This window comes from Falco cherrug, chromosome 1, assembly GCF_023634085.1.
Source record: "Falco cherrug isolate bFalChe1 chromosome 1, bFalChe1.pri, whole genome shotgun sequence".
NCBI classification, from domain to species: Eukaryota; Metazoa; Chordata; class Aves; order Falconiformes; family Falconidae; genus Falco; species Falco cherrug.
This window is the reverse complement of record NC_073697.1, coordinates 54,968,533-55,103,253: the sequence shown is the minus strand read 5'-3', so window position 1 is coordinate 55,103,253 and position 134,721 is coordinate 54,968,533. Positions and strand designations below refer to the sequence as shown.

At 44.0% G+C, this 134,721-nt stretch overlaps 1 protein-coding gene across 10 annotated transcripts; it reads left to right on the top strand.

The window, feature by feature from the left end:
• Positions 1-34,507: 34,507 nt before the first annotated feature.
• On the top strand, positions 34,508-116,507 carry RBM47 (RNA binding motif protein 47). Of its 10 annotated transcripts, XM_005444786.3 has the most exons (6): positions 34,508-34,622; positions 34,829-34,971; positions 106,674-107,833; positions 109,319-109,525; positions 113,075-113,277; positions 113,697-116,507. In XM_005444786.3, the coding sequence occupies exons 2-6, from the start codon at positions 34,958-34,960 to the stop codon at positions 113,946-113,948; spliced, it is 1,836 nt and encodes a 611-aa protein (XP_005444843.3). In that variant the 5' UTR covers positions 34,508-34,622; positions 34,829-34,957; the 3' UTR covers positions 113,949-116,507. The 10 variants fall into 10 exon arrangements, with proteins under 10 accessions (XP_005444843.3, XP_055557191.1, XP_055557132.1 ...); XM_055701157.1 differs by lacking the exons at positions 34,508-34,622; positions 34,829-34,971 and adding an exon at positions 35,005-35,888 and having other exon boundaries at positions 109,322-109,525; XM_055701150.1 differs by lacking the exons at positions 34,508-34,622; positions 34,829-34,971 and adding an exon at positions 35,005-35,888.
• Positions 116,508-134,721: the final 18,214 nt, after the last annotated feature.

Below are 134,721 nucleotides of genomic sequence, written 5' to 3'. Positions count from 1 at the left end.
CTTTGTCACAATTTTCCAGCAATAATGATGAAATAGTCTGTTAATAACATGAATTGGCAAGTTTTTTAGTATGACCATTGTGTTCTCACCAATACCTGGCAAACAGAGAAAATGAAAAGCCACATTCTTTGTCCTGGCAAGTCACAGTTGTACTTTCATATTCTTGAACAAACAGAAATAAAACAGTTCTCCCAACCAGAGATTAAAAGAATTTAATTCACTCAACAAATGGGGGTAAGATAAGAGTATTTATCAAAGCTAGGAGGATAAAGAGGAGGCATACTGGTTTTGGATCGCCGTTTGTGCTCCAGTCTTTTGCTGGAGTTAAATGGTGCTCAGGACATAACCTGAAATTAGAAGCAGGTTGTCGTTGGGCACTCTCTGACACATCTCAGATCAGTGGCTTTTTTTAGACCTATTGTCCATAAAACAGGTAACCTGCATACCCCAATGACTTTCAAACTTGGGCTTTTGTTGTGTAGTAGGACGGATACTGCTAAGGCTTGGAGCCTGTCCTCACAGTGCCTATCCTTTCCTCTCTTTGTATTCCCCACTGTAAGCCCAGTTTCTTTCAGGCAGCGAAGAACAGCAACGACCTGATATAAAGTCTGGCATTTCCCTAGTGTGTATACTGCAGTGTTTAAGTGCTCTGTAAATGGGGCAGGCTTTAGAAAACACAGCTTTCCAACTGATTTCATGCATCTAATAACATCCTCTTAGGCAAGGAACAGTGCTTGTGCTTCATGTAAGCAATCATATTGTCAAAGTAGACAGAGACATACGAGCTACAAGCTCAGAAAACCAGTTTTACAAGCTGCTAATACGTTTTGGTTCTTTCCATGCAGGCCAAAGACATCAATTCAATATTGGGATGGCCAACATTGAGTGAAAAAGAAAATTTTCTTCCCTCTCATTTTAGTATAAAAGGATTTATGCAGTTCTCACAGTTCTCTTTGAGGACTGGCCAGAGTATATATTGCATTTGACTTTGTGGCTTTTTTTTTTTTTTTTTTTGACTACTCAGTGGATGTTAGTGATGATGTTGCATTTTCTGAGTGGCTAAATTTGTTAACATTAATAGCTAGAGCTGTCGAAGGCCATTGCGCCCTACTGTGATCATTTGGCTCTCTGAACAAAACTTTCCTGAACAGAAATAGCACTGTGCTCATCGGTCTTAAATCAAAACAGTCATCAGGCTTCCATTTAAAATTTCACTAATTCTGCATTTGTATGCTGGTCTGGTTCAAGCCAAAGAACACTCTATGTATTAGCATTTCACAACTCAGTAATCAATCTCAAACGTTATGTGCTCCTGTAGAGACTGTTGAAATTAGATGTGATGCTTTTCATAGGAGAAAAAACTGTTCAATTCAAAATAACATAAGGAAACTAAGAGGAAAATACTAAGAAAAAAGTGAGAAAATAAAATATTGAGAGTATTTTCATATTAATCATCATTGCCTTTTCCCAAAGCTTTACATCTATTAAATTCTTTGTGAAGCACTCATTCTGTTACGCTAGCAAAGGATATCATATCATTAACTGTAAAATGACATAGAAGGTTGTAGCAGCTCTATTCTTTCAGTTGTTAAAAACTTCAGTGATATGATTAATCATCATGGAAAGACTGCAGGGCCCTGAGTTTTCATCTTGTTACACAGAAGAATGAAACACTGTTTGATATCAATGTAGTTATTGGCAATTTAGAGGTTTTGTTCTTCCTGACAGCGGTTTTATACGTGCCTCTAAATTTCACTTGATCTGTAGAAGTATCAGTGAAAGGAAAATAAATTGATGCAAGTCTAAGCATCTTTATTTCTGAAACACAATCTCAGATAGGTTTGTATTTAAGTTACAAAATCAGTCCTCAATTATTTAATCTTTCTTTTCTAATTTATTAAATCCCTGGCTTGTTCATTCAGATCAATTCCCCTTGGTTTCAGCAATGTATTATTGATAATAGCAAGCCCTGGACAGGAAAAATACTACCTCAGCTCACCCAGTTTGAATTAAACATGTCCTTGTCAAATGCAATTGCATCTTTTCTTAATTTACTTATTCAGGTGACTGGCAGTTAGGAAAACTAATAAAGGTTGCTAGAACAAATTAAAAGCATTTTACTTTTGCCTGAGGATATTCACCCAGAAGCTTCATGCCCCTTAATTAGTGAAATTTTTGACTTGAGGTATACCAGTGAAAATGAGAAGTAATTACAGTGATGTTAATTTCAGTGATGTTCCAATGAGGTGCCTGAACATTACCTTCTGAATAGGCATCATGTTACTCCTAAGAAACCTTCCAGATTTAGTCTCTCAAGTTTATATTTCACGTTCACAGCATGAAGTCCAACAACACTTCCAGAACTTATGCAAAAACCTCATATTTCTTTCACAGATTTCAGCTCTGATGCTTGGCTGTTTCTGCTCAGCAATAACCCCTGATGATGTGAAAGCCCCCAGGATGTGTGGGGAGGACAGCTGTGGGGGGTAGGGGGCTAGCTACCCTAGTTGTAGGGTAGGAACTAAAAGATTTCTAGTAGTGAGTTGTGTTATAATTACACTACAGCCAAGAGAGCAGTTAATGGTAGTTAAAACCTGATCTGATTCTGGTGCTGAATTTCCTCTGTTTCTCTCTTCCTCTCAGAGTTCAGACTCTTTAAACTTACCTTGCAGATCTCAAGTCACAGTTGCATCCTGATATCTGAATTAAAGCATTTGTAAATGGGAATATAGTGCCTGCTATTTCTTAGCATAAAAAGAAAAGAGGAAAAATAATGTTCCCAAGCTGAACTTTACCAGAATAATACAGGTTTGGGGTTTTTATTAAACATTACAATAAAATTCTGTAACATGACACTAAATTTGCCACACAAAAGATGTATATAAATTCAATAGATGACGTGGTCAATTTGGCAACATTTCATCAGACATCTTAGTTATCTGATTGCATTAATGCTACATATCCAAATTCTCCTTGTTCTGTTTCTATATCCCTCCCTGTTGGAATCCAAGCCCTGGAGTCAAATAAGAATATTTCCCCTACTCTTTGAAAGTCTTGGATCAAAGGCATGAGTGACAGCTCTGATCTCTGAGAATATAAAAGCACACGCTTTAGTAAGATCTTACTTACTGTTAAGAAATCATAGCTGGAAGTACAGCACATGGTTAAAGCAAAGTTAGGGCCAACCCATGCAGTCCAGAGCTCAAACTTCATCTGCAACTGAATTAATGGAATTCCTGGTGTTAGTGTTCAGTAAACCCCACACTGAAAATTGCAAATCCAGCTTTTTCACATTTGGACATAATGCTTAAATATCATAAAAATCATTAAGCTTCTCTCTAACTAAGCTTAATTTAATTAGAGCCTCTCCAAGCCCCACATGCCGATCTACTTTTTTTCCTGGGTTTCTGATCCATTGCCATCGCTTCAATTGCTATGAAAAAATATCAGCTGGAATGAAATGGAACAGCATCATCAGCTGGTTCAGAACACTCCGCTGGCATTAAAGAGCCTGCTGAGTAGCTAAGTGCTTGGTATTAACTAGTTCAATCGTACTTTATTATGTTTGTTGTGTGTATGTTTGTAGTATGAAAAAGAAGTTCTCATTTAAAGCATCACAAAACGCAAAGAATAAATCAGTCTACAGGAATTCGGGCGCGCTGGAGCTGTAATCAGCTCGGATGCAGACTGAGGGCTGTAATCGATGTAAGAAAAGCTCTGTCCTGTCCTCAGCAGCTTGCGTGGGCCGGAGACCCTGGTCTCCAGGTCTGCATTGCCACCTCCCGGCCGAGCCCCGCACACCCGGGCTGGTGCGGGACCAGCGCGTCCCTCCGCAGCTGCTCAGCGCCGCGGGCACGCCGGCCCCCGCGCAGGGGCGCGGTGCGTTTTGTGCCTTGCGAGGGGGAACGAGATGGGGCACAACGGCACTGGGAGTCACTGCTTGCCTTGCGTGTAAAACCGTGTGCAACAGAATCAAGGCGTTTGTAGGCGACGTGTGTGGGTTGGCAGTATGACACTACGCAGGTCCTCACTGTGTTTGACACGTCTAAGCGAGCTGAAGACCCGTCCGTCGTGGCGTGAGGGACACCCTTACCCATTTACCTCATTAGCTCTACATGTTCCTGGCTCACTTCTGGGCAGAGTTCAGTGTTTTTTCACTAGCACCCAGGACAGATGGGAAGCTGTCTACAGCCTCATTTTTCTTGTCCTTGCTTCTCCGTTTATCTCACTCTTCTACAAAACCAATAGTCAGTAGGTACACATCACATTTGTCCATCACAACAGTAAAGCTAGGCTTAGACATGCATTCATTTAACAAATGAGTTAGCGCTAATACCTGCTTACCACACCTCTTCCATGAGGATTTGTTATCGCCTCTCTGCCAGATATCACTGGTGGAATGGCACACATAGACCCTCCTCGGCCACATCAGGGCAAAGTCTGATGGCTTGATTTAAGCTGTTACGCAAGGCAGTTCAAGCTAAGCTGCAGGGCTTTGCACAGACCATACGAAATGCGTGTATGTTCTCTTCCATCAGCAGAACTGAGAGGGGCACGTATTCAGAGAAGGTAGCATACAGCTGGTGTCACAGCACTCTCAAAACTAGCCAGCTGCAACAAGGCTTTTACCATCCCATACCAGGTTAACTTCAATAAGTAGTTCCCACACCTTGCTCTGGCACAGCCACTAATCCCCCACAATGTTTCTAAAGTTCATCTGCTGTTCATGCTGTTTCTTCATACTCTTCAGGCTAGCCCCTCTGTTGTATCCCGCTCCTTGTTTGTTTGTTTGTTTGTTTGTTTGTTTGTTTGTCTGCTTCCAGATCTCTCTTCATCAGCTGCCCCTCTTCCATCCCCCTTAGAGCCATTTAACTACTTAGCAGGAACCAGCCACAGCTGCACCTTACCCACGTCAGCCAACCCACCGCCCCTGAAGCCAGCCCACAGCTCTGTATTATCGATGTTAATTAACCTGCCTTCATTCCTCTACAAGCTGGGAGCCATAGCACTGTGGATCTCTGTTATTTTTTCTGTGAATATTTTGTATCTGATTTCTACCGTGTCTTTCACTGGGAGCTTTTAACAGAAGTGTACATAGAGCTTGGTCTTATTTAGAGTGAAAGACTCATTGTTTTGTTTAAGTATTCCCCAGCTTACTGGGTATGAAACATTTTAACGTTATATTTATAAAATGCACCCTCTCCCTTACAGTTTTACAGATGCATTTTCTACTTAAATCTCAGAAATACATAAAAACATTAAAGTACTGAGTGGTTAATAAATAACAAAACCAGTAGAAAAATTATATGGTTAGTTAGCATTATATAGTTTTTCTTCTGTGCCCCTGGTGGGAGGAACATGCCCGTCTTTACAGCAGCTGATAAGCCATTTTAATTAGATTTTTAAATCAGATTTTTGTAGACCTCTGAAGAAGAAGGCGGCAAATACAGGCCGAAAGATATCACTGACTGCAAAAATCTTATCATGCACTGGCAGTGTCCTGGTAAAGAAGATAATCTCTAGACTGAGCACATTGAAGGAAGAAAGCATTGCAAGCTCTATCACAGAAAGAGTGCTTAAGTGAGGACTTCAAACTAGCAGACCTGCAGAGGGTCTCTATGTATTTGAACACCCGAAAAAACCCCACCAAGATAGAGGGGAAACCTGAACTATCAGCAGCATTTTAGAATTCCTGCATCAGGGGCTTTATATGCAGTTTTCCAAAGGAAAAACTCGTTTGCTGAATGTTTTGTATGTACAATGCCAAAGCTAAGGCTAGGTTTTGGAGTTTTTTTCCTCTGGGTAATAGTACATGCCAGTCTTCAGGACTGGCAGCTCAGCACTTGTCACCACCCTTCCATTAAGAACACTTTAAATGTTAAAAAAAACCAAAATCCCATGGGTTGCTATTTCTGAGACAGAGCAGAAATCACAATGCTAATTGAAAGGCAAACTTCTCAGACTTTTTTTCTTCCTAGATGCCACGAACTGAAACTTAACTAGATTCAAAGAGCTGCCTGAGTAAAAGGGTCAACCCTGGGGTCCCACTGATTATAGTGACATGTTGCAAGGTCAATAGCTGTAATATGGATGCTAACTTTTGAGTTGCTTTTTCAACTAGTCATCTGAGTGTTGTGAAACTGGATGCCTGGTCTGCTACTGTGATATACGCTAATGTCTATATCACTGTAATTATCAGCACATTTTGGTATTTTTTTCTCACTACAGGATTATCTCAAGAGTATTTAACAAGCATGCAAGTCAGAAGGCAACATTTTTTCTTCCATAAGGACTAGTGGCATATAACCGCAGTATTTTAGTTCTGCATTATGTCTGAAGATACTTTCAGACATTTTCCTTTATTAAATGACGAAAAGTTTCATTCAGATCAGGAAAATGGCTGGTCTTGGCAATTGCTTACAGCACAGAATGCAAGGGGCCTTTTTTCCCCTGCATCTCTCCTGCTCGTCCACCAAGGGGAGTTGTAGGAGCAACGCAGCCAATTTCTCTCAAACTTAACCCAAAAGAAAAACACCTGTGATCATTAGCAAGGCAAGTACCCCCTTGTCTACACTACTGTACAACAGGTCAAATATAAGACATTTATGAGAGACTCATTTACTGATTTATTCTTACTTTTGCAGAGAAGTAAAAGGTCTATCGTGTAATTATACAGTGTTTCCCAGACCCTGATGTTGGGTGCACATCAATACTAAATTTTCTGAGTTTTGGCTGTCAGTCATTAGCAACTGAGTACATGACAGCTGTGCAGTCCAGGTAGAAGACACATGAATATAGTTGAAAGGGAAGATATAGGTTTGTTTAGCATTTTATTATTTAGTGCAGTATTTTTAAATGAACAGAACAGTGCAACATAAGCAAAAGAAATTAAAATGGCAGCCTAAATCCATTGACTGTGCATGATAATAGGTATTTAACTATGGATAAAAGGAAGTTTAGCCATCTATTCAGCATATAATTTTTCCTGTACCTTACCTGTATATTGGTCTGTTTCATTACTAAAACTTATTCCCCCTACTGTCATATCTTGGTCTTTTTCATGGAAGTTTGTTTCTTACTGGTCATTGATCTTACCTGTACCTGTTCGTTGATCTTACCTAGTACTCTGTCAGGATAAGATCCTGTGACAAGCTGTCTGCATGGGTTTGATTTCATTCCTGCCCCTGTGCCCATAAACACGTTTGTACTTTTGGGGTAGTAGGAATGCAAGTAGACCCAGGGAACAGCTGCAGTACATAGAAAACTTATGTGCTGTAAGTTAAGCAAGTGGGAAGTCTCTGTAGGATGTGGGCATTATTCTTATCAGGTTTATCCAATAATTTCCCTCTGGTTAGGTTTTGACTGGCTGGTTTGGTCATTATCTTTGGTCCTCATGTCCCTTTCGTAGACTGTGCAGTGTCACAGTGATCTTTTTTCCCTCTCATTAGGCGTTTGTTAGACCAAGACATATTATCTTTCACTCACCAAGCGGGGTACCATAATAAACATGAAAATAACTGGCCAGATCCTAAAAGCCTTTGACATTCATACACCAGGAATTAATATAAAATTATTTGAGACCCCAATAGGTGGATAATTATACTGTGATTTTTGCCTTAATGCCTTTTATAAACGTGCAGCTCTAGTAGAGCTTCCCATTTTGTAATAGGCTGTTATACGATGACCTACTTCATTAGGTCTAAACTGTAAAACATGCATCTAAACTGCAGAGCAGAAGCAGTCTTCAGGCCAGGTAGTAAATACCCAAATCTATACTTAGCAAAGTTTGGGTTTAGATGTGGATCCAGAACTTCACAGCTAGCACTGCCTCTGAAACAGGCTTTTTCAGGTGGTTTGCTCAACGCTTCCTCAAAGCTCCAGGGCCATGGTCATGACAGTCAACATGACAATTTGATAATATATTAATATCTAGCTGTAGTCTCCTCCTGCTCTTCTGTCTACTGGTTATATCAGCCCGACAAGCTCCTAAATCCAGGTAAAAAAGTAGCAGAATTTTACTGAGATGAGGTTTATCTTATCTGCCTACTTCATCCCGTGGTCAAAGGATGCGTTAACAACCACATCACTGGGGATAAATTTATGTGGGTCTTGTCGCACACAGAGTTGTTACGGCCAGGAATTGTTTCAGTCAGATTGGGGCAGTGAAATCTTTTTGAAGAATGGATGAGGCAAAGCCAGAGCTTATTCTGGAAGCTTTCCACGTCAGACTAGATGATAATGTCAGATCCTCTCCTTCCTTTAATCAAAAGAGTCACCTTCTAGCATGTGTCACTGTGAGCATGTTTGTTTAGAGTTACTTGATCAGGTGGAAATGGGACACAGTCACAAGGGCTAACTGCAGAGGAGCCAGGCTGGGAGCAGTCCTTACAGAGCTGTGCAAGTCTTGAACTGAAAAGGAAGAAAGCCTCTGCCTCGCCAGACAGCATCACCACGCTTTTGTACAAGGAGGTGATGTAAGCAGACTGTGGCTGCACATATACCATGCTGGAGGGCTTCTAGGAAGTCCCCTGCATCTGTCTGCCTGCTCACTGTGAAACTGTTGTGGATATTTGTGTTTAAGTGGGAAACTGAAGATCCAGTGGGTTTGGCATCTGTGTTTTTCATAACTTTTCTGATAACCTTTGAGCAAGAATCTTAAGCTGAAAACAGAAAGGCGGAATCTGAGATGTACATCTGGTGCAGTTGCACCCCGATAACTGCGTGACACAGGCTGGACATTAAAATGCAGGCATTTGAAAACATGAAGAAAAAAAAATGTGGATTTACATTTGATACTATTGGGAAGGAATTGCACCACTTCTGAAGATCACCGTTTCCAGATTCTCTGTCTGTGCAAATGCGCCATCAGGAAATGCAGAGACTCAGTTCTGCTTCAAAGTCTGGTTGAGATCCAGGGATGAATGTGCACCGTTATCTTCCTCACACTCATTTTTCTGGGAGGCCTGCCTTTGTTTACTCTTTCCTGAAACAAAACTTACCTGCCACCCTGTTCAGACTACAAAGAAAGTGATTTTCCTCCCCTTTCATCACTTGTATTTTTTCAACTATCACCTTATCTCCAGCCTGAAAGGTGGGATAAGTTGTGTCTTCATTTGAGTATAGCTCCAGGCTTCCACTTAAAACATCACAGACAGTGCTTTAGCATCTGTTAAGAGCAGTGATCCTGCTCAATGGATTTAGCTTTAATATATGTAGGTTTGAAAGGTATGCAATCAGTAGTTGTCCATCTCTGTAACATATTATTTATTAGATTCTAATTAAGAATAAGGATCCCAGATTTGCTCTCTAAATATGTGTAGGGCTTGGACAAGTATTTTCATCACTGGTGTTCTAATTATATAAAATAGATGTGGGTGTAACCAGAGAGCATTTTTTTTTCATGGCTAATAAAAATATAAGTAGATAGGAATAAGTATTATATGGTGTTTGATTTGAAAAGGTAAGAAGTGTATTATTAATTGTCAGATAAACTCTGAGTTTGGCTTGATTCTAGCTGAATTTCACAAATCAAAGGCAATAAAATGTATGTTCATCAACTAACATTTTAAATTACAATTTTTGATGGCTAATAACATTGTTAAGGAAATAATCCCTGTATCTTTTTATGCTAGAGTTGGAGCGGGAGAACTTAGAGTCAACTGCGTCAAATTTCTGAAGAAATGTTGCCTCAGATGTGTACCTGTTGTTGTGTTCCCCAGGCTTGTAACAATCTGGGTAGATCTAACAAACCAGAACTGCTTGGTTTTACTACTGAGTGAAAGAATAGCAAAAGTATTCTGGTTTGACACAGATTCCTGTAGTGAATGGGTATCTCCATCTGGAGTAGTCTTACTCTGGCATTTCTTACTATAAGAAGAAAGATTAGTGTGTTTTAATGGAGCATCTCTATACAATGGTCTACTCAATGACAGGGAGTCCCTAATCTTTTTTTCCCCACTGAAAATGATAAATTACTGCTGTGTGTTCACTACAGTTCTTCATTATCTTCATTTACTATGTGCCCTTTAGCTCCCTGATAGGTAATTAATAATGTATTTGGGCTTGGGATTACTTTTATTTGTAACATTACTCTTGGGGAATCATAACCAATCTGGACTGTTACCTGACCTCATTTTTCAAGTTTTTCTTAAGAGCAAAGTTATTATTCTTCAGAATTCTCAAGCTGAGTCATGCATTAATGTTTTCAAAGTAACAACCACAATTAAAATCCCTGCTAGCATGTTTTTTTTTTAATTGTGTTTGGGTGGGTACTCAAGTAGCTAACCAAGACAAGTGGTTTCATGATATGGCCTCATAACCTTTTGCACTTGCACTTTTACTCTGGTGTCTTGAGCAGTACAATGCTAGCTTTGTCAGAAACGTAGTCATGTCCTTGAAAACTATTAAAATCACTTGTGCATTCTTTAAATCATGACAGACACACATGCGTGCACACATGCATGCATTCATAAGGGTAAAAACTTTGCTAGTCCAGTAGGAGTCATTGAAATGCTGCTTGTTGTTAACAAAACCTTAAAATGCAGCTAACAACAATAATCTTTACTGAACTTTCAGCTGCACTTTTTGTGCATAATTTGTATTGACACACCTCCTCATTTTTTGGCCACAAAACTAGCAAACCACTCATTTTCTAACCTGAAGAGAAGGCAGACCATTAATTGTTTGGGTGGAACTTGGGGATAACAATTGCAATTACTCCCAGGATGCTTTTAGTGATCCAGAAAGCTGAGCATCAAAGCATTTCCCTTGGTTTTGTGTTCTCACAAAGCAAATCCATAGAGGTACTTGATATATGTCGGGTTTTTTTCCCCCTTTTGTGCTTCAAGGAGTGTTCTGGCTTCCTGCTATTGTCCCTGTTCTCCGTTTTTCTCCCCATGTCACAGGGCCTGGTGCCTGCCCTTGCCACTAATTGCTTTTGTTTACAGGTAATGTGCTTCATGTTGCCATGCAACTCATTGCCCTTCAGAAAATCCTTTAACTCCCCTTTCTCCTTTGATAGCACGGCAGTGTGCCAGCAGCTCCTCACTTTTCATATTCAAACCATCTAGGCTGTGTAAGAGGCACAATATTGGCTGCCACTGCTCTGGAGGGTTCTTTGTGGTGGCTTTTAATATAGGAAAGGACAACTTGGAAGTGGCAGAAAAGGCAGGGTTCAGAGCTGATTTCCAAAGCAATTATTAGCAGTTAGACCCACTGTACTGGGTCAATGAATAAAACCTCTAGCCCTCTTTGTACCTGTCATGGCAAAAATATACTGGTGTGCAGCTGGACCCGTTAGCGTCACTGCTTTAGCCCAAACTGTAGTAGCTTGGGCTTTTAACTTTGGAGGTCTCCAGTGATGGTGGCATTACAGGGGGAGATTTCTCTAGATGTAAACCTTCCCCCAAAATCCTCAGAGGCAGAGGGAACCCACCTTCATAACCTCTTTCTTTTCATTTCAAGGGGAAATTATTAGAAATTACTCAGAAGCTGTGAATCTATACACCAGCCGTGACCCCCATGTGCTGAAAAGCAGAGGATTCAGGAAACCGGTGGCAGTGGCCAAAGCCAGTCAGGGGTAAAAGGTTTGCAAGCAAAAAAAAAAAACCCAAAAAACCCAAAAGAAGAAAAAACAAGAAAAAAAAGCAAAAGAAGAAAAGCAAGGAAAAAAAGAATGATCCATATTTATCTTCTTCAGAACTGACCAAGCAGCTACATACCTCCTATTGGGGCCATGCACATTCAAGACGGCAGAAGCAAGCTCAACAGTTTCAGAGATGAGAGTCTACCAGCAGAGGCTTTGCTGGTAGGAGATGTAATGTTTGCGCTTCCTTGGACTGGCTTCAGTGAATCCAGCCCTTCACTGCTTGTAAAGTTCAGGCAATCTAGATCTTGCTGTCCTGTTCTCCAGACCATTATTCCATGATGAATAAATGAAAGTTGTACCTTGTGTCCCTTTTCTGCCTCTATGCATGGTGAATTTAAAATTACCATTGAAGTAGACCCAGGAACGTCCATGTTAGTTAATCCCAATTAGTTAATAAATATATCTGCCTGCTCCCATGCATGCAGTGGAATATTAGAAAACTAAACTGTATTCCTGTGTTTACCCATGGCTGTTTATCTTTGTGTATGCTTTCCCCACATGTCACTATGGCTTCACTTTGAAGTCTCGGACTAAAACTAGCCCTGCACTGATTTCCAGAGGCTTTGTGATGCATAAAGGAGTTGCTAATGATGCCAAATAGCACTAGTAAATGCTGGATTTCACAAGGTAGATGAGATGGGCTGGTTCCCATTCAAATGCATCATTCAGATGTGTGCTTAGAAAGCAGGAGAAGCTTTTTATTTGAAGAACCAAGGTAAACCTATCCAGTGAGCTTATACAAGCCCAAGACCAAATGTAGGTTTTTCAATTTGTTCTTGGAAAACTGCAGGCCTGGTTTAGATGTGCTTTTAAATTATCTGCAATCCGGCGCTGGTAAAGTTGAAGACCTGCATTACGTAGGTCTCGTCACAGTTTTGGACAGGTTTCTCTTAATATATGAGCTTCCTTAAATATCCTAATATCAGACAAAAGAGCCATTGTTCAACAGTGTTAGAGAATGAGATGGGGACTGGTATCATTTCACCAGTCTACTATATGCCTGGATAAGATTTTAATTGCTAGTAAAGTTTCGAAATTCAGTTGCAAGACTGAATTAACCTAAACAGAGAAAGTTAAATTGTACATTTTCTTACTGACTCGACCCTGTGCAGTTCCATGGAACAGAAACTATACCCGATTTCACCTTTTCTTTCCTCACAGATGTGTTTTCTGCTAAAAAAGTTGTGCTTGTGGCTACCTGTGGGTTTGTGCATTTTACATTCTCACTGCGTTTAAATGCACTCTTTCTGGATTCAGCCATGAGGAAAGGAAAGGGAAAGAAGAGAAGCAGCCAGGTAGAGAGGGAAGCAAGGATTGTCAGTGCTTCCATGCTGTTCATTGTAGCCAAAAAAGGGATGGAAGAAAGATCATGTCATCCCTTAGGCTGTGGTTCCAAGGACATTTCTCCTGGTGGCTTGTGCTGGTGTATAGTCCCATCAGTTATGCCTGCAAACCTAAAATTTTCTGTGAGTGCTGGAAACTATCACCAGCCATGGCAAAAGTGGGATAAAGTGCATATGTTTGCACCACTACTGAAGAAAAGACCTGTGGAATTGCAGGCTTACAATGGTACCTGGGCAGCTGCAGATCTGGAAGAACCTGTGAGACCCTGGCCTATGTTTTATCTCAAACTCCTTGCTCTGTGAAAGGTGAACAGATGGTAAGGGTACTGCAACCAGCTTCAGTTTGAGGGGGTTTATCTGAAACAAGGTGAATATCTGGCTGCCTCTTCCAGAGGATTTTTTGACTACTTTATACCATCTTAGGAACACAAAGATGCAAATTTGAAGCCCAAACAAATTTGAAGCCTTTCACAAAACACCCAGAAATGCTCAAGTGCTTGGTACTTTACAGCTCATCAAAATCTGGCCAGTTCTTGAAAACATTTAAGCTACTTTAAGTGAAAATTCAGGAATATTCAGTCAGTGTTCTACTATGACAATTTCATCATGTTGGATCACATAGCAGCCCTGTAAGAAGGAAAGACTGTTATACTACTAATTAACGTACTGCTACGCCAGATGAGGAAACCAGAAATGGTAGCTTACCTCTCACTGGAGGATGTGTGGAAGCATTTAGTCAGCAAAGCTCCCACCAACTGTGTGTGACCTGGAGTGATACCTTGAGACAAGGAAGGATTCTCACCTCTCTATGTACTTTTGATGTGTTTACACGTTCTGCTTTCTAAAATTGTCTCACCTGCAAGATGTGGCTTAGCAGTAGAATCCACACGGCCTTTACAGCAAGCTGTAATGTGCAACAGGGGCAATGCTGAAGTTCTGCATTATTGTGGAGGATCCCCCAGCACTCTGCTTCGTTTGTCTTTTGGAGGGTGTCCTCTTCTCTGCCAGGACATCTCCCCTGGTAGGAAGCAGTGGCTGAGCTGCCAAAGCTGAATGACAGCTGCTGCCCAAACTGGTACCAAAACAACATTTTCCAGGAAAAGCATCTTGTTCTGAGCAATCAGATTCCAAAGTTCATGAAGAATTATCTGTGAGACCCTCACACTGAGGCATATGCCAATTTTGGGGTTACCAACATGGTTTTCTGCCATTCAAGACTTCCAAAGCTTTCCATTTTATGGATTACCAAATTTACTACATATGTGGGAGGAATTTCTGGACCTGTTTTGCCTGACAGTGGTAGACTCAGCACATGGTCTTTTTCTATTAGACTATAATGCTAGCTTTATTTATCTTCTCAGCTCTGGTATAGGATGTTGCGGGATTTGTTATAAGGCCTTTGCTACTCTGCTGGACCTATGGAATCCATACTGGAGCTGACTTTAAATAGCTCGCTTGTCCACATTCACAATCCATCTTTCAACAACCAGAACAAAAGAAAAGAAGCCTAGTAATGCTGCTGGTTAGAAGTTTCCCCTGTTGTTCATCAAAAATAAGCACATCGTTAGCTTAAAGCCATCTGAGAGTTCTGAGGGTGGATACAGTCTGCAAAAGCCCATCTTCAAACAAAAGGGAAAAAAAGGCTGTAACAATGTAGTTTTTACATATGCCAGAAGTAATCTAAGAGAAGTGCCCTAGGTCTTGTCCATCTTATGTTTTTCTTTCACTGAAGTTTCCCCAAATATCTTACAAATGCTTGCCCAGGCTGGTGAATTTGACACTATTGTTTGCAACACTGGAAAGTAGTATTTTTCTACAATGGAGGGATTTTTTTGCATAGCTGTGTCTCTGTTTTGATGTGGGTGAGGTGATCTGTACCCAGTCAAGGAATGGGAATGCTTTAAAAAAATGTTTTCAAAAAAGGAACAAAACTCCATCTTCTCATTTTCCTATATATTAGATCCTTTAGTCCCTTGCAAAATACCAAGAACTTAAACAAAAGCCTGTCTATCTACGAAAAAAGCAATCAGGCCAAAGAGGGTCTTAATGAACTTTTGTTCAGCTGTTTGGTTTTTCTGAAGCCTTTCATGAGAGCCATATTTCTGAATTCTGTTGTTTGTGTATTTTATGGGAATGGCTAGCTGGTTGTACTGAATATATATAGCTGGGTATACAAAATACCTGCAAAAAACCCCCCAAAATTTATCATTTTAAAGGTTTTTGTAAAGGAAATACTAAGCTTGCTTTTTTTTTTCCCCCCTCTCTTCCCCCCCCCTTCTTTTTTTTTCTGAGATCTAGTTGTAGTAGATAGCAATCCTTTGCATTTGGGACTTGACGCTCAGTGTGTCTTGTGCTGTTCCTGAGGTGTTCAGGGAAGGCACAAAAGCTGGAGTTCCCTCTGTTCCGTCCTTACTCCCACAGATTTGCATTTAGCAGCAGTAACCACAGAGGTCTTACAGAAAAGCTGAACCCTGCAAGCACACTTTGCATATACAGAACACCACCTGCAATGGCAAAGAAGCACAACACTCTTGGTTTCAATTGCCATGTCACCCAAATGAGTTATATCACTATCATGTTATATGATTCATTATAAGGAAGACAAAGTTATTTCCCTGTAACCTGAAGTCCGTGAGTTGTATTGTTTCTGCACAGCACTATTAAGTCCAATGTAATAGGCTTGCCTTAAATAGCCACGCAAATAGGTTTTTTTAACAGTTTTCTGTTAAATACAAAGGGTTTAAATTCGAAGGGTGTCCTCTGGCCTTGGCATTGCATTGTCAGAGTTCATATTCTGCTGAACAGTTCATATTCAAAGGCAGCTGCTGCTGCTTCTGAGCAGCTCTGCATTGCCATCGAGGTAATAAACCAGTGCTGGTACTCACTTTCAAAATCAGATGGGGCAGGGGGTAGGAAAAGAGAGCATTTAACTTTATACCTGGCTCTTGTAGTTCTTCCCAGGCAACTTTTTCCAACTCAGAGGAGGAAAACAAGATGTTTGTCCCACCATTTCATACAGCTACACCATAAAGTTTATGGGATGACACCACGGGAGTTCACCTGGGGTGATGCTGGGGCAGAAGGGCCACTGTGTGGCCTGACGAAAGGTTTGCAGGGGTATTTAGGCCCTTAATAACAAAATGGCTTCCTTGTCCTCATGTAAGGGATAGAAGAAGTCAGTGTCTGGCAGCAGTAGCATCGCAGGAACTCCTCCTCAGCCTCCTCCTAGCCCTGGTCAGGCTAGACACATGTGCCACCAGGAGGAAGAAGCTGCATGGGGCACCTCGGTGTCCACACCTTGTCCTCTCACATCCCTGTGCAGAGCACCCCTGAGTTGTGGCCACTGCCTCTCTGGACAGCTTCAAGGGGTGGTGGGTGCTCTCGGGGGTATTCTGCTTGGTGTCTCCCTCCATCCTCTATGATCCATTTTCAAGCTTGTAACTTTTGCATCCTTCCCCCGCCCCCCCCCCCCCCCCCCCCTTTTCTTTTTTATTTGTTGTCCCCTGGAATAAGTTGGTTTTCTTCTCAGTTTTTTTTTTTTCTTTTTTTATAAGGCCTTTCACTTTTGGGAAGGGCTTGAAGGTTTTGTTAGAGCCAGGAGCAGAGAGGGTGAGTTGCTGTCCTGGGTACAGATAGAGGTTACTTAAAGAACTTGGGAGCTTGGCTGTGACCCAGGAGGTTTAACCTTCCCAGAGATAAGGTGCTAGGCTCCCAGGAGTGGCAAGAGACCAGGGTATGGTAAAAAGCTTGATTTTCCTGTCAGGCTGGAGCGGTGGGAGCTCTGCTTGCTTTGGCCAAGAGGAAAGAAAATGTCAGCTGTGCCTGCCATGCCCCCTTCACCAGGGTGGGTTTGAGCCCACACCTCATTCGGTGTGCCACCAGCAAGGGGATGTTTAGAATAAGGGGATTCCCAGGCTTTTTATTTCCTCCTGCAGCCACGCTTTTCCCTTTCTCTTGATTTTACCAGTTTCTGTTTGTATTGCTTTTTTGAAATTCAATAGTTCTGTCTGTCAGAAGTTTTAATTCCCAATATGTGCAGTTTGTGTCTGCTAGTAACCATTTGGTGAGCTGTGTGGGAAAGAATATAGGAATTTTCACATAGAGAATGGCTTTCTGGGTTTTCCTGACAGTGGTAATGGCTGGGATTTGGCCTGTGGTTTCAAAACTTCAGGTTGGAACACATGGAAGAAAATCATCACTGCAATTTTTTTTCCAGGATGCCTTCTCTTTAGGCAATCAAGTGAGGTCAGCTTCCAGACTTGAGTTTTGTGTAAGCAGAAGTCAGCCAGCCCAGCTGAAGAGTTTGTGCTGGAGATGTTCAGCTGGAAGGGGTTTCTATCTGGACATTTTCATCAGCTGAAACTTAGGAAGACAATTTCCCAGTACGAAGCCTTTGAGACTCTTAGCTGCAGACAGTACTGCTGAACCTTGCTGCTCTTCAGGAGATCTGTAACTCCTTGGGGTTGGGGAACATACCTGCAAATCGGGGAACATACCTGCAAATTGCAGACAGTCACTTTTGACTGCATGGGGATTCCAGTTCTTGTAACAGCCATGCATACAAGTGGAGTATAATTTGTACCTTGCTGTGTGCTGGAGTTTAACTGGTGCATGTCTTTTGCAAGACCTCACAGTTAAATGTATGCCTAACTCTACAGCATTATGACATTTTTAAATATAGGGTTGCATTATTCAAATGAACAGCTTTACTCAGCAGTTTTCTGCAAATAATAGGCACTTTATTAAAAAAATTCCAGATCAGCTTACAGCTTAACCCCAGTCATTGACAACCATCTTTAACAACAAAACTCTACTTTTCAGGGAATGGGACTCATGCAAAATATTGAAAGATCAAGGCAGTGGCTGACACACTTTTAAAAGATCTTAAAAATTAGGTACCTCAAATATCCTTGCAGAGTGATAGTTAACAGCTCCTTGCTTGCATTAAGAAGGTGCCTTTTGCTGAGTGGCAGAGCCTCTTATCAAGGTTTGTAGTAGTTGAAGTATTTCTTTACCAACAGAATTTCTAACAGTAGTACCTAAGGAAAATAGTCTATTGATAGTATATGGTCTAACAGAGAGAAAGAATCATTTTGCCAGTCTAATTGCTAAGCCACTGGCTTCTTCTTGCACAGGCCAAGTCATTAATTTTGCACTTCTTACAACATAGCTAAGCTGGCAAGAGCTTTAAGCACCATCTGTGCCTGGCTTACTTAACAAATAAAGTAGAAGCATCAGAAAATTCTGAGAATCTGAAAAAAAAAAAAAAGCAAAATAAAGCAATGCAGGTACTATTCAAAATATCTAATAGCACTCCCCATGCCTTTCGCCAGTGTGCCTACCCTCAAAGTCAGTCTTTGTTCCAAACATTTGCAAGCAAAATGTAGTTGCATGGGCCTCATTTTCTCATGAAAGCAAATGGCTTGGCTGAAGCAGACTGTAGGATGGCCATGTTTTGGGTAACCCAGTTATAAAAGGTCTTTTAATCCTTCTGGAATGACAGGGCTGGACTAGCAGTGGCTTGGCCTGGCCAGGGAGACCTGCATCCCATCTATGCTTCAGAGCCCAGGGTGGCTGCCGCCATGCAGGGGGATGTGAGGTGGCTGTCACACAGGCACCGGTTCACTGGTGTAAGATGCTCAGCTGTTACTCAGCTGCAATGACAGGTTCAGAAAGGCTAAAGATTGCTCTTCCCCCACCGTCCTCCACCTCCCAAAAGAATCTTCTGGCAAGTCTGGTTATTTCATCCAGACATTAGAAAGCTTTGCTTTATCATCTTCCCACCACTGCCAAACTCTAAATGTTCTCCTGTGTCAAAAAACAGCTTTGATTTAGACCTCAGATAATTAAAATCGAACAGAAATCGTTACCATTAAAAAAAAAACCAGAACAACAAGCCAGATTAAAACATGTGACCTGAAGATAAGATGAAGATTTATTCATTTTTAAAAAAGGCCTTTCCAGTTGACAGAAGTTTAGAAAGCTTCTGTGTTTTTACAGGTACCCACAATCTTGACATCTCTTCACCAAGCACTGATGTAAACAAATGGAGAAGGCATTCATTTCTTCATGCACAAAGATTACTCACTTTGCTGCATGGTTGCAACATGAGCAGGGGCAGATTTTTCTGGCTTCACAAAACAAAGCCAGCCATCCAGATTAGCTCAGTGTCCTGGCTGTACTTTGTAGTCTTTCTGTTTTCCAGCAAAGTTTCATTCCTGGAAACATCTTGTTCTTGGAATAATCCTGGCAGTCAAAGAGACAAAAAGGGCCATTTTCTGGCTGCTTTTCTCTGATGGTTTTAGGCTTAGCAGGTTGCTAGCGCTACTGTGTATCAGGCCTTCCCACAAGGGACTTGGCAGTGTGTGTGTTGTTGGTAAGTGCAGAGGTTTGAATCCATTATTTTCTTCTGAAATTTTCAGAAGGGAAAAATACTGCTCTTCTCCCAGTTTTTTCTCTTGAAGCCTGTGGAAAATTAGAAGTAAGTTTACAAATGTAGCTCTTACATAGAGAACAACGAGGACCCTTTTGGAGTGGGACTTGAAATCCTCTTGTTACTGCTGCATTTCATCTTTCAGACTGCTTTTTCTATCTAAGAAGTAATTTTAAGAAAGCTTACTTCAAAACTTGGGTACTAGGTTATTACAGTGCCTGCATGCTCCAGGCTTATATGCTACAGCTAAAATAGACTCTTGATGTAAATACTCTGTAGTGAGTGTATAAGGCTGATCATGTTTCTTTTCAAAGTTCCTTCTGAAGAAATTCTAACATTAGGTCTCAGCATAGGTGCTACTCCTAAGCCTTATGGACATAATCTTCTGTTTTGCTTATAAAGCAGTAATAATAATGGTGGGGTTTACTTTCAATTTTCTATGTTCTCCCATTTTAGAACTATGACAGCAGAAAAATATACAAGTATCTGAATGAAGCCCAGCTCCATCTCGGGCTTTGTTCATACAGGTTGACAAAATACTTGCTATGACCTTCCTTGTGCATTTCTTATTTATAAGGTTTTTAGAGATGAACTCTGAAGATACATTTCTTATTTAGAAAGAACTAAAGGTTTTATTTAATAATCAAATAACTACTGCTCCGAATATTTGCTTATTCCCAAAATGTGTTTTTTCACATGGGATCACAGGACTGGTCTGCTCCTCTACAGCAGCAGCACCAAAGCAACCATTTTCCTATTAATTTGTTGCATCTTTTATCTGCAAGGGTGTAGTTTGTACAAAGTTTGCCATCAGAGAACTGCAGAGGGAGTGAAAGGACAGTGAGATGGGGTGTACCTTGAGTGAAACACCCTTCTTCCCCTGTAACAACTTCAAAGCAATGCCCAGGAGCAATTCTGGTAGATAGGGATTTTGTGGTCCCTCCCGCTCCCAGACAGGGCCCAGAGCTTCCCCCAGATTCTGGCCCTTCCCATTCATCCCCAGCTGTGGCTGCCCCTTTGAGCTGGGCAGCATGATCTGATAGTGGGGATTTCTGAGCATGCTAAGGAAACTAAAGGAGAAACATTTCCAGAAGAACATGGTGGCATGATTCACAGATACAGAGTTCCAGTACGTCATCAGTCTCAGGTGACACCCATGGCTCCTATATTTAGTATGGGGTTTTATGCATTTCCTCCGTCTCCAAACAGGGGTTAAAAAAATGGCCAGTACAAGACAAAATAAATCAGCTCTCTAATTACTTCTGGAAAGCCAGACTCCTCCTCTAACACTTTAGAGCTTTAGCTCTGGCTGTGCCCTGGCGTATCTCCTCTGTGCTTGTTTGCCTGCGTCCTCCATGGGTATATTTTCACCATTAACTAAAGATTGTCCCTCAGAGGAGCTGATGCAAGATGCCAGTGCATCACCCCTTGTGTGAGCTGCAGCTCAACAGCCTCCTGCCTCCCATCCACTTGTGCTCTTGGTCTCTGTCAGGGATGACTCCAGTCCTGTTTATCTCAGGGAATCAACACAAATCTGTTTGCTGTCTAGTAGCTTTGAGTTTCCCAAGATTGCTCCCAACTGTGGGAGTTGTCCCAAAACATCTCTGCTGTTGTGACTGCCTTAGCCAGCATCTCTTTGAAATGCAGGCTGCAGGTGATTGACTTCCAAGTAAGAGGAGCTGAATGGGTTTAGACAGATTAACATTCTAGCAGTAAGTGGCAGTCATTCCAAGGAGCTAAATCAAATTCTCAAGTGCTCATTAGCAACGGGGGTGGGGAGAGGGGAAGAAGGAAAAAAGGCTAGTGTAGGAACATAAAAAAGAATCAGCACATAATGGAGAGATTTGGCGGAAGCTGTTTTCTTCATTAGAGTTTTTCATTGGTGGCCATCGCCCTAAAATACCAGGTCATGGGGCACTGCTGCCCAGCATTTGTTTGTAACACAAACCTGAAGATGCAGTTGACCCAGGTTCACTTCAAGTTCAGAATCAGCCTGGTACAGTTTGTCTGGCAAGACATGCGTTAACAACACCGTACTTCAGCAGCAGGGTAAAAACTGCTGCAGCTGCCATTTGCTCTCCAGTCTTGGAAGGACTGCTCTACACCCCTGAGAAACAAAATACAAGTCTGTTGTGATGATTTCACTCAGGTCAACCAGAGCACTGGGTGTACTTGTAATAATTTGTCTGTTTGGAGTGTTCTAATAGGACATAATTGCATAAATCGTTGTGTGGGGGAGGTAAAGAGGACGTTCACCACTTAGCAATCTGGACAAGAAATTCCGCTCTGTCTGGGGGCGTGCAGGGAGAATGGCTTCACCACAGATTCAGAAGGTGCAGTCTGCAATCCACAGCACCACTAGCTGTTTCCAAACAACATGCTGAGGAGGGTGGCATGAGGTGGCCATGCAGCAACTGCCCCCAGCATGGCCACCCTGTCCCCCTCCCCTGGGCAGCATGGCTTTCCTGCCCTGCAGCACTCCCCTCCCTGGGGAACCAACTGCTCCTTCGCCTCCCCACGCTCTCCTCATTCCTCACTTGAGGCTTGGGAGCAAGGAGAAAACATGGGCCTGAATCTTACTAGTAAGTGGAGTAGTTTACATTAATTAAAAATATTTACAGTTTTTTCTTAAGCTTGTTTTCCTAGAGTTCTACAAATCCTGCAAATGGATTTTTGCAGTTTGGGCAACTGCACTGCAAAACTTCACCTGTTCCCACTAAAAACATAATAAAAGGCACAAATAGGAAAGACATATGATATGATTAACAACTAGCCCCATAAAAGCAAAATCAGCTCTACCTGAGTAAGATTTTCTGTGCAGAGTGGAGTTGTCATTTACTTTTTACATTTCAGAAACAGCAGAGGCAAATCCTTCCCCAGGTCCCCCTTGCTGCTTCGTCTACTCAGAGAAAGATTTTCACTGCTGTTTCACCCAGCACTAATGAGTTTAAAGCCCAGTCACTCCACAGCAGCTGAGCGGTGGTGAGAGCGCAGTCCTGAGCTGCACCGGGCTGCAGTCTTGCCCAGAGCAGAGGAGGACAACCAGAAAGTACCTTGCAGACTTGAATGCTTGAAGGAAAGCTGTTTCAGGGTTTGATTTCAGTTAGGCACCCACACAACTTTCTGCACGTTGGTGCTCCTGCTGTCAGCCCTCCTGGGCTTTGCTTAGCTGCTCTGTGCCCTGCGCTCTCCGCCTGCTCTGCACAATGGTGCCTTGCCTAAGTGAAGCTCACCCGCAGCACAGGAGCATCCCTGATAGTAAGTGCCTGGGTGCTCAGGTACCAGACTCGGCATGAAGGCTGGAGACGGAGAGTTAAATACATTCCTTGACCAGCATCCACATTTTTCAATGCCTTTTATAAAGCTGCTTTGGCTAAAAAAAAAACAACACAAAAAACAAAAACAACCAAAAAAAACCCCCAAAAAAACCAACCAGCAGTGAAGAGATCCAAGATGTCAGGAAATGCTTTTGCTGACTTGGTGCAAAGAAAATATTTTTCTTATCCAAAACGGCAGAAGAAGCTGAATAAGCCACTTCACCTTCCTTCCTTTCCTGTCCTCCCTCTCTAGGCCTTCTGCCTCTGCAAAGAACATTTCTTCAGCCAGTCTCACATCCCAGCTCGCATATTTATTTGTGACCATATTTATTCTGTTACATGGTCAGCTCCTGAGACTATTCAAAACGGTGACACCTCTTGGTTTGGCTCCGTCCTTGCACCAATCGGCTTGGCCAAACCTTCTGCTTGGATCCATCAAACACACACGGTGGTCACAGGTTTTTGCAGTGCCACAGAAACAAAAGCTGAAATGATAGCAAGTGAATTTTCTTTCTGGGATTCTGAATCTCTCCACTATAGTTTGATAGTTTACAAGCAGTAAATTTGTGGATGTAAGCCCATTATGTTTGAAAGCACTGCACACTGCAAAAATTCTTGCAGGAATTTGAATGATTTCTGCTAGGAAGTGTCATGCATTGCTCCCATGATCACTATTACAAACTATGATCCTAATTAAAAAAAAAAAACCAAAACACAAAAAGTACCTTTGTGTTCGGGAATCCTGGCTCTTTGCTAGCGTGAATGAATATTTCCTTCCCCTCTCCTCTGGTTTTCTTTGTTCTTCTAAGCCAACACAGTTAAGGAACAGAGAGTTGGAATCTTTTCCTATAATACCATACATCAGGAGGAGCTTAATAAGTCATTGACCTATACAGCTCCACTTGGCAAGCACTGTGGGCACAACAAGGTCTCCAGGATCATTATTAACAGTGATGATTAATGGACAAGTATCTGTCAGAAACAGTGTGGGAATAACTGATCATCATTTAGGCAGGGGGATGCACGGAATGACCTCTCAAAGTCTCTTCCAGCACTGTGGCTCTGTGATAACACAAGGATCCCAGCCTGATTTTCAAATAGTCAGCTGTTTGCAGAGCTGCAGCTACCAGCTAGGAAAAAAAAGCATCCTGCTGTCTGCAAGGAGAGCTTACTGGTAGGTCTCCAAAGTTCTCCTGCTGTGTAAAATTTTCAGGAGTATTTGACTGTTTTCTTCCAAGTTTTACCACACTTTACTTGTACTATGATACTACCTACTAATGGCAGGATTCCTGTTAAAAATGATGCTTTATTGTGATATCTGTAATGTATGGGCCTGGAAATGAAGCCTGGAGTGCAGTAGGTGTTCTGCTGGCTCGTTAGTTTAGAGAAATCAACCCAATAATCTTTCTAAGAATTCAACTCAGCAATGTCTAGTAAAACTCTTATTTTCTTATCTGCTTTAATGGAAACAGATTTATCTTAGAGAAGAATGAAAACACCATATCTCAGAGATTTAGTTTTTTGTAAAGCTATTGTCGGCATTGCTCATCTTTCCATCTTCCACAAGAAAACTAAGAACAAGAGAACACTTCAATGAAAGTTTCATTGTTTGATAAAGATCCTCACTTTGAAAGGGGAAAAATATTTCACGTGGTGAAACTTTTCTTGATGATGATGTAAACAGAAGCGTGATGACCTGAAGCTGGTCTACTGCAGTATCTCCTGTCCGTGATCAGGTCTGTTTCCAGGTGGTGGCTGTTCCTCGATAGCTAGGCGTTACCTTCCCTGCTGCCCCCAGTAGCACAGCATTGATAACTCAGGGGCTATTTTTGCTGAGCTAGATGATTTGACCTGAACTACATTTGGGAGTGTTTACATGTTTTTTTGCGGTCAGCTTAACTTCAGCTTGTACTGAAAGAGTGGCAGCAGATGGGAGGTAATAGGTATTTTTCAGAGTCCTCTAGGTTTTTGCGTGGTGTCTGCCTCCAACCTTTCCACAGGTGCTCAAAGCCTAGTTCTAGTTTTCTCCACTTGCTCCTGCACACTGCTTGTTACTCATCTCACTCTGTAGGGTCTATGAGTTTTCACTACCTGCAAGTTAAACTGGTGAGTTCTGAGATAAATTTGGGGTGGATGGTTATGTCTGGGAAAAAGAGAAAAAAGAAAGAAGTGAAATGTAGTAAAGATTATGGAATCAGAAGAAAAAAAAGAATAAAAGAAACTAGATTATTACTCAGGAGAAAAAAAGAAAAAAAGCAAACCCCTAAATGTACCTTGGCCATTGCAGTAGAAAGTGCTGCTAATAACACAGTCATGTCAGTGTTGGCTAGAGGGAAGGTGCTTCTGACTCAGTGCACTGTGTTCCTCTCCGGTTCTCCTGCTTAAAACAATCCTGTCTATAATGCCAGTAGATATTTTGGCTTTGTCAAGGTTATTATTAAAAAACCACTAATTACTAAGTTAATAGTATTAAAAAAACCCAGCAATTAAGTCCTATAAAATTCATATAAACTCTCTGCTTTTGTAGGAGCTCTCTGGCAGGGATGACAGAGTCCGTGGCGCTGAAAGTAAGTCACGGCTGGCTTGCAGGCAGTGTAAGTCATCGGGTCTGCAGCAACTCGTACTTTTCAGCAGAGGTGTGAGGGAATCTGGAAAATTGCTTATTGCAAGATAATAAACGCTAGTTTTGAATTTGTGTTGTATTTCCTAGGTGAAGTAATGTCCAGCTATTGATTGTTTTGATTAGTAATAGCTGTGCAATAATTAAGCTGAAGCAATTTCTTCTGACCTAGGTTTCTTTCTGGTTAATTTAATTAGCAAAGAGAAATGCTAATCTAGTGAATGAACAGATGAGTTAGTACTGATTTATCTTTGAACTTCTAGGTTAAATGTAAACCCCTTGGCCTCATCATCTTCTCCATGTCTGCTTCCTGCCACCTCTCTTCACTCCGCTCTGCTCCAGATTAACTTTGCCTTCTCAGCTGGGCAGGCGGCATCTCCACCATCCATTGGCACCAAATGTTCCTTGCTTCATTATTTTTTACCTTCTTGTTTAAAGCTTTAGTTTCACTGGAGACCTAACCTTGGTGGAGGCATCACTGAGACACTGCTAACATCACCCCCCATGGCTTCCAACCACCACTACCTGTGATGCCCCTCTAGTATGACCAGGACGTGGAGAGTAGTGTATGAAACAACACTTCTGTCAAAGTGACACTGCATTTGTTGGTAAGAAACTATTCTAGGGCACTCAGATTTATTTGTGTGCTTTTTTTGTCTTCTTTTACTAAGACCAGACTAAGCCATTAGTTTTTCTTCTAGTGATTCCCATTAATCACCCTGCCAAATATTTCATCAAGGTTCCTGATGGGAAAACCTGTATTTAATAATGGTTATTGTGATCACCAGTATAGCTTGTCTTACTGTAGGGCTGGAGGGACTTGGTCATGGATCAGGACCTTGTTATGTTAAGTGCTGAGAAGTGTGGATCACATCCCATGTTTTTCCCCACAGAACTTAGCACCTGAATAGACTTAGTCAACAGATCTTCCTCAGATAGAGTATACCTGGACTGGAAACATTATACAACAATAACTACCATTTTTATTTATTATTTATACCTATTCAAAAGTCACACCAACTGTATCCATGACCCTGTTCATGACTATGTCACAAATGCTTCCACTTACCATGTATGTATAATGTATGTGTAATCAAAAGTCATATTTTTATTTTGATCTTGTTCTTATGCTGTACGAACTGATATATGCAATGCTAAACATTGCTTCTAGGTCAATTTCTTAAAGAACAATGAATTGCTTAAAATATTGTAACTAAGTCTAAAATAACACATGAATGCACCGTGTCTGTTATTCATGTATATACAGTCTGAAGTTTTGATGTAGGCTGGGTGAATTTCACTTTTATACTACACATTTTTAATAGATTTTCAGCTAGGGAGGATTTCATTCTTCTTTAGAACTGTCTTGTTTGAACCCTAGATTAAGCTGAAAAGATGCTGTGAAATATTAAAAAAGAGGAAGAAACAGGAACATACAAATATTCAGTGAACTGAACTGATTAAATATATTTTTTCTATACCATCACAAATCTGTGTTGTACTGCTCATCTTGCTGCCATGAATATACAGGATGTGGTAGGGGTCGGGGTCCTCTTCAAATACTGGAACAAGACACACTGTGCTGCTGTGATATAATTATCACCAGCACTGTCACACCTGCTCAGTCATAAAAAAACTATCATAGAATTTATCAAAACTGGATTTCAATGCTCCTCAGAGTACTCCTACCTGGGCTAGTCACTCTCTCTAGGTTTCATGCTCGCCTGACAGGCAAGCAGAGTGTTTTTAACTTTTCTGTACCTGATTTGAGACTGCACACTTATTCTGTGCAAATCCAACTCTCATAATGGCTTGCAGTGCATTTTGTTCTTCAATGTGATGTGTATCCTTTTTGTGGTTCTTGGTTGTTTGGTTGGGTTTTTTTACAAATGGGTATAGCGAAAATATTGTGACTTCGAAAATTTCCCTGTCACATAGCCTTTGTCCCTATTTACCAGCAAGCTGTGTGAATATCTTTTAATGTTTAATTACTTCTTCTATCCTTATTGCTGATGCTTGGATCTCTTAGCAGTCTATACCCTCTTTTTCCCTTGTGCATCGCCAGTTACTGATTTCTGTACCTTTTTGGAAGGTGAGGGACACGCAGCTGGACACTGGTGCTTTCCCAGCCTCTGAGTTTGGGATTTCCTCATCACTGGGGGCAGGTAGCAGCTGCCCAAAGCCTGGGATGAGGAAGCATGACTAATGTTTGATCAAAGGTTGTCAAAGGCCCAGCCTTACTTTTCTCTTTGCCATATCATGGCCCCATGGGATTATTTTAAGGTATTACTTCAAAAATTAGTTAGATCTCATGGAAGTTGGTTTGGGACACCTACCACCTGCTATTGAAGGTAGTTGTCAGAGGCTTTCAAGTTCCTGTACCAGAGTGGGTATTAGAAATGGGAACAGGTTCCAGATTTGCTTAGTGACACAGAGGTTTGCTGAAAGCCAAAGCAAATGCAAAGAAAACTATAATTTCCTGCTGAAATCACATCTTTGGGCATATGTCCTTCTAGGGTTATAAAGTCAAGAACATTACTCTTGGGTGGGTGAGTAGACTGGAGACAACTGAGGGCTCAGAAGCTGCAAGCTAATGCACAGAAGAGAGAAACTGGACAGTACAGCAGCGCAGGTGGACAGTCCTACCAGAAGCCACAGAGAGGCCTTCTGGTTTAGTGTCATCTGCTGCTGCAAATAAACTGTTTAACGATTATTTGATTTATCCTGTGTCCAAGAAATCACACACTTTAATATTTTTGCAAGTAATCTGAATTGCAATACATGTTCTGATTTTGTTGCAAATTGTTAATTAAAAAAAAATAGTCTTTTAATTTTACCTAGCTATTTAAGTCAAAAGGAACATCAGTGTTTATTAACATAAGGCTTATGTGGGACAGAGATCTCGTATATTTGGGTGACCTTCCTGTTGATGGGTTCCTTTCTCTGCATTATAGTCCCACAGTCTGTGTCCCATGTCCTGCTGGAATACTTGTGTCCATCGGGGAGCAGAGGGAGTTCAGCTGTCACCATTATTTTCAAGTGACTGAGTCATTTCAGTACATTTTCTTTTCTGCTAACCACCCGTGACTATTACGGGATGTGTGTGAACACCCCCTCCCTCCCACAGGCACAAACCTTCCTAGTTGTTCCCCTGACCTCTTTCACAAGCTCACACCCAGCCCAGCACACAAGTGTCTACGTGCCCTAGGGTGATAACTGATGTTCTCGGGAGCCTCTCAGCCCTTGCTTCTTCTGTATGCTGGGAGACAGAAATTGTGAATTTAGGCAACTTCTTTTCTTTTCCCCTTTCACAAGGATTAGTAAATGGCTGAATTCTACTAGGCTTGCTGTTTGTTCTGTTCTTAGAGCTTGCTTCAGTACATAACGGTAATTTCCTGCTGAACTGTTTCTGCTGCACTTTGCCTGTTTCACTTCCCTTCCAAGAGAAGTGACTTCAGAGTAAATATCAGACCAGCACTCAGTGTGCCCCCTAGCCAGGATTAAATCTGACCACATAGCCTTGTGATTTTACCCAGCTTCTGATTCCACCAGTGACAGCTTCCAGTTTTGAGCTAGAGAAATGTTTGTTTGCTAGGAAGAGCGCACCCAAGTTTTCACCTGTGAATTCTCAACCATCCACAAGGCAAAAGATGTCTCCGAGATCCCCTGTGCAAACGATCCACTCCTCTGAGCTGAGAAATTGAGAGAAGAGTGATAGAAGATTCAGAGGGTTTTAATCTAGTATTTTCAGGTCCTCATTTTATTACAAGGACTGGAAAACCACCTATGTGAGAGAGCTCAGCATAATAATAACAGAAATGACATATACTATTATTATTTCTTTGCTGGAGGATGTGCTGCCCATGGCTATGTGAAAGTGCAGAGCTCTCTTCCCTCCAGAGCTTTAACAAAATGAAGAGGGAAGAAGAGCAGCAGCTTGTTGCAGCACCCTGCAAGTTGCAGGTTTGGTTGCGGATGCAGCAAGGGTTATCTAAGGGCGTGTTTCCATGCAGCCAAGGTGCATTGTGCAGACACCCCTGAATTAAAGCACACCAGTGGACTTCTCTGGCTCCAGGAGCTCCCAAAGAGTGTTTGCTGTCCAAATGCAGCAGAAGCACACAGCATACCAAGCATGTCTGCTCCCCTGAGTAAAGGGCTTACACCAAAGATAAAATAGAGCTGCTGCTATCAAAGACAGGCTTTGCTGTGACATCCAGGCACTGGGGCTTGCTGGGGGGCAGAGCCCCTGGCAGCCTGGGCAGAAGGGAGTAAGTAGTCCGTGGAGCTGCTGTGGCTGCAAGTCTGTGGCTGGGGGGTCCCACGCACAGCAAATGCAAACCTCATAATCAAAAGACTGCTTCATACCTGTCCCCCACAGACATAAATGGCTGCACAGGGTGCACAGCGACCGACAGCCGTGACTTAGAGATGGAGGAGAGTTATCGCAGCTGAGATAAAGGGCAAAAAGAGGGCAAAAAGAGGGCAGTGCAGCCAGGCAAGCTGCATAGCTTCTGCCAGGGCCAGGTGAGGGCACACCTCCTGGCATGTTGCCTCCATCCCAAAAGGTAACACTGGGAATCTCTCACTGCTGTCACAACAGACAGTCTTAATGAGAGACTGAAGGAAAATACACCAGTGGCTTTATGTGCTTCTTTTTGTTTGGGGGTTGTATTTGGTGTGAAGGCAGCATGGAAGAATACATGAGGTTGCTTGTAGAAAAGCAAATATTAGTGTGGCCTGGGCTGGTACTGCTGGAGTCATGGCAAGGCAGAGGCAAAGTGCTGAGATGGAGACAAGAATGAGAAGAGCTAAAATATGAAGGGTTTAAATGAAAGCCTGAATCTGAAAAAGCATGTAGATAGAAGATGAGGCTCTTGAGAGGGGTAGGACAGGGATGGTCAAACCACCAAGTAGAAAAGCAGACTGGGAGGAGACGATGGGGAGGGAGGGAAGCCATGGAGACAGAGGTTGCAATCAGCCTGCATGGAAGTGTCAGAGAGAAAACAGCACAGGTAAGAAAATATGAAAGGACAAGAGGATGGGGGAAATCATGTCAGCTGCTATAACTTCTTAATTCAAATTATAATCCTTATAATTGAGATTATCAAGAATAGTTTGAGCTATTTCATTAAACTTCTTCATTCAATGTGATGAAGTGTTTTCACGACCACATGAGAAAAAGAGACAATATTTTTCCTCTACTCATAGAATATTTCTGAGCAAGTTCTTCTGTACAAGTCTGTGATGCCTTTTATTAAGTTATCTGTCTGGAACTGATCTTGGAGAGGAAATTAATTCTCTTATTTTACCCTCTTTTGGTCTTGGTGGAAACTGATCTCAAAACCAGTTTTGTTAGTGAAGGGCATTGTATCCAAGCCATAGAATCTCTGTATGCATCCCACGTGATAGGAATCAGTTTAATAGTTCTGGAATGGTACCAGCAGCAAAATATCTGTAAATATACTTTTAGGAGAAGCTGAGTGTGTACAATATGGGGAGCTTTGTTGATAAAAGGCATTTAAACCTATAGTCAGAACCAGCTCTCATATTTCCGACTGTGTTGGCAAAGGGATGATTTTTCTGCCCTGATGTGTACACTGGTCTCAACCAGCTCCCAGGAGAGTGGATGGGACAGAAGACAGAGTGGCCCCGGGGTGACTGAAGATCTGCAGGGGTTTTGTTGATCTCTCTCCTTCAGCTATGCTCCTCATTAGCTGCCCCTGTCCATCTCATCACCTTTTCCCAAGAAATGGGGTCCCAGATCTGCTCCCCAGAAGACCTCTCTGGAGAAAAAGGTGCTGTGTCACAGACTAAGCATGCTGAGATCTTTCATGTAGGAAGAGACAGCATTTCACAGACCACTATCAGAAACGTTCATTCTCCAAGCTTCAACTTTTAACTGGGAAAAAGTCAAACACTAAGATGACTGACTTAATTACAGACTGCCTTTGCTTACTGAATTATATCTAAATATTTAACCCGTACTGGGAAACATGCTGCATTAGGAAGCTTAAACAGAAATTCAGAGGTGAAATAGAGGCTTTAAAACTTTTTCTTTTTACAGAAGTAACAAATATTCTACTTCTCCAATTAGTTTTCTGGTATTTAGAAACTTTTCATTCCTGAGTAACACACTTTATCACTTGTGTTTTTCAAAGTTTCCCAATTAGGAGAGGGAAAAAAAAAAGAAAAGATTTTCATAATCTCCTGAATGAAATGCAGTTGCCAAACTTTCAACATGCAGTTTCTTGCTGCAGTAAAGTCAGCTCTTGGCTGTAGTGATAAACTGTACAATAGGTGTTACGCAATTGACACTACAATAAGCCATATTCAGAAGGAAGCATTACAAACTGGGAGACATCTCCCCGCCAAAAGAAAATTCAAGCCTTCCAACACTGAATCTTCATAGCCAGAGACTTTTTATTGCAATTTTAAGATCGATTTTGGAGGACGCCTTCCTTAATCAAATACTGTTGCCTTTAAAGCTTAGTGTTCACAGCCTAATCATGCTGCACTTAGCTTAATTTGCTTTGCTATGGACTCATTAAATCCTTTTCTTTTGGTCAGAAACCCTACCATGGCTTGGCAGAGGAACAGGAAATCTCTGCTCTGTGCTACGGGGTTGTGTCTGTGCTTTCATTTTAACCCATAGACTGGAGGGTGCTGCAGCAATTATGGCTGGGTCACCCTTTCCTTCCTATCTCACACCCCCCTGAAACACTTTGTCAGCTGAATAATTGGGACTTACAGAGGGAGAAAAATTATTCTGATGTCAAAAGTGGCTCAGACTGCCATCAATTAGATCCAATGTTTAATTTTAGATTACCTGAACCCCCAATGGCAACAATCCCTATGGCTGATCCTAAATGTTTGAGGATGCTTTCATCCCATCTCAGCTTGCAATAGATCCAGCATTTGGTGGTTAAGAGGAGACTTTCCTGAATGATTACTGTCTTCTGAATGGCTGCTGTACGCTGAGACAGGAAACTGCACTTCAGGAACAACCTGACAACACTTACCTGTTATTTGAACTGGAACCTGTGAATCAGGGTACAGAATGAAATGCTCTGTTTAGTGCCACAAGCAATAAATAGTGAAGGGTTTGCACTAACATTTTACTGGCAGCTGTGCAGGGTAGAAATCACTGTCCTCGCTAAAGTTTGGAAACCCATTGAAAAGCTGTGAGCAGATGTGTCACGTTCATCCCTATACTTGTAGGGATGTGCAGACAGATGTCCTTGCAGTCTCACCTGGCCCCATGGAAAGTGTCTTGTCACACACAGACAGTGAGCAGTAACGGATATTTTAGTTGCTGGATGAGCTATTGCCTGGCATTAGCACTAGCTAGACTCCCCATGTGCTGTAATGCTCTTTGCCTGCAGCTGAACCGTCCAAAGAAAAATGTCAAACTCTTTCCTATCTCTGGTATCTTCCAAGCAAACCTATTTGAATCCTCCACCAGAAAGACATGAACTGGCTTTCAGAGAGGATGTAGAATCCTGTCTGACCTGCACTGACAAGGATGTCTTGTGGTAGGATAACTGATGCAGCTGTTACAGTATGAGGAATTTTTTGTTTTTCAGGGTCAGAGGGGAGACCCACACGTACACGTGAAGAGTCAGTAAAACAGGCAGAGCTACACTTCCAGCAGCGTATCTTAAAATAATTGGCTTTACCACACTGGTGCAACCACAGCTTTTGGTAATATAGCTGTGTCCTGGGCATGCAGGCCAGTACATTCATATGCCTTTCCATTTTCTATACTATTCGTTGTATTACAGGGACTCACATTTAGAAGAAGTAATTGGTACATGCTGGCGAGGAAGTACTTCTGCCAGTAATGCCGACTTTGCTCCTCTAAACAGAGCAAATGGAGCATAAGCTCTCTCTATGTGAGATGGATTTCCTGGGGACTTTATTGGCAAACTTACTGGATGAAGACACTATGGAAAAACCTCACTTTGAACAAATGGGCCATGATTTTAAGGAAGATGATGCTAGAATACTTCAGAGGTTTTTGTACCACTAAGACCCTCATTATTTGCTTTCCTGGACTATTTTTCCTTAAAGACTTTAACTGCATAAAATGTTCACAGCTAGTGCTGAATTCTCATTTTAATTCAAGTATTGGATGACAATTTTCCCCATGATTATTTGCTCATTGATACTGCTAAGTTCTGAAAGATTTTTTATGTTTGATGCATTTGCTAAAACTGGACTCATATCCTTTTATCAACTTTTGAATTACGATAGTTTGAAGAAAACACACTGCTAACTTGAACTTTGCAACATTTGTCTGTGTGGCTTTGCATGTTATCCCAATAGCAGTTTGATTCATTGGTTTCTGCCTGAAGCAAAACTCTTTTAGGGAGTCAAGGTAGATTTGCTTAGGTAAAACCTGCGGGATTTCTCTCTACTGGAAAATGAGTACAATTAGACAAATACATGTTTAGAAAGACAAACTGCTTTCAAAAGGCATAGCTAATTTAACAGTAACAAAGCAGCATAGTATGTACTCAACTCTGAACATTTCTTTTAAAAAATAAGAATTAAGAAGAATTCTTAATTAAGAATTCCTAAGAATTAATAAAGAATTTAAAAAGAAAAATATTTTACAAATTAGGAAGAATTATGAAGAATGAATTGCTGTCACTAGCTTTAACCTCCAATATTACTCATTCTTTAAAGATTGAACTTGCAGGACTGCTAATCTACTGTTTGTTGGTGGTTTGTTGATGGTCCAGCCATCCTAGATGAAGATCCTCAGTGTAGTCATCAATTACAGATGTTAATTGAAGGGGTGAACTAAGCAGTTGCAGAAACGTCCTGCACAGGGAAACAAAATGATGAATAAGATCTTTAGATCACTACTGGTGGTAAGTGTTCTGTTGAGTATTTGCATATATGCAGTGAAACATTGCCTGCATTAAGCTTTACAGAAAAAAAAAAAAAAACAAAAACCGAACAAAAAAACACCTGCATTTGAACAAAAGTGACTGAAGGGAGAAGCTGAAAGCTTTTTTTTCCCCCTTTTTTTGTTGTTTCTGGTTGGTGTGTTTTTGGTTTTTTTTTCCTCTCTGTTGCATGACAATGCAAGCAGGAATTACTACTTTAAAAAAAATATCTGCTGGTGTGTGCTTCCTGTTCCAGTTTGTTTAGTCACAAGTCTGAATTAGATCTCTCTGTTGGTTGGTTTCATTTACTATAAACAGGTCTTGTGCTTTGTTTCAATACATCAAAGCCCATAGCCAGGCACAGACAGGTAATGTAAAAGGGAGTGAGAAAGTTTACAATGTTGCTTCATTGTTTCTTTAAGCCTTCCAGACAACGGTCAGAGGGATCACCCGGAGGTTAAAAGAAGGCTTGGCTGTTTTGTTGTTGTGTGGTTGTGTTTGGTTTTGCTTTTTGGTTTTGGTTGTGTTTTTTTATTTTTAATATAAACTGGTTTCTCTTTTGTTCCTTTTCTAGAAACCACATGTAACTTTAGGTCAGAAAAGGGTAAAATGTGGCACTTCTTTAACCCGCGGTACCGCTGCGGCGGGGTGAGCGGGTCAGGCAGAAGTGCGGGCTCCTCTCCCCGCTGCGCTGACGCCGCCGATGCTGTCCGTCAGGTGAGTACCAAAGGCTGATTTTCTTTTCAAATCTCCATCCACCTGAAGGATGCCGTGGCCAAGGAGGGTGTTTTCTCATGACTGACACAGCCAAAAAGAATCACCGGTTTAGCTCTTTAAAGATAAAAGGGAATCACCCCTTCCCACAGCGTTTTAAGTAAAGCTGCCCTAAAAGTTTACTTCCTTGCAGCCCTTGTATCTCTCCAGGTTTCCCTCTCTCTTTTCTTCCTCTTTCTCTCTCTCTCTCTCTTAATCTGCCCTCTTAAAACAACAGGAATGCTGTACTGGCCCTCAGCCAGGCAAGCTTAGCGAGCAGGGTAAAATTTCAGTTCAGATTTACGGGAAGGTATTGGGAGTAAAAATCTGGTTTGGTGAGTTTAAGGCAGGGAGTAGTCAAGAGACAACCTTGCTACTGTGCGTGCGGAGAGAAAGGGAGGAGGAGGAGGAGGGGGTGTGTGTTAAAAAAAACCACCCAGGCTGGGGATGAGAGACCGATTTTTCCCCTGTCCGAGTTTCAGTGCGTGCTCCTGAGCGCCTGCAGCCTTATCGGGTCTGTAGGCAGAAGTCGGGGCTGGGAGTGGAAGAGCTGAGCGGTGCCGGCGAGGAGCTCAGCGCCCTGCTCAGCGCCCTGGAATGTGCGGCTTAGGGCAGGGGCGAGCAGGGGCTTTGGCTTAGCTGGTACTAATTGCAAGTTTTAGTGCTCAAAAACTCTGTTTAAAAAAAAAAAAAAAAGCAAAAAAAAAAAGCAAAGAGCCAAGAGAGGGGGTTAAGGTTGGGAGAGCTGTTGCTCCAAGCAGCGGTGTGAGGAGTTGCTCAACTCTCATTGAGCAGCGTGGTAGAAAGGAAAATGCATTAGGTTCCTGCCCCGAAACGCTGCTGGTGCTGTGAATGGTGCTGGGCGCTGAGGTGGGCTCCAGGTAGGTCCCGCTGCTCTTCGGTCTGCTCTGCTCTTCCTCTGTTCGTGCCTGAGGGTTTACACTGCTGGGCTCGGGGTGGCCATGTAAAGGGACAGATGTTCACTCAGCAAATACATTTAAAAATATTGCTGGGGGGAAAAGGCGAATGGAGAGGACTGCAGAGATTCTCAGAGAAGTTTTGGTGACTCTTTCCAAGTGACAGATTTCTGGTGGTTCTGAGGAAAGGTGACAGATGAGAGGTAGAAGCAGGTATTAAATAAGGACAGAGCGAGAAGCAATCTGTAGAGCGTAGAGTTTTAAGGTAAAAGACCTGTGTTTCTCCATGTCAAAGAAGAACTACAGCGTGACGTGCCTAATGTCTTTGGAGTACACTGGAAGAGCATTTCGTTTGTGTGGCTGTTTCTTCTTTTTCAACGTTTTAAATAGTGTAGTTCGCGCAGAACGCGGAGGGGTGGCACCGGTGACAGGGAGGTGACAAGAGGGCTCTGACAATGGCTGCTGTCTGCCAGTCTGTTATAGACATTAGCATAAGGCTGGGATCTTATCTGGGAAAAGTTTCTGACGGCCTTTAAAAGACGTATCGATCGGGAGGTCAAGCATCTCCTTCACTCAGGTATGTGTGATTGGATGAGAAATACCAGGGACCGCGTATTAATTTTAAAACACATAGCTGACTTTTTTTTTTTTTTTTTTTTTTTTTAAGAGGGAAAGCTGCACAGTTCATTTCTTCTTAGGAATTTAAAATAAGACTTTGAGCTAAAGCCAAAGTATTATACTAGTTAAAGATGGGCTGGGACCTAACAGATCTCAAAATCCCTCCTAAATTTTATCAGCTCAACCGGGCCGAGCTGGCGAAGGGCAGGAGTGTAACACCGGGCTGAAATGAGCCGCCCGAGGCTAGCACAAACTGAGCACGGGTGCCTTTCCGCGCCTCCTAAACTTTGCAAATGATAATTTGGACAAGCCTGCAATTACTCTTTGCCCGCCGAGCCGGGTTCACCCGATGCGGGAGGGAGCGGGGCGGTGTCGCAAGCGGGGCCGGGCCGGCTGCCAGCGGGGCCGCGCCGCAGGTGCCGGGCGGGGGGCGGGAGCGCGCCCGCGGCGTCAAGCGGAGCCTGGTATCCAGCTGGAAAACGGGAAGGCGGCGTTGGCTCCGGAGGGGAAGCAGAGATAATGCCGGGGATGCGCCGCTGACTGGTGTCCGGCAGACTCGTAGCACGAGTGCTGAAGGCTAACGAACTGCTATCTGGGAGATAAACGGGGAGGCAGACGCTTTTCTCGCACGTTTGCTCTGTCCCCACGCCTCCCCCTGCATATTCCCACCCTGGGAAAGGTTCTTCTCCTGGCTTGTTTTAATGGCGTGCATCCCGCCGGGAGCTGGGGGCAGGTGCTCCCACCTCACCTCCCTGCCCAGGCAGACCCCAGCTCCCCTCCTGCTTTCGGGTGCTGACCTGCTCTGGGACTCAGGCTCTGGGCTCTGGGTGTTGTTAGGGAAACATTTAAAGGTTGTCTGGTGTGTAAATACAGTTGCTAATCATTTCTGTGTGTTCCTGTGGCGGCCTGTGAAGCAAAATTTTTGTTTGAAGTTTCAGAAAGTAAAGGAATGTGCTGCCTTCAATACACCAGATTAAAAAAAAACCCAAAAAAACCCCGTTGAAAACTTTGGAATAAAAGTATTTAATATAAGCAGTGGAGGTGGCAGAGCCTTCAAGGAATACTTAGTTCAATGGCAGTTTGGTCTGAAACTTTGACCTTGCACAGCCTGCGCCTGGCTGCCTTCAGCAGGGCTCTCCCCAGCAGCAGGGTCTACTGCTGGGGCTGCCCATGTTTTGGGGTCTTGGCTTTCTCCCCACACCAGCCTTTGCTACTATGTGAAATGCTACAGCCTCTTCTGCAAAAGCTGTGAGAGCATCTGGCAGAAGGCAGAAGTGTTTGCTTTTGCTTGTTAGGATACGTTTTTTCCACCGTCAGCTGGTTTCCCCTGTGAAAATTAAGACTGCTTGTGTAAAAAGCTGGAAATTATGCTTTTTTGGTAGCTGATTAAAAATATTTAATCTGAGCAACATAGATGGCAATTCTTACTTCTGCCATCATAGACTTATGATTGGCTCTGACAACCAGTGAAATAGATTTTTATGGTTTTAAGTGTATACTGAAGTCCCATTAATTGGGTTGGCAATGACATATTCAAAATGTATTAATATCCTACAGTTAGAGAAGAAAATCCAGGGGTTAATCTGGGGTGGGTATGCAAGCACCTGTTGATTTGCCGTAGGAGCCCACAGCACCATTAGAGTGACAACCTCCAGCAAATGTTGTATGACACTTACAGGTGAAACAATAATCTTGTCTTTCATTCAAACTGCTGGCTGTGATCATCCATGCATGGTTTCCCAAATCAATACTGCTCTGATTTATTGAGAAATTTAATAGGGGATAATATGTGCTCTTTTTGAAGATATGTTGCCAGATCCTGTTCCTGTTGAAAATAAGAAATCAGTGGATGAACGTAAAGATCAGGCTTGCTTTGTAGCGAGGAAGCAGATCTGCTGGGCTAACTGTGAAGGCACTGTCTCCATGCCTGTGTATGGGTGTATGTAGCTGCTTCTTTCGTCAGGAAGTTGAGATCCAAATTACCAATGACCTAAACCCACAAATCCTTCCTTTTATTGTAGTCGAGTTACTTTGAAATTTGTTTCATATGGGGAATTTTAGGTGCAATCTTCAAGGTTGTAAAATGGATCCTGTGAACAGGATATTTTTGTGTGCTGTTTTAGCAGAAGGAAGGACTCCAACCTTTATCTTTCCACTAAGAGGCCTAAAATAATATTTCTTTCTGCTGTTGTAATTTTTTTTCCCCAATAAAATGCTTCTGCGTACACCTAGCTCTTGCCAAGATCAGGAACATCTCAGTAGCCTTGCTGAGACAATGCAATCTTTGTATAGCTATGGCTGGTAGGATTTTGGTGACACAGTGAACTCAACAGAGCAAAACAACTTCTTAGTAACTGCAGAGCTGACTACCTTATATTTGAGGGAAATTTTGTCCTTTCCATTCTTTCATTTGCTATGATCACAACCAAGATTTCATTTGAAAAGAAGAGAGAGTTTTTTGATATTTTCTAAGAGTGTGTTTCACAAAATGTACTTATAGTCTGGATGTTATCTTTTACCTAGCTAGGTCATAAAGCTGAGACTAAATCAGCACAGACGGGCTTGTTTGGCATGAGATGGAAGGAAACTACGAATGCACAAAAATCCTCAACCAAGAATCCTAAGACAACAGTGACTTTCAGCTGTTTCCAAAGTGGGCATGGCTTAACCAGCCACTGACAACTGTAGTGCTCTCCGTCCTATTCGCCAGCATGAAGGCTGTTGGGAGATTTACTCTGGAGAAGCACCACCCCAAGTGATGTAGTTCAGGGCTGCATTCGTATTTTGGCCTTTTGAGTACCCAGTGGATGTGCGTGAGTTCTGCCTTTGAAATCAACTGAAATACTGCCTCTGCATTTCAGTCTTTTATCAGAGAAACTTAATAAGCTCCACCACAAGTCAGGGTGTAGGTTCAGCCTCAGCAAGTTGAGTGCTCAGTAACATTAAAAAGGTTGTTAATTATTGCACTGTCATAGACCCGGGATTCCTGACCTGGGTGTTGCTGCTGTGTGTGTACTCTGCTCCACAGGCGGAGTGGAAGGACTGTCACGCCTCTGTGGGGTTTATGCATGAAATACCCAGCGAAAGGCAAGAGGTGAGTTAAACGTGGGGTGGAGCACAAGGAAATGATGGGGGGTCAGCTGGGTACAGAGCAAGCACGCTGGCAGCCTGGCCATTGTTGCACTATTTCAGCAGCAAGGGAGAGATTTTAGAAGGAATTTAGGAGAGATGAGCAAAGCTCCTCTGCAGTTGTGACCACGGAGGTAGACCCAGGGAGGAATTATAAGGGAAAACAGAAAGGTACTTGATGGAAAGCATAAAGCAGGTGTTCAAAAGCTGCAAAAAGTACCCATTTGCCATTTGGCTCTGCCTGCCTGTGCAAGCACTGTGTAAGGACACTTTTATTTTATTTGTTAGAGAATGGGGAGCTGGTCAACAGCAGCATAAAAATGAGTGGCACACTCATCCGACTAAGAAAATGACCCTTGCAATAGTATTTGGAGGATGAAACAACGAATCAAGGCTGCAGTTACGACAGCAGAGAAAACAATGCTGAGCTAATGGAAGGGTGAGACTCTGGAGAAGTGTTTTAGCTATGAGGGTGGATAGAATAGGCAATGCCTTTCACATGTAATAAGAAAGCATCATCAGATCTTAGCTATAGCTTGAATGAAAGGCTGCCCAAATAAAAACTGTGCCCTGCCTGCAAACAGTGTGGCAATTATCACTGCAGAGAGAAAAGAGATTTTGGGTATCCCCTGAGAGTGGGGGTATCAGGGACTCTGTTTTCTCCATGCTAGGCTGGAATGAATGCTAGGCTTTCAGCAGTCTTTCAGAAGGTACATGGATGAGGGACATCAGCTGGGCTGAATATTATGGGAAAGCAAATTAAAAGAAATTGAAGTATAGGGGGAATGTGCAATTGAACTTGGTAGAAAGATGATGGTGAAAAGAGGTCATCAGGGTTGATGGAGTGGAAATCACAGAAAGGCTGAATGGTGAGACATAATGGGGAAGGCTAATGGATGGTGCTGAATGGGACTACTTGAAGGTTAGTGCAGGGAAAAATCAGCAGTAGAGAGCCTGGAGTATGAGCAGTGCATGCAAAAGAGATGGTCTTTTTTAGGAGTAAAGGGAAGGATCAGGGCAGCAGAGGAAGGGAATAGGTGGGATGGACACAGCACAATGAGAGGGCGGTATGAGTCACCAGCGTAAATCAGCAGCAGTGAGAAGAGAAAAATGGAGAATCAAAACTGAAGGAGGAAGGTAGTAGACTTGGGTGGAGGGGAGGTGTCTGCAGGGCTGGGAAGGGAAGGGAGGAAATGATAAATGAGGGATGCTTGTAAAGAGGAGGAGGAAGAAAGGGGGGAAAAGATCAACTCACTGAGTAGTCTGATTCCAGTTAGGGAAAATCTGAGACAAAGATGCTTCATTAGGGTTTGAAAGCTTTCCTGCTGAAGCAACAAGGTTTTAGGACCTGGAGGAATGGAAGTATGAAGACACTGGCTGACTGAGGTCTTTAAAGCTGGAGTGTGTGCTGGAGTGGGAAACTGAGGTCGTTAGGGCTAGGCAGGTGGCTTGCAGGGTGCGACTGCAGGAGCTTTCAAGGATGGGGAGAGAGGAAGAGCCAGAGCTGGGGAAAAAGGCACCAAAGACAAGGAGGGAATATAGAGTCAAAACATGAAGGTGCATGCAGGGACATGTCCTCAAGAAGTTTTTAAAACAAAAGAGCACATTCAGCTCACATTAATAAAATACTTACATTAATGACATGCTTTTAGGCCATGTCCACATCATGTACATGCTTCTGGCAGTAAAATTTCTGTTGGCTGTGGGTGCTTCAATTTCAGAGAGTTCGTGCACTGGTGCCCACATCCTAATGTGAGTGCTAGACCTCACAGGGATATTTCATTGTCATTAGTATTCATATTAAAGATAGCACTAGTAAGATGCTTGAAGCTCACAGGAGCATCGTTGCAGGTAAAGCTGCAAGCAGAGATAGGTTTCATGGGTGGGTGTATTCAGACTTTCAGGATTGCAGTACAGTGTGTGGCTCTTGAAGGCTGACTCTGTCCTTGCCTTTTTGGCCTCATGAAGCAAGCAAGAAAAGACCCACTGTATCTGACTGATACAGTGCTGAGTGCTCACCTTCAAGGGATGGGAAGGTGGAGGTGCCTCAGGTTGGATCAAGGAGATCTGAACATGCTTATTGCTGCTGCTATGTGTGGTGTCTTACTCAGTATTTATGAAGTAAACAGGGTGACGAAATGCTGCTGACAAGGTTGTCTGCTCGCCCTGAGCACCAAGGCCCAGGGTAGCTGCAGATGTACCCAGTGGTGCTGCACAACACCAGGGTCCAGGAGCAAGCTTTGACCTGGGCACGGTCCAAACAGGCCACAGCTGCCCTGCAAGGAAGAAAACCCCCGTGATTTTCATAGAAGCGAATTGTGTTGAGCAGTAATAGAAAGGCTTCTACGTGTTTCTTCTACATACTGAAGTCCCAAGTCTCATCTTACCTGTGTGAGTCACAGGTCAGACTGTACGTGTGCAGAATAAATCTTCCCAAGTGCCATAGGGGTGGCAAGGGGTGTCTGGTATGCTGGGAGGGTGCTCTGCCTCCTGTGGCGTGATCAGTGGGAACGCAGCCCGAGATTGGCAGCGACTCCGGAGCACATCTGTGGCTGCTCTGGCTCCTGTCTGCCTTGTCATGTGCCAGCCTGCAGCCTCTGGAGCCCTTCCTAATATTGGAAAGTCTTTTCTCTGACCTGTGTTTTACCACGGGTGTTCTCAAGTCCTTATCTGAGGTGCTGAGAAGATCAGAGACCATGTCTTCCCCTGTTCAATTTTTATTTCTTCTGAAAATTCTGGCTTTCTGCAGGTATTAGTCTGCAAGCTTACATTCCTGGTAAGCAGCAAGACGGACTGACAAACAATTTTTGTTTAACTTTTTGCTGACCTTAGGAGTCTAAGTAAGAAAATTCTTGTCAAAATTCCTATGCAAATTCCTGGCTATTCCATGGCTACCTGCTTCTGGCAAGTTTATCAGCTCTCTGCCTGGTTGATATATGGGGCACCATGTAAAGCCTACAGCTCTGAGGGATGTGGAATGAACTGCCAGAAGGCCTAAGTGCAGTTAGGTATGGCTAAACTGGAGGCACTGGTGGCCTTGGGTGTTTTGCTCACAGAGCAGTTCCAGGGCTTTTTTTCCTCCCTTTATCTACAGCATTATCTGGACCTTTAACTGTGGGGTTTTGATTCCTGCCATCTCCCAGAGACAGCTTTATGGTGCTATGCTAGCCGGAAGAGAGAGGCACCGCGAACAGGGATTTGAGAGGTGTGTTAGCCGTGATCCTGCAAGCCCCTGGGCTGTGGGGCTGCTGCCAGCGGGCTGCTGGCACCGTTGTGGTGTCCATCCCACTGGTAAAGCAACACAGCAGAGGGCTGAGCCTGTTCGACCAGCCTCAGCTTGTAGCTTGGTGGAGGAGGCTGAAATCTGAGCCAGATCCTGGCATTTCCACCTGTAGATTGCTGAGCTTTGAAAAAAACCTCAAAAAAACAGAAAAAGAAAAAGTACGTTATTTGTATTTATGTTATTGCGCTCTGTGCAAATAGTAGCCTTTCTTCTACACTGGTGTCACGGATCACTGGCTTCAGTGAAGTTAGTAAAAGTGCTCTGTACCTCTATAGGTGCAGAGATCAAGGCTTTGGTAAATTTAACTTTGCAGCTGTCTGGGAAATACTTTGCTTCTTATAAACAGATGTAGGCCTCTCTGTATATGCACAGCAGGTACACAAATCAGTCTCAATGCTGGATTTTTAATTCCCAAAGCGCTGTCAGTCAGCTGTCAGTGATTAGTTACCATCTTTGTCTCTGGTTTAGGGGGATGATCTCAATGGGATGATTTTCCCTTACTGTGCTATAATTTCCCTGCCAATAAATAAGAAATACATATTTTTTTTCTTCTCCTCTTGCAAAACACTAGAAATTGACTCTTGAGGAGGGCCATAGGAGACAGGGTGTTAAAGAATATACTGTGTATGTACAAGAGGTGATAGGGATGCACCTGCTTCTAGCATGAAACATCTCTCCCTCTCTGTGTTTTCCAATAAGCACAACTGTTTTTTCTAAATAAGTAAGTTGCGTGAAAAATACAGGGTCTCCAAAGAAAATGAAAGCAAAACTGCTGCAGTGCGATCTACTTACCTATGGGCGGTTGTAATAAACTTAGTTTTATGAAAAATACCATGTATCCATAAGACTAGCAGGTTAGATTTGCAATAAAGCTTCATACTGGTAATAGTGAAAATCAGTTAAAGACCATGGTTGTCCGTGAATGCTGTGGGTACACAGGCTGTACAAGGCAGTTTTAAGCTGGGGTGTAAGTTTATAGTATCTTTGGACACATCTTTTAGTTTTTAATCTGTAGGCAACTGTATGTTCTTTTTTCTTGTACTCCAAAGTAATCAGAAAGGATCCTGCTGCATTTTGGGAGCTGTAATCATGCTACCACAGGGCAGATACAAGGCTATCTGTCCCCACGTGTGTAGTCTTGCCTTAGAAATACCCACAAATGGGTTGAACAAACTCTTTCCAGAGCTGAGGCTGGTGCAAAGAGGATTAGATAAGCTTGCTAGTTGTTGTTGTGCAAGTTTGTTTCTGAGTTCTGGGTTCAAAGCAAAACTCAGCCAAAACCACAGGATCGAAACTCCTCAGTAGCCAGACTCCATCCATGCGGTGCAATACAGCAGTCAGCACGCAGCGCCTAATGCTGACTCACTGCTTCCCCATCCTACACGGTCCGCCTTTGCCTTCTGACACAGGCACCAGTTTCTGGGGCCTCTGTACTCTCCACTTGCTCTGCCTGTGTCCATCAGTGAGTTTAGGTCCGTGGCCGGGGATCCTGGAGCAGGATGCATGTCTGCAAGGATGCAAAGCAAGGGGTTGCTGAGCAAGGGGTCTGTGGAGCGCCAGGGCATACTCAGTCTGGTTCAGAGTGCTATATAGCTGGATGCAGAGATGCTGGTACCATGGAAAAGCAGAAAGGATGACCCCCTTCCCCCCTAACATCAGGAGCTCTGAATGACATGCAAAGTGAAGGAGCCAGGCTTTCATTTTCACTCCATTTCTACATTGTTCAAACCTGGATTCCAGCCACGCTGCCAAAATGCAGGAAGAGCTTGACTTCTGCCTCACCTCTGACAAGGGGGCACTGCCTCTGTGTCTTCTAAAACAAGCGCTGTAACATGAATGATGTGATATGAACAGCATTTTATTGCTCCTCCTATAGATCCAAACCATTTCTATCACATTTCCTCTTTGTCTAATCTTATCTGTCTCATGTTGCAATCCTTGCTGTGCTTCCCTATTTCCAAATCAAAGCACAATCTTTCTGCAAAAAATCTGAAAGCTGCCTCCATTTTGAAATGCAGCCCATTTTAAACAAAGAACATCAGTTGGTTGTTAACTCATCGGTTTGCTAATCCTTACCTGGAAAGTAACAGATGCCAAAATCATTGCATTCTTAAAGCTCTTGCAAATGTCAATCACTATTAAATAAAGTTTTTTTTCTGAGTTCACACATACTATTGCATGTATATGTGCAATAGGGTGTAGAACAAGCCAGGCAAGAAGCAAAAAGTGTATGAATGACTGGTTTTGCAGGTAGAGCACCAGTATAAAACTTAGGAAGCCTGGGTTCACATCCCTGCCTTGCCACAGAAAATGGCACGGATGAATTAACAACAGTATGGTCAAGTGGGTTGTTCTGGTTGCTGTGGATATCTGTTTTGTTGTTACTGTCTGCCAGAGCAGCTGAACATCTCACTGGGTTGTAAGGTCTTGCGGCAGGATCTGATGTGGATGATCTTTGGGGAGCTATAGCAAGTCGCAGGGTGTTTTCTGTGTATTTGGCTTACACCTTTGTTTTGGCAGGGTTGGGCAGCTGTGCTTGGGAAGTTGTGCTGTGAGAGCCCTGAGGAGGGATGAGGGAAGATGCTGATCAACTGGACACCTAACCCAAACTTCTAGCAGCCTCTGGGCTCCCTGTCCCCGCTCCCCTTTCTACACTGTCCTCAGCACCACCACAGCCCTGTGCGGGGGCCTTTGGGAAGTGCTGCTGGTGCTACGTAGGTCTTTGTAATCACCAAGGGAGGGTGGGGAACTGCCCAGCAGGTTGTGTTTTGTGCTGCACTTTTGCCCCTGTGGGCACCCACTGCCAGAGCGGGTGAGTGGTGCTTGCGGTGAAACCCTGTAAGGCCAGGAGAGTCCCCAGGGTGCTGGTTGTGATGAGTCCCAGGTTTCTGCCTCAAATCACTGCTTTTGGAAAAGGAGTTCGAAATGCACTGCTAAAGGGCCTGTAGCTTTGGTATCAATAAACAGATATAACTGTTGTAGCCCACTTCAGAAAAAACTGTGCATGCAATATAACCTGCAGAGATCTGGGACTGTACCTGCTCCAAGTGCATGAGACTTTACATCCAAATATTCCCATTGTACAAGCAGATGTAAAAGGAAGAAGACAGGGCAGCTGTTGTCAATAAGGATGTCCGGCATTTTCTAGGGGACTATTTTCATTTGCTCATAATTTTGTAAAACTTTGGCCTCTGAATTGTTGCAAAAAGCTGAGAACCATGAGAAAACATATTTACCCTTGTATTGGTTCAGAAAACTGATTGCCCAACTTTTGTGATGTCCTTCACATGGCTACCAGGGCAGGGTGAGTATCTGCAAGAGAATGCCTTCGTGGCACCTTCTCTGGTGGAGCTGGGGCTGGAGGGTTCCATGGAGCATTTGAGTCTGTACAAGTGAAAAAATTAGCACCTAAATTTCTAAACGCAGAAGGAAGTAAGCAGAACTTTGGTGATGTCACTCACGTGGCTACCAGGGTAGGGTGAGAACCACCAAGAGGATTCCTTCCTGGCACCTTCTCTGGTGGAGCTGTGCATGGGTGGTTTCATAGCGCATTTTGGCTCCGTACGAGTGCCAAAGCAAGCAGTTACTTTTCTCACCACAGAAAGCAGGTAGCAGAACTTTTGTGATGTCCCTCACATGGCTACCAGGGCAGGGTGGGAACCACAAAGGGAATTCTTTTTTTCATAGAAGCTAATTGTGTTGAGCAATAATAAAAAGGCTTCTAGGTGCTTCTTCCACATACTGAAGAAACATACGATTAACATCTGTAATTGATGACTAGACTGAGGATTTTCATCTAGGATGGCTGGACAAAGCAAGCCCCCAGCAAACAGATTAGCAGTCCTGCAAGTTCAATCTTTAAAGAATGAGTAATATTGGAGGTTATAGGCATCCTTTTTTAATCAGCAGACTTAGGATTTGTTATGCCCGTGCTTAGAGTCCAAAAATAAAACATTAATAAAATGTGTTACTTAAATACACAGAGAGAAAACCAAACCAAATATAAAACAAAACCAGCTAATATTTGGCAATCTTACTGTACTGTTGAGAATCCATTTCCCCTTCACATGCTGACCACCCTTTCCCTTGACTGAGGATTTCATTATCCCCAAGCCATGCTACTTCAGAGCTACTGGAGCTGAATACCCCTACTTGTTTTGCAGCTTATCTGTGTCACTCCTCTCTTTTCCAGTGACACTGTTCACTGGCTTGTCCTTGACCATTTGTGATTTTAGCTGGTTGCTGTCCTTCCAGGCTCTGTGTCGCTGTTTCTCTGGCCTTTAGGCATCTGTTTTTTCCTTCCTGTTAGCCACTTCCTCAGTATCTTTCATCACTTAATTCTTTCTCTTCAGTTAATCGTTTTTTGGTACCTGAAGCTTCTTCCATTCTGTGACACACTGCTTCTAAGTGCAGCCTCTGAACTGCTGGGTTAATATTTGACAGTGTGTCTGGGGGAAGGTGGTGGGGCTTTGCCACTCTGTCAGCAAGCCCTCCTCCTTTTTTAACCACAAAGTCCCTGGATTGAAACATTGCATGGCAAACTGCCTGAGGCATGTGATTTGTCCTGCATTTGCCTGGAGAGAGGCCCATGAGTTGCTTAACCTAAAACATTCTACCATTTCTGAAAATCAAAGTTAAACAATTAGCTTTTTTTCAAATTTTTGCAACCTCTTCCTAGGGCAGTGGCTTGACCTTTAGCAGGAAAGTGGCTCCTGCGCAGGGGTACTCAGGTTTAAGCAGGATATAAGCCTTTGAAAATCACAATTTCCATGTGTTTTGTGGAAACAGCTTTTAACATCCAGGTCCCAGAAGCCACTGTTCACACTGCTGTGCTCCAGTCTGAGCAAGACTTTAGTTGCACATCTGGTATGATGCTGCTAGGCTCTCTGCCCCCGAGTTCAAGAGCAGTGTATAGGGCATCTAAAGGCAAAGGAAGCAAAGAAACAGGTACTGGGGCTTGGGGCTGTGAAGAGCAAGTTGAATCTAGGAACAAAGGAAAAGAAGAGACAGAGGAGTGACAAGGAGGTAGAGGGAAGATGACTGTTTTCTTGGAAAAGCTGATGGGGAGTCAGAAGGCTGATGGAAAGAGGGATTTGAGGAGGTAACTCAAATGGAAGGGACTGAGAACTGGGGGCTGGGCAGGGAGACAGCACATTTGGGAGCAGGGTCTGACATGGGGGGCTGCAAACAGAGCTAGGCAGGCAGGGGAACTTGGAGTGAGAGGTAACCAGAGGGAGGTAGTGATGTGAGCCTGGGGCACTGGTATCAGACAAGGACAGGAGGGTGAGATGGGACAGGTCACCCAAGAGCCTGGACAGAGCCCAGGCACTTCTAGGTGTGAATCTAGGTGCTTTCCCAGCACCCCCTTTCCCAGGAGAAACTGGAAGTAGCCCCCTATTTCTGCCCCTTCCCTCTTCTACTGCTGCTGCCAGCAAATGCTGGGCTGGGCTGCTGCCCTGCCTCCGTGATTTACTCATTTACTTTGTGAAGCAGAAGTCCATGCAGTAAATCTCATGTGCTACTCCTCCAAGTGACATGTGTCAGTAGGATGCCACATGATGGAATTTGGGGTTGAGTTTCAGTTTGCATCAAAAAAACCCAAATGCACAAGCTTAGGAAACAGTGTGGAGATACATCCTACTCAGAAAAAAATATGAAGTGTGCAATTCAGAGAGTGCCAGGTTTATAGCCTGCACAATCCTAATTTGCCTTCTGGTACATATGATCCTGTTTTTTGAAGGTACTCAGACCTGTTGAGTCTTTTTGTAGGATACTTGCCATATAAATATGTGAAAAGCAGGGTGGTCAGTAAGCAATTTTAAAAGGTTGTGGTTTTTTCTCCTGCTGTTCAGGATGTAAATGGTTCATGGTCTTGCATTGCCTTGCTCTGAAGAGGAATGTGTTACTCTTTGGTATTTTGATGGTGTCCATCTCTATAGCATTTATATACTTACAAACAGTAATAAGATAATCTGCACAACAAGCATTTGGTATTTATTTACTAAGAAAATAGAGACACAGAATATAAATTAAGAAGTTTACCATACAGTTTTGACTATACAGTATAGGGCAAGGCACATATGAACTTTATTAGTTAAAGACTGTCTTCATTGAAAAATGTATTTAGGGTAAACAAGCTCTAGCTACAGATCTATGTCAAGCTAGGAGGGTATTTTAAGTGGTCAGAAATAAACATATGCAAATACGTTGAAGTGTTATTTCGTTATTTCCATGTTTTCAAAATAATGCAGCCACATTTTTTTTTGCTTTAGAATGACGTTTCATTTAAAAATTTGATCAAATTTAACAATAAAAATGGGGTAGAGAATCCAGAAATGAAATGTTTGTTTGCCTTTGGGCAGAATGAATTACCTTTTATTTTTACCCCCACTTCAGCTAGCAGTGTGAGTCAGTTGCACTGCTTGCCTTATGACTCTGTTTTCCAGAAAACTTAGTTTTGATTAAGACCCGCATTTTCAGAGTGCATTTCCCAGTGAGTTCACTTGCAGCAATAAGTTCTCTTTGCTTCTGCAAGCAAATTGCAGACCAGAAAATGTTCCCACTCGAAAATAAGGAACATGCAGTCAGTAACCATCTGTACAAAGCCTGGTTTAAATGACTTGGCCAGCAATACACAGGAACCATGTGCAGAGCTAGAACAGAAAGTAGTAACCAAAAGCCTGTTTATCTGCCTTAGCTACGAGTTCCCCTTTCTCACAGTGCATCAGGCGCCAATGCATCTCCTCCAATGTCTCTGGGAGAGTGGTGGGGACAGCAGCCACCATCAGTGCCTGAGCCCAGCTTCTTTGCTGGAGCAGGGCTACCTTCTGCACTGCACGGCAAGTGGAGGAGGCCATCATCTCCTGTGAGGGTCCAAAGCAGTGCAGGATCCAATGTATAGCACCCACCTTCCAAATATCAGGGCTTCACAGGATCTCTGGCACTTCTCAGGGGGAGCAGCTCATTGCAGTCACCCATCCAGACCCAGGCTGGCACTTTCACCTAGTGAAACATGAAGGTGAGGGCAGAGGTGCTGCCTGTCAGGTTGGAGGGTACCCAGAGAAAGCACTACGATGCTACAGTTCCTTCTGCACTAGAAAGCCTGTGTTGGGGTGCGTGCCCAAAGGCAAATGGCTGAGGTGGGGAGATGCCAGCCCCCTCACCCTTATCATCAGTGGCTGATTAGGTTTTGGGCTGGGAAGAGAGTCCCAGAATGTTGTTTCTGCACCGTGGCCCATTTCTGTGTTTTATCCACATCCCTGCATGTCTGTGGGGTAAAAGCTGTAGGGGCAAACACTGGCTTCTCATGGGTGGAAGTCACCCATGCTCGGAATTGCGCTGGCTTAGGGGCTAGTTTCAGGATGCTTCTGGGTGCAGTGGTCACACACATATCCCTGCTGGCAGGCTGGAGACCTGGTGAGCCTGGCTTAGCAGGGCAAGTGACCAGTATCTTGCAGGGTAGCATCTTTCACTGGCACTGTTGCACCTCGAAAAACAGCCTGTGTAGAAGATAAATGAGGCTGGTGTCCTTAGCATGATAAGACTGGAGGATAAAGAAGGAAGACATTAAGGAAGACAAATAGTGAGGAGAATGCTGAGGACTGGGATATTACCCTTTCTAGGTTTCCGAGCCTTAGACATTTCCTCACTTAGGGAACATGTCCAGCATGACTCTGACCACCAATTACACCTCTTCTAGAGATCTGTTTAATAAAAGTGATTTGTAAAAGCCAGAGTCAAATGTAGCCATCCACGCTGTGCTGCTATCGGGGTTGGCTCTCCTTTTCCTGGTGGATGGTAATTGCAAGTAATGGTTACCTGAAGGTAACACCATTTCAGGTGAGGAACAGAAGATTGGTAGGAGGCTGAGGTGGTGGGACTGTGGACTCGGAGGTGCCCACCACACAGTGCTGTTTCTCTGCTTTGTACTTTGCCTTCAGACAGGCTGGGGCTGATGCACAGCTGTGCAGAGGGCTGCTTCTCCTCCCCAGGAGCCATCCCACCAGCCTGTATGACTTGAAAGGTGCAAGATCAGAGCCTGAATGCATTAAATGTCCCAGCCAGCATGAACTAGCAAAGGTTTGGTTCTTTTAACATATTGTTCTAAAGCAGAAGTGGACAAATGAAAGATGTCCATTGCACTATCGGAGATGCCGGAAGGCAAGGCAGCCCCTGGTCAAATAGCTTGAAATCCAGAGTGAGAAACGAAGCAGACAGAGCAGCCTCCCTCATGCACAGCAAATGGCTGAAGATAAGGATGAAACCTCCTGTCCTGAGTGGGCTGAAATGTGGCAGATCACGCTGCAGCCTTCACTGAGCAAGCCCAGGTTGTGAGCATGCTTATGAAGACTAGTGGGTGGATGATTCATAGAGCAAAGGACCCCCAAAAAAGCAGAAGAGTTTGCGCTCCTCTGATATGGGACACAGCACTTAAACTCTTCTCCTAACCCGGCATGGTAGCGACATGTTCCCTTTCATGCACCTGCCCCCATGCTCATCCTCATTTTCTCTGTTCTTCTGCAAGGTCACTGGCTTTGAGGAGGTCCTGCAATGCGTGATGATAGCTTTTTAACACATGATGGTAACTTCTCAAAAAGGGCAGGACTATCATTATCATTTCTTGTCTGTCTATTCTTCTGTTCATTTAATGGGACCATCACAGAGAAGGCAAGCTGCCCTCTTTTCGTCTCCATTTGGTCAGGGCTGCAGTGCAAGCGTTGGCTGGCCCAACTGTGTTGGCCAGATCATACTTAATTCCTTCTCCCTGTGCTTCACCCCTGCTTTTCCACACCAACAAAACTAGGGGTAATACCCAACCACCTCACCAGGGAAAGCTCCTCACCTGCTGGCCAGATTTTACCTGTATAGGCTGTATGTACAATGTGCTGGTACAACGTACAGGGAAGACACAGCCTGAATTTTGTGTGAACCACAGCAGCTTTCAGCAGCGCCCATCCAGCAGCAGCTCACAGCCACCTTGGCTGTCTAATGGTGACAAAGAGAGCCTGTGTCTGCACTGGTTGTGCCTAATTACTTGAAACTGGTGAAAATCAGCATGTGGTTTTCTGGCTTTCAAAGCTGAATTGTTGTTAACCCCCTTAGAGATAACATGCATTATTATTGTTGTACTTCAGCAGGTTTTTTCCCCATTGTATTCTCTCTCTGTTCAGACTTTGATTTAATATTCCTTCTCTCCTTCTGTTTTGGCTACTCTGTGTCTTAGCGCTTAGAGATTTCCTGCCCATATATTGAAAGTTTTTAATGAAGAATTTCAGCAGCCCTCAGAGTTACCAGCAAAAGCCCTCTGCAGATTTTGACAGAAGGAGTTATATGAAATTACTTCTAATCTCTTTATCCTTGTCACACCACTCTGCTATGCAGTAATACACCAAAGAATTTCCAGAAAGCAAAGGTTGGCGACTTACAATACCTACCAACTTGGTTGAAAAAATAAATAATAAAGGAATTGGGAAGTGAATTCAATCTGTTGCTGTGTTAGCTGGGGGACAACGGAGGGGAAAAGCAGGGAGAGAAGGCTGGGAAAAGTAAATGCTTTCTCAGTTTAATTTAAAAACAAACAAACAAACAAAAACCTTGGAGCCAAGCAAGCCATTTGCCTCAGAAGTTTAGATCATGTTCTGAAAGTTAAAAAACGAGGCGTTTTGGTTGTCTTTATCATGGCAGCTATCAATGGCACATTGTTAATCCCTGTTAGGGTGGCAAAGGTGCAAAACAAGTAACAGTATGTCCTTGAGTGCACCAGTTCTGTGCCTGACAGGTTTTCATTTTTCACCCCGTTGCGTAATGCTGGCATGCACGTATGACATATAGAGTATGAAACTTTCTGGGTAGGGCTTGATCCTCCATTCAAGTGAAGGGCAATACTCTTCCCGTTCTCAAAAAAAGGCAAGGTCACGGCGCGTGCTGGAGCCAGCCGCAGCCTGGCTGGGAAGACAGGCAGCATTATTTTAGTGTAGGTCAGCTCTCTCCCGCTCTAGTCCAACCTCATGTGCACTTGCGCAAGGACTTACCTTTTGAAATCCCATGGCAACTAATGGCTTTCACCACTTGCCCGCTGTTTGCTCAGGTTTAGTTTCTTAAAGGAAAGGAGGGGGGGGGGGGAAGGAAAAAGAAACCCCAGCTGTTATTTCCTCCTGAGATACACACAGAGAGAAAACAGTATATTGGTTTTCTTGTACTCTGTCAGTCTTAGCCAAGCATTGTGTGTAGGTGTTATGTGATTAAAAAAAATAAGATTAAATGTGGGTGGGACTGAAAATGCAGTTGCTATTATTCATCTATTTATGCCATCATACACGTGTGATCAGGCTGTGATCTTGTGCAGCAGCCTAGGAACCTACGGACTGCTTGAATCATCCTTCTGTAAAAGGGCTAGGAGATGTGTTATTTAATCCTTCTACTAGATCAGCAAGGTCTGTATATACTAAATTCGTATTTCATACCTACAGCCTGCATCAGCCCACACGTGATGAAACATCAGGGTATAAATCCATACCTGTGCTTTTTTCCCTTACAATATGCAAGCTCATCAGGATTCCAGCTGGGGAAAAAAAATTGTGTGAACAGCACACTTTCCAAAAAGTGAAGATTTTGAAAAATAAAACTATTTGTAAGTATGGGTCAAGTTTGCAAAACAACCTGATCTGTGTAAAAATAGATATTCCAAGGAAAATATTTTTCAGTTTGGAGCACCTTCAGTGGAAATTGTAGGAAATTGTAAAGGAGTGCTACAGAAAAAAAATCAAACTGAAATTGATTTTTTAATTTTGTTTAGAAAAGCAAGGGAAAAGAATCTTTGTTATTGTTGTTTCCGGACTCAACTTTTGATAGAAAAAAGAAGGTTGTTTACACACCTCTACTTTCATACTTACACCTTCCCAGAAGGAGTAAAGATGTGGCACTGGCACTTGATGGCCAAGTCTTCCTCAGCTGCTTTGAATAGAGAGTTTTTTACCAGGGAGTTTAATCCTGAATGCTCTTTCAGCTCTGTGGAAACTTACCTGTGACATATGCAGACCATCCGAAAATATTAGGTATAGATCCCTTATCATGGTTTTGCAGGCTGAACCACATTCCTGCTTCCACAGAGAGCAGTTCTTCTAGCTGCAGGCAGTACAAACTTGTTGCAGTGCTAATTATTTGATCATCTACCTCAATATTTGCAGATGTAAAAGGTTTCTTTATTTTGGTTGTTTAGGAAGGGGTTTAGTTTTCTATCTCTGTTCCCCATTAGCTACATCTCTGCTAGTAAATTAGGCATGCCCGGAATCGCTCCCTGGCACGGAGACCAGATTGCCTCCAGAGAAGGATGCTGTCTCACCTGCCAAAACCAAACGGCTGCACCCAGGCTTAAAGGGTGCAATTGGTTTCCAGCACCCAAGAACACTCGCTGATGTGATTCAACTGTATTTGCTTCTATAGAGCTCGTTCTTACGTCTCCCCCTTCCTTATTGGCACTAATCAGTACCACAGCCTCCTTCCAGAGACTCCAGAATCAGGTATATACTTATTATGTCCCCAAGCAAAGTATTTATGTTCAAATAAAAGTATAATTAGTGCTACCAGCATTAGCAAGTGTTCTAGAATGAGGCTGGTAGGAGAGAATGGAGCCATCAAGATAAAACCTGGGGATCTGCAGGATGTCTGCCCGGGAAGGAGCAGTGAAACAAGGTGAAATGACAGGTAGCAGCAGATGCTGACAGCGAGGGCTGCTGGCTGCTGCCAAACCTAACAGTTTCACTGGGAATAAAGAATCCCTGAGCAGGCATGACAGGAGCGTGTTTTCAGGGGGGCAGGAGTCTGAAGTCTCTAATGGCCTATTTTTAGTGGGTTTTTTGATAGGGAGGAAACATTTGTCCAGCACAAATGTGCTGTGGATCTAAATTCCATTTTCCCTAATCTGTCCTTACTGGGGATACTATTGAGAGCAGTTCCTTATCAGGGGAAGAAAACAGTTGACTTCTGATTCCCATGGAAATGCAAAAGAAGCTGATTCCTTATTGCTGAGACCCTCCTGGAAGGACTGGGTGGGAAGTCACTGAAAGCCACTGACTTCCCAGCTGGCCAGTAAGACAGGAATCAGACTCGGCCACTTTGTCAGTTTAGAAGCAGACAATCCTGATGAAAGTTTGGAGTTCTGTTGTCCATAGCCAGATTTTGGCACTATTTGTATGCACCTGTATAGCACATGGGCTATGGTAGTAAACCTATTGAAAAGTAGAAAATACCTACATTTCCTTTACAAGAATAATACTGGAGATGAAACAATTTTAAAGCTGGTTTCGCATTCTGTGTGTAGAACAAAGTCTTCTCCTGTTATGTGGCAATAATGAATGCAAGGGAGATGCTTTTTTCTACAGAGTATACCTAATTTAACTGTCATCTGGGACTTTTGTTTCATAGATTAGATTTGTTATGCACTCCTTTCACCCACATGCACTAGAGTAGCATTTTTAAGAATTAACAGCAACAACTTTGTTTCTCCGTTATTTCTAGTTTAACTAACATCTAATCCTCTTAGCTTTTATACCTTCACAAACAGGGATTTGTTTTGCTAAAAACTTTTAATTAGCTCAATCACATGGAGCAGGTATTGAACAACCCTAAGGCAAACACGTTTCAGACATTGGAGTGTCTCACCACCAGATTGGGAGAGCTAATTCTAGGAGCCCTTTGCTGCAGGGCTGCAGAACTTGAATAACAGGGTTGGTGAGTGGCTGGCACCCAGTTTTTCTACATAAGTGGGCAGCATTCTTTAATGGTAACTTGCCAGCTCCAGTGTTTCATGATCCTTTGCTAGGCCCCCATGTCCGCTCTCCCTCCAAAGCAGCCCCTTGGTTTGTGCTTGCACAAGTCAGGGCAGCTCTGAAGAGTGCCGAGGATCTTCTCTCAGGTTTGGTAGGACTGCTGAAGACCTGGCAGGTCAGTGGAACAAACAAATACATCAGCAGACTGAGTGAGGATTGAACCTGCTGAATTTTTGGTCTTGGTAATTTGAATCCAGAAGAAAGGCTGCTCGAGCGGCATACGTGTCCTAACCCAGGAAGCACAGGGTCACTGCTGCAGGGCAGGCGAGGCTGGGGAGGGAACGCTGATGCCTATGGGACCTGTGTTCCTGTGGCGTGTGAAATCAAATGAGAAAAGGAGCAGCTATCACAAAGCGGAAGAATGGACAGCCGTGAAAAAGCCGGAGTGAATGCCTGTGTAATGTGCTAAACATGTAATTATTAACTTGGAACCAGTCCTGCTGCAGAGCCAGGGCCATGGCTGTGCAAAGCCCACACATGGCTGTACGTAAGTGCTTCTTGGGTGCAGGCTGCCTCTCAGCAGGGATCCTCAGGGGCTATGTGGAACATTTTGCACTGCCCCTCGAGAAGTCTCTGTGGGAAACAAGCAATATTGTGATCAGCTGAGGCCAAAGGGAAAAACTATGCATGGTGACTAGCAGGGGTATTGCTTCTTTGCACTTTTCTAGCAGTAATATCATCCTCTGCTGTGTCTGCCACTGTGGGAGTTTTTGAAACAGCTGTGCCAGTAGGGGTGATGCTCACCAAGTCACCCCATTGAGTGTGCTGCCATGGAGTTATTTTTGGCTTGTATTCTCATCATAACCTTACTTTGGATCATTTAAAAACATAGTAGACATAAATAAGTAAGTAAGTGAGTGAGAAATAATATCAGCATTTTCTATTTAACTTTAAAGTTGCAGGGAGGTGCGCTCAGCATCTACTACTTTCAGCCCTACTACTACTACGACTTTGCAACATAGCGGGAGCTTGCCTAGGCATCAGCTTTAATTGATTGCCCGTTAACTGAGGTATTTGATACATTTGTCCCCACAGTCTCTACATATTCGTTCCATCTCTAGCCGCTCCTCTTTAGGCTGCCAGCGCTGACTGAGAGCTGGGTGGCCCTGCTTCAGCAGAGGAGTAGATTCCTGGAAGGTCTTTTTAGTGAGCAGGGGACTACAAGCTCTTGTGATGCCTTAGCACACAAAGACCTGTGAGGAGCACAGCTATCCAAGCTGCTTTTTACAGATGTGGTTATGATGAGCTGCCCCTGCTGTAAATGATTAAAAATGCCCTCCTGTCCCAGTATGGGAGGAAAATCAGGTAGCCATATGGTGCACGTGCTAATGCAGGGTGCCTGGTTTAAACATACTTGGTCATGTTCTGGCTAGACATAAAATTAGTTTTTAAAACAAATTATTCTGATGAATGGATGTAAAATCAATTGAAAATATGGTGCCTGAACAAGACTTGCATGATCAGGCAGAACTTCCATTAAGACCACTTACTGAGAGGAGTTAAAATAGCAAAACCATGAAGTATTAGAAGTTGTTCCTTAGGAAGCCAGCTTTTGATAAAGTCTGCTGTGAGCTCATCCTGAATTTTTGGCTTTCAGAGGGCAACTGAAAAGCTCAATGAGTCCTGTCAGCTAGGTTATTTATCTCAGTAGCATCACATGCAGACTTTTGCAGACAACAGTAAGCATATGAGCGCTCACAATGTTGGTGATGTTCATATGGCAGAATGATGTGATGGAAGGGAGACATGATGTCTGGTAGTATAATTAAAAGCTAGTAAGTGCATCTAAATAACAAGGGGATCTTAGCTTTAACAGCCAAAGTTCAGTATACCAAGTAAAGCCAAATGTTTGCTACTTCACTGAGTACCAAGATGAGAGCAATTGTGGGAATTCAGTGCTCACAGGCTGCTGATTACATATTTGGGACCACTGGCCCACACTGAGCTTTGCATGACTTACACTCAGTATGTTCAATGTCCAGCCAGTGAGTGTGGGGTGAAGTTTTGTGGTGAGGATGTGCAAGGGAGCCTGGGCAACAAGAACATTTTAGTAAATTCCCTAATCACTTGGAAACAAGCAGCCAAAACATACGTGTGATACCCAGCAGCTGGCTGAGTAGGCTCAGGCTCAAACAGAGAACACCATGGGGGTCTCTTTGATTCAGGTCTATAAAATCCTGGGTAGTGTGGAGAGGGTGGGTGGGGGTGAGCTGCTCGCTGACTCTTGCAATGCAAGAAGTAATGACTGTTAGGCAAAGTTGAAGGAGCCTTTGTCAGAGCAAAAGGAGATGCTTTTTCATGCAGCAAATACTAGATCTGTGAAACTCTTTGCCAAAGGGTGTGATAATTGCAGCAGTTTCTGCAGGTGTTGAAGGGAAGACTGAGCAAGTACTTGGAAGAGAGGTACACCACTGGGCAAACTATACCAGGCTCAAGGAGTCCCCTGAGCTGAAAGTGGTTGGAGGCTGGAAGAAGACTTGCAGGAAAGATCACGTGCGTTCGTCCTGCTCTTGCTGTTCTGTAGAGGTCAAGCAGTGGCCACTGCTGCAGACAGGTTACTGGTTACATGAGTCCCAAACATCTGAAGTAATAACACTGTTCTTATATTTTTGTTTGGATGGTGAACAAATTTTGTGCTGGTTTTCTGATGTGTAGATGAGTTCAAGGTGCTCTGGCTTCCCATCTGTGCCTGAGCTGGAGGAAAGAGCGCTGCAGGGAGCAGTGGTACCACAGTACCTGTGGGGCAGTAGGTTCCTCCCTCCCTCAGCTATACTGTGGCTATAGGTACTGGACGCAGAGCAAGACAGTAGGGCTCAGTGGCAGGAACATTGCATGGAGGTGTAGGTTGGCTGGGGGTCCACTAAGACGCAGGCTAAGCTCTTTGAAGCCATGCTGCCCACATGTGCTTTAGCGCTTCCAGTTATTGATGCTAGGAAGAATTTTTAACCCTGTTAAACCAGCCCAACAAGGTTGACTTAACAGAGAGCACCTTCTTCTCTGTGTCCTCTATCCCCTCTTGTCCCTCTTTCTGTGCACAGGAAGACTCAGAATTGAGCTCTGTGGTTTCTTTTATGAAACTAAAATATTTTTTGCAAAGTTTCTGGATTAACAAGTGACACCAAGTTCTTCCTTTATTTTCTAAATAAGTAAAACACCCATCACAGCAATACAGTGAAACTTGTATTGCTCTTGTGCTTGAGAACATATATCAGGAAACATTATACTCAGTAGTTTAACTTGCTTATCTTCAGACCACCCAAAAAAAAAAAAATAATTGTTTATCCCCCTCTTTTATAGTGTGGCAATAATGAGCACTTTGTTACAGCATATTACATCAGTTCAATTCCATGCCTGAAAATCTGAAGCTGTGAGGAGGGGACTCTCTGACCAGCTGATTCTGGCCCACTGTGCTTTGTCTGCTTATAATCTGAGTGCCAATGTGGCACAGTACAAGCGATATATATTATGAAAACAGAAGAGAAAAATCACTCTGATATTCCTGTTGCTTAGGAAATAATTTTTAAATTATTTAAATAAACATTTTAAAATATTTAAAAATAATAAATAATTTAAAAACTTTTACAATAATTTTCAAAAAGCAACAGAAGCAGTACTGAAGATTTTCTGCACACATACATGCACAAAATAATCAGAATTGTGTCAAATTTGTGCACAAACACATGTTGTCGTAAGCTGTGAGTTTTCTTTCTGTGGCTGTAGGGAGTTAGGGCATGTTTTCATATGGACTTTTTTTTGAGCTCTGTACATATCTGTACTGTCTGGGACACAGGTTTTTACAAGAAGCTTTAGAAAGAGTATCTGCATTTTTAAAGTTGTATTAACTGCTAGAACATTTTTAGGTTTTGTCTCAGAGGGGATGAGGCAACTTGTTCTTGAGGTTAGTCACATTGTCTAAAGCTCTGCTGTGAAGCCCTCACATGATAAGCACGCTATAAGAACACACACACACATTACAGTATAAGGAATAGTACAGTTACCTTGACTGTAGTAGAATTATGCTCATTTGCTTTAACAAAGAGTGCAGACTCATTAGGTTAAAAGAAGTTGTCTCAAATTGTAATCTGAGATCCCAGACAACTCGGTGAATTCTGACTGATACATTAATTTGCATGACTGAGCACTGTATCATTTGTCTTTAGGTTAGAAATGCAGGCATTTGACTTCAGCATCTTAGTCACAAGGCAAAGTCACCAATAGTATGAAAGGGCTGAAACCTCTTTTTGAGCAGCTGCTGTAGTCCCACCATTTTCCTTCTTCATTCAACTGGAATCAAATCAGTAGACAATTTAATTTCTAGAAATCTGTTTCCCAGGGATGTAAGTTTTTAACAAGGCCATGCATAATTCCTTTCACCTTCTCTGGAACATAATTTATTTTTTTTACTTCCTTGCACATATGGCCTGGAGATGGCAAGGGAGGGATTTTAGCAGAATTAGGGCAGTACAACCCCCTCGCCTCCATATGGTATGGAAGGAACAGAGCCTCTAGGACTACAGAGACCTGGGTTCCCTGTGTTGGCACATCCCATCCGGCACTCAAGGGATGCTAACCCAGGGCATAGGACATGTTAGACTGCTCACTAGAAATAAATTCCCTCAGAATACCCACCAGCAGCTCTGGTGGCTGCAGAAGCCCAGAAGCTTGCAGCGCTCCTTACAACCAGCCACATTGTGAATAGCACAGGGGTGGAGGGAGCTTCATTTAGACAGTGGTAATTCCTTGGTACAACTCCGGGGGTTTAAATCCAGCTTTTGTTCATTTTCTCCCCCTCAGCCATACAGTGTTATGGGTGGAAGATCTGTGTGTCAAGGAGCTGCAAGCTACCACTTCCTTTTCTGTCCCTTAACAAAGAATGTAATCTGCAAGGTGCTAACTTCCAAAATGTAGGCTTACCTGCTAGTGAAGTCTCAGCAAGTGTTGATCCATGTGCCATTTTTTGCAAAAGACCACTACAGGCTCTGCCACCCAGTCCATAGACCAGTTCATAGCTGGGGGTTTCAGGCGCATACACAGTGTGATCCCACAGGCTTATAGTCACCGCTGTTCTGCCTGGTGCATGTGTTTTGTAGGCCTAGCACCATAGCACTACAAGAATATGTTGACTGACACTGGTGATTTACTTAACCACAAGCAACTGAAATTGTATTTGATGTGTCAATAAAGTGGCATCAACCAAGAACTAGAAACGGGCTCAGTAACTGGGATTCAATAGGTAACTGAACCGTTGCATCCACTGTAATAGCATCTAAGTGTCCTATGTGTACGTGAAGAATAGCAGCAAATCCAAAAGGTGCATTTTTCCCTCCCCCTGCACTTCTATTTGCTTGTTTAGATTGGCTGAGTTGCCCTCACTTGTTTGTATCCAGGAGTGACGTTGTTCCAACATGCCATTGCCTTCGTTCCTGGGAGAAGCCTGGCATGAAGAAACACCTCACCTTTCCCCTACATGTGCTGGGGTAACAGCTCAGCCCGGCCGGGGTGGTGGGGCGCTCCCCACCTCCGGCTGCTCTCCTGGCATCCTCCTGCCCACGCTGGAAGTGAACACCGGTGTGGGGGTAGGACAGCAGAGTCCCAGCAGAGTGCCTCAACCCAGAAATGAGTTTGCCAAGAGGAGCAAGGCTGGCCAGAGGTGGTGCCGGCTGGCAGGGCAGGCTCTCACCAGCTGTGTGCTGTAGGTCCACAAAAGACACTGCAATAGCACTTCTCTCCTTGGCTCAGACAGACCTCAAGACTAGCAGGAGATAATTTATTATTTTTAGTGAAGAAAACATAAGTGGCAAACAGGCAATTTGCAGACAAATTGCAGCAGAGACATTGTTCTTTGTTGTGTTGGACCTGTTCTTATCCTTCACAGTGCTTCACTTTTGAGCAGTCATGTGTCCCTACTGCCTACCCAAGAAATGGGTGAGGGTATGGAAACACTATTCATGATCTAGATCCATTTTTTATTTTAATAATGACATAGATGAGAGCTTTCTGATTTTTCCTAAGATGAATGGTGCTTGCAGCTGGAGACAGTGCTGTACTTTAGTAAGAAGAAAATCTTAGAAATGGCCAAGATGCTCAGTTTCCCAAGTGTAGCCATCCCTACATTTTTAACAAGTAGCTGGCTAATGCTTGAGATCAGATAAATGTGTTCTATCTCTCAAAATGGTCACAGTAACCTGAGTGAAACCAAGTATTTTTAAAAATTTCTATACTTAAATCATTTCAATGTTCTCCTTCAGAGTTGACTGTATATTGAAGGAAGTGAAAACACTATGTGAAAATAGAAGTGAGCTGGGGTTCCTTCAAGGAAAAGGCTAAGCAAGTGTAAACCATTAAAAGCATTTAAAAGCCCAGAAGTACCTAACTGTAATATGAAATACTACCACTGCACAGTACTTCAGGGTGATTTCAAAATACCAGTCAAGTTTGGGTTTAGATTCAGGTGGTAAGTTGCAAAAGAGAAAGGAAAGTACAATCAATCATGAAAAAAACCTTGTTTTCAGGTTTGCAACACCGTTGTCACACTTGGTGACATTGCCAGGGTGCTAATGGTTTGTTTGGGTTCAGAATGTAACTGAAAAATGTAGCTGGCCATGACTGATGTGGAGCACCACAAAAACGACTCAACTAGGAGTGCACAACACAGGCAGAACTTCAGTGCTCTTCAATATCTAATGGAATAAATGGAGCTGTGTTGAATCGAATGAAGTAATTTCAGGTGTTTAAATCCTCACTGGTTAGGGGACCATTTTGAATCCACAAAGCCAGAGTGCATCCTCAGCAAATCGGCAGATGACTCCAAGCTGAGTTGTGTGGTACACATGGCTGAGGGACAGGGTTCCATTCACGGGGACTCTGACAAGCTTGAGAAGTGGGCCCATATGAAGCCCATGAGTTTCAACAAGGCCAAGTGCAACGTTCTACACCTGGCTGGGACAACCCCTAGTATCAATACAGGCTGGGGTGTGAAGGGATTGACGGCAGCCCTGTGGAGAGGGACTTGGGGTGCTGGTGGATGAAAATCTAGACCATGATGATTGCTGGATGAGCCAGCAATGTGTGCTCACAGCCCAGAAAGCATCCTGGGCTGCATCAAAAGAAGTGTGGCCAGCAGGTCGAGGGAGGTGATTCTGCCCCTCTGCTCTGCTCTGGTGAGACCCCACCAGGAGCACTGCATCCAGCTCTGGGGCACCCAGCACAGGAAAGACATGGACCTCTTGGAGCGGGTCCAGAGGAGGGCCACAAGGGTGATCAGAGGGCTGGAGCAGCTCTCCTATGAGGAGACGCTGAGAGAGTTGGAGCTGTTCAGCCTGGAGAAGAGAAGGCCCTGGAGAGACCTTACTGTGGCCTTTCAGTGCTTAAAGGGGACTTATGAGAAAGATGGAGACAGACTTTTTAGCAGGGCCTGTAGCGATAGGACAGGGGGCAACAGTTTTAAACTGAAAGAAGGTAGATTTAGATTGGACATAAGGGAGGAATACTCTGTGATGAGGGTGATGAGACACTGGAACAGGTTGTCCAGAGCCAGTTGTGGATGCTCCAGCATTAGAAGGGTTCAGGTTCAGTTTGGATGGAGCTCTGAGCAACCTGACCTATTTGGAGATGTCCCTTCTTATTGCAGTGGGCTTGGACTATATGACCTTTAAATGTCCCTTCCAACCCAAACCATTCCATGATTGTTCCTCTAGTACAGATGCAGCTCAACTCAAATGCAAACTGTTGTCCTCAGAGAGGTTTTGCTCTAAGCAGAATTCCTGCAAGAACAACCTGGTCCTGAGAATTCCTCCATCTTGTGCAAAGGTTTGTCAGAGCAGACTGTGCAATTCCAGTTTTAACATAAACCAAGTCCAAGCCTCAAATCTGAATTGTAGCCTACAGCTAAGCCGGACTGAGACCTGGCTGACCACAAGTAGTTGTGCCTGTGCTTATTAATAGACAGCCTTTTATTTTCCACTGAAATACATGTATCCAGCAGCTCCTTCTTTCATAGTAGTGAGCAGAGCAGGGTTCTGGCAGTCAGTTCTCAAAATAGTGTCTGCCTAAGCTGAAAGGTTACAATGTGAACTTTGCAGAACATGGTGAAAGGTTTTTGAATTCTAAAAACTGTGTAGGAGCCAGATGGATTTTATTACTTCAAAGTTTGCATCAGGATTTTCCCACTAGCCATGCTGCAAGCCTCTGGACAGGCAAATTGCAGATCAGTTTGCCACTGATCTCAGAAAACGCATCAAGAGCTTGCCAGAGTAAGCATTGCGGATTTTCTCTTAAATCATGCCTTTGCATGGAAAAACAGATCCACTTTGAGCATTAACAGAAGACCTAAAAAATAGAAATACCATAAAATACTCTGGGAAATGGATACACCGGATAAATGTTCAGTTTTCTGGTACAGAACATTGCATTACTCAGTTCTCCAGCTTTCACACAATAGACGGGAACTCTACAAGCATGAAGTGTTACTAGTTGTGTGTGCATAGGAGTAAAAGATATCTGGGTTTAGTCCTTACATAGGGAAAAGAACAAGTTTAGCAACATACTTTATTTGCACATGTGATGTAGCTACTGTAGAGAGGGTATTGCTGGTTCTCCTAGGCTCCTTTTATGTGAAGATTTTTAATAAGTACAAAAATCTGCTTGGGGGTATTTGTATCATAAACAGGAAAAAGGTCCATTGTTTCATTTTTCTTTCTGAACCGCAACCCCTCCAGTTCCTGCTCCTTCTTTGTCCCTGGTAGTAGCTGGCCCTGTCGCCCCCAGCCCTCCCTGCTACCTCGGCAGCTGCCTGTCCCCCTTGGCAGCACCTGCCTCTGACTGCTGTGTCCTCAGGTCCCTTCAGCTTGTGCCCAGCACTGCCTCTCTGTCATCCGCCTGGTCAACCATCTGCAGATACGCTGCTCCCCATTGTCTTCCTCCCCAGATTTTGCACTTCAGGGTCTTCTCCAGCTGTCCTGGGCATCTCTTGTTTTTCAGCAGAGCAGCTGCCGTTCGATGTCCCACATACCTGTTAGCTTTCTGCCTTCTCAGCCTCGCTGCTCTGCCTCACTTCATGAGTTATCCTGGTCACAGGATGCCTCACAGCTGCCCCATAGGCAGTTTCTTTTCTGACCTTTAAACCTTTGAGCTCTGACCACTTTGGTTTTCCCATCAGTTCCTCTTGGATGGTTTGCATCTTGCCAGCTGCCCCAGGAACAGCTCCACCACACAAGTGATTTTGGCCCTAAACTCCCTGTTTTTCTGTGGACAGGCTCTGTTCTATTGTCAGCTTTGGCTCTTTCCCTCTTCTCTCTCTAGGCGGACTCCATCTCTTCCACTTTGTGCCAGTATGGCTTCCAGCACCCAGTACAGTGGTGCCAAATTCCTGGGTTTAAAGCAGATGACCCACCAATTCTTCCTTCACCCAGGGACTAGCTGTCCTTTTGGTTATGTTCTTCCAGTACACTATTATTTTACCTGACTCATACTCATTTCTTTAGAGCCATCATTTGCAAATTCTGTGTTTACTGCTTCCTCTTTCCAGTTCAATCCTCATTTTCTCCCTTCTCACAGGCATTACAGTGTCTCATCAGCTGTCCTCCAAAACACCTTACCTCACCCCAGCTGGGTTGTCTCAGCTTATTTTTTCTTTTCCTTGAGAAATTAGGGATTTCCTCTCATCTCTTCTACACACAAGATGCCTTTCAGCTCTACCCCACCTTCCTTTCTCTCCAGCTATTACCTGCCATGGAAGTAGTTCATTACTCCTGTTCCTCCTGAACCACACCTGTTAATCTCTGTGATTCTCTATTAACTTCCTTCCAGACAATTTTCAAGTTCCTGACTTCATCCTAGGCATCTTCAATCTCCCTCGCACTTTTGTGGTTGCCCATCTAGCTCCGGCTATGTCTTAGCCACACTGCTGCTTCTAGGTACCATCTTCCCTTCAAGCTGTTTCTGTTTCAGGAAGCCTCCTTCCACCTTGAGGTTCCCCCAGAAGAGAGGAGTGAGAGGCAACCAGATTGCTCTTATGGGTACATGATAGGAAAACCACAAAGCAATAGGTCCACTGTGTGGGTCAGCCCTTCATCCCACTCACCTACACATGCCGTTTCTTGTGCCTTGAATGTGGTGATCAGGTGGACGAGCTGTAAAAGGCATGTAAAAGTACTGAAGCTGAGGGATGTTTTTGGTTGCATGGAGGTATTTAAGCTGTAAATAACAGCTTACAAATATTTAAGTGCACTCCTCAGGATCTGGCCTCACAGAGATCTGTATCAATATCTCTTCTGAGATTCAGAGCACAGCAAACAAGAACAAAAAACATTTCATTCATCTGCTTGGCAGTATCTGCTGGAAAAGCTGATTCAGTCCCAGCTTTTCCATTTAGCTATAAAATCTATGTATTATCTTCTTAAGCATTCTTTTAAAATAGAAACATTACTTACCTCCTGGGGTTCATTCAGAGAAACTAGCTGTGCTTGCAGAGTCTGATGAAGTTATTTTGTGTCATCAAATGTTAGGCACTGAATTTGATGGCAAATATTTCCCCCAATTTAACATAAGGCGCTAAGGACAGTGCTAAGAAGGCTTCTCATTGCTAAAATGGCTATAAATTCATTTAAATTCCAATGTTAAAGCCCAAGAAAGTAGAATTAAGGCATTTTTAGCAATGCATCTGTTCTCTTTAATTAGAAATTCCTACATTTTACAGCTCCACATACCCAGCCAGATCTCCCAAAGCATTTTAATGCCTAATGTTGTCTTCATAGAAAGGTAGATAATAGACAGAGAAATAGATACAGGCAGACGGCCCCGTAGATGTTGATTCAAGTACTCTCCAATCTAAAATAAACAATGTTATTCTTACCTTAAAGGAACAGCGGGGAAAAAAAATAAACGTACCAAGCTGTGGCTTATAATTAATTCATATGCATAATAAGTGTATGTAACCAATTAATTAAAAATGTCTTGACTGAAATGTAGGTGGAATAAGTTCCTCTTCGTAGTAGTACCCTTTAAAGGAGGAAATTGGTAAAACCACTATACTGATACTAGAGTTTAATTTTTCAAAGTTCTACATTTTGTAAGCAACAGTCACAGAAACCTATAAATACTTCATTCCAGTATGTTTTTTACCTGTCCTTTGCACCTGGCAGCACATTTGTGTGACAAACAGCACCTGCTGCAAGGGACCCCTGGGGGACCCTGCTTGGCTGCTGCAGGTTGCTTGGTGCCTGGGAAGCCCAGTGCCCTGGGCTGGTGTTTGCAGTGCTTGAGCATGGCCTGAGGGGTAGTGGCTGCCAGGTCAGCTTCCCTAGGAAAGGGTCTGGTTTATAAAATTGCCCTGCTCTTCTGTTTTTGGAATAAATACTTTTTTTAAGGAAGTTTTCAAGCCTGGCATTATATGATTTTGTATCGGTGTTGCCCATTCTTTGCTAGTCAGGTGTTCAACAAAAAAGCTCTACAGAAACTGCTTGCAAATACTTTCTTATCAACATTCAGTTTCTCTGTGACTCATGAGCAAGTTTGCTTATGTATTTTGTGTATTTTGCAAAGTCTGTTCCCTCCAAGGGAATAATGATAACTGAAACTCTACCCAGTGAAACCACTAGCCAAACAGCTCTGGGATCAGCTGGCAGAGGCATTTTGTAAATAGTACCCTCGCTATCTCATCTTACCCTCTGGAGGAGTACGCTGTCTGTCCAGTGGTGAGGACTCATTCTGCGATAAGTGAAGATCTACAGGGCATTTTGCTCTGAAAGCTCAGCACAAGATGCCAAATTATTGACCGAAGGGCTGAGTAGGTATGGCAAGGCTGGAGCTCTTGCCTTGCTGGCCTGGCCAACCATGATTTCTGAGAGCTCAGACACCCAGCCAAACCACAGCTGGAGACGTGTCCTCATGTGTGCCACCGTCAGGCCACTGCTGAAGAGTCCCCTCAATCCACACTTCACTATTTTCCTGTGCAATAAAGACCTTCTACAGCTCACAGCGATTATTTTTCCCCTCCTATCTGTTTCTTTGGCAGCATGCAGTTGCTAGTCCTTCTGCTCCAGAGGAAGGGACATAGCTCCCATCAGAAGCAACTGGTGCTGTACCAGTGTTTCCTGGGGAGGTGGTTTCGACACACTGCTTAGGGATGGGTCTGAACATATTCCTGACAGCACCATGTCAGGTGCTGTGTGTTCCCAGCAAAGAACATGAAGATTTCAAAGCCTCTGCAGTAGCCCCTCTGGATCTGCCTGTACTGTTTTCCAAAACGAATGTTGCCCTGCAGGATGAAATACAAATATATCTGTTGAAAGAGAACTGGAACAGAACTAAACCCCACTTAAGATTCACAGAAGTTTCCCCTTCTGTTACCTGATCTCCACATTTTAGTTTTGTCATTAAAGCTGTTAACACTTTGTAAGTAAATCAGCGTTTCTCTGAAAGTGCTTTGCCCAAAAGCCTGTGAATTTTAGGTGCTTTTTTACTTTTAATATCCATATCTTTTACTTACTTGCTCCCAAGCCAGTCTGAAGTTACACGGTGTCTGTATTAAATTAATGTTTGACTTCATGGTCTGTGTGCTGTACAGCCCAGCACCTCCTCCATTCGCAGTGAGTAAATACCCAAGTGTTGCGTTGCCCTTGAAACCCGTGCTCTGTGACCAAGGTTGCGCACCGAGAAGAGACTGAAACGCCAAGTTTCCCTGGGTCAGAGTCCCTCCTGTCAGCCGTGTGTTAATCAGAAACCCACCCTGGTTATCTGCGAAAGCGTGGTGCATGGAACTTTGGACTGAGTGACACAGGGGGAGACTTGGCCTCCTGAGAAGCATCTGCCTCTCTCTGAGCCCTCGTCTGTGAAAACCTCATGTCTGAGACCAGAAAATAAGGAGAAGCGTGTAAAATTTGGGTAGGCCAGAAGCTGACCACACTCGTTTCAGGAACAGAGGCAATGATACCTGCAGAGCTGACTGCAGACATAGCATTGTCTTGCTGCGTGACCTTTGGGAAATTGCTTTGTCTCAGCCTACCCAGCCCGCTGAAAGGCTGAAGGTGTCAGCACTTCAGGGAAATGCCTCACAACGGTACTTAATCCAGTTCATGTTTTCAAATTGGATCAACTTGTTCATGTTTGCAAATTGGTTTTGCATGTAACACCCTAGAAAAGTTGCTACTTCTATCACTTTCTTACAAAGAAAGGTAAAACTCATTGGTTCTGGGTCATTTTCATTCAGAGGTTAATCTCTGAAAACTAGGGAACAGGTTGCGCAAGCTTCTGTGAATGAAAGACTGAGTTTTCACAAGATGGTAGCTATACAGAGGTATGTAGGGAAAGGTTTTTTTTCTTCTTCTTACTGCTTGTGCAACAGTGAAAAAATGTTTGGTTTCTGTTGCATTATATCAGTTTATCTACAAGGGCAGATTTAGTGGGAGGACCCATCAAATTTTCCACTGTTCTATTTGTCTAGGGTGACAGGATACAACTCCAGATGTACCATAGTAGAGCCATCATTTTTCTGTGGTAGCTACACCTGGCGGCTATGACTGATAATTGAGTTTCTCTGAGGTCTTTTGGCCTCAGTGGGTCAATACTGCACAAAATTTGATTCTTTAGGCCTGTATTGGGCTAACATGCTTTGCAGAAGTATTAGCACTGTGGAAAAGTGAGTATTTGTACAACCTTCCCATAACAGGCAGTGACCTCGTCTATGCTGCCAGGCAAACTAAATTTGAGCTGGTTCCATAACCCCAGCACCAGTGTGCTGCTTTTCCACTTCCAAATCTCACCACTGCAGCCTCAGTTTCCAACCTTGCCAAAGACCAGACCAGCAGTGTCATGACATGAAGCATCTAGATCTGATTCAGATGAGTGGTCAGCACTCCTCCAGAGTCTTCTGCTGAAATGCTTCTGCAACCAGGAAACACCAAGCAGCCAAAAGCAGACCTTATCACAGAAGCATGGTCTCTTCCACTCAGGTTTTGTTGGAAAGATCTGAGATGTCTTAAGTGGAGTCCTCATCCAAGCAGGAGAGAGGAACATGGCTGGACCGCCCCCTCACCCACCTGCTTGCACCTCTCTAGGAGCAGCTCTTCATATCAGGTAGAACACGACTGCTACAAGCAGATCCTGCTCCCTGGAGCTGGTTAAGCAGGGTCTCAAGTGCAGATAAGCTCTTTCAGATAACACCAGTCTTTCTGCCTGGGGGTCTTAGAGGTGACAGCCACAGCTGAGACTTCAAGCAGCTCTGTGGAACAGCAGGTTGTTATTGTTCCACTTACACCTGGGGGATTGGTGAGGCACCAAGGAACTAATGTCATGTGGCAAATGTCCTGCTGCAAGCCTGAGAGTCTGGCAGAAGAAGATGGGTCTCTCCTTTCCCTGTGTGTTCATCACAGTGCTCTTCCTCACAGGCTAGGCAGCAGATGCTGTAGAGCAGCTGTGAGAGCATTTTATCTAGAGGAAGTACCAGTGGATGGTTGGGAATTACTAAGGCTTACGCAAAAGACGTTGTCAGGTCTTGCAGGTTGTTCTACAGCAGCAGGATTGTGTCTAGCAGCTGTAGGGAAGTCCATATGCCTTCTCTGCTCAGGCCAACAGCCTGTCCTACCAGGGAGTCACAGGCTGCTGCTGTGGTGGCCTTAAATAGTGACTCTGTGAGAAATTCCCCTTCTGCCTCTCCTTTTCCAGGCAAAAGGGAACGGAAGGTGAGTGCAGACTAGCAGGAGGGAACACCACACATGAAAGCATCCGCAGCAAATGGTGGCACCTTGGAGAGCTGAGCAGGCTCGTATGCATTGGGCACACTGGGCATGCACCGTGGTCTGTAGCCACAGGGCTCACATTGCCGCAGTGGCTGGCCTTGCATCAGCCCCTGCGTGCTTCTCCTGGGCCCTGGGCTCTGAGGAAGGTCCTTCAGGAGTCCTGGCACAGGGAAAGCACTCCTGCTTTTGGTGATGCATCTGCTCAAGTCCAGCCACAGCCCGTTGCTGCACCAACAAACAGTGTCACACGTGCATGCCAGCTGGTGAGCGGGACACAGCTGTACCGCTGGCTACCCATGAGTACAATGCGGTGTGCCCAGCGGACTGAGGAAGCCTCTTCAACCTACAACCAACTGGTGTCCCTCAGCCCAGCATCACTGAGTGATACAGACATGCTCCTTGTTGCACTATGTGGCAGGTTTTAGTAGCTAATCTGACTGTCTAGAGCAGCTGGTGATGCAGATTTTCTCCTTAAACACGTGCATTAAAATACATACTGCTCAAGTCAGGCTTCCTAGGTTAGACAAAATGAATCACTCTTCCTCAAACCAGGACCAAAAGGCCGTGACAAACAAGTCAGTACCACAAAACCAGGGCACACAACATAGCCTAGATTTTCCTGTTGCTCCCCCATGAGCACACATCTGTGTACCAGGTCTGGGAAGGGTCTCACAGGCTGGGTGCAGCCACTGAGTCCCAGCCTCTGGGTGCTTCCCAATCCGGCAGCTGTCCCCTTCCCCCCGGGGAGTGGCAGCTGCACCTTCTCAGCACCATGCTTGGTTGCCAGCCCATTTTGGCTGCACTCTGCTTGTAATTGTTAACTTGCTGGGAATGGGAACACTCCAGTTAGCGCGGGTAGAGCTTCAATTCCGAGGCACTCCCGAGAAGCCGAGACAGAGGAGCCGAGCCTCTACCTTCAAGGTAAAATGTTGCAGATTGCCTCGGCTGTTTCTTTCCCCTGCCTTCGTGTTCAGGCTCCCTTTGCACTATTTTATTATGTGGTTTCAGGTCCTTTTGTTGTCATTTTGAAGTTTTAGCTGTCACTTGAATGACTGCTCTCTTATGCTGAAGATTTATTTGGAAATTTCTGTACTCCCATAAATTAAGCGTTGTTCCCTCTCAGCTTTCAGCCAGGCACGCCTAGGCTTGCACACAACCTTAGAACAATACGGGGAAAGGTTATCATGACTTACCTGCCACAAATTATCTATTAATAACAACATTTATGTACCTTTTCTTCTTTCCCTTCGTGGCATGCTTTCCCTATGTCCCCCTCTTAACAGGTTTCCTTTTTTTTGTGTGCTTTGTTTTCCTGGTGGAGGACGGGGCAGTAGAAGAGGGGCAACATCTTCAGCAGTGGCTCTGCTCCGAGGCCCCGGTGCTGCCTTCCCCCACGGGGTGTTTGCAGGGAGGGTGGGACAGCGGGCTGCTCACAGCCTGGTAAAACATTGACCAACACAGGCAGCCGTGGCCAAGGAGGTGCTGGGCTGCCCAGGCAGGCAGGCAGCGGGAGCCCAGTGGCAGCCAGCACCCACGGGAGCACACCAGCTTCTCCCCAGGTACCATTTTCCACTTTGATTTTCCTAGCTTTGAGAGGCAAAAGGGCAACGGCACTCAGTTATAAGGTTTGCCAAAAGTTTGCTCCCTAGAAGTCAGAAGAGGAGTTAGCATTGTTATTTTGCAGTTTGCTTGCATCAGCTGTAGTTGACTGCATGGTGTCACCTAAAGCTTGGGTTGATTAACCCATGCTTGATTAGTGAGTTGTTTGGATTTTATTGCGTCTTCAAACAAACAAACAAAAATCAATGCACTGTTGCCTTTGAAAACTTCATGGGTTTCTAATAAATCTCGCAACAGCTGGCTTCTGCTCATCTTCTGAGGAGTAGGAACAGGAGTCAGAGTTTCTAATGAAAATGTGTAACCTAATTATTGCAACTGGGATGTGGGTAGTGACTCATACTGAAAAATACTTGCTGATTTTTGAATGAACTTTGCAAAAATAGGCAATGTGACTAATTTTTTCAAGATTTTTTTCCATGTTCCAAGACAGCAGACACAGAAAAAATACCAGCCTTTAAGTTCCTAGTATGCATATGCCACTGAGAGACATGAAGCTGAATAGATTCAAATAATTATATTAAGTTTGTTCAGTGACTGAAAGTTTCTGCCACAAGGTGGAAGCTGACTTGGTCATGCAGGAACCATCTTCTGTGTGTGCTTTGCTGTTCTGGACGTGCCTTTATATAAGTACATATGCTGACTCCCCAGAAATTATCTTTTACATCCCAGGTAACTGTCAAGTAATCCTGGACATGGCTAAGTGTGAAGTGACTGACATGTAGTTAGTATTCACAATTTGTTTACAGTATGTTTCCTGTGCAAAACAAAATGCAAGAAAGACATACATCTTTTTCTATTTGTTGCTTTCAGTTTATCGGGGTCGGGCCCAAGTTGTGCTTGCTACTTGTTTCAGTCCTCCCTGATGTGACAGATTTTCTTGATGTCTTTGCTACCTGGCCTTGCACATGACATGTTATTTACACTTAGTAAATGCTCAACGGTGTGAGGTGGTAGTGAAGTATGGTAACACATTTACTTTATTAAAAGCAGTCTAAGGGTGGCTTCAGTTCTTAAGAGTACTAAAACTCCTAGAGCTAAGCGCAGGGGAAAATTACTGGTAAACAAAGCCACTGGATTTCCACAAGCATCTGCTTTAAAGAATTGAAATACAATTCAAGAAAAATTTTGGTAAAGGCTGCAGTGTAATTTCAGTCTGTTGGTGAATTTGTAGACGTAAAGCATGACTATGTTTAAAGCCTGTGATTTTCATTGTGTGTCATAGCTCATGTGTGATTCTTGCCCTCTCCTCCCTGTAGTGGTTCCAATATTTGGCAGTAAACTGGACTGATGTAGAAGTTTCTTTTGCAGTAACTAAAGAAAGAGGTCAAATCTTACCTCTGAACTCACAGAGACTGAATTTTGAAAAAATAAATATGTAAAATAAAAGACAGCAATGACAATGTTATCTTGTCTGTGTTCATACAAAGATAGGGTTCTAGCTGGTGACTATAAGGGAGATTATGTGGCTTAACTGGAAGAAATAGGACTGTTGACAAAATCTGTTCCGTCTTTGAGTCCTGTTTGCACTACAGAGGACTTCTTTCAGAGCAACAACAACTCCTTTCCATCTCTGAATCAAGGAGTCAGGTAAAAACATCATGAGATAGGTTTCAGGGCAAGAGGGTCATAAGTATCTGTAAATTATGAGCAACTTAAATTGTTTCAGTAAATAATAATAATATATTATTACACACTAAAATGAAGTGAGCATGTTTCATTCCATGTGTTTGATTTTCAGCACAGCTGTTTACCAAGTTTCAGTTGGTTAAACCTGTGTATGTACACTGAAAGGAGCAGGCTGCACAGGGATCACAAGGATAGCCTGGTCTGTGGAATCTTCTTCTGGGTATATGAGGTGGAAAAGACCAAGAATAATGCTTAGCCTGGGCTGGTTACAGAGTTGCTAGTTAAAAAGAAGTCTCTTGTCACCCTTAAAGGCAGTCCCTGTGATGCAGGAGTTATTGCTAGACCTATGCAAAATAAAATATCATGGATCCCACAAAGATCTCACAGTGACGCTTTTCCGAATTGCCTATTTATATTTGAACCAGAAATTACCATATTAAAGTGATATATTAAAATGGGAATAATCTCTTCAGATACTTCGGAAGGGAGTGATACTTTCAACAGAGGTGCCAAATATTGGGATGGCAAAAAAAGAAACCCTGCCAAACAGAACACCCCATGCAACCAAGACTAGAGAAGAGTAACAGGGGCATGGCAAAACTCTGCTGTCTTCTCCCTGGAAAGTGTCAGGGTTTCTCAGCTTGTTTGCATGCACCAGGACCCTGCATACCGAGCAGTGCCCTTGCAGAGACAAGGGTAGCCTCAGCCCCTGCTCTCCACAGGTGGGTGACAGGGCTGTCACTGGGAGGGTGCCACGAGGAGCATCCAGGCTGTGTGCTCAGTGATGTCCTGCACTTGAGCACTTGTTCCAGCAGCCTTCATTTGTTTATTGTACTTGTTTGTGTAGCAGCCATCACACCACTGGTCAGATGTTGCAAGCGCTTTCCTTGATTCCCCGTTACAAAGACTTCAAACAACAAATCACCTGGATCAGGCAGGTTACTTGCGGTTTGCTGCTCTGGACCTCTTTGTTTAAGAAGATACCCTGAGTGGAAACCTTCATAGTCATTATTTTTCTTTCCCATGACACAGCAGCCACATGGCACCTGGATAAGACCATTGCAGGTGCTTTTGGGCCTGAGACAGAAAAGCAAGCAGCTCTGCGGTCTCTGGCAGGAATCTCATGCCTTCTATGAAGATGCAGCTCCTTGCTTTTCTCTCTGAATACTGGAAAATCTTTTCTATAGCTGTCTGGTTGCACAACACCCACATGACCAGAATACCTCCTTTGTGTTACTTTGGGAGCAATTTAAAATAGCATTTAAGTAGTTTATTTCTTTAAGGCAGAAGTGTGAATTTTACTGGGGGATTTTTGCCTTTTATAGGAGTGTTTTCTGAGGGAAATAAATAAGCTTCTCAGAGCTGTTTTAGAAGCAAATTTTTGTGGCAATAAGCTGGTTTTCCTCTTTCTATTGCGGTGAATGAAATGATCAGGTAAAATGCAAACCTCAAAGGACAGTGATTAGAGACAAGCAAACTTATACTTGCACACTTCCAGCTAAGCATAAGTGCTAGCAATGCACTGAAACCCCAGCTTTTCAATTTTGCTAAAATAATGCAGAACATTAACACATGAATTGCAGCTGAAACATAATTTCTGCAAAATGAAGTAACTTTAATTATTTTAATTAGCAAAATTATTTTGTGCTGGATGCATGTATATGCAGTTCCCAGTGATGTCAATGAGAAACGAATGCTTGGATCTTGATTTAGTGTTTTTTCTTCTTTGCAGTGTGTTCTTTTGGTGAGAATATTTCTTTATGCAATTTGTTGCTTTCAGTAATAACTCCCAGAACTTTTATCTCATCCGAAGTCAGATGTTGCACAGGTCAGAGTGCAGTATATAGTTGATGATTAAACATATCTATCCAAATGAATGGCAGCCCTCCCCTCCCCAATGCTGGGTCACAATGTTTCCCTTTACTTCCAATATTTAACAACAGCTGTCAATATCCAACAGTATTTTCTTTCACGCTGGAAGGAAAAAGTAGAAATAATAGACAATAATTTTAGCAGAAGTAATTTTTGTAATGGCTGACTAAACAAAGGCTTACTTCTCATGCTACAGTACCCTGACTAATGTGGATTTACTGGTCTTCTCCCCTGCATCTCCCAGACTATGAGAGTGAAAAACAGAAGACACTGAGCAAAAGCTGATGTGCCATTTAACCTTTGTATTTGGAGGGAATCAAGTTGGAGAGGTCATCAGATTGTATCTAATGAGTATGTGGCTTAAAAATGAAAATCCATTGTTCAAACCAAAACCTTTTGGGTGCTGAGTGAAGGAAATCATGTGTTATAGATGTGAAGCCTCTGCTGACTTTTCATTCTTTCTGAAAAGCTGCAGAAAACATCATTATTCCAGTCCTTCCTAACTCCTGCACAGATATTATCAGACAAATGCTGTGCCACTATAGCAGTGATGTATTTTTCTAATGGTCTCCAGAAAAAAACCACATCTTCGTTGGATCTTCCTTCCTCTGGGCAGTTTCTGTAATTGCAGCTGAAAGCAGCCCTTAGACAGACTGTCAGCTGGGATACTCTTAAGCTTTACTGAACGGAATACTTTCACCTGAAAATTAGGGGTGCTTTAAGGGGAAGATTGCTATGTAAAAATTCTGTAATTCTTAGAAACAGCTTTTTCTAACCTGGTTTATGGCACTTTTGTTAATGCTTCTCCAACCAATACTCAGGGTAGCCACTCTATCATGAAGCTCTTCCACTTGAACGGCTCCCAGAGACATTCAAACCACACCTGTAGTTAGCTCTGTGTGGGCAGACAGCTTAATAAATAAAGCCGAAACTAAGGACTTGGCAATAGAAAATTCATGGATAGGCAGCTTTATGTTGAATTTAATGGGCCTAATCAGTCCGTTGGTGTTAATCGATGGGATTGATAGCTAAAATCTTGCTTCTGCAAAGCCTTCTCTACCTGGTATCATGTTTATTCCTGCCAATGTTATCCTTGGGAACTACATTGCCTTTATGTACTGCATAGTGAAGGGGCTTCATCAGGCTACGCTTATGAGTAAATGCTGTATCTGATAAGGCTATGCCTGCCTGGGCCATTAAATAGACATAATGGCAAGGCTGGCTCTGAATGGAGTTGCAGGGGAAAACTCAGGCTGTAGTACTAAAAATGTATAGGATGTGCCTATGGACCTCTACAGGTCTCTTCAGGCAATACATCTGAACTAAGATGTGGGAAGAGTGCCTGGGATTACTGGGTGGACAGCTTGTTTGGCTTGGTGGTGTGTACCATCTGTACGGGTGGCAGGGAGCAGGTACAACAGAGAGTATTGGAGGTGTTACTGCAACTCCATCTTTACTTAAAACTTCTTGGCAATCAATATTGAAGCACAAAGCTTAGCTCTATGTCAGCAGTCAGGTGGGAATCTCCTAGCAAGGGGGACATTGTTTAAAACTGTGCAATGCTGTAAGTACAGGCGTAATCGCAGTGGCTGAAAAAAACCAGTATTGTAGGTAGAAGCTTGAGCAAGTAAATGAGTGCAACCTCCTTCTGCTTCTCCTCTTTAATCCGTGTGACCACCTTGACTCTGGAAGACAGTTAACGCTCAATACTCCAGTACCAAGGAGAAGCTTAAGAAGCTGAGCACATCTTCCCAAACGAGCACAATTGACCCCAGAGCTCTCTGTGGAGAGGGCATGAAATGGGGGTGCACATGGGGGACCCCTGATGCCCTCTGCTGAGGGGAAGGGTGGAAGGCAGTGGAGGAGCTCTGGGTACCTGGAGTCTCAAGACAACCCTGTGAAAAGATCCTGTGGAGAAGAACAATATCACAGAAATAAGCAGGGAGAGTGGTGGGGGAAGGGAGTCGGAGAGTAGCAAGAATGGCTGATGCCCAGCTGTCTGGACACCCGAGGAGCTGCCTGTCTTGGAGGCTTATCACACCCCATAGCAGAGAGGGGTCATCCAAGTGGAAATCGAGGACGACCGTGCTGAAGAACAATAAAAAGGTGCTAAACAAGCCTGTCTTCTGGATTTCTCCCTTTTCTTCATCTTTCTAGTTCTGAAGGACCTTATGCTTCAGCATGCTGTGATATCCTCTGTACACCAAAATACCAGATGTACCACACCCGAGGGCGAAGGATTTCCAGAGGCTTACAGGCAATACACTCCCCCCTCTTCACAAGCTGGGGATAAGGGGAATGGTCAGTAATTCCAGCAGAAACATATTGTGACTGGCTCAATAGGGTACAGTCCTTTTTTGCAAAGCCCTAGCGGGGTTTTACCCTGCACTGAAGTCAACCAAGACCCATCTGGTCCATTTTGTGCTGTGCAGTTGCTCCAACGAGCTGAAGAGAAGAATTTCTTTCTGATCAGCCACGGTGAAAACCACCACTGTGATTCTGTACTACTTCCATGATTGCAGATAGCACACATTAAAACTAGAGCCATGCACAGCTGTTTAATACGGTGCTGTTCTATATGCTAAGTTTTTTTACTCTAGGTAGTAATCTTTTTTCTGCAGAATATTTTGATGTAAATGGCCAGTGAGTTAATGCTGATGTTACATACGAACACTATGACTCTCACTAATTGGATTAATGTACTTGTCTGCAGCTGGGCATTTTTCATGGCAACTGCTTTCTGCACAGAGGTAAAGGACTTTTTTTCCGTGAAGAACGTGCTTCTTTTCAGTTAGTTTTTGAAATGACAGGTAGAAAGGTGAGCAGCCTTTTGTAAACAGAAGCAGGATACATAGAGAGCATTCTTTTAAACTTCATGATGACACATCTCCCCCACGGAAGAAAAGAGGGAAGGCATGGAAATGAAATCTAGTTAAAGCATTTCAATTTATGTTCATTCAACACTGTAGGTTCAGGTCTGCTCTTCATTTGCATTTAAACAAGGAAGTTTCAGTAAAGAAATTGTTGAATTACTTGGGAGTGTCTTCAAGGCCACGTGAAAACTCTTCTGTGCATTAACTGCAGTGATAGGGAGGTTACTGAGACCTCTGGCTGCATTTTGGGAGAGGCAAGTAGGGTCCACCCCACCCAGCACGTGCCATTTTAAACACATTGTAATTGTGTTGATGTAGAAGAGATTTAAACTGTTTTCACTTGCTTAGGTACTTTGCTGCATTATGAGTCTAATTAGAGGTTTGGTTTATGGAAAACTGAAGAATGAGGTTAAAAAGAAGTCAAGAAGGAATTGTCTCAAAACTTCCATAATAACCATTATTAGTCAAACCTTAGAATTTCTGATGGACACTAGCAAAACTGGCAAACTCATAGTTTCATGAGTTCTTCCCTTTCAGAGGTGAGTCGCCTTTTTAAACTCCCACCTGATGAAGGGAAGGTGCTCTGCGTTAGCACCCCATAGCACACTTCATGGTGCAAAGCTCCATTAGCCCTGGGCACGTAGCGCTCTCCCCAGTAACCTCACTAGACTTTGTGTCCAGAGTCCATGATTGCTCTTGCTTGGCAGGTTATTAACTGGCACTTAAATTTATCATGGTGCTGAACTTTGAGGCCTGATGGTTTTGTTTTTGAGTATCCTGGAGATGCATGTCACCAGGAAAAAACAAACAAACAAACAAACAAACAAACAAGATTGTTTTGGAGAAGCCAAATTTTGACGGTGTTTTAGGAAGTCAGATTTTGACAGTGTTTTGGGAATAGAGTTGTGCTAACATGCCAGGCTATGGGAGATAGGATCTGTGGCTTCTCTTTTGTTTTTCTGCTTGTCCAATCCAGTTCCAGGGATTTTGCTCTTTTGTTTAAACTCAGGTTTTCCAGAGTTGTAATTATGTAAATTACTTATAGTTAACGTTATTTTTTTGTGAGTGAAGTCCAAGTAATTTAAAAAAGCACTATTCTAACTTATAGACTAGTTTCTGTGTTAAGACAGCAGGCACATCTTTCTTAAGGGAAGTGAAATACTGAAAATATCTGTTTCGTGTCCTTCAGACTGTTAGCATGTGAGATCTGCAAGTTTGTGTAAGGGGGGGTCACCTGCAAGGACCTGACAAACAGATTTGCAAGCAAGTCAATGAGTGCAACCTCCCTCTGCTTCTCCTCTTTAATCCTGGTGATCACCTTGACTCTGGAATACAGTTAATGCTCAATACTACAATAACTGCAGGTGGAGTTTTGATATTAGAACTGATGGCAGTTCCAGACAGAGGAGCCATTCCACATAGCTCTCGGCAACTGGCATTTGACCATTCCAGATATAACTTTCATCTGATTAAAAAAAAAAACACAAACCAAACCCATTGCTTTTTTAATTAAGCAGCTTTATAAATGTTAAATGTTTTTAGCTGTGAGGGCAGGTTTTTGAGACCTCGATAAGCATATTACATTTTTATGTGCAATAAATTTTCCTGTTTATTTATAAAAATATTTGGGAGTAGCAGGTTTTAGTTGTATAGCTAATTTATAGTGTGTGTAAGTCTCCTGTCAGCTCTGTCAGTAAGAGATGGATAGGGTCAAATATTTTGGGGTTTTTTTTTAGAAAATAAACGTGTGGTTGAGTAAAGAGGCTGGGAGGTGGGTTTTTTTTAAGAAAACCATCACTAGAACAAACGCACCCGTCTGGCTAATCTGTTCAAGTCAGCTTTCAAACAGAATTTATTTCTGATTCACAAGCATGCTCTATTTCTCATTTATTCCTCTGGCTGCTCATGTGAAAAAGAACAGACACAAATACCAGGAAGATGGGACTCCTTCCCCAAGCCTAAAAGCAAGGAAAATACATAGCAAAGGGCAGGAGAACTGCAGACCATCTCATAGTCCCAGCTGTCCGGAGGGTGTGTGCGCGGTGGCTCCATACCCAGCTCTATCACAGATAGGTCTAGTGGAGATGCAGCAATTTTGCCTTGCTGAGGGGGACACAATGCAAAAACATGACTGCGGTTGACTGGGCTGGTACTGAAGAGGGAAGCATTCAACCCTTTGCAGCTTCTCAGATTATAATGTGGCAATTAAAATAGCTCCCACCATGTAAAAACGCGCCATCAGATAACAGGGCACTGACTCATTAAATATACACTTGCCAAAATCGTTTCACGGTGTGTTCCAGCTTCATGCTTGGGTCACGATGTTAAATCATTACTTGCACTCAAAGTCTATGAGCCAGCTACTCTCTGGTTGAATAGACCCATAAACACAGCTGTGCTGGCGGCTACTTTTTAGAAGTTTTTCTTCAAGCATTTGGCTTGACTTTTAAAAATAGCCCGTTGCTTTTGCACAGCCTCTCTCTTCTCTCCAAAGCATGAGCCCCTTGCTGAAATCTGTTTGTGAAATATGATTTTCCCATTCACCCACTAGCAGCAGGGCACTTTTCGTACAAGCTGCATGCCATAGCACGGTATTTCGTTTGTGTTGTTTGGTGATGTGAGGCTCTGGGCGGTGGGCTGTGCCATGAGGTGTCTCCGTCTCCATTGTTTGCCTGTCTCTTTCCAGGGGAAGGCTCCATATTTCATTTGTGTAGGGTTTTTTTTCACCACTTGCACTGCAAATGCCCATGAGAGGGGGCAGGCATGGGGATGTGTATATTAACATTTATACCTCCCTCAAAATGCTCTGATGCTAGTTGCAAGTTTCTTCACATTTACAAATGAAATAACCTTTTTGTTGTAGGCCTACATTTCACATAACTACTCCACTTCCAAGGAACCAGAAGGAAGGCAAGTTTTGCCTCACCTGAGCCCAGGGTAGGTTTTTCCTGGTAGGCTTCAGTAGAACCACACCAAGTCTTTCAGATTTTGACACTAAACATTTGCAACTTGCACCACAGATTTCCAAATTTATTTAGCCTACTGGATGTTATTTTTATTTAGAATAACTTTTGTAACCAGCAAACTAGCAGTTTTCACGTACATTTACGAACTATGCTGAGTTGTTTAGGGAAAAACAAAAAGTAGGTAGCAGACAATTTATCAGTTTAAATTAATATACATTTATTATCCATATCAGAAGCTGTGGTGCTCTGCTAACCCCTCTGGAGCAGGCTGGCTCATCCACACAGCACGTGTCTCAGGTCTTCTCCAGCGCTTGTGATGACCTTCCTAGTCCTAAAGGCATAAATGTAATTTCTCAGATGCTTTTTGTTAGCTGTCAGCTCCTGAAGCATAGCAGAAGGGTGTCATGAAACTCAGGGGGTGTGTTTGGCCACAGCATGGAGTCGCACAGGGACACTTGTGCGTGCAGGGATCCTCTTGGAAGACTGCTGCATCAGCCCAGGCAACCACACCTGGCGCGGGCTTGTCTGTTTTGTCTGTCCCTGGAGCCACACACAGACTTTGTTCAGGAAGAACAGGCCAGTTCTGTCTACAAGAGGACCCAAAAGCAAGCACTGATGCAGTGTGGATGGTCAGTGGATCAAGACAGAGGATAACCAGGAGAACCGAGCTATCACATGGTACAGATGTGCGGAGTGCGTGGGACTGCCCTGAGCTGCTCCAGGGGTCAAAGCAGGCAGAGGGTTTCACCGACTGGGGCAATGCAAAGGACACATGTACCCCGCCTCCCCCCCCCGCCCCCGCTCAATGGAGGTGAATCAGTGGTCCAGCCCTTCCTCCACCAGGAATCTCCTTCTCCTTCCCCTGTGGGAATAACTGTGATCCTACTTCAGAAGGGAGTATCTGCAGCTCCTCCTCAAGAGACAAGAGACAAGTAGGGGGTTATGTGCTTATGTTATGGCTTGTTGAGGGTTTTTTTTAAACAAAACACAGTTTTGGTGGAGAGCATACATGATTAGAACCAAAAGTGTGCAGAAGAACTCACAGTTTCAATTAAACTTTCATGCCCAGGATGTAATTTGGGACCAAACCAAGAGAAAGAATTGCTCAGCCAGGAGGGCAGAGAACCCACTCAAGATGAGACCCCCAGCAGCAACCTGTGCCTTGGCTACATCAGGTGGGGTTCTTGCATGCCACTCTGCCACCTAACTGCAACATACTCATTTTTCCCAGATCACATCTCCAGCTGCTGGTTCCTCTTTCTGAGCTAAGAACTGACATTGGGGTTTGTAAAACATTGTGTTCCCAGCTTGACAGGCACTTAGAGAAACTCCTGACAGGTAGTGATGGGTTCCCTTTGCTTCTATTATAAATTTTTCCTGCTTTCATGTTGTTCCTAATTTTCTTTGATAAGCCCAGTCTAAATCTATAGTTACATTCATTCTGGCCATGCAGTTGAGCAGTGTTGGCTTCCCTGTTCTGATGAGAAGCAAGAGCATTGTTTGATATTAAACAATACGTTGGTTTGGTGCTTTGCTGCTTTTGAGAGTAAGGACATCAGAAACAAAGCCTTGTAATGGGATAATAAATAAACTGGGTTTTCCCTTCACTGAAATAAATGCACAGTACTGTGCAGTGCGTGAGCTGTCAGGGGTTTCCAAGCCACCAAGCAGACAACTAGTGGGATTGTTCCCTTATACATTCTTACTAAAGGGCATTGTCCACTCTTCAGATTTCTACCTGCCCTTGTTTTATTAGAAGCTCAGCTCTTCCTGAAAATGTCTTCTGTGTTACTGTTGCCTTAAAATTAAACACTGTTATAAAGAGCAACTGAAAGATGGAAAAAGATAAGAGAAAAGCAATTTCTCTTTCAAACCATTCCTTCTGTGCATTGTCCTCTTTCTAAAGAAGGAGGGAAGGAAGGAAGACAGCTCTCTAAAAACAATGCATCTAATAATGAACTGAAAATAGCAAAACCAGCAGCCAGGATTTTCCATACATGACCTCCCATTCCACGAGTGCAAAAATCCGTTTTTTTTGAGTCTCTGTTGTAGGCCAGGCTTTTAGATATTTTCATTACTCCTTCTCTGACTTTCCAGTAACTTTACATTTGTATCTGTAGTATACTTAAGGAAGCCTAAATTTAGTGTTTCTGAAGACAGAAGGAGGTTTTTAGGGTCTAGGATAATTAAACTGTTACATGCTTAATGAAATGGAAGTGTAGCATAGTCTCAGCAATTTGATTTTTACTCCAGACTAGAATGTAACTGTGTACTTTCTGTGTACTCTTGATAAGGTTTCTGTGAGTTGGGCAATATAATGATTAAAGTTGGTGTCTGAAAGATGGAACTGGTTTTTTATGTTGTCATTTTAAGACATGGGTATTTAAAGTCAGACCTCCCCAGGCCAATATCTAGGCACTTATACAGTCTTCAATGGTTCTGGAGCATGCTTAGTTCCTACTTACCTCAGCGTGAATTTGACAGACAAAGGCTGGAGGATTTAACATCATTATAAGTGGCGGATCTGTGAACCGCAGAACTTACTGTCTGGTTTTCTACAGTATCACCACAGGAATGCAGAGCAATTCCAGCTCCATCCCCTGTCCTCAGCTTCTCCCATCCTCCCACCCTTTGCATTCCTCCCTTGCTCCTCTCTGCGTCCCTTTCCTGCAGGTTGGGCGGCTGCTGGTGCCATCACCTGTGGGTCATACAGCCCTGCTGGCTTCTCAAGGTGGGGGAAACTCTCTGCTCAAACTGCCTGTTCCTCAGTCACATAAAAAATTGATCTCTCCGAGTTAGCCCTGGCTTTCCTAAAGCTGTGTGAGCTCTGAGACCTCCATCCGTGTGCTGCTTGGCTGCAACTGGCCAGCAAGTCCACAAGCGGTGGATGGCCCACAAGAGGGGCTGGCAGACACGGTGTGGGCTCATATGCCTGGGGTGGGGCATGGGGCCGTTTTTAGGAAACCAGGGTGGGAACGCCACACATTCAGTGAAACCAGGAAGAGTATGCAAGTGCTAGGATGTGCAAACAGGAAAATTAACTCCCAGGCAAAGCTAACGAGTCTATTTATTGCCTGTTTGCTCAGTTACAGTGGCGAATACTGTTTGTATTCCATGCCAGACTGCACTCCTTCCCCTTCCAAATTTTGCAGTAGTTTATATCTGTGAGCTTTGAGTGTCACAGCAGCTTTACTTCTGCAGTACCTGCAGTAAGCTGGAGTGGTTTTAGCCGTTTAACCACGAGCTACTGGTGGACTTCGTTCGCTTTGACATGCTGACCTTTGGCCAGCAGAGGCAGAAGGGAAGCTGGTTGCTCTTGGCAAAACAGGATCACAGTGTACTCAGGGAGGAACCTTTTGTAAAGTGCCCTTTAATCAGCTCCGGGTCGGTCCGTCGTTGTTAGGGGTTGTAATGATTTAGGTTCCCTTGATAGTTTCAGTAAAAGAGCATCTGAAAGCACAGGGTTTGTCTCGTTGGTTCTCCGTGACCTGAGAACTCCCTGGCTGAGATCTTGAAGCAGCGGGCAGCTGGGCACTGGGGACGCGGCAGTGACGTGGCACTGGGCGCGCAACGGCTTAGTGGGGCACAAGCTTCCTGCTGCTGGCTGGCTGAGGAGCAACCTGTAGGTTAGTAACTGTACCCTGCGGTGGTATTATGGTCATGGTTATATTTCCTATGATACTTAGGGGGCATGCAGGCTGTGTCAGAGGGAGCCTGGTCAGTGAGTCACCTGTGTCAGCCTCCTGGGCAGCAGTAGATGCCCTAAAACATGGTGTAAGCATTCACTGAGGAGGTGGTTATGAAGAATCCTTGTTTCAGGGAAATCTCTCTTCCTCATCACTAAATACAATAGGCTGTCATGCTTTAGACAGGAAGGTTGTTTATTTTGTGAAGCTGGCTATGCTCTGAGTACAACTGAGTGTTTCTGTTAGAAATGGGTAGTCATTGTGGAGGGTCCTGTTCTTCCAGGTCACAAGCGTCCTTCTGCAATGCGGAGGTGTACATGGCATGCACAGCAACTATTATGCTACACTCTGCAATTGCTCTTTTAATGTTTCCTTAAATTATGACCAATAGCAGGCCAAAAGTAACTTTTTCACATGTATAAAATGGTCTTTTCAGGAGTAAATGCAGAAACTCAAAATATTACGTTTTTTCCTCTCTGAAGTGACGTAGCTCAGTGACTGTGTAAGGAAATTTCTTTTGTTGGCATCATCACTATGCTTAGGAAATCACATGCAAGGCAATTTTAATCCTCTTAGGTTTCATTTTTAACAATAATTGTTCCCAAAAGAATGGTTTCCAAAGAAAAGCACTCCAAGCCTCAGTATAACCTCACTACTCTTCATTGATTTTGTGGTACATCTTCAGAAAAAGGTTTTGCTTCCTTTTACAAAGGCCAAGCAAGGGAAACCTCACCACCTGATGGCTTTATTTGTATTTTCTGGCACGTACTGTCTTGTATATAGCACCAGTTTCATACCATGAAACATATGAGAAATCAAATTAAATCCCTGATGTAACATGGTTCATGTCAAACATCTGGCAGCAAGAGTGAACTGGATTCATTCAGATGAATTTATACAGCAATACAATTTCAGCCATCTCTTCACATACATCCCTAAATATAAACAGAGCAAACAATGCCTTATACAGATAGAAAATTCAGTCCTTAAGGGTGGTGTGGAAGTCTGAGTATTTGGACAGGTGAAGGACAGGTAGCAACCTGGTTGTTGCCACATTAATCCGTGTACTAGACAGCAGCATATTACATATTCATATTCAGACATTATGTGCTAAATTGTGTACTGGTGAATCAAACGGGGTAAGAATGGGACAGACTGCACAAAAATGTGTTCCTTTTTCTTTTGGAATAATCCCCAGCAATGTAGCAGAAGGACAATATCCTCAAATGTAGGTCTCTGCTTACCTCCAGTGGTGCTCTGAACACAGCACACAACCCTGGAAAGGTCAGATTCCAACCATTTCAGCTGCACGGAGACTGAAGCAGCTCTTTCTCTGGGCATTTGGTAACATGCTTACCTTCAAAATGCAACCTATGTGTATTCCCACCAATTAAATATGCTTCCTTTAGGAGTTTACCTTGCGTGTTTTTGAGAAGGGTAAAGTCACTGACCTTTTAAAGTTCCTGAGATTTTAACTGGTTTGTTTTTTGTTTTGTTTTGTTTTTTTTTTTTTTTTTCTAGGTGGTGGTGTTGGGGTTTTTTGTTTGGGTTTTTCTTTTGTTTGTTCTGTTTTTCCAAAAAAAGGGAGTATATAAGGTGCAGGATTATGCTTATTTGTCACCTGGTTAACCTGCTGACAGTCTGCAATTTCCTGTTTAATTGCAGATGACTCCATGCAAACAGCAAATGTCTCAGGTGCCTGGTGAGCATTACTTGTGCCCAACAGTTGAGGGACAGTAGTTCCCATTGGTTACATTTCTGCTAACAAATAAAACATGCTGGGGTCTCTTCCTTGGACCCAAAGGCAGCACAGTGCACAATCTTTTAGCTGAAGTTTTCTCCTTCCCTGCAAAACAAGTGAACTCGCCCACAGTCCCTACCCTGGGCAACCCCAGGGTCTACATGCATCAACCCTGCAGAAAAGCAATATGAGAGATAGATTGGGCAGAGCTGAGAGTGTGGGTGCTGCTCAGAAGACCTCATTCAGTGTCTCCAGCCCCTCCTTTAGCCGAAGTGACAGGATCTTCCTGTCTCAGGACCTTTTTATGCACCTTCTGAGTCTGAACCTAAGGGTTTGGTTATTGCTAGTTGGGGAATGCCCTCCTGAATATACAAACCTTCCCCTAGAGATAGGAAGTGTGGGGCTTAGGTGCATCCTGAATGAGATATACCTCCTGCTTAGGTGTTGTCAGTGACTCAAGCGCGACAGATCCTAGGTCACTGTAGAAACATTTTCTTTACCAAGGAAGGGAAAGAGCAATTTAACTAATGGATTTAATAACCACAGCCATTCAGTCCGTTCTTCTAATTCCTAACCATTTCAGCTATTACCGTCCTTGAAATCACAGATATTTTGCCTGCTTTATCTTGTCAAATATCTATAGAGGTAAGTTATGTCAACAGCACTCTGAGGTCTGTCTTTGCGAGAGAAGCGTTTTACAGCAGAAGCGTAGTCCTGTAAAAAATCACCTTCCTGTGATTACTGAGAGCTGCCCATTAACAGAGCCCTTGAGCACCTCCAAGTTTAATTAGGCCAGCTCCACCCCACAGGGTGGCCTGGGGTAGCTTTGGCAGCCAGGGGAATGATGCTCGAGAGCCCCGCACCAGCGGTGGGCCTCAGCCCACGTGCAGCTGCAGGGGTGAAAGTGCCCTTTTACTATTTCAGTGTGTTTGGTTACAGTCTGGTTTTACCACAGGGTTGCAAAGTTCGTGCCAAGAGCCGCTTATGTTACCTTGTGTTTCTGCACCGTGTGAGTGGCTTGCTATAGATGCAGCTCCAGGGCTTGCCTGTGCTGTAGATAGCATGTTTGGTGGGATAACAGGTAAATCCATCTTGTTTCCTCCACTGTAGAAGCACGCCTTAGACTGGCAGCATAGCTTAAAACAGCCCCAAACCAGAGCAAGCTGCTGCGGTTTGGGAACAGCATGCCTGCAGCCGGTTTCTGGTACAACGCTGGCCGCTGAGAAGAAAGCTCAGCCAAAGGCAGGTTTGCAACCCAAATCCTGCCTGCCTGTAGCAAAGGTCAGCAGCGGAGAGGAGCAGACAGTGTGCAGACAGTGGTGGAGGAGGAGCCGGGGCGCTGGGGTGAGGTTAGGTAAGGCAAGAGCACGGACGGCACAGGCAAATCCACCCTGGGCCGTGGGGACAAAGTGCACCATGCAAGGCAGGGTGATGGGCCAGGAGGTGTGACCCCGCTCCTGACTCACAGCGGCACACGCTGCCAATGGGTGGCTCAGTCACAGCAGCTTTTTACCGTGTAAAGTCCCATCCCAGGTATCCTGGCAGCATAGGACAGGTATATAGCTTAGTCTGTTTAACACAGACTTACTTGGTCCCGATGCCTTTTCTGTGCATGGCAGTTCAGACTCTGCTGACACCATCAAAAGCTGCTTTTTCTAATCCTGACAATAAATCAGTGTTCTGAGACATGGAAGTTGTGAATGTGTAATAAAACATAATGTAAGAGACACCAGAGTTAATGGATGCAGCAAACTCCCCTGCAGTCTCCTCTAGTCTAATTTTTTCCTTTGTGTTACAGGGAGGCAGAAAAATAAATATGTCCTCCTGAAGGAAACTGTGTCGGTTCCCTTATCTGATAACTCCTTTTTACGAACAATTTCCGAGTGATGCTTATTGTCGTATTTTCAATGCAACATTAAGAACTAGAATAGAAAAGCTCATGCCCTAACCAGAGATGATGCCTGCTGGCTGGAGGAAAAGCTGTTTCTCTTAATACTTCTATATTCTTCTGTGGCCTGTAGAAGGACAGAGCAACTGCTGGAAGAGAAGAAATGAGGGTTGTGTGTGCTAGCCACTCTCATTTTCATACCCCGATTCTGGAAGCCTCCTGTTTGGACGTCTTGGTCCTCCCTCTTGTGAACCTGTGTCACAAAACCCTGTGATGCTCGGCTTTGCAAAAAGGCCCCAGAGGGAACCAGTGAGACTGTTGTTTGCTGGGCACTTTTAAATTACCAAAATTGGTTGGTACATGGTTGGTTTGTGCTGGCTGGATATCCCTGCTAGCCACAGGAGGTGGCCACCGGGTGCCTTTCAGTGACTCACAGAGCTCACACTGCTGTGCTGTGCCTCCCTCCTTGATTCCTCCCGTACCTTCAGCCTCTTGATAAGTGCAGCACTAAAATTCACATGCTGCATTCAAACTTACAAAGAGTAACAGTTTGCTGTTCTACCCTCTGATCTCTCTGGATAGTTCAGTGAGCTCGGTGGTGTTACAGAAAGGCTCTCATCTACCCCACTGTGCAATCTCATCAGCTTCTCCAGAGCGGGCGCTATGCTGTGAAACTAGATTCAGCAGGCTTCAAAAGAAATCTTTCCCTTGTTTTCCCATGGATTTGCTCAATACTGGTGATTTGACAAATGCTTTAAGCCAGCAATACTGGCAGAAGGACTGGTCCCACCTTCTCCTTCCCCTCTGCCAGCACAGGTGCTCAGGTAGCGTGTGTGCAGAGTGCAGCCACACAAATTCTTGTGGCAGCACAAGCGAGGGCTGCATAGGGTGGCTGTGGGAAGGACGGAGTGGGACCTCACGCTGGCAGCGCCAGTTTAACATGTTTGTGAGAAGTGTGGTGTGAAACACTGGTCTTGAGCAGCCACAGCAGGCTAGTGAGGGCTAAACTTTTTTTCCCACAGAGTGTTTTATTTACCCAGGGACTGGAAAACGATCATCGTATTAATCTCCCTTGCCAGATATGTCTATCCAGATGCCACTCTGTATTTATTTTAATGGAAAGCAAACATGCCACAGAAACGTAATGCCTGTGGCTGTATAAAAAATCTTTGGGTTTTGCTGGTTTCCTTCTTCTTTTGTGTGCTAATTGAAATCTCTTGCACTCCATGGGTTTATTTAATATCTGTCTTCTTACATTTTGGAACATAAACCTGCTTTCAAGTTTAAATGAAAGCACAAAGTTGCACATGGGGAAACTGAGCCTACTCTCCAGGGTGATCCTCTGTGCTGAATTTCATTGCAGAATGACAATTAAAGTGTTTGCTAAAAATAAAGCAAAAACTTTGTCTAGAGACCGTTAAGGTTATCAGAGCAACTCTCGCTCCCATGAACCAGAAAAACCCAAGCTTAAAAAACAAAAGAGAAAAGCCCAGGGTGTCCCTGGACAAATTTACCCCTGGTAGGGCCACACCTTCAGGGCTGTGACTTTGTCCTTTCCATGCTGGGATGGGGGATGTGGCTGGGGCTGGCAGAGAGAAGGGGAGTCCACCTTTGCAAGGGAGTTTATTGTGAATCCTCTGTGATGTAGCAAGATAAAGGTGAAAGCACTGACGTAGGTTATGCACAGAAAAAGCTGTTGTCTCCGTGTCTACCTGGGTGCCTGACTACCTCTCAAAATCCCTGGAGACTATCTAGTAAAGCTGTTATGAGACATATATGTGTGTTTGTTGTATACTATCCACCTGATAAAAACCCAAAGTGTTGCGGTACCTGCTACAGACTGTATGTTCTTTGAAGGATCTCCCCAGATTTTGGTCTGCAATAACTTATGAAAGTCAGGAAATGACGAATTGTGCTGTATTAACTCTCATTGTGTAAGAACAGGTGTAAAATAACATGTTATTCATTTAAATAAAGTGGTGTTGTCCCTTTAAACATTCAAATAGGCAATAAAATGGTTCTACAAACTTGTGAGAACCTGTTCCACCAAACACAAAGTGGTTTTGTTAAAAAGAGAATGAAAAGGAAAAGAAAAAGGCTGTCTGTTATGAAAGCCTAATTTTTGTGGCTGTATTGTGGCTGAGGACAGGCTTATGTGTGAATATACTGATAAACCTGAAAGATTTTCTGAGACCGAGACTTTGCAGGTCACTCTTAAATTCATCCATCCTTTCAGTGAAATATTTTACTTGGCACATTCCTTTCCCATTCCACTGCAGTCTCTCAATAGTTTTTGCAGACCAAATATAACCATAAAACCCAACCCCCCGCTCACTCCTTACTCCCCCTTCTCCTTTCACTTGCTCACGTCTCTCCACTGTCACATGATGCTAAGCTGCCATACTGAAATATCTCCTGAAAGCCTATTTCCTACCATGATCATCAAAAATACTCACTCTCAACCAGAAAATGACACCACCCGAATAAAATGATTAGCATGTATGATCAGCCCCTGAATCTCCCAAAGTATTTGGGTTTGGTCTTTCTAAAAATTCCAGAAAGCAGATCCAATGCTTTATTATTGCTTGTCATCACATCAAGGACCCCAGTGCACCCAGTCAGCGGAGGCCAGATTGTGTGTCTGCTCGCAGAAGAGAGACAGATGAGGGGAAGCACACTGTCTCCTTGGAAGCCTTTTCTGTGTCAGGAAGAAGGTCCCCATCTCACAGGCATTAGCATATTCCAGGGAGTCTCACTTTGTTCTTCAAATATCCAGCCTTTTCTATCACTGCATTCATGAGAAGAATTATTTAGGAAGAAACTTTCACATGTAATCCCACGACAGGAAAGAATAAAAGGAAATTAAAGGTCTATGGGAAACATAGGTATGGACTTGTCTGGATGGACTCTTCACTGTTCTCTTTCGCATCTCCTAGAATATGGCCCCTGCTTAGCCATCAATCATCAGAAGGAGGAAACAACTAAATGTTTATGGTATTATCGTAACAGAGGGTGACACTTCATCATTGTAGTCAAGCTGTACATTAGGAGAGAAGATGTGTTTATATACTTATACCAGAGCAGTGGGTGCTGTATGAGGAGAGGAGTGTGCGTGCATCTGTGTGCGTGTGTGCGCGCATGTGTGTGTGTGTGTACAGATTCCATCCTCCCTGCTGATCAGATGGCTCTGCCCTTAACACTTTCCCACTCTGTCCTTAACACTTTCCCACTCTGCTGTAGGTGTATCCCTCTCATGATGCCAGAATCATCATGAAGAGTCATATAAAGTCCTGTTATCATTATGAATACAGTGTGCTTGAAGCTGAAGGGAAGTAGGGGCCTAACACTAGGCAAAGCTTGAGGGGGGACACTTGCAGAATTCTGCCCAGCTTTGTTAAGTCCCCTATAAAAGCACAACCTGCACGACAAAATAATATATTTTCAAATTCTGCCACTGGGGATGCTAACACCTCAGAATACCCTGCATCAGCCTAATCTGTTGATGTTCATTGCTTTAAACAATAATGGGAACATAACTTGGAAACTAACAAGATGGAGCTAAAATGAAAGTCCAGGGTTTGAGGGGGCCTCCCTACTTGGTCTGAACTCACAAGGTATATTGAAAAGCCTTCTAAAAATGAGCCCATCAACTCACTAGCATCAGTGCTTTTTCATTCCACTTACACCAGAATAGTCTTCCCTGTGCATTCAAGTACATGCATGCATGATTGTAGCTGACAGGATTCGCTCTACAATGCTTACGGTTAAAAGTTTAGTTTGTTCTCCAACAGAAAAATGCAAAGAGAAGAACACTGACTTTAAAAAAATCAATCTGGTGGAGGGGAGTTTTGCAAGCTTAAACCAGCTAAATATTTCGTACTTGTTTCCGTGTATAGATCAGTGGGATTGAGGTATGGATCTGATTTTGGCAGAATCTCCTAGATTTTATCCCTAGGTTTGAGACTAATTCCTTCCATAGTCTTGGGCAAACTACTGAATTTCCATGCTGCAGACTCGCTGTCTACAGAGCAGTACCTGCTTCTCTGCAGCTCTTGTAGCTAAGGAGTTAACATTTGCAGAGAATTCTGAAGATGGAAGACTTGTACAGTAGACTTGGGTTGCAGGCATTTTGGGACCAGGATCTGGGCTGCAGGCATTTTTGTACAGGGCCTAATGCACCATGGTCACAGTACTGTGGATAAATAAGTATAAGAAGCCAGAACAGAGTGATTGCAATCACCCTTTGGGTTCGTGGCATAAGCAGAACAGCTATCATTCCTGTTCTCTCTTAGAAACTGCCACAAAGATGCTTCTTTTGCCAGTCTTTGCCATCCTCCACACCCCACATTTCTCTCTCTAACGTGGAGCCTTCTAATTTTAGAGTTCTTATATCTACACCTGTTGAGTCCCCTACCCCTCTTCTCTATTGACCAGCCTCTGACTCTGCAGTACAAGGATGTCTCTAAGTTTTACATGCCCAGGTTGAACCACTCAGAGGGCAAGAACAAATTACTGTGTAGGACCATCTGATACAAACTGACAGTACTTCCTCTGCAGCATCCACCACTGTGCATTTGTCATTGAGAAGTTGAGGCACTTCTTCCACATAGGGATGCCCTGAGGTTGCTGCCTGTGTGCTGCTTGGCCGGAGATCTGGACCAAGCTTTAGTTTTTGGAAAAAAAAAAAAAAAAAAAAAAGAGAAAAAAGAAAGAAATGGCTATGCTAGTAAAAAAATCTGGGAAAGGACTGAAAGTTGTAGTTGTTTGGCTTCTGCAATGTGCTGTTTGCTTTTCAACTGCTCTGAGCAGTGTCCTTTCCCAGAAATAAGTTGTCTCCCAAGGTATGCCCGACTCCCTGTTTTCCCGCCAGCTGGTTGTGCATACTGCTTGCCGACCGGGCAAATCCATCATCCAGAGAGTGTTTCGGTGCAGTTCCTCCTCTTGGCTGCTTGAGAAGGTGTGTTGTTTGCTTTGCCTAAGTGCTCCCGGGGCCTAATGCTCCGTTGTTATGTACAGACTATTTCTGCTGTCATGAATCATGTTTTACCACCCCTATGCTTTTACTTCTGCACCAGGCTCTTTTTTTTTTTCTTTTGAGCAAACACGTTTGAGTTTCCGTGTTTGCTGCTGAGACGGTGCACACTGGGTACACAGCACAGACTGAGTTGTTCCTACCGTCCTGTTGCTGCCGAAATCAGCAAACCTCCCTCTCACTCCAGGAGCTGCAGACCATTTTTTTTTCTTACAACCAAAGGCAAATTAATTCAGGGCAGCCTGAAATAATTTTTTCAGACACATATAAAAAAAATTAAATATTTAACTAAAAAAACCCCTCATACCGTCAAGCAAAATATGCCCTTTTCTTATCTTATCTGTTGTAACTCAAGCTATTTGCACAACGCCTTGTGCTAGGAAGGAGTTGTTTGTACATGTTTCTCTCCCTTTTCTCCAAGTTTTGAATTTTGAACAAAATCTTTCTCTTCCAATTCCTCCTCCCTGCAAAAATGTCATGGTTTCTCTTTCCTGTGCTTCCCTGAAGGTTGGACCCAACCCTCCCGCCAAAGATCCCTTTCATTGCAGATGGTTTTCTATTAATCTTCAAACTGCTTTGGAGAGCTCTCTGCATCTGGCAGCACTAACATCCCCTCTCCTCTCGTCCCACCCACTTAGCCTCAGCCTAAGAGCCCTTAACAAATGACTCCCAAGGAATTTAAATGGCTAACGCTCGCTGGCCAATAAAGAGATGCATAAACTGTATAACCAGGCTACCCAGCTCTTGCCATTAGGAAGAAAGGTTGCTCAGGCAAAGGCACGAGTCCCCTTAACCTGTCGCACTTCGCACTTCGATCGTGGGACCAGAGAGGTAAGGGAAATCTTGTTTGCTCTGTAGGGCTTTTTATCTGGTTTTCATTTATCAGGGAGTTGAGACCAAACATATGTCATTGTCAAGGTATCAGGTCTGGGTTTTGCCTGCCTTTAGAGGGTCCTAAAGTGATTTTTGAGAAGGAAGCAACTACTTCTAAGCTTGAACTATGAGCTCGACATGTGAATATCTAAAAGAATTTGTGTAGCAAATAGCAAAGCGAATGTCAGAACAGTGAAAACTAACCCCGATATTTTAGACAGAGGAAATAAAATAAAATCCTGTCTCAGAGATATTTCTTCTACTGTCTTAAATTAATGAAGTGAAAGGTAGACGTTTACAACCACCTGACATTGTGTTTTCAGTCGGTCTTTCTCTGCTGTCGTCTTTTTGTGCTGCCTGGTATTTTGTTCTGCCTTTTCAAGAGATCAACATAAAAATCAAGCTTTAAAAGTGGGTTATCAGCTTCAGGTACAGAATTTGGGGGTGTAGATTGAAGGTGGATAGGAAGATTGAGCAAGCAGGTATATATGCAAGTATTGTTACAAAGGAATCTATACAACTCATTCTGTGTACTGAAAATTTGATAGCATTTTAAGAAAATCAAGTTCTGATATTATTCTATTCATATTCTACTTAGGCAGAATGTGAATGTTTAAGGCTTGTGTATGACATAGGATATATGATGTTAATCTGTTCACCCTTATTTATTTATTTATACATTTGTTCATTTACTGCTCTGTTGGGGTCAGTGCTGACGACAATAGTGAAGTTTGAACTTAAATCTGGAAAAAATCAGTTGAATCTAAAACCTGTTTAAAAAAACAAAATAATAAAAAAAAGGAAATATAGCTGTTATAAGTAGGGTTCAATTAAAAGCATTGACAAAATTGTCCATTCACATGTGGACCAGATGCAGCAGTTGTGTATAATGGTGTCCTGTCCTGTGCTAGGTAGGATTGAAGCTGTGTTTCAAAACGTGTGTGTATAGTGCTCCTTCACACTTTGCACACCCAAGCTTGCCATGGATGACAGCCAGTGCTCAGAGCATGTGAGGGATGTCGCTACAAAAAGTTACTGCCATCCCTTGTGATGCTCTATGGCCTAACAGCCTGGGTACAGAAAGGCATCTTTTTCCTTTGTATTATCACAGCTGGTCTCTGAAGGTCTTCACACCCAAAACAGTCCACGGTGGTGCATGTTGGTGTTAGCTGATGATGTTACACCAAAGACCTTGCCAATATCTGACAGGGTTGAGAGAACTTTTTAAAAAAAATTAACATGGTTAATCTAACAGAACTGCAAAACATGTCCTTTTTGCTCATTAAGACAATGCTAGATGACTGTCTATCAAGAGCTTGTTGTAATGTTGGTTTGATTATTTTTCCATGAGTTTCATATATAGCTCTGCACTGTATAATCAAGATTAGATAATGTGTTGGATAAAAAGAAATGTTTGAAAGCCCAATTAACAACGGAGGAGCCATTTTGCTACTCTTTCAAATAATTTCTATTCAGTTCTGCATTTCAGCTCCATTCTTTGCTGAAGAAATTATATTGAATCAAATGTTGCTTGTCTTCTTTCGTCAGCTTTTAATTAAAAAAAAAAAAAAATCCCAGTTAAGGTCAGCAAAAGGTGAATTTCACATGACATCTGTCTCAAATCCCACTCCTTTTCTGAAGCACACAGAAATTTCACTTCCAAACCCTAGGTATTTCCAACCGAGCTGTAATTTCAGTAGACTTAAATTGTCTTGAATTAACTCAGCACACGAATGGTGCCTCCTGAGAGAGTCTCTGCCTTGGTTAAACATTTTTTTTAAATTTATAATATTAACCCTGGGCACAGGTAACGAGTACTGGAAATCTCTTCCTTGTACTTGTAAACCTTGTTTCTCATTTTCAATCCAAGGTTCAAAGGTTTGCACAAACTTCTTAGATTAGAGGTCAGGTACAAATTGCTGCACTTTGCAGCTCCTTTCTGCCGATATGACAGAATTTCACAGCAAAGACGACTGCCTTTCATCCCCCTCTCCTCCGCACACAGGCAGTTAAAAGCTTGATATGTACAAGTCAGCCATTGGTACCTGAGTTTAATAAATAACTAATTGGGTTTCAGTGGTGCAAGGTGCATATTATAAAAGGGGTCAAATGTCAGTGCACAAAGGAAAAAAAAAAACCAAACCACCCGCCCATCCACTGACTAAGCCAAATGCTTTGAGTTTAATGTACTTTCAGCAGCAAACATTCAGATCCCAACTGTGGTTTGGTTTACACTGATTTTCATTTCTGTGACCTGAGGGGTAGGGAACACGTTGGGCCACTTTCAGCTTTCCCTGAAAACTCTGCCTTCTGCTGAAAGCAGGGCTGCAGGTTGGGCCCCCCGTTGTTGCAGTGTTCACGTGGTGAACACAAAACTGAGAATGTCGCAATAAAAATAGTGCTTAAGATTAGGGTGAACTGAAAAACTGAGAAGTCTGAAGCTATTTTTATTGTTATAAAACTGACTAATCCAGTAGACTTTGTATGAACAGGCAGGATGTGTTGTGTTTTGCTCTGGGATCCCCAGAAGAGTTAGCTGAAAAAGTGAGATCAGAAAGGCTGAAAAGCAAACTCCAGTTTATGAACTTTTTTAGATACTCTTGGTTGCACTGTACAGTGGAACATGTTACCATAACACTTATGTAAACAGTGTTCTGCATTATAATAACAAAGAAAAATCACAAAGGCGTGCATGCATATCCCTACTCCACAGAGTTCAGCAAAGACTTTCACAGACATTTCCAACGACCCAATTAAATCAGCTTGTTCATATATAACATTTTTCTTTGAAAAAGCAAGAAGTGAAATAGGTGAATGTCTTATCTTTCCCATGTAATAATTAACAGATGAGCCTATTTGTGATTTTGTTTTTCAGTTGCAAAAGATTGTTTTTCCTGTCTTTCTTGTGACAGGTCCTTGTGAGGTCCTAGTTCGTGCTTCTTTCTTTCCTAGAAATAATGCTTTTTAAAGCAGACAGTTAATGAGGAGGACACAGTTATCTGTACTAGCAATTTTGCAGAGAACACTGTTTAATTGCATTCATAGTAAACAAATGCCACAAGAAGTTTCCAATCAAGTCTGGCTCATCCAGAATAGGAAAAACTTGTTACATACCAAGTGACATTTTACTTTATTTATGTCACACATTTTCCTGTCAGGCCATGGTAATCATAGACTTTGTTGACTAGATTGAAATATGGGAATTTGGAGAAAAGGGAAGGCTTGTGTTTTTTCCTGATTTGTAAAGCTGATAAGAATGATTACACAACCCATCTCTCATCTTCTCGGCTTTCCTCAACATGTGGCTTTAATAGCTTGCAGGATAATAACTTCAGCCTCAGCCAGCGACTGGTTTGTATTGAAAGAGTTGAGAGTTACAGAATTATTTTGAGTTAGACTAGGTAAAAGATGGAGCTGGTGCAAATGGTACCACACACGGGTTATACAACTTGTTGGGACAAAGTTCTGAATGACTTGCAGCAAAGTGCATTATAAAATAAGGGAGGAGACTGGGTTTCGCTTACACAAACTTCCTTTAGAAGTGGTTTAAGCTGAGATGGCTGGTTTGGCACTCAGTAGCGTAAAAGCACTCAAGAAACACACATTGCATTGACAAAATTCATGTTGCAGCAGGGAAAATAACAACCATCTTGGTAGGGTTGCTCTGGGTGGAACATCCATAACTTCTTCATCAGCATTGCTTCATTCTCGCCATAGGAAAACGATATGTGCATGAACAGAATTTTCACTTGTGATCATCAAAAAGCAATGGCAAGAAGTAAAGTGCCAGGCTCGGGAAAGTTTTCATGTTTTTATTGTTTAAGATATCATCATTGATATCACATCAAATACTATTTTTGCAGCTTCTAGGCCAGGAGGTGAGGTCGTTTAGGGACCTCCATCCTAGGGACATTCACTGCTGGACACTGATGGTGCTTATGGATAATGCAAGCAGTACCTTTGACAGCCTTTGCAGGATCACATCCCAAACTAAATAAGCCTTAGAAGGATGCAGAGAGGGTTGATAACAAAATAGGCAGGAAGTTTGCACAATGCAAAGTGACTTTATTTTGTAGGGGAATTGTAATCTCAGCTCCATTTTTGAAATTGTACATAAAATTGCTGTGAGGTAAGATTCACATTGCTAAGGGAACTGGTATAGTATAGCTAGGAGAATTAGGCTGTGGTTGTTATTGCTCTTAATGATAGTGATGAAAATAAGAAGTTATATATATATATATATAAATTCAAATCCTAGTCTGAAGTTATAGCCAATTGTTGACTGTACAAATTTGCTGTTCAATTATCTGATTAACATTGAAGTTTTAACCTGGGAAATTCCAGGATGTTAATTTACAGAATAATTTCAGGTGTTTTCCTCCTGAAAAGGAGCAAGAAGTAAAAGAACATACTTAGAGTAATTTTTTTTAACTTTTTTTTTATTCAAGCCAAATATGTTGCTTTTGATTGGTGTCTGGAGAACATAACCAGTCCCTACAAGACTTTTAAGGCAGGATTTTTAGTAGTGCTCGCCACTGTCTTAAATACATCCTTATAGAAGCTATTAGTCTTACAACTTACGTCAGGGGGAGTAGTGCTAGATGCTGAGTACTGCTGGAAATGTTACCCTTTATTTTCTATTTCTTTATGGTCATTCTTTGAAGAGAACACAATCAAAAGATGAAGCCAACAGGTTTTGGTGCGTTTCAAATGGAACCAGCCATTTCTAATGTGCTTAGGCCACTTAGGAAGAATTTAAGCAACGAAGAATTGTGCACTGACTCCCTCTGCAGTAGCTCCACCCTGAAAACCACTTTTCAGGCCCAGAACATTAACTTGCCTCATACAAGGGGAACATGACTAACTGACCGAAATAAAATTATAGCTTAAGCTTGAAATATGAACTCTTCCACTCAAATCAGTGGCCAGACCCCTGATGATAAGCCCTGGATTGGGATGCCAAGTGTCACCATCAGCAGAAGTTTGAATTTCAGCAGCTAGCCTGGGAATTTTGTAGGCCAGCCTTATCCTACCCCTTAGGTACTTTAGACTGTTTCTCTCTACATTTAAGTACAGTACTTCTAGTGGGCAGAAAGTTCATGCCTGAACATATGTGGGAATTGATGTGGTGCAGCAAATGTTGCTGTGTGTGCGTCTCCTTGGGTCCCATGCAGCACCTGAGCCAAAGGGTTTCTCCCAGGTGAACCTAGCTGGAGATGGACAAGTTTGATGGCCTCAATTCAAGCATGTGCATGATGATGAGAATATGCAGTGCTTTAGCGGTGCTGCCAGCAGGATAACTTGTACAGCAGACAGACATGTCGTTGTCAATAACTAGTGCTGATCTGATCGATGAGATTACTCTCCCAAGCTGCTCATCACAACCTACTCATCAAGTCTCTTGCCAGCCAATGTTCTGCCCCTTCAAGTCTGCTGACACGGGTCACCACTTTCCACACAGAGTTTTGCCAAAATGAGCCAGATTAAGAAAACCCACCTTTTCCAAGTGTTTAACCTAACCTAGGACAACTTCTTCACCCAGTTCAGCTGCAGGTAAAGCAATGTGTCTGACACGCTGCAGACATTGTCATGGCCTCTTGGCCTCGAGTACTGCTTTTTTTGTTAAAAGCCTCAAAAAAAACATCAACCATCCCTAATAACCTTCCCTTTCCTGTATGAAAGATTTCCAGAAAAGATCCCTAGCAAAAAAGCCATGCTGAAATGCTGCACTCTCTCCTGCACTGCCCCACCACAAGATTCAGCTTTAGACATCTGCATTTCAATAGATTCATAGAATCATAAAATCATTTAGGTTGTAAAAGACCTTTGAAATCATCAGGTCCAAATGTTAACCCAGGACTTCCCAGTCCATTGCTAAAATATATCCCTAAGCACTGCATCTATGTATTTCTTAAATATCTCCAGAGATGGTGATTCTGCCACCTTCTTGGGCAGCCTGTTCCAATGCTTGACCACCCTTTTAATGAATATTTTTTTCCTAATATCCAATCTAAAACTCCTCTGGTGTAACTTGAGGGTGTTTTCTCTTGTCCTGTCGCTAGTTATGTGAGAGAAGAGATCTACCCCCACCTGCCTACAGCCTCCTTTCAGGTAGGTGTAGAGAGCAATAAGGTCCCCCCCGAGTCTCCTCTTCAGACTAAACACCCCCAGTTCCCTCAGCTGCTCCTCATAAGACCTGTGCTCCAGACCCTTCACCATTAGTGACAGCAGGTAGGGAACCAAGCTGTTGTCCAACTCCTGTTGAAAACCACATCAAGGAATAGCCTTTGAAACTTGAAATATAAATTAATTTGGAGCCAGGCAAAGTCTTTGCATGGAATTTTTACCAAAGATCAGACCCTTTTGTCAGTGTACCTGCTCCCTGCCTCACCTCTGTCTGCACTGTGCATGGACAGGAGCCAAGACACTGCTTCCAGTGGGATGTCTCCAAAGCTGATTGCAAACAGAGGGCAAAGCCTTCCGCCAGCAAGCACATGGGATGGCAGCAAGCACATGTGGGGCTGGTGGCTACATTAGACATGTTTGTAAAAGAGGTGGGACTTTCTATTTCGCTGTTAGTTTGGGAAGGGGCACCTGGCACAGCAGCTCCCTGCCATGGCTGCTAGGCTGGCCCCGGGTCCTGCAGTCAGGCATACCACAGCTCAGCTTCACTAACAGCCCCAGAGACACCAGCTTTGCTCAGCTCATTTATGCAAATAATTAGTAGGAAAGGAGTGACAGTATTGCCAAGAAAACTGACGCATAATGATCTTTAAAAAGGGAGATAACTTGCGTGTCACACTTGAAGCAATGCTCGAGCTGCTACTTCATTTCGAATTGACGTGGCCCCTGTGTTTTTCTGTTTGGCTGATAAATCTGCAAACAGGCAAACTGGGTTTTCAGGAAGAGCATTTCTGTGGATGTCTGATGTTTGTGATAAAGCTATATGGTCGTTCTTAGTCAGCTGTTGTTATATACATTTTATGTATTTAAAGTTGCCATGAGAAAAGAGACAGCTTTTAAATATAAAAAGCTGTAACAGCAGCCATGCTTCCAGAGCTGCGGCTCGGCGTGAGCAGCAGGATTACCGCTTGCCCTTACCATATCAACTAAAAAACTAGGAAGGTCACTTTTAAACCAGTAGCTCTATTTCACTCTGTCAACAGGGTGTATTTAGTTAAAATTTCAGCAACCAGCCTTCCCTTTGCAGCAGCTCTGGCTTAAAGTGCAAAACCACGGCAGATCCTTGAAGTTAGTGGTGCCCGTGAGGGCGCGCTGTGTCAGCTCAGCAGGAGTTTGTACAGTCCAGGGTCTGCAGGTGGGGCACGGCTGTCCCTGCCCCCCCCTCCCTCCAGTTATCACAGAGACAGCAGGTCTCCCTGGGCTCTCGTGCTCCTTCTGTGGCATTGGCACTTGTCTCCGTGCTATGTAACTGCTGTGTCACCCGCAGAAGGACACATGATGCCACTAAATCTATGTAACACAAAACTGGAAGGATGAATTAAGCGCAAACATAAACAACCCCATTTTATAGGAGCACGTGAGTGCAGTGGACACGTGGTTGCTGCCACAAGGACACCTTCTGTGTCCCCGTGTTTGTAAAAACCTGTTTTACCACACTGGGATCAACAGAGGAGCAGGTGGCTGTGTAACGTCACAGGACACTGCCCAGTGCTGGGCAAGCCCAGGGTATAACATGCCATACGGACTGCGGCCATGGCTTTCTCACTGGGGTTCTGAGCTGCTTTTGCCCAGGCACAAGGGACATCGGTGTTTGGCCCTGTGTTGTTGTTAATCAAGGTGTGTTATTTCTAGTTAATAAAAGTTCTGCCTTAGCTAATTAGCCTGCTCACAGTATGCTTTAGGTCAATCACTGCCAATCCTGTAAGATTCCCATTTAATATTCTGAATGGTGGTGTGAAAAAAGATAGGTTAAAAAGAAGGTAATTAGTGTGTAGGGCAAGAGCTATTTACACCTGCCCGACTGGCAGCAGGGAAGGAGTTTCATAAGCAAGGGGAAGTGAAATTTGAATGGTTTCAGTGAGACATCTACGTGTGAGAGCTCACCTGCATGAGGGAGAGACCTTGGAGCAGAGATGCCGAACTGAAGGACTCACAAGCATGGCTCCTGGTAGGCTGTCAGACGTCAGCATCCATCTAATGTGGCATTAAACAATCAAGCAGGCTTATATTTCACAAGTCACTACATTTCAATGTAGCTTAAATTTTTTCCTCTTCTGGCATTAGTCACACTTGGTGGATGTACTGAAATGAGTCTGGTTTATTAAGGCTACTAAACGCACAGTATTAGCTCATGCCTTCTGTACACCCACAACACGTGGTAGCAAGTTTTCATGAGCAGTTTACTGTGGACTGAAGAAATGCACAAGTATGGTTGAACACTTTGGAAATACATATTTTTGGAAACTATTTTCTTGAGAGTGATTGCTTTTTGACATGGAAGTTAGGTTGTGTTGGCAGCCCATTTTGTAAGGCGGTAACAATAAGAGGAAAGAGCTCTCAGACCAGACATGCCTGCGTTTTTTTCTCATCAAGGTAGATGATATCTGAACTTTGTGAAATTGTTGCTTGTGTCATGTGGCAATGAATGTTGTTAAATGTGTATTTAGCTACATCAAGTAGGACTACATGGGCTCTGTAATTGTCTTAGGTAGCATATACTTATGAAATTCAGCTCTGTGCAGCTGCATGGAAAAAAAAATGAACACATTTGATAATGAATCTTCATTCTCAATAAATTACATAGAGATAAATGTGGTTTAGGTTCACAAATAATTTTTCATTATTCACTATCACAAATAGTCTATGGTAGTGTTTGCAGCAAAGATGGCCGTCAGCACTTAACAGTAGCTTCAAGTTCAACTTCCAATACTAGAAAATCGTTCTGCTGGTGCAATGCAAAGTGTTGGAGAACATGCCAGTTCCTGGATAGCCACCAAATTACCAGCTGGTTTCTGGTGGGCAGGGGAGGCTTTGTGCCATTTCTCCTTTCTCCACAGCCCTGGTGCCCATGTGTAGCTTTCTAGATGATAGCCCCAGTGACTAAGCCCTGCAGATAACAGAATGCAGACTTTTATTTTGTAAGCTGACCCAAAATTGATGGTAATGACTCATTTCTAAACTTACTCAAACCTGGGGCAATAAGTAATTCACTTGCCAACGGGTGGCCTATGTAAAGGTAATGACTATTCCACAGTAAAGTGTTTGTTTAACAAGTTTTGCTTTCATTCAGGGAAAGGTGAGGACACATTTTTAGGAGGAACAAATTGTGAACTGAAAAAAAGAAAATGTTTTTCTCTGCCTTCATTTTTTTAATTATGTCAAATAATTCCCAGGAATGTCTGACTGTGACACATTAAAAAGGGGAACATCTGAATGTGAGAGAAACATATTTATCAACAACATTTTAAAGCAAGAAGCTATCAAAACTGATGCACTTCCATGAAAGACCCAGCTTACAAGAAATTCTGTTTTCTAAAGTATTGTTTGGGAATCACATTGCTGTTATTGTCCTCCAGGTTCTCTGTCTCCCCTGCTGCTCTCCCTATTTTTAAATTAAAATGGCTCAGAAGCATCAGCATGTAGCACCCACAGCCCAAACACACCTGCAGGATCAGGCCCTACCACAGATGGAGGCTCACAGGTCTGGTTTCCCAATCCCAAATTCGTTTAGGAGCTAAACCAGGCACAGTGCTGTTTGCCCTGGCTGGTGCAGGGGCACCTCTGGATGCAGACCAGCACAGCTCTGGACTGCTTAGGAGCTTTACTGAAGAAAATTGGAGGTGCTAATGTTACTAGGATTAAAATGGGTTTTGTGGACCGTACAAATTAGACTTAGGTGCCTCAATTTTGCACCCATATTTCTGTGGACTTGGGCCTGCTATACTAGTGAAAGACCTGCCTGCATGGTAACCAATGCACTGAAAATGGCCAAACCATTCTAACTAAGGGTATGTATCAGAGTCCTTGTGGGACAGAGGGAAGTCTGTGTCCCACCAAATAACATGACTACATAGAATAAATAAATCTGACTGAGGCTTTGTCCTTTTTTTTTTTTTGAAAGTAAGCCTGTCAAACCCAGATTGGAAGCATTTGTTACGTTGGTTTGCAGAGTTTCCTACAGGGGCTAGTGTTTTTTGACAGTTCCATCAACAAGCTGGTTGTTTGTTAATATCGCAAATAAATCAGTGGATAATGCAAAGGATGATGGAATTGTAAAAAGCAATGAGGAGGAGCCAATGGTGTAGCACTCGGTAGGTGGGATCTGCTCAAAAGGCAGTTGGGATAGCACTGAACACAAGGTTGTGGCATTTAGAAGTAACAAACACAAGGCATGCCTGCTGTATGGGACATAACCCCAGCAAGTGATGATTCAGCGAAGGATTTGGAGTCAGAATTGACAAAAAACCTATGTGGTTTTCTGCTGAGAAGGTGTGGACAAAGACATGGGAAGAAGAAGGAGAGATAATCTTCATCCCTGTGTATAGCAAGGGTGAAAAATGCAGAAACTCAAATAAACAAAAAACAAAAAACAAAAAAACAAAACAAAAAAAACCCCAAAAAGTAAAAAAAATGACTGATTGTGAAGGAATTAGGAATTTAGGAGTTCATCCTGCAAGTTTTATAAAAAAGACAGAGTTGTGGCTTGATTACACAACTTAAATATTACCATGAGGCAAAAGCAGAGGTCTTGAAAGACTCTTTAGTCTATCAGAGAAAGGTTTAATAATCCTATTTAGAAGTAAAAGCCAGACAAATTTTCATGAGAAACAGTACGCTTACTTCTCTGAAGGAGTGACTTGCTAACAAGCCATGAAGTGGTGGGGTCTACCAAGGTCCTTCTGGAAGATATGATTTACTCAAATAAATGTTACAGGACTCAATACGCAAACAAAATCATAATGTAATGGTCCGTGTCATATACAATCACTTATATTAAATGGTCTGGCAGACCTTTGCAGCTTTAAAAGTCAATGAATTAACTACTCTCAGAGTCCCAAAGTGTCTTATTTAATTGTGGTCAGAGAGGAAGCCCACTGTCTTGCAGCTGTGGTCATTAGCATGGTCATCTCCTTTTGTATGTCTGCATTTCCCACTCTCTGCCTGTGTTCAAATGCAGCATGAGGTTTCTGAGATTTGCCTTCCTCTTGCGGGTTTGCAGGCCTATGCTAGCTGCTTGCTCTGAAGCAAATTGCCTGTCATAAGGCAGTGAGTCTCTTGAGCTTGTGTGAAGTCCTGTAACAATGGAAGAGACAAACATGTCAGACATTGTACCACAAGCAGCAGACAATGCAGAAGCTTGCCAGGTCGCTCTTTGTGCAAGGGAACAAGGATTGGTCCCTCCTGATGCTAAAGTGTATTTATTATTTCTTACTTGACAGTTACTGTGAAGGCCTAGAGGAGCAAGGGGTTGTTATCAGATGAAAACCGTGCCTGATGCATATCATGTATTTGCCATCTTTCACCCTGGAGTATGGCACCTGGCACTTGTGCTGTTCAGGAGTAGCTGGATTAACTGAGGAATGACTGAGAGGGAGAAGTGGGCTCTGGAGGTGGGAACCACCAGCTTCATGGCAGTATCTTCCCTTTCCCAATCCTGTGTCAGCTCCTTCCGACCCCTTCAAAGAGAGGACAAGTCTTCCTAGGGTCTTGAGGTTTTGAGGTGCCTGGTGGCATCCATTCATGAGACTTCAGCCTCCTGTGGCAGCAGCTCTTGGTACTGGGATTGTACGGGCAGGTGATCCTCAGTCACCCCCTTCAAAGAGGGATTGTGCCTACATCCAGGACGCACTCCCCCTGAAATGTCAATGTTCATGCTGGTGTGGCTCATTCATCTGCCTTTCTGCAGCCTTAGTCCCAGTTCAAAAAATGAACTTGCAGAACTACAAGACAAAAGAGAGGGGTGGGATTCTGGTGGTGGCTAACAGTTTCTAACAAGTGTCCTTCTACCTTTGTCCAGGTTTTATCAGGCTGTGAATGAGTTTGACACCATGACTGCTGAGGACTCTACTGCAAGGATGAGCAACGATTCCTCCAATGTGGCTACCACAAAAGTCCCTGAAGGTGTTGCTGGTGCACCCAATGAGGCAGCTCTGCTGGCCCTCATGGCACGCACTGGATATAGCATGATCCAGGAGAACGGGCAACGCAAGTATGGTGGTCCTCCTCCTGGCTGGGAAGGCCTGCACCCTCCTCGTGGCTGTGAAGTCTTTGTGGGCAAAATCCCCCGTGACGTCTATGAAGATGAGCTTGTCCCTGTGTTCGAGTCTGTGGGCCGCATCTACGAAATGCGCCTGATGATGGACTTTGATGGGAAAAACCGTGGCTACGCCTTTGTGATGTACACACAGAAGCACGAGGCGAAGCGTGCCGTCAGGGAGCTGAACAACTATGAAATCCGTCCCGGCAGGCTGCTGGGTGTGTGCTGTAGTGTGGATAACTGCCGGCTCTTCATCGGAGGCATTCCCAAGATGAAGAAGAGAGAGGAGATCCTGGAAGAGATTGCCAAGGTGACGGAAGGCGTGCTGGATGTCATTGTGTATGCCAGCGCTGCAGACAAGATGAAGAACAGAGGTTTTGCCTTTGTGGAGTATGAGAGCCATAGAGCAGCAGCAATGGCCAGGAGGAAACTCATGCCGGGAAGGATCCAGTTGTGGGGCCACCAGATTGCTGTTGACTGGGCAGAACCAGAGATAGATGTTGATGAAGATGTCATGGAGACTGTTAAAATCCTCTATGTGAGGAATTTAATGATTGAGACCACAGAGGACACTATTAAAAAGGTCTTTGGGCAGTTTAACCCTGGCTGTGTAGAGCGGGTGAAAAAAATACGTGATTACGCCTTTGTGCACTTTGCAACCAGGGATGATGCCATTCATGCCATGAACAACCTTAACGGTGTCGAACTGGAAGGCTCATGCCTGGAGGTTACCTTGGCCAAGCCAGTAGACAAGGAGCAATACACTCGCTACCAGAAAGCAGCAAAAGGAGGGGCCGCAGCGACGCCTGAAGTAACTCAGCAACCTAATTATGTTTACTCTTGTGATCCGTACACACTAGCATATTATGGATATCCATACAATGCCTTGATTGGGCCCAACAGAGATTACTTTGTGAAAGGTTAGTAAGCACAATTAGGAGATGCGATGGGCAAGTTTGATCTCAGGCTGGTGCTACCCAGGGTCTGCTTGAGGCAAAGGACAGATGGTACTATGCACTTTTTTCTTAAACACTTTTTTATAGGTCTTTTTCCTATATTTCTGTTTGGTCTCATTTTATGACTATACAGTGTATTTATCTAGAAATAATGTTAATGTACAGTCTAGTATGAGGGAGGCATAAAAAATATGGTTAAGAATGAGCTAACAGACCAAGCATGGTATGAGGGAGAGGGATCTCGTTTTCATGAGTGCTGTACTAAATCTGAGCAAGTCCAAGGACTCCAGCTGCTGGTGCCCCCTTCCAAGGAAGAGCTGGATCCTAAGTATTAGAGATTGTGATAGTGCTCCCTTTGCCTTCTCCTGGAGGTGTGGGTATGGTCGCCTGGTCATCCAAAGGGAGGGATGTCAGTGAAAGAGTCAGCTGGGAGCTCTCCAGGTGTCATTTGCCTTCCACATTAAAATGATAGTAGTGCTGTGTCCTTTACAAAGTCATTTGGGAACTAAGAGCAGAAGGAATCACGTGAGTGCAAAATAATTCTTTTATAATGTATACTTCAATTAGTTGTCGGTTACAGTCATTAAAAATTAACTAAAAATCAGTTATTCATAAAAATCCCTAGCAGCTATAACTGGTGTTATAATTGCAATTATCCTGTACTTACAGGAATTATAGTTTCCTGAAATTTAATGTGTATTTCCATGTAACAGGCAGTTTAGTATGAATATAATCTTAAAGCATCCACGTCAACCAAGAAATACGTTTAACCTCAGTTGATCAAGAATTTCAGCTTCCAGATTTGAACTACAGAGACTGACCATCTAAATATTCAATTAGGCCATCACAGAGTGCATTAATACTGCAGTGTCCAAAGTGCTGTCGTAACGTGCATGGAATTGCAAAGATAAATAAAAGCAGTATTTTTGGAGATGGGGTATGTTCACATTACTAATAAAATAGCAGAGAAAACAAACAACACTAGTGAAAATATATGCTATGGTGGGACAAAGTTGGTTAAAGGCCAGGTACTTCAGGCTATCTCTGCAGGGTCCCATCACAGCCAAATGAGAGGCGCTGGGTCTCCTCTGAAGGACAGCTGAGAGCAGAAGCTATTCTACTGCACAGAAATCATGCTGGAGGAGCCCCTCTCTCTCTGCTGAGTGCATTATACCCATGCTCTCTGTCACGAGAGTTATATCAGTATAAATAAGTAGTTAATGTATGATCAGAAACATCAAGAGGAAAACTTGTGCAAGCTTACTGGGTGCACCTAAGGCCAAACTCTTCTGTTTTCCCAAGTGCAGTCGCTAAGGCTCAGATCAAACTAACTTTGGCAGCCTCATTTCTAAGCAAATGCCTCCTGATCTCCGCCTGGGGCCGTTCATGCTCCCCACGAGGCTGTCACTCTCCATTATTCACCATCCTCTTCTATGTTGTTATCATAAGCAGGCAGCATACGAGGCAGAGGGCGAGGTGCAGCTGGCAACAGAGCCCCGGGCCCCAGGGGCTCCTACCTGGGGGGATACTCCGCTGGCCGTGGCATCTACAGCAGGTACCATGAAGGCAAAGGAAAGCAGCAAGAGAAAGGATACGAGCTGGTACCCAACTTGGAGTTACCTGCGGTCAATACAGTGGCCATTAAGCCTGGTGCAGGTTAGTATGTGCAATGAGGGGAGGAAAGCAGAGGTGTCACGCAAGCCCCTGCTCTGAGCCCCGTGTCAGGCATGCAGGGACCCCTCCAGGGCCATCCCACGGTTACGGCAGTGGGGACGGCCCTGGGGCCAGGGCTCAGCACCCCTGTGTGCCAGATGCCTCCTGGCCCTGGGTGCAAACAAGAGGCATGCAGCAGGACAGGGGACGTGAACATCTGGGAGCTCTTCAGGCTAAAGAAAAAAGGGCTGAAGCTGTGCCCATTCGTCCTGTCCCATTTTGCACCTCCTCAGGAGGAAGCAGACTTTCCATCTAGTCATGTACACCAGACATGGTGACTAAGAGCAATCTTCCTCTCTTAATTTCTTCAATTCTAATTTCACCCTGGGAGACTCCCACCCCAGATTTCCAGACAGGCCAGAGCTCTCCGCTGCTTACAGTGCTACAAGGCTGGGAAAAGGACCTGGGACCTTCCCACTGCAGGGAAGTCCCTGGCTAAGGCAAGCTCCTCCATCACCATCAGAGGTATGGGGAAGGAGGCATGCAGCGAGCCATCAGGGTCCACCTTGCAGCAATGAAACACCTACAGGAGAGCTCTCAGCTCTGCTGGGCTGCAGGGAGCCGGCCCAAGGGACAGGTCAGGGTTTTCCCCCTTCTACCACATCCTCAGGCGAGTATCCAGTGCTGGCTCTTCCCACGCAAACAGGATGAAGCCCTGCAATTCCTCAAGATTCTGTTTGGAAAGACTTTTATTTGGAAAAGTAGCCTAAGAAGGAAGGTCCTTGCAGGTGATGGGGGCAAGTCCTCTTGTGGAAGTCCTCAGGTCTTCCTTCCATTCATCTCTCCAAGTAAATTGTAACTGCAGGACCTTAGCAGTGTTTAATATATAGAGTTGAAGTGTTTTACCAAAACATGCTCCATACTGTCAGTAGAAACTACAGCTTGCATCTAATGAAGGCTGTGAAGAGCTCGCTCTATCAGCTGGATAAGACAATGTGAGAAGAGGTCTAGAGACAAAGGAAGGCTGTTACAATTAGACCTGTTTCCAAAGGAAGATCGTATTTCCTGAGAAAACCACCCACTCACAATCAGAAAACATTACCACTATGCATGTTTGTAAAGGTACTTCAGGAAATCCAGGTATTACTAAATGATGCTTGAAAAGTGGGCTTTGCAACGCACGCCTGTTAGTAGCATCTGTAATTCATTTGACTGCCAAAAAAAACCCCTGAAGCTCAAGTCTAAATGTTTCTACATATGAAGCATGTTGGGATTCAGACTTCTTTATCAGGTCTTCCCCTCTCAACCAGCACAGCCTCTGAGCACAGAAGGACTCAGCCTGTTTTCCCCAACCAGATCAGACGATCTAGTAAGATGTACCATGTGCAAGACTGACTTGTTCTTGAAAGGGTATGACTCTGAAAGCACATTAACCAGAATGGAGGAGTAAAGATGTACTAACTGCAGTTTCCTATCCTTTAGAACAACCTTAAAGTTCATTTCTTTGCAAATGGTTATAAAACTCCTGAGAGGTCACCCCAGTACCCCAGCTGCCAGAAGTTACTACATAATGAAGCACATGAGCTCTCTGCCTTTGCTTTGGTGAGAAATTATCCCAGTTACCTAAACCAATGATAAAACTGGTTTGAGCTGACCAGGCGGACTTGGTGTAGAAGGAGAACTGGAAAAGCTCATGGGCAGGGGTCTCTGCTTGAGGAAACAGTGGTAGTCCACTGGCAGTGGAAACATCTCTGCCTGAAAGATATCCTATCAGATCCCTTGTTGCAGTCTCCAAGATCAAAACGGGAGTACTTCTTGCCGGTGCTTGTCCTTTCTACAGGCAGAATTGCACACTTCCACATTGCAAAGTTTCATCCCAGTGAAAGAAACCCATGTACATATTTAGCTTTATTTCTGACTTATTGGCTGCACCTCCCACAGATGCCAACATCACCTCTTACTCGCATCATTTATTGATGTTTACCTTGTGAATAACCTTACTGCTGAAAGTCTCACAAGCTGAATGGTGAAGGCAATGATGCAAATCATAGCAGCATAGACCAGTTTGCACTGGAAGACACCTTTAAGGATCATCTAGTCCAACCCTCCGTCATGGGCAGGGACATCTTTCACTAGGTCAGGTTGCTCAGACTACATCCCACCTGAACCTGAACCCTTCTAATGATGGAGCATCCACAACTGGCTCTGGACAACCTGTTCCAGTGTCTCATCACCCTCATCACAGAGTATTCCTTCCTTAAGTCCGATCCAAATCTACCTTCTTTCAGTTTAAAACTGTTGCCCCCTGTCCTATCGCTACAGGCCCTACTAAAAAGTCTGTCCCCATCTTTCTCATAAGTCCCCTTTAAGCACTGAAAGGCCACAGTAAGGTCTCTCCAGGGCCTTCTCTTCTCCAGGCTGAACAGCTCCAACTCTCTCAGCGTCTCCTCATAGGAGAGCTGCTCCAGCCCTCTGATCACCCTTGTGGCCCTCCTCTGGACCCGCTCCAAGAGGTCCATGTCTTTCCTGTGCTGGGTGCCCCAGAGCTGGATGCAGTGCTCCTGGTGGGGTCTCACCAGAGCAGAGCAGAGGGGCAGAATCACCTCCCTCGACCTGCTGGCCACGCTTCTTTTGATGCAGCCCAGGATGCGGTTGGCTTTCTGGGGTGTGAACACACATTGACTGCCCATGTCCAATTATTGTGATTATTTGGCATGTTCAGCAAAGTACATTTCTTCCCTAAGCAGAGCCATGAATCTCCATTTTGGGCCATGTACAAACTCACCATCTCTGAACACTGTCATTCTGGCTGGAGCATTTTCCTTCTGTCTGAAACACCAGAGCTCTAATTATTTTGTGTTGTGCAATTTTGGCAAGAGGGATAATTCTCGAAAGAGCAATTTCTTTTTTTGGTGTCATTGAATAGTTTGATCCTGTAGCAGACAGATGGGATAAACCATATTTAGCCAAGTTAGTCCTGGGAAACGCATAATAGTGAGCAAGCTGATACTTCACAGAGTTGGCTAAAGGACAGCATATAGACTGGACCAGTTGCTGCCTGCAACTTCTGCAGCACGAACCACTTTTCCAGAGCAGCTCTGCCTATGGCAGCTACAGGTTCCTTGATCTCAACAGCAGAAGCAGGGACCCCACTGGGACAGTATGAACTCCCACCTGGCCCTATTCAGGCCACACTCTTTGTCAGGGAGGAGGACAGTGGGGGCCAGAAGGGGCTGTGTGAATCTGGGTTGCAGCTCCCAGTCCCCAGAAGGACTCTGGCCCTGGGATATCTGTGCTGGGAGCACAGGGGAAAACGCTGGGCAGAGCAGGCAGCATCAAGCTCATCACTGTGCATCAGCCAAAGTACTCCCACCCACGAGGGGGACAGAGGTGCCCCAGGTCCCCCGTCAGCACACGGGCCTACCTGTCATGATAAAAGCAATGCAGGTTTGCTGTTGGAGAGCTGATGCAGCTAGAAGGGAGGGAGGGCTTTTTGAGATGAGGTCCTGGAAACCCTCTCCCAACACACCTGATGTGTCTGGTCTCTCCTAGTGGCCATCCCTGCCATCAGTGCCCAGTACTCCATGTTTCAGGCCGCTCCACCAGCCAAGATGATGGAAGACGGCAAAATCCACACTGTTGAGCACATCATCAACCCTATAGCTGTTCAGCAGGACCCAGCTAGCGCAGCAGCTGCCGCAGCAGCTGCAGCTGCAGCTGTAATACCGGCTGTCTCAACACCTCCCCCCTTCCAGGTGAGTTCAGCACATACATCCCGCTTCCCATACATCCTGCTTCCCAACATCCTGCTTCCCGTTTGTCCTGTTCCGCATAGCATAAGGGTGAGGGGAAAGCCTGGTGTCTTGCCCTACTGCTCCTGTTCAGGAGGTGCTGTCAAGGATATTACAGTGCCCAACAGCCCTGAAGTTCACCCTGATCTGTCTTAGACATCTGAACTTCAGACAGCTGCTCTCCCTGCTATGGGGGACCCGGATCTGGGAGGGAGGGAATAGCCTCCCATGATGGCGTAACTCTCATTTAACAGGGTATGCACTGCCTACCCTCCTATTATCACCTCCCCTTGTAGGGGGGTTGCAATTCAGGGGCTGGAAACGGGATATTACAGGAATTTGAGCAGGTTTTTTGAGGTCTGAACCTGATGCTTTCCTTCCAGGGCCGCCCCATCACGCCGGTGTACACCATGGCTCCCAATGTGCAGCGGATCCCCGCCGCTGGGATTTATGGGACAAGTTACGTGCCATTCGCAGCACCCGCTGCAGCAACAGCAACGATAGCCACGCTACAGAAGAACGCGGCTGCTGCCGCTGCCGCTGCCGCCTATGGGGGATATGCTGGCTACATCCCCCCGGCGTTCCCAGCCACGACCATTCAGGTCCCTATCCATGATGTCTACCAGACGTACTGAGACTGTTGGCAGAGGAGGGCAGCGGAGAAACACACACTGAAGGAACACTTTACTATTTATGAAGAAAGAACTGGCTGCAAAAGAGTAAATGTTTGGGCTCAGTAAACTGATGCAGAAAGTGAAGAATGTCATAGAAAAACGTGTTTGAAATATTTTCTACGCTTGAAGTTTTCACTAACTTTTTTAGGCTATTTTTAAAATTTAACATGCCTGTATTCATACATTTCTAAAGGAACTCGATGCATCCAGCCCACCGCTGACGTGCATTTATACGCATCATAGTGGGGTTGCATAGGGTCTTTTTTTTTTTTTAGCAGTTATATTTCCAATGTATTTGTGGTATGAAGGTTATTTTTTAGTAACTTCTGCACTCCAGAGATGTCTATTTTGTAGTGCCTTTAATAATATATCAGCTATATATTAAAAAGCACACCTGAGCAGCTAGGGAAAGTTTTAACAATATATTTTGAAGAATATATTCAATATTTAAAGAATACATACCTTAGATTTTTTTTTTTAAAGAAGAAAACAACAAGTATCTTATTTAAAAAATATACTGGAAAGTGCAATTTGAAAAATGTACAAGACCTCTGCATTTTTGTGCTGGCATTAATACGATCTGCCTGTTCTTATTTGAAATCAGAAGTAACTAATATTGCCCGTTTGGGAGACAGAGAAAAAAACCCATCCTCCTCACACAAACCTCTTCACAGTGTGATTTGCAGGCTTGTGTTAAGTAAAGAAAGGGTTCTGAGTTTTCCTTAACAACTGGATTTTCTATTTATTGAAGCTATTCGTAGTTGAAGCATATGCAGAAATGAGCAGCCAATATTTCACGCGAGGTGTCTTGACTGAGATCTTAATCCAGTATAAAGGCTAGGCTCTTTTTCAACAGTCTTTATCCTTTGAAGTATATGTTGTAGTGACTGAGAATGTATGCTGCTGTCAGCAAGAGTAGGCGTGCTCTTGCCAAGAGGATGCACAGCATTACTTACCCATCGCTCCATCATGTTCTGTGAGAAATTTCCGAGGTACTAGAGGCGGTAGTGATACTGGAATAGTGAAACAGGGCTAGCCTCCCTCCCAGCCTCTCTTCCATGCTTAACTCCCCTTCTCTGCAACTGGAGTTGTACATGCACATCAGGGGTGGGAGTGATTAGACCTGATGATTTTAAGACATAGAGCTTGTAAATATCTTTTAATATACATTTTTAAAGTCATTTTATGTTGCAAATTTACATGGTATGTGGTTTGCCACAAACCAAAAACCTTTTATTGCAATGTTATAAAAAAGTTTGTTTTATTAAGAAGTAAATATATTATTGCAGTGTTTTGTGGCCTGTTTAAAGGCTTTTATTTAGTAGCGTGGTGAATGTAAAAAGTAGTAAAACGGTAAAGAAATATCTTACCCATTGTATGAAGTGCCTCAGCCCTGCAAACACAGCTCTGGTGACACGAGGTGCAAAGCAGAGAACAAGTAAACAATGTTCTTTTACTTTTTGTGGTAAAAGTACCAACCAAAAGAGTTTCGTATTGAGCATATTTTGACAACTGAACCACTTCCAGATCACATCCCGCTCAGCTAATGGCCTTTTAATACACTTTTTTTCCTTGCCTCAAAATCGAGTGGTTGTTTTTAGGTGCTCTGGCTCAGCCAAGCTGAGCTCTCCTTAACCCCGTCAACCCGCTAGCGAAAGCACTGTGAGGTTAGCCATCAGGTCGGACTCTGCCCCTCTGTGCCCTTCCTGGGAGACTTTTATTGTCTGTTCCTGTGCTTCCAAAAGTGCACGATCCCCCTGAGCCTGCCCCTCTGCCCGGTGAGGAGGGGATCGGGGCACAGCCCCGAGGGAGAAGCCCCCAGAGGGAAGGATGGTGCCATCTCCTCCGGCCAAGACCTTGCACAGTTCAACACTAAGTGCCACCGTGGGGCCATGGGCTCTGCACAAACACCCCCAGCGTCAGAAAAAGGAAGTCTAGTGGTTTAGGTCCCTGCCGACCCCTTGCCAGTCCCATGCGGTGGCCGACCCACACAGTAGGCATGAAGGATGATGGCTCCCTTCCCACTCATCCTCTCCCCACCAGCAGGATGAGGGTCATGCCACTTGTAGAGGTGGCAGGGAGAGAAAGGAGCCAGTGAGGGCGAATGCCAGGGCACCCCAGGGCAATGATGAGTGCTGCCTATGCTGGGCCAGGAGCAGGCAGGACGCAGGGACACAGGCAGGACATGGGGACACAGGCAGGCGTGTCATACTGAGCCTCCCACCCCTGCCTTTTACACTTGCTTCTAAACCATTTCATATACACTACTACTGAGGTAAGTCTGATAACTTGAAATGTGAACATCTTTAGGTTAAGAACAAACTATTCAAAGAAAAAAAAAACAGAAAAAAAAACCCAAAACCCAAACCTAGTGTGCCTTATTCTCAAAAGAGCTGATATTTTAGGTGTTTTATTGTATCTCTATTCTCTACTGTCAGAAGCCTCTGAGTTTATTTAGTTCTTGCTCCATTTACGGTACATTTCTAGGATGTAGTGAATAAAGCATTCTTTAAAAATGGAGACTGTTTTTTCATTGCAACATCCTGCTGCCAGGTTTAGCCACTCTGCTGAGCCTGTGCTCCCCTCCAAGCCGGGGAGACAGTGTTCGGGGCAGGGGGGAGCAGGGCACCACAGCCAGCATCCCCACAGGCTCCTGCAGGGGGGGAGGCACACTGTCCGGCTGGCTCCCCTGTCCCACTGCAGAGGACTGTGACCTTCCTAGAAGGCAGACTGGGCATCTCCCCATTCTTCCAGGAGCCTCTGATCAGCCTGAATCTCTTCACATTCCATTTAGAGTCAGTGCCTGGTTGTGGATGGAGCTGAAGCTGGCATCACTCTGTGGTTTCCGCTCACCTGGCACACAGAACCCCTGTAGCTCTGCTGCACGTCCTCACCACAGGGCAGAAGCACCCTGGGCTGAAACGTTGTTTTCATCTTGGTATGGTTCACCTTTCAAATGCACAGAAAGCTAAGCTGCATCTCTGAGCAGTATTTACAGTCTTCCCAAATCCCTGGCTGTCTCCTTGGTGTAAGTCCACCCAGCAAAAATTCACTGCAAATCCTGAAAGTGGTGAGAAGAGCAGTGTGAGGGAGCAGAGGTAAACTGAGGCAGAGCAGAGAGATGGGAGAGGTGTTGGCCACCAAGTCAGTGACTAGTGCTAGTGAATAATTCAAAAGAGAAGGAGACCAGAATAAATACTGCATGAGCTTCTATGTCCTCATACGAAAGCAAGAGTGTCTGCAACTTCCTACCGCTAGCATGGTTTCTTAATGCAATTAGGACAAGGAACTTCATGCCAACATGCCTTGGGCTTCCTGAAGGATACTAATCATGAGAGGTTTCCCTAGTCTTTTTTTGTGCAAGAAACTGGAAAGAAAATACTTTTTAAAACATTTTTTGTAGGATTTGCAGGTAGGAATACAGTCACCTGATTTTGTTTCTTTTCCCTGTATAAACATCGCAGGTTTGGTTCAGAAGTCTGTGCATCCCTGGAATCATTACCACTACCAAGTCAATCTACTTTGCTCAGGGTAATAGGTCATCAACATGATGCTAAAAACAGCTTTCAAGGAGATACTGCCATGTAAGGACTTCACCTATCAGACAAATCACCAAGTCACACAAGAAGACCAAAGTCTTCCCCACAATTTGTTGCTGACCTTTCCACTTAGTAGAGGTCCACCCGCATTCACTTGGATGAGAAAGAAACCACCAGCAAACCATGGCCCTTTACAGGTGTTCAGATGCGAGGCATGGCCTTCACAAGAAGCAACATTTTCCAAGTGAGGTGAAGAACTGTGCCATACCAAAATGTTTCTGGCTGTTTCCCTTTATCCCAGCCTCCCAAGATTAAAATGAGTCTACGCAGCTTTCTCTAAACAGTCACTTTACAAGATAATTTTATTATTTTCCTAGACTGCTAGTTTCTGACTTCACTTTTGTGAGGTCTTAATTAATGATTAACCCATCGTAAGGTTGAAATATGCAGGTCATTCTCAGGACATTAACATAAACACCACCAGAGAAATGCAACTGTGCTTTCAAGATGACCTTGCTGCCTTGGGAATGTCAGGAGCTCTGCTGAGGCCTTGGGCACCGTGACAACTCAGCACACTGCCAAGCTGATCCCATTCCCTTTCTAAACGTCTGTCTTGATGATCTCGAAGAGCAGACATGCACTTCCCTGGCTGGTATCCACCTAAGTCACTAAACACCAGCTTTGACTTTCTTCAGGAAATGCCACCTGTTAACACAACTGTGACACAGCTACTATATATACAGACTAACAAGAAATTCAAGTGGATTAGCACCACTCTGGTATTGCAACACCTTATTTATATAAGCACTAGAGTGCAAAGTACATGCAAAATAGATTTTTGATACGTCTGAAAAGGTATATACAGTACCCCATCTCCTTCTCTGTAGCTAGTGTTACTTCCCTAATGTCTCTTGTCTGGCTGGGTCCTGAGCACCTGCTGAGCTCTCTGCTCCCTGTATGCCTATCAGCCACAAAACTGGCCCAGCATGCTGACCTGTAAAACAAATAAACCCCAGATCTACCTCGTAACAAGAGAAACTACCTCTACTGGGCATCTAAAAGCCAGCAAAGTCAGGTTTTATGCTCTGGTGTGTCAATTCAATGCTGAATCACACTTGCCTGAGTTTCAGGACCAAGTCCTGCCTGGCGACAAAATGGTTGGAGGGGTGTTGCAGGGAGAACCTGCAAGTTAGGGAATATAAAAAGGCAGTTCTGTGGTTGCAAGTCCTTTCTTCCTGGTGCAAAGGCAGGCTGTGCCATGCAATTATGATCATTCAAGATGCCATAGAGCAAAGAGGCTATGGAAATTTTTAGGAATTTGGTACTTTAGAAGTACTTCCATATGAAGTATTTCCTGACAAGCTGATGAATTAGATCAGGTATTTTTTCCTCCAGCCAGAAAAACAGAACTGGAGTTCACTAGTTTCCTAATAAAAAAAGACAGCAGCTCTGCCTCACAGCCCTCACTCAGGCGAAACTGCAGATCCTGCATGTGGGAGGTGGGCACTCAAGGGCTGTGTCTTGACCAGAAGACCCTATGGGGAAAAATGCTCAGATGTGCTCAAGTTTGTCCCAAGCACACCACACATGGTGACAGACATCTCCATCTAAACAGGCTGTACCAGTTGGTGCTCTGCCCCACCGTGGGCCCCAGCTGGGGCTCCCCCACAGCTGCCTTTCCCTAGGGCATTTGGAGAGGCAGGATCACAAACTTGGGTTATGGGTTTGTGCCCACGCTGACTGTTCCTGCATTTCTGCATGTAGGTTTCAGCTTCAGCTAGTTTGTAGGGTGGTCGCCGTGCTGAAGGAAGCTGTGTCACTCTTCGTGGTCTGGTTGCCCACAGTTGTAGTTTTACTTTGAACCAAGATATGGTATTGTTGGGGGGGGATTGTTGGGGGTTTTGTTGGGGTTTTTTACCACTTTCCAAACACACACATGTAATTTTTGCCAGTCAGGCTGCACTTTGAGCTGTCCTTGCACATTTTTTGCAATGTCACTGAAGTTTGGCTTCAGCTCAACCGCTGCCTGCGATCCATGCACTGGTATGAAGTGCAAAGCCACAGATAAGCCAGAAGCTCTTCCTGAAGCATGAACCTCCCCACCCCCGCCACCCCCTCCCGCAAACAGCCTACACAAGTCACAGGAATGACCTCAAGCTAACCAGCAGAGAGAGATGCATTTAAATCGGTCAGAGGCAAACCAGCCTACACTTAGAGCAGTTCCTTTGTTCCAAAGCTTTGAAGCAGTAGCTACAATGAGCAATTCTTGGTCCTGTAACAAATCTGTAGGATACAGACCAGGGTGTCTTGCAGTGACTCAATAGGGCATGCAATGACAAGGGATTACTTATTAAACTTGTTATGCCTGCACTGGCTGAACACGGGGCATCCTTAGTTTCTCTAGTCTTTGGCTTTTTGGCTACTGCCCTTGTGGATAAGCTAAGGATTCCCTCAAGGCTTAGCTTCTCTCAGATCCCTTGGCTCACCAGCCTTTGTGCAGGATGCAGAGGGACACAATCCTAGTCAGCAGCTGCAATGCTGGCACCCAAGCAGCTTCATGGAGGCACTTCTTGTCCTGCAGTCCCTCCAAGCAGCAATGCTGCAGCTGCCAAGAGCTTGGCAGAGCACTCAGGAGGGGTCTGGTAGGTAAAATGTGGGGGACCACCAGCATCTTATCAATGATCAGGTCACCAAGGACATTTCCAAGCAATAAAAACACCCAATACCCTTGCCCTTTAGCACTACATAAGCAGTCCAGGCTTCCTCTCCACTAATCCCTCCCTACCACCCGCTGGGCAATTTCTTACTACCACCCAAAGTGTTGCGGTAAAGTCTTCCAAAAGGAAGACTGTCCACCCCTGTACCCACACAGTGGAGTGTGACAGCCTGAAAGGGCTGTAGCATGCCCCACGCTCCATGCAGACAGATGTCCTCCTGTGATGTCCTGGCAACGCTGTTGTCTATCCCCTGACCCCACAGTGCTGTAGCAGACCCTGGAGCACACCCAAAGGCTCTCATGTTGCAAGTGAGCCCCAAGAAGCATGAGGTGAAGCACATCAGGCTTGGCATACATGTAAAAAATGAAAGCTGGGAAGGAGCAGTATGTCTGACTCGGGCTGGCAGCCTGAGTCATGAGGTGTTTGATGATGTACAGGTGGAAATGCGGTGATTTGTCTGACAGATTGACCCTGGAGAAAGCACTGCAGACATCATCCAGACAGACTGGGAAACTACAATGATGGGGTGGCATCCTGAGGCCCTGGCTTGTGGGAAGGCTGGTCAGAGAGGATAGGTGTCTGCCTGTGGCAGGGAAGAAATTGTTTTGTGTCCTTCAGTTGGACGCACATCCCTCCCCACCGGAATTCCACCTGTGGAGGTGTGCAGGGCAGGTCTCCCTCACTGATGTATCCAGCTGTGTTCAGGGTTTTTCCCCACTATTGGCTTGTCAAACTGAAGGCATCAGCTGGGTAAATTAGGCAACACCCACAAAAAGCAGAAAAATACTGATATCTGTCTTATCTGCTTTTCTCTTTTGTGCTCCAAGAAGGGCAGTGACATGATTTCACTGACCATGTACCCCTCTCTCCTCCTAGCTCCTCTGAAGGGAGAGGCTGGTCTTGCTTCTGCTGACAGATACTGCATTCAGCTTCAAGCCAGCCCTCCCCAGAGTACACACAGGGCAAGAGAGTGGGCTGGAAATAGGAACAACCAGAACTGACCCCCCAGCCCTTTGACTGCTCATAAAGACTGTGAGGACAGTAAGCAGAGCTGACCTGGCTGAGACCTCCCACTCCGTCCCAATCAGGATTATTTTCTCATGGTCCTGCAAAACAGAACTAAATGGAAGATATAATTCTGTCAGCCTGTTTGGGTCTGGCAGCTTATTTCTCTTTTACCAGGGAATATAATGACAATGACATCAAGCAAAGAAAAAACTGATTTTCTCCAAGAGACGGGAATAGTCAAATACACATATGCAAAGTGACTGAAAACCAAATTATGGTTTTGTATTCGATATTAAAGTAAGAGGGATGGTTTTTAAATGGCTCTGATGCTGAGCAGTCCTGTACCAGCAAGGTGACCACTATCATCAACACCAGTAAGATTACGAACATCATTAGGGCAGGCACCAAAAGTGCCGTATAAGTGCATTTCAGTTTAGGAAAGTTTCCTTCTTCCCCATAGGCACTCCTGGAAGTTCATTGAGAACCTGTCACTTGCTTTCCCCTAAAACCAGACAGCATCCATACTCTGTCTGACAAAGATGTTGTCAATCGCAGTTACACTCTAATTAGCAATGTCTTTTCCCTGTGGTTACACTCTTTTTCTCTACACAAAGCAGAAGAGGGTTTCAGCACAGCACAGACCTTGGGCTGGGTTCCACAACAGGATTAAGTTTTACCCACGAATAAGTGCTTCAGCTGAAGCTTTACCAGTAACAAAGACTTCAGCTGAGCAAGGAGTCAGCATGCCTTCAGCACTCACAGGCACTGCCACTGCCCAGCTGCAGTGGATGAGGACCCACCAGCTGCCAGGGCTAGCTCCAGCCAGAGCTCTGAAGCAGCAAAACCCCAGGACCTACTTCGAGTACAGCTGACACAAGCCTGCTGCTTGCAGAAAAAGAAGTCACGGAAATCTGCTATAATTTGTAGTTGGTAAGAAAAGTCAAATCCTGTTTGGCACTGTGCTGAGTCCCAGATTCCTTTACGCCCCTCACCCCTTGCTCAGAGGCCAAATACCCAAATGCTGATCCAACCTACCAGCCTCCCTCCTCACCACCCTGGCAGGCACGTTTTCACCAGGTTCAGCCACCTCACCTTTGCCTGAGCCCCCAGCCCGGCTCAAAGGTGTGTGTAAATACCCCAAAGCTGCAGGGAACTGCATTGCTATTTGCACAAGAGGCTACATGCTGCACAAGGGTCTCCTTCTAAACTCACCTAGCATTTCTTAATCCCACCAGGGTGACTGAGACTTGGGCCACCACCCTGCAGCATGTATGGGGTTTTGAGACACTCCCTGATTGCTTTAAATGACTTTGTTCCACATTTTGGCTTTCCACATTTTTGGCTTCTCAGCCTGTTCCTTTTGGTGTTGGGACTAGGACAGCACCAAGATCTTAAAGGATTAGATTTAATAATAATAAATGCTGCTTTAATTAAAAAAAAAAATAATCTACTCCCTGAGAAAACAAACTTTGTTGTCTTTCTGTGGCATCTTTGTGAGCAATAGGAGAGGAGAATAAGGAAACGTACAGCACTTGGCACGGGGTACACCTCAAACTAGTTTTTCAACATTTTACAACCAACTCTGGCCATGTGACCTATGTGGAAAGATAAACTGAGACATTTAATCCTTTTTTTTTTTTTTTTTTACCACAAGGAAGTGAATTTACGTGGTTGTGATCATTAAATTACAGTAAATGATTTGCCCACAAAAGAAAAAAATAAACCAAGAGTGATTTAACATAGGGAAGAACTGGGACAGGCAGGGCAGCTGTGTGTGACCAAATACCCTTCCCTAGCTTGAAAACTCTCAGTGAGCTTCTCTGTTTCTCCCTGGCTGTGGCATTTAGGGACACATGAACTCATTGTAGGTGAGGATTGCCCACCATTTGCTTTCATAACCAGAGCATGAATAACAACTTTTCAAAAGCCAACTGCTTTTTGAGCTAAATAGGCAGCAATTACCCACCTGTAAGTCATTAGGAAGTTGTTTAACACCATGTCACTCTGGAGAGCAGCAAGCTTTACAACTTTTGCTTCACCTCCAGAATACTACCAATTTCTGAAATGAAAGCTGGGTGCCCGGTGAGCCATGCACTCCAGTGTACCAGGACAGGGAAAGCCAGTTCAACCCAACCAGCGGCACAGGGCTGCCACCACCCCCGACCAGGAACATGCTCTTACCATTTTACAGGCAGCATGAATCGCATCCTGTGCCTCCCTCCTGCCAGAGCATCCCTGGGGACCAGCGTGCAGCCCCCGCAGTGGCAAGACCAGCCCATGCCTCTGAGATACTTTAAGCTAGGTTATGAGTAGGGGAGCATCCTTGTTGAGGCAATGGTTAATCAGCATTGTCATCTGAGATGACAACACAGGCCGGGAAAATGTTAACGGAAAGAGAAGAGGTGCAAGAAACTCTGCAGACGTTTCCCATGAGTCACCCCTGGTGTGGTCTGTCCTGCCCACCAGGGTACACACTGAGATTTTCCTGTTAGCACAGAGAACCACCCCACAAACGACTGACGGGTGTGATAGCCCTTGTCAGAGTGGCAATAGCTGGAAATGGTCTTCTCCAGCACCGAGGGTGGCATGCTCACTGATTTCTGAGAACTGTGGCTTTTTGCTTTTTTCTGTTTGGCTGCACTCCCACGTGCTAACGTGTACCAGTATCTTCCTTAGGGCAACATAAGTCTGACTATTTAAACAGGCTTTTTGCTACAGTCTGCTCAATCCATGGAAACACCGGGCTAAGCAAGATAACAGTTAAAGTTGAAAAGTACCTTTGCAAAGGCACTGCTGCTATTCCCTGGGACATGTCAGCAGTGCATCTGCACAGGCTTAGCAGGGTTTTTCATCTCAGGTCCTATGACAGCATGCCATCCAGTTTTCCAGACCAGAGCAAGAGCAGGCAAGCCATGCACCCCAAGCACCCGCGACCATCCTCGGAGAACCACTGCTGCCAGCCCTGGTGCTGGCACCCGAGGGCCAGGACAGGCTGAAGGGGAGGAGCGAGGGCTTGTGTTTAACCAGGCTCAGCTTCCTGATGCAGTCTGCCACGTCCCCACATGCACCACAGCACACTGGCACAGGCAGGAGGCAGAAGGGAGAGCCCGTGCAGCCCAGGGAAGCTCTGGGCAGGTGAGCATGGCCGAGCAAAGTGAAAGCCTCACCTGCAGCACAGAAAACATCTTGTAGATGACATTGGGCAAGGCACCTTCTTATAACTGCACTGTGGCTCTTCCCATGAGGCTGCTGACGCTCAGCCCCAATATTTCCTGCTACAAGCCATTGTTATTAACCGGCATCTGTCCTGCTCCCACTCTCATGAGTAGTTTTTTTCCAAAGGTAATTCCTGGGCAGAGCATGGCTCTATGCTCCCTTGCCAGCAGCCCAGCTGTGTTTCCCCTAGGGCCTGCTCCACCAGCCTCTGCTCATCCGCTCTCCTGCTGCTTGTGTAATGGTGTCACACATCTTCTCAAGGCTTAGGAGGGGCTGCAGGGCTGGCAGCAAGTGCCATCAGTGAAAGGAAGATCAAGCACTAGCTGGTAGCTCTTTCACATGTCAATGCTGTCCCTGCTGCTGCTCCCCCCAGCTTCCCCCTGCTGCTGTCTGGGGATCCTGCCGACGGCAGTGCTCCCACAGACACCACAATTGCCCCCTCACCTATAAGAGGTCTGGCTTCAGTTCACTTGAGAAATGGATTTTCACGCCTGCAAAGAAGGAAAAAGTAGCGGACAGAGCTGATCTGGGCATTGTGATCTGCAGAGCCTACATTGCCTTTGAATAAGGAAGGGACAAATGAATTAATGAAACTAAAAGGTGAACAAGTTTCCTGTGGCATCACTCCTCTGTGTGTCTGATTTGACTGGTGTAAATCAGACTGCACCTCCGCTGAAGTATTTTCTTCTTACCTTACCATGACCACAGAAAATCTTGCCAAGAAGCATTTTAAAATCTGACTTTGACAAAACCTAGGAACACCCTGAAATGGCCTGTATCAGATGATCGATGGTGTATAATAATCTGAGATACTCAGAGCTAGATTACTTTGGATATTTCAATACAAGTCTTTAAGAAGACACTACTACTAAAACATCCTGACACCACACTTGCTGGGGAAAAAAGAAAACATGCCTGCCAGAAACATATTTCACAATAGCCTTCTGATAGTTCATTAAAAACTTAAAAGCATTATTATAAACTATGCTTGGCAAGCTTTCCTAGAGCCCCTCTGCATTTTCCTACTATTGATTACTTTTTCTTCAGAACAGCTTTTTTCCTTTTTTTTTTTTTTTTTATTAGTTGTTAGCTGTCTATTTATTAATTGGGTCAATCCACAAGACCCCAAAAAGTTTAAATCCCATACTGAGTAGAAGGGGTGGGAATATACTCATTGTCTGACAAAACTGTACCTATGTGCACTTCCAGAATGTTCTTCCTTGGAGACTGACACTTACAGCCCCAGTGCGATGGGCAGGACAATGTCACAGGGTTGGACAGGTCTTGTTCTCTGCAAGTTTTCCACTTCTCTTCAGTCTGATGTGAAAGCAGTGCAAAAGGGCCAGCACATGAGTGTGCATGGGAACATACACCTCCCAAAGCAGAAGATGAAAGCTCCTTTTTTAATGAAACCAGAAGGGGGAAGAAAAAAAGTGAAGGTAGAGTGGAAAAACCTGCAAGAGGTCAACTAGGGAAACAAAGGGCAGCTTTATGCCAGCAGCTATTTCATTCCAGAAATGGCAGGGCTGGCTAAGGCACTACTGCCTGATGTTTTTAATACAGCAATTCAGTGTAATTAAGGCTTTGCTTGTATCAAGAAGATAACGGCAACCTAAAAGACAAGATTTAATAGTAGATGAGGCTTGGGAGGATGGAGATGAGAGAACAGACAAGGAACAGGGCTGTCCTCAAAAAGCAAAAGACTGCTAAGGAAAACAGGTTTTACTTTTACTCTACATTTTACTTTTCTGCTTTGATCACATGGAACAAAAGCTTTTCATGACTGTTATGGGATCTACTGATCAAAAATGAGAGCTAATATGTCTAATTGAAGGGTAAATAAAACAGATTATAATTTTCTAATAAGAAAGCAACTTTTGGACAACTAGTGACTGGTATAAGAAGGCACATTTTTTTCAGAAATGTGAAGCTCAAACTGATGAAAGCTAAAAATAGATAAGTTTAAACAGACATAAAAGGATCAGTGTCGAGGGTGAACTGATACAGGAACTAGCAAATGATAAAGCTGGGCAAACCATTATAAGATTTCTGCCAAAAAGCTGTTCAGAAGCATCTGCTTGACCTGCATCCCAAGCAGGACGAACACACATGTGTTGAGCAAGTAGCACAGCATCGGGCACCTGTAGCGTCAGCCCCCATACTGCAGCCCTGGCCCCTCACTTCTGCTCCTGCAGGATGGGTCTTTCAAGTTCCAGCTGCCAAAATTCCTCCACTTAGTAGGAAGACTAACTCTGGCAGCTTGCTGGCTGACAGCTTGCTGGCAGTCTGTTGCCAAAGCAACTGCTTATGTGAAATTTTGATTTTTTTATGGGACATTCCTACTGTAAGGAGCCTCATGCGATGGCTGTTCTGGTCCAATGCAGTTTGCCAGTTTGCCAGAAGAGAGACAACTGTGTCTGCTTTAAACCCTTTCATTTCAATGCTGGCACAGCCCAAACTGCAAAGTAGCTTGAATTTACCTAACTTGCTTGCTACAGTACAAGGAATGCTAGGAGAGAAGATGGCGTTTCAAAGTAGCCCAAGATGAATGGTGTAGAAGCAGCAGAGTGATCGTATCTATTTGCTTCCACACCATTTACAGCCTAACAGAGAATTCATGAATCCCCCAGGAAGGTATTTCCATCTCTTTAGCAGCTGCACAGTCAGAACTTAAGGGCACTTGTGCTGAGTCTGATGCAGGATCCATTTAGCCCAAGATTTAGTCTCCAGCATGCCAGAAGTCAATAGTCAGGGAAGAAAAAAAACAAGAGAAGGTTATCTACTGTGCCCAAGCGCTCCTCCAGCCTCCAGGCACTTCCACCTCAGATTTCTGCAGGTGAACACATTTTCTGTTTATTTAGTAACTGTCAAGAGACATCTGTACCAAGTACTCTCTCTCAAATCAAACTGAAGGAAGGTCAATCAGCCATCCTTCCTTTTTATTTTGCATAGGTACTTTGTATGTTGTCCTTACTTTCTGTCACACAGATGCTTCCATTTAACCTATACATGACTTTCCTGGGTCTGAAATGTAGGAGGAGAATGATGTCCCATTGTGGAGAAGGTGGGAAGGAGCATTCATCTTTGGGGACAGTGTGGCAAGCCATCGCTTTTCCACCGTGACACACTGACTCATCAAGCAGTGACTGCTCCACAAGTCTGAAGATTTAGCCCTCATTCTTGTTATTCATCCCGTTAAGCAAAAACATTTTTTTGAGACATTAACCTCAGTTTATAGTGATGTGCCCTTGAAAATCTCATCTTGATGACTTTTGAAAATGTTGGTATTTGTTGTCATTGATTTTAAGGAAGGAATTACGGATGAAAGAGCTACTTTCCACAAGGCAATTCAAGATCAGCATATAGACAAATAGCAGCCACATCTGCCCACAGGAACAATTAAAGCTCACAACATACCCAATATTGCAGAAAGAGATTTGTATTGGCAGGTAGATGGCATCTTCAGTGCCAGGGGTTGCCATAGGTGTTCAGGTTACTCAGATCATGCCTGAACACTGTACTAGTTAGGATTATAGCCTGACAGCTGGCAGAAATGGAGCGTACTGGGCATAGTACTTCTCGTGAGTCCAGTATGTCCTGTGCACAAGGTGAAAAAAAGGCTGGTTTCAGCTGGGAATCCCATCTATCCAAGATCAAGTATCGAGCACATGCTACAAATGATTTCCAAGTTGGGAAACGGTGGAGCAGAGAAGCTGGGCTTTGGAAAAATGACTTGTAGTGAGTGAGGAAGAAAAAGACGACATGAGGACTAGATGTTCTGGAAAGGGAAGGTAGGCATTTTTTTTTTAAGAATAATTTTGAATGTTGTGTTTGGATCTTATTTGGACACCCTCTTTTTCTAAATCTGCCCTATCTTCTACCACACGCTGCCTGAAAAAGCTCTTTAAAGTACATTTGATCACTGCATTCATATTCTGCGCTAAAACATAAAACAGCAAAGGAGCTGGAGACAGCTGAAATCAGCTTTTCCCCAGTACAGCAGGACACAGATGTTACAGCGTACATTCCTCCTCCATATTCTCTACATAACCCCCACAGGCTGGACCTGCAGAGACAGGGTGGCTGGGGTGCTCCAGCCCCGCGCTGCAGCCACAGCACCCTGGCTGAGCACACCTAGCGCAGCCGGAGGCCCTGGCCCCACTGCCTGAGCTGGGGTATGGCACTGGGATACACATCAGCATCTAGTTGATTCACTAGTGCAAGTACGTTAAGTACCTACAAAGTGTTCTAAGGGTGAAAATTTTCATTTTGTTACTTCTTTTCAATGAACTCTCACAAGCATTTTAGGACTCTCCCATTTAATGTAACGGATTGCATCTTGGCTCGTGATTCATACAGCTATAAGCGTACTTTACTGCCTAGTTTTAACCTCATAAGCTACATTTCACAGGTAGAACGGTGGCTTTGCTGCAGCTGCCTTGCAGACACTCTTGACAGGAAAGGCAAGGCTGCAAATGCTAGTCCATAGGGACCCTGGAGCATAAAGAGGAGATAGCTGAGACATGCACATCCCTGGGCTGACTGCCTCTGCAGGTAGTGGTCTTCTCTGCTACAGGTGCTAGGAGAGCTTTTTAAACTTTGGTAAGTCTCTAGCGCACCACCACGACCAGCTATCCTGTCAAGAACTCCAGAAAAGCTGCAATGCCACCTTTGTGATACTGTTCCTGTGATAACACACAGTAGGACAACCTCAGCAGAGATGAGCTGAAGGGGACAGCATGTAGAAAGGACAGGGGCATCTGCTTCTGCACATGCTCCCACACACATGCGCTCCCAATGACTCACATAAAGGGCTGTTCTGCAGGATTTGGGATGAACTCATCTCTACCTGCCCTGCTGGACCCTGCCAGTGGACTTCCAGGAAGAGCAGTAGAGGTGGCCCTGGGCATTTCAGTGTGAGGGAGCAAAGGCTAACCAGGAGTGCCAAATGGAAGGAGCAGGGTGACCCCCGGTTTCTACGAAGACACCCTGATGCCAGCTTGCTCCCGATTTTCTCAAACAGGAACAGGTTATTTTGGAACACCTGATCCCCTATTTGTACACAGGTGTGGCTTTGGAAAGCAGATCTGACCCTCCCAAACAGCACTTCCATGAACAAGTTTTCTGCAGGGGCTAGAGCAAACACCAAGTGCTGGCTGGTGCAGCTTTAGGCACCAAAGCACCATTGTCTTACTCTCAGGCTTTGCCCCAATTTCAGGTTCCTAGAAAAGGTGGAAAGTTTAGAGGGAAAACAAAAGCAACAGCATGGTTTCCAGTCTCATGAAGTAGTGGAAGGCACCTGTGTGACAGTTCAGGATCACATTTATGTCTGACAAAACTGTTCCTACCATCTGACTGCACCCCACTAAAATAGAGATTCCTAACCCAACACTGAGATGTCATGCAAATATTGGATGAAAGTTAACTACAAAGGAAAAATAGTCTTTCTTCATGATGAAACCTCAGAAGAGTAATTAAATTAATCATCAGACTTCAACACTGCTTTTCATAACCTGAGATGTACCAAGAGGTTGAGCTACAGGGGCCAAGTTATCTTTGTGACCTTTACCACCAGGAAAATTTACAAACAGCAATTAGTAGATTCAGAGGCTGAAAAAATTAACCCAGATAGAAAGCATGTAATAAACCTCTGGCATTTAACTCATTGAGTTTGAAGGAGAAAAGCCAAGACAGAAGCTAGGGCTGTGCTACAGCCGCAAAAGGAACTAGCATTGATCTTCTCACCAGAGGAAGTTTGCAAAACATCACATAGTTGTTATATATCAAGGTCATAAAAGTAAACCCACTTACTTCATGCAGGATCTAGAACTGTTGGACAGTATTTAAGGGAGCAAGGGCAAACTACAAGTGACTGCATAGATCCCTGATAAGATACTTTTTCACCCAGTTTTGCAGTGAACGTTGGAACTTCTAGTTCGGTAGCAGAGTGAAATCCTTTTCCCTCAATAGCATGTCATTAGGTGAATTACTTGGTATAGATAAAGTTGTTCTTCGGTGAAATATTACTTACAATGAGGCAGCATGGAGTGAAAAAGAGGGGAGGCTCACGTACCAGCTAAAGAGCAATAAAATTCTCACAAAGCTGTGTTTTGTTGGGCACACACATAGAGCTCTTCCTGGATTAAAGTAATTCTCCATTCCTTTTCCCCACAGATTTAAAGATTTCTTTTGAAATTAATTATCTCTGCAATACAATTTCGCTGTGTTTGTTTATTCAGCAGTAACGCCTGGGTGCATCTTAAGGGTCAATACCTGATAATTGCAAAGCTGCAGGTAAGCCCAACACATCTTTGGAACACCTCCAAAGAGGTGGTCCTGTGGTCCTGCTCCCAGGGCACCAAGCACCCACAGGTGCCAGCAGCCTAGGCAGGATCAAGAGCTTAGCCAAAGCAACTATTCCAGCACTATGTTCTATTTCTACAAGTGCCATCTCTAAACTTGTGAAGAAATGCTTAATTTGGGAGCAAAATAAAAAATAAGCTAGTCATTAAGTAGAAGGAATAGAGAAATCACTAACAATACACACTGTCCTAACTAAACATCCCCTCTAAACATATCAGACAATGAAAAAAACTAGTATCATTCTGTGTTCTGTCTTGTATTCACCCCCATCCAGAACAATTTATTCACACTGCAAGAAAACCATGGGGTGCTTGCTGCTAGGCAAGCTACAACAGTAGATCTCAGTCCCAGCAAGACCATCAGCAGCAGGACCATGGCCCAGAGCTATAAACATATTTTGGTGCCTCATTTTTAACATTTAACATCTGCACGACATCAAGACTGGATGCCAAAACACTGCAGATCTGCCCATTGGCTCTCTCCAGTCCACAATAACGCCCCAGCACCCATGTCCAAAACCTGCAATTTTAGGTCCCACTGCATGCTTGCAAGACTTCTTCCTTCTGAGTTATCCCCTTGTAACTTTTCAGATGTCCTGTATAGACAGGAATTTCTGAAATCAGTAATTTTCCCATCCCCCTTCACTACAGGCAAGGCTTGATGTAGTTCATGGATTTAAGCCAATACTCATACAGATCTGGTTAATAATTACCATCTTGTTCTGGCTGGGTTTTGCATTTGTTGTTTCTTTAAAGAAATACATGCTGCGAAACAGCAATGTGACAGTAACTGCTGCAGTGCAATGGAAATGAACAAATCATCTTTTGCTGCTGCACAAAGTTGAATTCCTGCTCCCCCAGCTGACCATATATAACCAGTCAAGCAAATACACCTAGACTGATGACAGTCTCTAGCAGTGTCTGCAGCCATTCTGCCTCCTCCGCTCTGCCACATGCAAGGAAATCTTCAGGTGTGAGTCCTTCTGGGATGGAGAGAGAAGAGGAAGGAGTCACTTGCCTAGCTGGGCTCAAGAGGAGCACCTCCAAGAGCAGGAGCGGGTGCAATGGAAACAACCATCCTGGGGGAACGTTAGAGCATAGGCAAGGACCAGGCTGCTGTTTAAGTGCTGTGGGTCACTTGAACAGGACCAAATTACCTCCAGCTTAGCCTTATTACATGTTACCTCATATATAAGTTGCACAGTCTCCACACTCCAGGAATCCTCCAGAGGACTGCAATCTGATGCAACAGTGGAAGTTTAAGTCGGTGTGGTGGTTTGGTGCCCACCAAGCTGCTCTATCGCTCTCCCCTCCTCAGCAGGAAGGGCAGGGGGGTGGGAAATAAGATGGAAAAAACCTCCCAACTTGTGGGTGAAGAAAAAGGCAGTTTAATAAAGCGGAAACAAAGGAAAACAAAAGATTTATTCTCTACTTGCCATCAGCAGGCCATGTCCAGCCACTTCCTGGGAAGCAGGGCTTCAGTACATGTAGCAGTTGCTCTGGAAGACAAACATTGTAATAACAAATGCCCCTCCTCCTCCATTCTCTTCGCTTTTGTTGCTGAGCAGATGTCATATGACACAGAATATCCCTTTGGTCACTTCAGGTCAGCTGTCCTGGCTATGCCCCCCCACAAGATCTTGCCCACCCCCAGCCCACTGGTGAGGGGGGATGCTGGAGAGCCAGCCTTGGTGCTGTGGAGCACGGCTCAGCGGTAGCCAAACCACTGTGTGTTACCAGCACCTTCTAGCTGCCAATACAGAGCACAACACTGCGAGGGCTGTCGTGGGGAAAATTAAACACACCTCAGCTAGAACCCATAAAATCTCCACCCCTTATTCCCTACCATTTGCATCCTGCTCAGATCCCACATAATTTAATACATATACATATATCTTCTAACCATCCCATTGTATTTAGTTCTCATTACTGCAGTCCCTTCTTGCCAACACTTACAACTTAAACTACATACCTAGACCATCTTTATACCAAACGTATAGATTTATGCATTCTCATTAACTACTATCCCCTGGCCTTGAACAAATAGCTATTACTCTCCCATTCCATGGGTTTCCTCCACTCCTCCAGATGGTTCATAAGGACATGCTATGACTTGGGCCCCATCTGTCTAGATTGGTGCTCAGGACAGGAGAAGCAGTATATTTGACTGTTGGGCACCAATACTGGTTTGATTTGGGTCACCATTGCACTTGTGTGGTTCTTTGTGAAACTCACTCTGTCAGTTCAGGTCATTCCTGCTGCATTACTTCCTAAAACAGACAACTCACATCACAGATTATTTTTCCTCCAGGGCTAAATCTCCTTGAGGCATACACTGGGTCTCCCCACCCTTCCACATTTCCACCAAGTACACACAGGTCCTTGAGTGAAGACAGTCCCACAAATGGGTTTGCCTTGTCCCATGGGAGGGGCAATCCACACCACCTTCCCCAGCCACTTCACCATGCACACTACAGAGACCTTATATCCTCCCACAGTATACAGAGGTTTTGTCTGAGCAGGACCAGGACAGTTAGCAGATCCTCTGGTGTTAACCAGGCAGATGGCTTCTGCTAAATTTATAAGCCATGTTTCCATGCCCCATTGGCCAACACCCTCAACATAGTCTTTAGCAGCCTATTACATACATGTCTCAGTCTTTCCAGAGGCTTGTGGGTAACAGAGGATGTGATGCGCCCACTCCAGTGCCATACGTCTTTTCCCAGGAGTTTATGAGCTTATTTCAGAAATTAGTCCCATTGTCTGATTCAATTCTTTCTCGTTTACCATGTTGCCACAAAATTTGCCTTTCAAGGCCTAAGATGGTGTTTTGGGCAGTGGCATTTTTTACAGGGTGAGTCTCTAGCCAACCAGTAGTCCCACCACAGTGAGTCTGTTGCACTTGCCTTGGCGTATTCATGGCAGTGATCCAATATAGTCCACTTGCCAGGCCTCACCATACCGAAAACCCAGCCACTGCCCTCTCCCTGTTCCAGGGAGATTTTACTCATGTGACTCGCTTGATTGCAGCACATGTTTCACATTCATGAATGACCTGTATGCTGGCCTCTGTGGTCAAGTGCAACCCCTGGATCATGAGCCCATCTGTATGTTGCATCTCTCTCTAGATGTCCCAGTGTTTTGTGGGCCCATTGAGCTGTGAATAACTCATCCTTACACTCCCAGTCCAGCTCCACCTGTGCTACTTCAATTTTGACAGCCTTGTCCACCTGTTTATTGTTCCGATGTTCTTCAGTGGTGTGGCTTTTGGGCATGTAAGCATCTGCATGGCATACCTTTAGAACTGTTTTCTACCTTGGTAGTGATGTCCTGCCACAATGCAGCAGCTCAGGTAGGTTTACCCCTGCACTGCCAATCGGTCTTCTTCCACGGCTGTAGCCACCCCCACAGGGCATTAGCCACCAACCAGGAGTCAGTATAGAGTACTAGCCACTTTCCTTACTCAGCAATCTCTAAGGCTAGCTGGATGGCTTTCACTTCTGCAAACTGACTTGACTCACCTCCTCCTTCAGTGGTTTCAACGACTTCTTGTGTGGGACTCTGCATCGCAGCTTTCTACTTCCAGTGGTTTCCTACTAAATGACAGAATCCATCAGTAAACAAAGCATAACGCGTTTCATCCTCTGATAACTCATGCCTCTTGGGCACAAGCCACTTCCTCAGGCAATGCTCCAAAATCTCTACCTTCTGGCCAGTCCATGATCTCTTCCAAGATTCCTAGGTGGTTGGGTTTCCATAGTCAAGCTCATTGCGTGATCAACACTACCCACTTACTCCATGTAGTACTCATTGCGCAAGGTGTAGAGGAGATGTTTCCTTTTAACATCCAGTGTAGCACAGGCAATCGTGGTGCCAAGAGGAGATATGCCTC

What these genes read in the sequence shown, in the direction of transcription:
- RBM47 (XM_055701150.1), top strand. Translation starts at nt 35,860, where the DNA reads ATGGTGCTGGGCGCTGAGGTGGGCTCCAG. An exon ending in GGCCATTAAGCCTGGTGCAG is followed by an intron (nt 109,526 to 113,074) that starts GTTAGTATGTGC and finishes GGTCTCTCCTAG; the next exon opens with TGGCCATCCCTGCCATCAGT. An exon ending in CAACACCTCCCCCCTTCCAG is followed by an intron (nt 113,278 to 113,696) that starts GTGAGTTCAGCA and finishes CTTTCCTTCCAG; the next exon opens with GGCCGCCCCATCACGCCGGT.